This window comes from Sardina pilchardus, chromosome 4 (assembly GCF_963854185.1).
Source record: "Sardina pilchardus chromosome 4, fSarPil1.1, whole genome shotgun sequence".
In the NCBI taxonomy this organism is placed as follows: domain Eukaryota; kingdom Metazoa; phylum Chordata; class Actinopteri; order Clupeiformes; family Clupeidae; genus Sardina; species Sardina pilchardus.
Genome location: NC_084997.1, coordinates 15573472 through 15716517, shown reverse-complemented (window position 1 = coordinate 15716517; position 143046 = coordinate 15573472). Strand labels below are relative to the sequence as shown.

The 143046-nt window shown below is 42.7% G+C and overlaps 7 protein-coding genes across 21 annotated transcripts; 3 read left to right on the top strand and 4 right to left on the bottom strand.

Moving 5' to 3' along the window:
• Nucleotides 1-37197: 37197 nt before the first annotated feature.
• Nucleotides 37198-40144, bottom strand: LOC134077792 (uncharacterized protein C2orf80-like). Its single transcript, XM_062533431.1, has 9 exons — nucleotides 39987-40144; nucleotides 39304-39397; nucleotides 38930-39011; nucleotides 38542-38624; nucleotides 38199-38277; nucleotides 38022-38099; nucleotides 37834-37921; nucleotides 37620-37723; nucleotides 37198-37320 (listed from the first exon to the last, which is right to left on the bottom strand). The coding sequence occupies exons 2-9, from the start codon at nucleotides 39342-39344 to the stop codon at nucleotides 37252-37254; spliced, it is 624 nt and encodes a 207-aa protein (XP_062389415.1). The 5' UTR covers nucleotides 39345-39397; nucleotides 39987-40144; the 3' UTR covers nucleotides 37198-37251.
• A 1452-nt stretch (nucleotides 40145-41596) lies between these two features.
• On the top strand, nucleotides 41597-74759 carry pikfyve (phosphoinositide kinase, FYVE finger containing). Of its 9 annotated transcripts, none has more exons than XM_062534333.1 (42): nucleotides 41597-41739; nucleotides 43581-43783; nucleotides 45918-46079; nucleotides 52133-52242; nucleotides 54325-54496; nucleotides 55760-55967; nucleotides 57107-57133; nucleotides 57410-57499; nucleotides 57662-57800; nucleotides 58969-59034; nucleotides 59496-59653; nucleotides 59824-59935; nucleotides 60086-60233; nucleotides 60567-60728; nucleotides 60993-61052; nucleotides 61146-61275; nucleotides 61678-61858; nucleotides 61965-62039; nucleotides 62142-62249; nucleotides 63091-63231; nucleotides 63531-63678; nucleotides 64012-65357; nucleotides 65662-65762; nucleotides 65912-65983; nucleotides 66140-66311; nucleotides 66481-66659; nucleotides 67115-67228; nucleotides 67556-67664; nucleotides 68265-68419; nucleotides 69207-69297; nucleotides 69833-69893; nucleotides 69987-70124; nucleotides 70282-70402; nucleotides 70771-70866; nucleotides 70999-71082; nucleotides 71485-71579; nucleotides 71870-71929; nucleotides 72096-72272; nucleotides 72503-72606; nucleotides 73056-73443; nucleotides 73808-73882; nucleotides 74064-74759. In XM_062534333.1, the coding sequence occupies exons 2-42, from the start codon at nucleotides 43597-43599 to the stop codon at nucleotides 74177-74179; spliced, it is 6438 nt and encodes a 2145-aa protein (XP_062390317.1). In that variant the 5' UTR covers nucleotides 41597-41739; nucleotides 43581-43596; the 3' UTR covers nucleotides 74180-74759. The 9 variants fall into 9 exon arrangements, with proteins under 9 accessions (XP_062390317.1, XP_062390316.1, XP_062390318.1 ...); XM_062534332.1 differs by lacking the exon at nucleotides 41597-41739 and adding an exon at nucleotides 41889-42247 and having other exon boundaries at nucleotides 45921-46079; XM_062534334.1 differs by lacking the exon at nucleotides 41597-41739 and adding an exon at nucleotides 41889-42247 and having other exon boundaries at nucleotides 63531-63657.
• A 219-nt stretch (nucleotides 74760-74978) lies between these two features.
• Nucleotides 74979-102041, bottom strand: ankrd44 (ankyrin repeat domain 44). Of its 6 annotated transcripts, none has more exons than XM_062534325.1 (29): nucleotides 101565-102041; nucleotides 97192-97275; nucleotides 96438-96516; nucleotides 95895-95965; nucleotides 94028-94228; nucleotides 92250-92337; nucleotides 91730-91872; nucleotides 91083-91295; nucleotides 90335-90413; nucleotides 89945-90059; nucleotides 89535-89617; nucleotides 88611-88728; nucleotides 88145-88213; nucleotides 87224-87364; nucleotides 86854-86910; nucleotides 85947-86012; nucleotides 85188-85299; nucleotides 84493-84564; nucleotides 83761-83962; nucleotides 82546-82633; nucleotides 82122-82239; nucleotides 81423-81651; nucleotides 81014-81101; nucleotides 80584-80667; nucleotides 80048-80193; nucleotides 79801-79883; nucleotides 78930-79012; nucleotides 78526-78617; nucleotides 74979-77669 (listed from the first exon to the last, which is right to left on the bottom strand). In XM_062534325.1, the coding sequence occupies exons 1-29, from the start codon at nucleotides 101589-101591 to the stop codon at nucleotides 77419-77421; spliced, it is 3282 nt and encodes a 1093-aa protein (XP_062390309.1). In that variant the 5' UTR covers nucleotides 101592-102041; the 3' UTR covers nucleotides 74979-77418. The 6 variants fall into 6 exon arrangements, with proteins under 6 accessions (XP_062390309.1, XP_062390308.1, XP_062390313.1 ...); XM_062534324.1 differs by having other exon boundaries at nucleotides 91083-91332; nucleotides 91731-91872; XM_062534329.1 differs by having other exon boundaries at nucleotides 88611-88674; nucleotides 101565-102040.
• Nucleotides 102042-104448: 2407 nt separating this feature from the next.
• Nucleotides 104449-119069, bottom strand: sf3b1 (splicing factor 3b, subunit 1). 2 transcript variants are annotated; one of them, XM_062534322.1, is made up of 25 exons: nucleotides 118982-119069; nucleotides 117497-117669; nucleotides 117195-117296; nucleotides 116917-117031; nucleotides 113962-114041; nucleotides 113308-113529; nucleotides 112854-113091; nucleotides 112309-112521; nucleotides 112074-112195; nucleotides 111635-111832; nucleotides 111285-111386; nucleotides 110977-111156; nucleotides 110584-110670; nucleotides 110166-110436; nucleotides 109754-109899; nucleotides 109306-109452; nucleotides 108909-109034; nucleotides 108469-108690; nucleotides 107321-107503; nucleotides 107064-107175; nucleotides 106833-106953; nucleotides 106474-106605; nucleotides 105930-106202; nucleotides 105368-105584; nucleotides 104449-105104 (listed from the first exon to the last, which is right to left on the bottom strand). In XM_062534322.1, the coding sequence occupies exons 1-25, from the start codon at nucleotides 119007-119009 to the stop codon at nucleotides 104946-104948; spliced, it is 3969 nt and encodes a 1322-aa protein (XP_062390306.1). In that variant the 5' UTR covers nucleotides 119010-119069; the 3' UTR covers nucleotides 104449-104945. The 2 variants fall into 2 exon arrangements, with proteins under 2 accessions (XP_062390306.1, XP_062390307.1); XM_062534323.1 differs by lacking the exons at nucleotides 117195-117296; nucleotides 117497-117669; nucleotides 118982-119069 and adding an exon at nucleotides 114416-114470 and having other exon boundaries at nucleotides 116917-116992.
• Nucleotides 119070-121071: 2002 nt separating this feature from the next.
• On the top strand, nucleotides 121072-128546 carry coq10b (coenzyme Q10B). Its single transcript, XM_062534320.1, has 5 exons — nucleotides 121072-121208; nucleotides 124520-124672; nucleotides 125559-125751; nucleotides 125851-125952; nucleotides 126294-128546. The coding sequence occupies exons 1-5, from the start codon at nucleotides 121108-121110 to the stop codon at nucleotides 126459-126461; spliced, it is 717 nt and encodes a 238-aa protein (XP_062390304.1). The 5' UTR covers nucleotides 121072-121107; the 3' UTR covers nucleotides 126462-128546.
• On the bottom strand, nucleotides 128536-136087 carry hspd1 (heat shock 60 protein 1). The gene is made up of 11 exons (XM_062534319.1): nucleotides 135873-136087; nucleotides 134569-134744; nucleotides 133619-133954; nucleotides 132418-132513; nucleotides 132228-132321; nucleotides 131909-132077; nucleotides 131568-131667; nucleotides 131198-131443; nucleotides 130541-130715; nucleotides 130052-130230; nucleotides 128536-129727 (listed from the first exon to the last, which is right to left on the bottom strand). Exons 2-11 carry the CDS (start codon nucleotides 134740-134742, stop codon nucleotides 129569-129571), a joined length of 1728 nt encoding a protein of 575 aa, XP_062390303.1. The 5' UTR covers nucleotides 134743-134744; nucleotides 135873-136087; the 3' UTR covers nucleotides 128536-129568.
• Nucleotides 136088-136432: 345 nt separating this feature from the next.
• hspe1 (heat shock 10 protein 1) lies at nucleotides 136433-139982 on the top strand. The gene is made up of 4 exons (XM_062534321.1): nucleotides 136433-136591; nucleotides 139033-139188; nucleotides 139393-139482; nucleotides 139789-139982. The coding sequence occupies exons 1-4, from the start codon at nucleotides 136589-136591 to the stop codon at nucleotides 139837-139839; spliced, it is 300 nt and encodes a 99-aa protein (XP_062390305.1). The 5' UTR covers nucleotides 136433-136588; the 3' UTR covers nucleotides 139840-139982.
• The last annotated feature ends 3064 nt before the right edge of the window (nucleotides 139983-143046 follow it).

Sequence of the window (143046 nt, the reverse complement as noted above, 5' to 3'; positions counted from 1 at the left end):
TAAATGATACATTTTCTGAATCCTTAGGGTCATGCCAGTATTTCAGTGTTTGGATTTTGTTTCTCTGATGCTCCCAGGTGCCACAGGATTAAAAGACAAAAGATGGCAGGGAAATGGCAGGCAAATGTGTGTGATTAAAGGTTTGAAGAGCTCCAGGGTTGGCTGTACTTATCCAAAATGTTCACAAAAGGATTTAAATGAAAGCTCAGAGTCTCCCCTTTAAAATGATACCAAACATAACAAAATAAAATATTTCAGTGTTCTGCTTGATTTATACACATTATTTCTTCAACCTTAGTTTACATTATGCATCATAACTCAAAACAGCTACTCTTGTCAGATGGCCATCATACATCATTGAAAAGCTGAGATTCCAGGCTTTCAGAAAAGGTATGGTAGCCTTTGCCACCTTTTCGGTAACGACCAACCCCTCTGGCTCACGGACTAATAGGCTACCGTATATAAAAAGCTTCTCTTCTGAGGAGTAGATTGTCTATATCTCCCCCTCATCTGGGAATAGAGACCTGTTCAATCCCAATACATATGAGGGTGGATAGGTTATGCTTTAATGCATTGAAATGAACTACCACTGGATCAACGGATACAGACAGATCTGTTCTTGGAATGAATAGATAGATTAGATTGAAATAATAGATTACTGTTAGCACAAAGGGTAGAAACTTAAGTATTGTTGTGTTTTTGGTAATATTGTTTAAATATGTGTGGTTTATGGTTGTTAAATTCACTTGCATTCCACAGATACTATGTATGGAATAGAAGGACAGTCCATCACTCTACCTGGAACCAAACCAAATGGACACAAGGATTTTGTTCAGTGGACATTTAATAACACAGTCATTGTGGATTGGGATGGAGAGATGAAGCAACCTGGCTATAGTTATTCAAACATGGAGCTGGACATCAAAACATTTTCTCTGACCATCTCAGATCTTCAACCAAAGGCGTCTGGACGGTACATACTCAGAGTAGATCACTTTGATGTACACGCCTATCAGCTTGTTGTATTAGGTGAGTAGGATTTGTGAGCCTTCTTGTTTTTAAAGCATTACGGTCGAGTTTTCTACCCCTCAGTAAGTGAGTTGGTGGTGTCTGAGACAGGAGTGTATAATGGCTTAATAAAAAGTATGAGGGCGTCCATAGGGTACTAAGTCATTCATACTCTGGCATATAACAGGGAGATTGGTGTCTGTGTCTAGAACTCCTTGTGATGTAGTATTGTTGCACCTGTTTAGGAATTGTTACATGTCATGTGCATCAGTTCTGGTCAACACAGATAAGTATTATGGTGCTTAATGATATTCTTTCTTTTCCTTTGCAGAAACTGATGTCAAATCACGTGGTCTGGTTTCTGTACCTGGTAACAGATCACATGTTCTGGTTTCCACACCAGCATCTCTCTTCTTCTTCCTCCTACTACTAATTTTGTGAGGTGGAGCCAATTCAATTCAAATTCTAATTCATGAATTGAATGTCAATTCTAAACTTCAATTCTAAAATTCAGAATTCCGCTGACTGACAAGGATGTCCATTAATTGGTATGACTCCATGATGGTTCCCGCTGACCTGGTTCCCCCCATCACTTCTGCATATGGGTTATGCTTTACTTTGCTTTGCCAACTGTTAAAACTCTGCCGGTCTCTGCCTGGCTGTCTGTGTCTTTCTATGGGTTGCAGGGCAGAGTTAAGTCACAGGTGCGGTAACTGGTTGGCAAGTTTTGCTGCCGTGCCGTACTGATTTTTTTTTTACAGTGTACATTTATTTTAATAAATACATTTTTGGCAACGCTTTATCCATGTGTGGTCTCCCTTAAATACAATCACCACAAACGAGCCTAGGGGTTGTAACATACAACCAAACAGGGCTACACATCATTCCTGTGATGCCCCACCAGCCAATATGAGAAGCATAGCATATTGTCATGGTTATAGGCTATATTTAACCGAGTGATGAATTTTTGGCTAATTTGAGGGGGTAAATGACAGATTTTTGTTAAAGGGATAGTTTGGGTTTTAAGACACGAAGTTATATGGGTTCCCTGTCAGCAACGTTGTGCATCAGCACTGACTTACCCCGCAACAGCGTCCTGTGAGCCGAGATCCAGCCGGTTCTTGATGCTGAAGAAAGTAGTCCGGCAAGTTTCTGGGGTTACGAAAGTAAAGTGTTTTTCTTCTCAAAACCATATGCGTTCAAAAAAGTGATATATTTGCACCACAAAAACGTTGTCCAGGAAAAATTCAAACCTCGTTATCACTTACTTATTTTTCGCGATTCCTATCACTGCGCGCTACTGACAGCTGGACAACGTTTTTGTGGTGCAAATATATCACTCTGTTGAACGCATATGGTTTTGAGAAGAAAAACACTTTACTTTCGTGACCCCAGAAACTTGCCGGACTACTTTCTTCAGCATCAAAAACGATCAAAAACCGGCTGGATCTCGGCTCACAGGACGCTGTCGGGGGGTAAGTCAGTGCTGATGCACAACGTTGCTGACAGGGAACCCACATAACTTTGTGTCTTAAAACCCGAACTATCCCTTTAAGTATTTAAGTATTTGAAATACTCTAAATACAATCCCTCAAAGTATTTTGTTACAAATTACATTTGATTTTTTCCAATCATGCAAAATACAAATTACAAAATACACAAAAGTAATTAAATACGTATTTAAAATACATATAATTGAAATACTGCCCATGTCTGCCAGCTGGTAGGCCTTCCACTGAATGTATGAATTGTCCCGACACTGAAGGACAGTTTATTTGCCCTGGCTGAAACCGATACAAAAAAATAGTTTCCACAACTTTTTGTATGTTAAGTTATGTGTATTATTTGCTATAGATTATGTTGCAGAATAACATCACCCCTGGGCATAAGGGTACACACTTGTAGGCCTGTGTTTGCTTCATTTGCTATCTTATTTTCCCAAGTCTGCACATAAACACAATATGGGCAAGGAACACAAATGGAAACATGATAAGTGATATAACATAGGCTTGTTTATTAGACTTGTGCTGGTCAGTGGGTTATTCTGATGTTAGACCAGGCAGCAACATGGGTAGGGTGACCACCTCCAGTCAGACAAAATGTGGGACAAGTAGCATGGTAAAGAGGGACAATGTGGGACAGACGTAATAACTTTAAACTTAAGATATATTGCCAGATCTAATTTACTAAGCAACATTTTTTTTTATCTACCGACATAAGATTAAGATACCTAGGCTAAAAGACAAAACATTAATTTCGCAACATCTCATCTTTATTGGGACTATCAAAATTGTCAGCTGTCCAAGGGACCAGGCATTCAAATTCTTAAAACACGCAAAAAAAATATTAGACCCACCTAGCCTAAGTTCAACCAACTATAAGGCCTATAGTCTATAGTTGAGGCTTGCATAGAAAGTTGAACTATTTCAGTGCAAATAGGTAAACCAGAATCTTTTATGATTTGCATGTTTCTTTGATGTGTTTTTTATTATCTGCCAAGGAGGTTATTTTCATCGGGGCTTGTTTGTCTGTTTGTTTGTCTGTCTGTTGGTTCGCAAGATAACTCAAAAAGTTAAGGATGGGATTTTCAGGAAAGGTCTGAAATGACCCACGGAACAAACGATTAAATGGGAGTTATCCAGGAGGCGGTTGTGTTTTCGCTTGGCCTACGTCTGCGCTCTCGGAGTGTTTTTTTAGTTTTGTAGGACTCACTTGCACCATGTCGCTTCACATCGTATTCTTCACCATGCCCCAGAGAAAAACGCAAATGCAAAATGCCCTCTCTGCTTCGCCGTCTATAGATCTTTGCCAAGAGTAGGCTATATGTTGCGGTCCATTCGCTGAAAGTGCATCTTCTCTTTCTCGTGGCCACACTGGCCATGGCTGCTTAAAGGAGAATTCCGGTGTGATATTGACTTTAAATGTGTTGAAACATGATACCGAGTGTGAGCGATTGTCTCAGAGCTGTTTTCGACCTGTCAGCTGTTCTCCGAAACCCGGCGGGAGCTTAGAAATAGTCAACCAGGTTTTTAACGTTTGTGCCTCGGGCATCGAACTGCCGTGCAAATAAATCACTGTTTTACACCATTAATGAGGCTCAAAGTAGCTCCACACTTTATTGGTAGACTTCTGAGGGCCCTGACATTTAAAACGAGACATCGAGAACTTTGAAAAAGCACTGGTTGTTTACTTACATGACTGTTTATTCAGGCAGTCACTTTCGAAAGTTTAGCGGTAGCAGCCATCTTGAATCTAGTCACGTGACTGATTCGTGACTGGTTCACGTAATCGCTATGTCTATGCGTGCACTAGTCATGAATCAGTCACGTGACTAAATTCAAGATGGCTGCGACCGGTAAACTTTCGAAAGTGACTGCCTGAATAAACAGTCATGTAAGTAAACAACCAGTGCTTTTTCAAAGTTCTCGATGTCTCGTTTTAAATGTCAGGGCCCTCAGAAGTCTACCAATAAAGTGTGGAGCTACTTTGAGCCTCATTAATGGTGTAAAACAGTGATTTATTTGCACGGCAGATCGATGCCCGAGGCACAAACGTTAAAAACCTGGTTGACTATTTCTAAGCTCCCGCCGGGTTTCGGAGAACAGCTGACAGGTCGAAATCAGCTCTGAGACAATCGCTCACACTCGGTATCATGTTTCAACACATTTAAAGTCAATATCACACCGGAATTCTCCTTTAACCTGACCAAGGAGCGCGCTCTCCAATTTGAGATCTTTGACAACGTTGCGGAGGCGTTCGTGCACCACGCAACAGTTTGATTGACGTACGACTCAGCCTATCGACTACAGATTTTATTGCTCTCCTTTGAACTATTGGACATAAGTTAACACTACGCCTGTGGGCGTATCTGTGTATTTATTTTCAATTGGCCAGGGTCGAACGAAAAAGCGGGACAGATGCTCAATTTGCGTGAGGCGGGACAAAGGGTAAAATTGCTGTACAGTACAACGTAAAGCGGGACAGGTGGTCACCCTAATTTACATGGGCCTGTCACTACAGATGCACACAGGCTAGGCTACAATGTCAATATCAATTTTAAATGAAGCTAAACTTTTTTGATAATGCTATTTGCATTGTTACTCAGCACTTTACGCTCATTTATATTTTTTTACTATTATTTATCACATGCTTTTATTATTTATCACACAGGCGGCATGGAGGATGTTTGCAGTATTGCAATGGATGGTGGGAGAATGTATTGAAACGTGTGTATGCATGCATGTGTATGTGTGGAGGAGGGTGTACATTTGCAATGAATGTGTTGTAAATGGATTTTTATTAGGCTAAGTGTATGTGTTGACGCACTTTACTGGAGGGGCTCTATGAATCGCATTGTACTTAAATGCAATGACAGTAAAGACATTCAATTCAACAATCAAAACAATAAAAAGTAGCCTAGGCTAGGACTACAATGTAGGCTACAATAGCCAATATCCTACATGGTCAAGCATGTTACACAAGATCAGAATTGAAAATGTTGGCAGAGAAGTTAAAAGACCACGGTGATTTAACACGTCTTTGGATGTTGTCATGGGTTAAGAAGAAAACATGGTCATTTCGTGTCGTTCGTATTTCGTGGTCGAGTAAATTTAGATTATGCCATTATTACCCTCCATGTTCTGATCTTGTGTAACACAGCCACTCAAGCACTGTTATGTCAGACAAAATCAGTGGGTATCTGATGTTGCTTGACTATAGGATATTGGCTATTGTAGCCTAGGCCTACTTAATAGAACACTTGATATTGAATTAATGTGCTACAATGCAGGCCTGTTAACTGTTTGACAAGAGTGATTTATTTAAACTACATCATATCAATTTATTTAATCAGTCATCATGCTCATTTTAATGAGTAAGAATTGAAATTGAAAGAATTTAAAGCCTTTATTGTCATTATACACAGTACAATGAGATTTAAAGAGCATCTCCTTAAAAGTGCACACAGTTAGCCGAAAAAATAAGAGACTATACAATAAAAACATATAAATACACAGTAAGAGACACAAACAGACAGACAGAATGGTCAGTGCAATATTGTCAGTGCAGTTTTCATTTGTGCATGTTTGCACTGAGTATGGTGACAGCTTTAGGGAAGAAGCTATCCCTGAGTCTGTTTGTCCTGGCCCGTATGGACCTGAAGCACCTGCCAGAGGGCAACAGGGTAAAAAGGTGAAACCCGGGGTGGGTGGTGTCCTTTAAAATGTTTCTGGCCCTGGTGAGAGAGCGAGAGTTGTAGATGGTCAAGGAAGGCAGAGGGGAGCCAATGATCTTTTGTGCAGTGATTGCCACCCTCTGCAGTCTTTTCCTGTCTGTGCCTCTGTGCAGCTGGAGTGCCACACTGTTATAGCATCAGTAAGCTCTCAATGGTGGAGCGGTAGAAAGTCACTATAGCAGCTGAGTGTTTAGTTGCTCCTTCCTTGGCACCCTCAGGAAGTCTGCTGCTGGGCCTTCTTGACCAGCGCTATGGTGTTGACCGACCAGGAGAGGTCTGCAGAGAGGTGGACGCCGAGGTATTTGAAGGACTCCACTCGCTCTACACATTCGCCATTGATTGATTGATGTAGGCCTACAGGGGGGCAGGGTCAGCTCTGTTCGGGCCTGAAGTCCAGGATGAGTTCCTTGGTCTTGGTGATGTTTAGTGGCAAGTGGTTTGATGCACCCAAAGTCTCAGGACCTCATCTCTGGCCTCCTCATTTCCCCCTGTTTCCCCTTGTGAAAGTTATACTGTATTAACGCACACACAATTCCGCGATGTCTCCTCTCGGTAAAACTAGGCGTATTCGAGATGGGATGCGGCTGACTTCGGCTGGCTTCATAGCATATTTTTTTGAACGGCCTGGATGTGTAGAATATGAATCTGAATGTAAACATTGAAAATGTTGGGATGTACTACCTGTTTTCGCCCTGAGAATAGGGAAACCCTAAAAACTAATTATAAGCGATTCTAACACATCAAGATGGTCCTAGTCAATCAGAACAGCTTTAAGTGACCTATTACACACTCAAACTTCACATGTCATGAAGACTTAGGTCAACTATCTACCATGCTGCTTATTGGTAGGTGTGGAAAAAAGGTTCGCACACTTGAAATCCTTCTTTTTAGTTTAATTTTCTTTAGCACAGAATAATGACGTTTCGACCGTGTGGTCTTCTTCAGATTCACTCCAGGAACATACTGATTGACTTTTAATTTACACCTGGTCTGCAGGGGTGTGGCTTCTTTTAACCCTTACTTCTCCTGCAGATATTTCTTTTTCATGTAAACGTTTTAAATCTTTCTTTGTATATTCCCAGTCAATGCTTGTTTCTGGTGTAATGTACGGTCGAAATGTCATTCTGTGCTAAAGAAAATTAAACTAAAAAGAAGGATTTCAAGTGTGCGAACCTTTTTTTCATTTTTTATTATTTACCCTTGTTCTGCACCTTGACAAACTTTTTTATTATGACTGAATGTAGCCCTTTTTGGAGCACTCCCAAGAAATCCTCTTTTTGTTTGAAGCACATGTCCAGCACCATGGGGTAAGACCTTTGAATTTACCCCTGAAGATTACGAAAGGATATTTTTGAAAGACTCTTCGTTTGGTGCTGGATAAGAAACAAGCATTGACTGGGAATATACAAAGAAAGATTTAAAACGTTTACATGAGAAATAAATATCTGAAGCCACACCCCTGCAGACCAGGTGTAAATTAAAAGTCAATCAGTATGTTCCTGGAGTGAATCTGAAGACCACATGCACGGTCGAAACGTCATTATTCCATGCTAAAGAAAATTAAACTAAAAAGAAGGATTTCAAGTGTGCGAACCTTTTTCATTTTTAATGATTTACCCTTGTCCTGCACCTTGACCTGGGATGTGCACAAACTTTTTTATTATGAACACAGGTAAAGCCTTATATTGATGTAATGAGTCCATTTGTAGGCCACAAAGTACACCTCACCTACCATACACCCCCAACCCCCCTTTCTAACAAAACCATACTTTTTGAAAGGTTTGGATGTGAAAAATATGAAACTGAATGTTAACATTGAACATTTTGGGTTGCACTACCTGTTTTAGCCCTGTGAATAGGGAAACCCTAAAAAACGATTTTAAGCAATTTTAACACAGAGATTATCCTAGTCAATCAGAACAGCTTTTAGATGACCTATAACACACTCAAACTTCACATATGAAGGCTTAGGTCAAATATCTACCATGCTGCATATTGGTGGGTGTCTAAAATTAACATAGCGAGGGGCCTTGTAGCACCGCATTATGTAATAACACCGCATTATGTAATAATGTAATAAATGTGCACGCCATTATGTAATAATTTCCGCATTTTGTAATAATCTGCCGCATTATGTAATAAACTTCTTGAACGCAATATGTAATACATTTTGCTGCATTATAAGTTATTACATATTGCGGTTGTTACTACATAATGCGATTGTTGCGGGGTTTTTTTGTTGCCAAATGTAACAATTGGTGCATTATGTAGTAACCAACCAAAATCGACATTTTCATTGATTAAAAACAGCATGATAATGTGTATTTTACTCAAAAATGATAAGTAAGGGGACAGTACAGTATGTCAACTATTGCTCAGCTTACATTGTAACAATCCACCTTTTAACTTTGGTTGTGCTCATTTAAACGCACAAGGGGTTCTTTTCAATTAATATTGCAGTCATATTAGTCATGAGATCAAGTTTGGAGGTAAGTGCTTCTGATAGTTAACCAATTCATAAAATTGTCAAGTAAATCTCTGTCTTTGCTCAAGCAGCAGCAAAGATAAGACATACAGCACCAAATAATTAAACATGGGCTGTGCACAAGATGGGTGTGCCATGCATTCTGTTTTCTGTTAACAGATATTATTATATTATTGGCTAAGTTAGCTGGTGTTGATATAGCCAACCATAAGCTAAGCTAACACGTATTAACATAAAAGGTTTTCTTTTCAGTTCATTGAGGACACAGTATCTCAGTCTAAATCCTGATTAGTTTGTAGTACAACAAAGCAAAACAAAATGAATAATAATAAATATAGCTGCAATCTAACAAAGCAATACGTAATTGTTGGTGGGCATGTTCATGTTAATTAATGTATGTGTCAACCACAACAGACAACAGGCTAGGTGGCGCTATAGAGTCCCTAAGCCACACCCTAGGCCAAAGCTCTCTAGCTGCAGCAATAACACACAAGCCTACCTAATTGTCGTGAATGTATGTGTCAACCATAATAGACAATGTGCTATGTGGCGCTATAGAGTCGCTAAGCCACACCCTAGGCCAGAGCTCTGTTTCTGACTAGCGGCAGTAATAACACATAAGCTCACCAAATTTCATTCATTTTCGTGAATGTATACGTCAACCACAACAGGTAACACACTAGGTGGCGCTATAGAGTCCCTAAGCCACACCCTAGGCCAGAGCCAAGAAGCTCAGTCCAGCCTGCACGAAAACCATGGAGGAAAGTCATTCGCAAGATCAGTGAAAAAGCGTGTAGCCTACGGTAGCCTACTGTTTGATAGGGTAAAGCATTACCTAGAGGCAAGTAAACATAATAATAACATTAGAAACGAACGTTAATAATGGATTGACAGTTGTTCGGAAAATCCCATCTATCAGACGAGTTACAGCAATGTACAGGATGGCTAACTTCACAAAATGATTAGGAGTCTGCGCAGTACGATGGAAAGTAAACAGATTTTGGTTTCAGCCCCTTTCCATTGAGAACAACGGAGTCTGTTTGTCCATTTCTTTTAGGTCTATGGCCAGAGCTCTGTCTCTAACTAGCAATGCAATAACACACAAGCCCACCAAATTTGGTTAATTTTCGTGAATGTATGTGTCGACCACAACAGACAACACGCTAGGTGGCGCTATAGAGTCCCTAAGCCACACCCTAGGCTAGAGCTCTGTCTCTGACTAGCGATAGCAATAACACATGTGCCCACCAAATTTGGTTAATTTTCGTGAATGTATGTGTCAACCACAACAGACAACGCACTAGGTGGCGCTATAGAGTCCCTAAGCGACACCCTAGGCCAAAGCTCTGTCTCTGATTAGCGATAGCAATAACACACAAGTCCACCAAATTTGGTTCATTTTCGTGAATGTTTGTGTCAACCACAACAGATAACGTGCTGCTAGGTGGCGCTATACAGTCCCGAAGCCACACCTTAGGCCAGAGCTCTGTCTCTGACTAGCAGAAGCAATTCCACATGTAGCTGCCAAGTTACATCCAATTTAAAACCTTTTTTCTGCCTATAACACCAACTTCCTGTTTCTTAATAAAACGCCATCATTCAAACCGTCGCCAATTCGTATTATTTCGAAAATTAAAAAATCTGGTCGCAATTCCTCTTGAGCAACCTGTCAAGATCATTTTAGTGCTTTTATGACATGATTTCGATAAACCGTCTAGGAGATTTTTTTCACAATATGTGATGTGCAGAAATCATAATCATAATCTTAACTCAAATTCTTCTAAGATTCACTATAAAGTTTAAATGTAAAATTGTTTAGATTAATAAAACACACATGTCCACCAAATCTGGGCCATTTCCATGAATGTATGAGTCAACCACAACAGACAACGCATTAGGTAGCGCTATAGAGTCCCTGAGCCACACCCTAGGCCAGAGCTCTGTCACTTAGTAGTGTTACTAATTCCACACATAGCTGCCAAATTTCAAGAGTTTTAGGGCATGCCAAGTTGGTGAAAAAAGGCAAAACGTGGCCCGGAAGAAATTTAATCTGAGCAAAAACAATAGTGCCTTGCACCTTCGGTGCAGCCGCTTCAGCACCTCGGTGCTCGGGCCCTAATAACTTACGTTTAAACATTGCCTTTCCACTAGCAGTGGGGTGTCCTACGAAGCTCGATTAGTGGCTTAGCGAGGTATGTTGCGCTCAAAACCAGGCTATGCTGTCATACGAAAGTGGATTTGTTTTAGCGTCGCTGTATCACCATGGTATCTTATGCTCGCAACCAAACCTGGTCGGGAGCGGGTTATGTGCTTAGTTATAGCTCAAATCGTGAAATATCACCGCCCTCTGACCAATTCTAACCAATCCATTATCTTGAAAGACGAAGTTATCTCACGTGTGCTAATCTGTCAAACTTCTAACAGGTTCAGCCCCGCCTCTGCAAACATTTTGAATCTCGAAGGCGCTTTTAACTATGTTGTGCGTGCAAATATGTCACTACTATGGACATGCATGCCATACAATATCTGATGACCATCGACTTTTTGATGTTATAGGTTAGACACTAAAAAAGACCACCCTAGATTTCGCTACCGCTCATAAATGCGGAAGTAATCGTTTTTAAACCTAGGCTGTCTTGTGCGTCTCCACGTTTCCCGATTGGTCAAAATCACCCCAACCACGAGAACGCGCACAGATCTGAGCTGAGAGCCTAGTTTGACACATTTATCACATACCTGCTGTCGTAGGATCACTTAACTTAATACCCGAGTTGAGGCTTTGTGCAGCCTCGATATGTCTAGATAACCTAGATTTGTCTAACTTGCTTCGTAGGACACCCCACTGGCCTAGCCTAGCCAGTACTGAGTCCCAATCAGTACCTTGCAGTAGGAGCAATATCAAGTAGTGGCTTAGGCTAAGTGCCTGAACAGCATAAATCAAATGGAATTCTGATAGGCAGTTCCCTCCATATACTGATAGTTTGGCTATATGTGTGTGAAATGTGAGTCATGGCCTGTTTTACTGTAGGTAAAGAACATTGTTAAAATTCACTTTATTATTCTGCAGTTCCATTGTGTGATCAGTGTGTTAGGCTATATGTTGCAGCTGAATTGTTTTTCATTTAGTTGCTTAAATACTTAATTGCATCGTTAAATTAACACTTATTTGTAAGCATTAATTTTGAGTAAAATACACATTATCAAGCTGTTTTTAATCAATGAAAATGTCAATTTCATTGTCAATTATGTAGTAACAACCGCAATATATAATAACTTATTACATAATGCAGCAAAATGTATTAGCCTACATATTGCATTCAAGAAGTGTATTACATAATGCGGCAGATTATTACAGAATGCGGCAATTATTACATAATGGCGTGCACATTTATTACATTATTACATAATGCGGTGCTACAGGCCTTATATTGATATAGGGAGCTAATTTCATGTAGCATGGGTCACAACCTACAATTAACATACTGTACAGTTAAACTGAGTTTAAAAATCACGCACACGGATTTTGAGGTGTTTCCACAGCCACATTTAAGGGTCATTCTACAGAAACGCACACTTTTGGCATAGCACAATGTAAAAAAATCCTTATTTTACATTTAAACTTACTTAGACCACATTATTACTTATTAGGTATTTTGCTGCAAGAATACACATAAGGGACATCTCAATGTTTTTTTTCAATTTATATGTAGGCTACATTTATTTAAAGTTTATATGTAATTCCTAGGAGTCACTGGTATACGTCTTCGTCAATGGTAACTGGTCACTTGTGTTACCAAAAAGGAACACCAGTGATGGTAACACCAGTGGCAATTTTGTGAAAAGCTGTATTTTACAAAATGGCTGCTTTAGGGAATGAAAAAAATATGTTAGTCAGGCTAGACTCAATATGTAATTGAACCCATGTGTGTTCTATTTTCTATTCACTTTCCTAAGAGTAAAGGAGGTCATAGTAGATGTGACATTGACAAAAGCTTCAGTAAGAAATCATGATATAAATGCTAACATTTCTGATAAATGTAAGGAAGTTGTGGATTTAACATGTGCTTTTCTCCAGGTATTATAGTAACGGAAGTCCAGTGGGGTCATTAGTATGATTGATTGTATTTGAAAAGAGTTTTGTTGTGCAGTAACACCAGTGACATGAATCCTTGGGACAGATGCATTTTAATACAAAAAAAATCTTTGATATGATATTTTGCATTTAAATAAATATTTGTAATTAATGTGATCGTTATGTATGCATTATTGCAGTTGAACAAAAACATGATTTAAGCCCTATTCGCACGGGATTAGTATTACCTGTGGACCTTTGGTGATTTGTGATAATTGCGGAGAATGCCTGAGATCTTAGTCCCGTGCGAATGTGCCATGTCTGTAATTTGTAGGCTAAAGTAAAAATTTCGCCGCAAATTACCTAGTGTATTTCGCCAAACACAGACGTCCGGTGATAATACTAATCCCGTGCGAATCTGCATCTCAGTGATTGCTATTGGAATTGCATATCTTTTCTACTTTCTGCGTTGTTTTCGGAAGTTACAGTAGGATACGACATATCCGGGTGATAATGTCAGTGAAAATAGGGTAATTTACAGACTTTGCTTATTCCGTGCGAATGCGCTGCAGGTAACACAGAGGTGGGGCGATAATTTGAAAATGACCAGAGGTCCACAGGTAATTCTAATCCCGTGCGAATAGGGCTTTAGGCATCAGAATTTGGGCCTGAAAATTATGTATAGGAAGGTTGGGACGGGCACTTTTTTGGTGCCTGGAATCCTATAAAATCAATTTACAAATAAATACGGTCACTTTGATGGCTCAAAGACATGTGATTGTTCAATTGTCACAATTCTGTTAGTAGGCTACTAAAGCAGGAGACCAAAAGATGACAGTTCAACAGCAGGTTTTATTTTCACAACAAACACGCTTCACACAGTGGGATGTCCTACGAAGCAAGTTCGACAAATCTAGGTTATCTAGACATATCGAGGCTGCACAAAGCCTTAACTCGGGTATTAAGTTAAGTGATCCTACGACAGCAGGTATGTGATAAATTTGTCAAACTAGGCTTTCAGCTCAGATCTGTGCGCGTTCTCGTGGTTGGGGTGATTTTGACCAATCGGGAAACGTGAGACGCACAAGACAGCCTAGGTTTAAAAACGATTACTTCCGCATTTATGAGCGGTAGCGAAATCTAGGGTGGTCTTTTTTAGTGTCTAACCTATAACATCAAAAAGTTGATGGTCATCAGATATTGTATGGCATGCATGTCCACAGTAGTGACATATTTGCACGCACAACATACTTAAAAGCGCCTTCGAGATTCAAAATGTTTGCAGACTGAGGCGGGGCCGAACCTGTTCAAAGTATGACAGATTAGCACACGTGAGATAACTTCGTTGTTCAAGATTTTTTTATTTTTTATTTATCCTTTATTTTACCAGGTGATAACCCATTGAGATAATTGAATATCTTTTACAAGGGAGCCCTGGGGCAACAAGTACACAAGTTACACAGAAACATTGATGACAAAATAGACTAACATAAAAAGAGGACATGAAGACTAGACAGGACAACAACAAACAGCAACTAAAGCCAATGACACAACATGCAACATGCAACACAGATTTACAGTACATGTGAGACAATTTAAAAAAATTACATCAAGGGATCATTGAAAACATGTGCACTGTTCAGATTTGGATTTTTTAAGTAATTGTTTAAAATGTCCAAGTGGGATAAAAACAGAAAGCTTCAAACCTTTTTGGAGCAAATTCCAACACCAGGGGGCAGCATAACTAAAAGCAGTTTTACCAAATTCAGTTTTTCTACGTGGAATATGTAAAGCCAGAGTGTTAACTGAGCGGAGATTGTAAGATGAACTAGAAATGCAATTCCAAGGAATTACCAGTGCATGAAATGCAAAAATAGATAGATAATGTAGATATGGTTACTAAGGTGTAGCTAGGGTAAACATGGTGGTTGCATAGTTTACAGAGAGTTGATAGTGTGAAGGTAGACAGTTTAAAGCTGAAACATTCCAGTTCTAACTTAACTAATGATTTCTATTCATGTTAAAATGTTAACTATGGTAACAATGATAACCAGGTTGATTGGTTAACTTAGCTACTGATTTGATGCAGTAATGGTAAAAATGTTAACTATGTTAACTATGCTCACCAGGTTGATTCGCTAACTTAGCTAATGATTTCAAGCAGTTGTGCTAAAATTGCTAACTATGCTAGCAATGCTAACTATGGTAACAATGCTAACTTAAACTAACAATGCTGACCAGGTTGATTAGCTAACTTAACTGATGATTTCTAGCAATAATGTAAAAAATGCTAACTATGCTAACAATGCTAAAATTGCTAACAATGCTAACCAGGTTGATTAGCTAACTTAGTTGATGTTTTTTGCAGTTATGCTAAAAATGTTAACTATGCTAACAATGCTAACTAGCTAACTTGCTAGTGAGGACTTTTATTTTGAAACATTTGTTGCTAGGGTATCCATGGTGGCCACTATCAGGAAACAAGAAGTTACTGCAGTATAATCATGTTGGTTGCTATGGAAACGGTCATAAACGTTTAATTTTAATGGTTGGTATGTTGGTTGCTAGGTACATGGAGGTTTCGTGTAGTTGACTGGAGGCATAGTGGATGATAACTGACAGTTGGAATGGTTGAACAGTTCAATACTTGAGTAGTTTCAGTGGTTAAATGATTTAATAATGTATTATTGCAGTGAGGACCTTTATTTTGAAACAGTTGTGGACAGAGGAAGTAGTGAAACAGGATCTGTAGTCTTAATGAGATTGTATGTTTAAAGCCTGAGACAGAAGGTGCCTCTCATATAGCGTTTACGCGTCCTCTCTCGCTCCTCGATCCTCACTGATCTACATAAAGAATGATGGAGCGGCAACAATGGGATAGTCTAGCCCTTCTTCTATCTTTCTTTACGTAGATCATTGAGGATCGAGGAGCGAGGGAGGACATATAAACGCTGCTTGAGAGGGACCCACAGTAAATACTTTAAAAGTTGTATGTAGATAGTCTAATTAATGTTGATAGACAGAATGTTTAATGGATGTTGATAGGCAGATTGTTTAATAGATATTGATTGACAGTTTAATGGGTGGATGAGTGAATGGTCTGAAGAAGATGAATGGATAGAAGGTTGGATGGAATGTGCCTTATATTCTTGTTAAGAGAGACACTGATACAGCTCTCTGAGAGTAGTTGATACAGGTGTAATCAATTTAACTGGCTAGTCTGAGACAGAGTAAATAATTTAAAAGTTGAATGTAGATAGTCTAATTAATGTTGATAGACAGAGAGTTTAATGGATGTTGATAGACAGATTGTTTAATAGATGTTGATAGACAGTTTAATGGGTGGATGAGTGAATGGTCTGAAGAAGATGAATGGATAGAATGTTGGATGGAATGTGCCTTATATTCTTGTAGAATGGAGAGACACAGCTCTCTACTGAGAGTAGTGGATACAGATACAGGTGTAATCAATTTAACTGGCTAGTCTTAAGAGAGCCAGCCTGAGACAGAGTAGATTGTTTAAAAGTTGAATGTAGAGCGTCTTATTGATGTTGATAGGCAGACTGTTTAGAATGGGTGGATGAGTGAATGGTTTGAAGAAGATGAATGGATATAAAGTTGGATGGAATTGGGAGAACTTATTTTGATACTGTTGTGCGCAGAGGATACAGGGGAACAGAATATGTAGTCTTCAGAGAGATTGTATGGTTAAAGCCAGAGAAACTGACAGTTGGTGCCCAGGTGGCCGGCCACCTGGCCTAAGATTCTAATTGCTGCCGTGATGTCACAATGAGCAATGTTAAGTCTATGGGGAAATAGCTCAATGTTAAATCTATGGGGAAATCGTTTTTTAATTCATAGTTTAAAAAGTATAAAAGTTAAAAAGTTGAAAAATACAAAGCAGACATGGCATGAGCAAGACCTACGCAACAACGTTTGAATGAAGTTTCTACGTTAAACGGTTCAAGCTGAATTGCGTGCGTTAGAAGTAGTGGAATAATAACTAGAGATGTAATTCCAAGGAAATTACGAGTGCATGAAAATGCAAAAATGATGAGGACTTTTATTTTGAAACAGTTGTGGGCAGAGGAAACAGTTGAACAGGATATGTTGTCTTAAGAGAGCCAGAAAGCCTGAGACAGAGAGTTGCTGCCAGGTGGCTTTGAACACCTGGCTTAAGATTCTAATTGCTTAACGACTTCATTGTGATGTCATAATCCAATGTTAAGTCTATGGGAGAAAAAATGTTTTAAAAAATTCATATAAATTAAACGATAAAGTTTTCAAAGTTGAAAATTACATAGCTGAAGTCACCTAAGTAAGACCTACGCAGCGCAGTTTGAATGAAGTTTCTACGTCGAACGGTTGAAGCTGAATTGAACGCACAAAAAGTGTCTGAAGAAGAATAATAATATCGATAATAAGAACTAGAAATGCAATTCCAAGGAATTACCAGTGCATGAAAATGCAGAAATAGATAGACAATGTAGATATGGTTACTAAGGTGTAGCTAGGGTAAACATGGTGGTTGCATAGTTTACAGAGAGTTGATAGAGTGAAGGCAGACTGTTTAAAGATGAAACATTCCAGTTCTAACTTAACTAATGATTTCTATTCATGTTAAAATGTTGATTAGCTAACTTAGCTAATGATTTCTAGCAGTTACGCTAAAAATGCTAATTATGCTAGCAATGCTAACTTTACTAACAATGCTAACCAGGTTGATTAGCTAACTTAGTTGATGATTTTTTGCAGTTATGCTAAAAATGCTAACTATGCTAACAATGCTAACTAGCTAACTTGCTAGTGAGGACTTTTATTTTGAAACATTTGTTGCTAGGGTATCCATGGTGGCCACTATCAGGAAACAAGAAGTTACTGCAGTAAAATCATGTTGGTTGCTATGGAAACGGTCATAAACGCTTAATTTTAATGGTTGCTATGTTGGTTGCTAGGTACATGGAGGTTTCATGTAGTTGACTGGAGGCATAGTGGATGATAACTGACAGTTGGAATGGTTGAACAGTTCAATAGTTGAGTAGTTTCAATGGTTAAATGATTTAATAGTGTATTATTGCAGTGAGGACTTTTATTTTGAAACAGTTGTGGACAGAGGAAACAGTTAACAGGATATGTAGTCTTCTGAGAGACTGTATGCTTAAAGCCAGAGAAACTGACAGTTGGTGCCCAGGTGGCCGGCCACCTGGCCTAAGATTCTAATTGCTGCCGTGATGTCATAATGAGCAATGTTAAGTCTATGGGGGAAATTGTAATAGTTTTTAACTAATAGTTTAAAAAGTATAAAAGTTACAAAGTTGAAAAATACAAAGCAGGCATGGCATAAGCAAGACCTACGCAACAACGTTTGAATGAAGTTTCTACGTTAAACGGTTGAAGCTGAATTGGCTGCGTTAGAAGAAGAAGTTTAATAACTAGAAATGCAATTCCAAGGAATTACCAGTGCATGAAAATGCAAAAATAGATAGATAATGTAGATATGGTTACTAAGGTGTAGCTAGGGTAAACATGGTGGTTGCATAGTTTACAGAGAGTTGATAGTGTGAAGGTAGACAGTTTAAAGATGAAACATTCCAGTTCTAACTTAACTAATGATTTCTATTCATGTTAAAATGTTGATTAGCTAACTTAGCTAATGATTTCTAGCAGTTACGCTAAAAATGCTTATTATGCTAGCAATGCTAACTTTACTAACAATGCTAACCAGGTTGATTAGCTAACTTAACCGATGATTTCTAGCAGTTATGCTAAAAATGCTAACTATGTTAACAATGCTAACTATGCTAACTAGCTAACTTGCTAGTGAGGACTTTTATTTTGAAACATTTGTTGCTAGGGTATCCATGGTGGCCACTATCAGGAAACAAGAAGTTACTGCAGTATAATCATGTTGGTTGCTATGGAAACGGTCATAAACGCTTAATTTTAATGGTTGCTATGTTGGTTGCTAGGTACATGGAGGTTTCATGTAGTTGACTGGAGGCATAGTGGATGATAACTGACAGTTGGAATGGTTGAACAGTTCAATAGTTGAGTAGTTTCAATGGTTAAATGATTTAATAGTGTATTATTGCAGTGAGGACCTTTATTTTGAAACAGTTGTGGACAGAGGAAGTAGTGAAACAGGATCTGTAGTCTTAATGAGATTGTATGCTTAAAGCCTGAGACAGAAGGTGCCTCTCATAGCGTTTACGCGTCCTCTCTCGCTCCTCACTGATCTACATAAAGAATGATGGAGCGGCAACAATGGGATAGTCTAGCCCTTCTTCTATCTTTCTTTATGTAGATCATTGAGGATCGAGGAGCGAGGGAGGACATATAAACGCTGCTTGAGAGGGACCCACAGTAAATACTTTAAAAGTTGTATGTAGATAGTCTAATTAATGTTGATAGATAGAATGTTTAATGGATGTTGATAGGCAGATTGTTTTATATTGATTGACAGTTTAATGGGTGGATGAGTGAATGGTCTGAAGAAGATGAATGGATAGAAGGTTGGATGGAATGTGCCTTATATTCTTGTTAAGAGAGACACTGATACAGCTCTCTGAGAGTAGTTGACACAGGTGTAATCAATTTAACTGGCTAGTCTTAAGAGAGCCAGAGTACTCTTAAAGCCTGAGACAGAGTAAATAATTTAAAAGTTGAATGTAGATAGTCTAATTAATGTTGATAGACAGAGAGTTTAATGGATGTTGATAGACAGATTGTTTAATAGATGTTGATAGACAGTTTAATGGGTGGATGAGTGAATGGTCTGAAGAAGATGAATGGATAGAATGTTGGATGGAATGTGCCTTATATTCTTGTAGAATGGAGAGACACAGCTCTCTACTGAGAGTAGTGGATACAGATACAGGTGTAATCAATTTAACTGGCTAGTCTTAAGAGAGCCAGCCTGAGACAGAGTAGATTGTTTAAAAGTTCAATGTAGAGCGTCTAATTGATGTTGTTGATAGGCAGACTGTTTAGAATGGGTGGATGAGTGAATGGTTTGAAGAAGATGAATGGATATAAAGTTGGATGGAATTAGGAGGACTTATTTTGATACTGTTGTGCACAGAGGATACAGGGGAACAGAATATGTAGTCTTCAGAGAGGAGCCTGAGAGAAACTGACAGTTGGTGCCCAGGTGGCTGACCAGCTGGGGTAACATTCTAATTGCTGCCGTGATGTCATAATGAGCAATGTTAAGTCTATGGGGGAAATGGTGATAGTTTTTAACTAATAGTTTAAAAAGTATAAAAGTTACAAAGTTGAAAAATACAAAGCACATATGGCATAAGCAAGACCTACGCAACAAAGTTTGAATGAAGTTTCTACGTTAAACGGTTGAAGCTGAATTGCGAGCGTTAGAAGAAGAAGTTTAATAACTAGAAATGCAATTCCAAGGAATTACCAGTGCATGAAAATGCAAAAATATATAGATAGATAATGTAGATATGGTTACTAAGGTGTAGCTAGGGTAAACATGGTGGTTGCATAGTTTAAAGAGAGTTAATGTGTGAAGGTAGACAGTTTAAAGGTTAAACATTCCAGTTGTAACTTAACTAATGATTTCTAAAAGGTATGTTAAAATGTTAACAATGATAACCAGGTTGATTGGTTTACTAAGCTAATGATTTCTAACAGTTATGGTAAAAATGTTAACAATGCTAACTATGTTAACAATGCTAACCAGGTTGATCAGCTAACTTAACTAATGATTTCTAACAAAAATGTTAAAAATGTTAACTATGCTAACAATGCTAACTATGCTAGCAATGTTAACCAGGTTGGTTAGCTAACCTAGCTAATGATTTCTATCAGTTATGCTAAAAATGCTAACTATGCTAACTATGCTAACTATGCTAACCAGGTTGATTAGCTAACTTAGCTAATCATTTCTAGCAGTTATGTTAAAAATGCTAACTACGTTAACAATGTCAACTATGCTAACAATGCCAACCAGGTTGATTAGCTAACTTAGCTAATCATTTCTAGCAGTTATGCTAAAAATGCTAACTATGCTAACAATGCTAACTATGTTAGCAATGCTAACTAGGTTGATTAGCTAACTTAGCTAATCATTTCTAGCAGCTATGCTAAAAATGCTAATGATGCTAACTATGCTAACCATGCTAACTAGCTAACTTGCTACTGAGGACTTTTATTTTGAAACATTTGTTGCTAGGGTATCCATGGTGGCCACTATCAGGAAACAAGAAGTTACTGCAGTATAATCATGTTGGTTGCTATGGAAACGGCCATAAACACTTAATTTTAATGGTTGCTATGTTGGTTGCTAGGTACATGGAGGTTTCATGTAGTTGACTGGAGGCATAGTGGATGATAACTGACAGTTGGAATGGTTGAACAGTTCAATAGTTGAGTAGTTTCAGTGGTTAAATGATTTAATAATGTATTATTGCAGTGAGGACCTTTATTTTGAAACAGTTGTGGACAGAGGAAGTAGTGAAACAGGATCTGTAGTCTTAATGAGATTGTATGCTTAAAGCCTGAGACAGAAGGTGCCCCTCAGATAGCGTTTATGCGTCCTCTCTCGCTCCTCACTGATCTACATAAAGAATGATGGAGCGGCAACAATGGGATAGTCTAGCCCTTCTTCTATCTTTCTTTATGTAGATCATTGAGGATCGAGGAGCGAGGGAGGACATATAAACGCTGCTTGAGAGGGACCCACAGTAAATACTTTAAAAGTTGTATGTAGATAGTCTAATTAATGTTGATAGACAGAATGTTTAATGGATGTTGATAGGCAGATTGTTTAATAGATATTGATTGACAGTTTAATGGGTGGATGAGTGAATGGTCTGAAGAAGATGAATGGATAGAAGGTTGGATGGAATGTGCCTTATATTCTTGTTAAGAGAGACACTGATACAGCTCTCTGAGAGTAGTTGATACAGGTGTAATCAATTTAACTAGCTAGTCTTCAGAGAGACAGAGTGTACTCTTAAAGCCTGAGACAGAGTAAATAATTTAAAAGTTGAATGTAGATAGTCTAATTAATGTTGATAGACAGAGAGTTTAATGGATGTTGATAGACAGATTGTTTAATAGATGTTGATAGACAGTTTAATGGGTGGATGAGTGAATGGTCTGAAGAAGATGAATGGATAGAATGTTGGATGGAATGTGCCTTATATTCTTGTAGAATGGAGAGACACAGCTCTCTACTGAGAGTAGTGGATACAGATACAGGTGTAATCAATTTAACTGGCTAGTCTTAAGAGAGCCAGCCTGAGACAGAGTAGATTGTTTAAAAGTTGAATGAAGATCGTCTAATTGATGTTGATAGGCAGACTGTTTAGAATGGGTGGATGAGTGAATGGTTTGAAGAAGATGAATGGATAGAAAGTTGGATGGAATTAGGAAGACTTATGTTGATACAGTTCATACAGGGAACAGAAAATGTAGTCTCAAGAGAGCCAGTGTGCCTGAGAGAGAGAGAGAGAGCTGCTGCACCTGGACTGGCCACCTGGCGTAACATTCTAATTGCTGCCGTGATGTCATAATGAGCAATGTTAAGTCTATGGGGAAATTGTAAAAGTTTTTAACTAATAGTTTAAAAAGTATAAAAGTTACAAAGTTGAAAAATACAAAGCACACCTGGCATAAGCGAGACCTACGCAACAACGTTTGAATGAAGTTTCTACGTTAAATGGTTCAAGCTGAATTGCGTGCGTTAGAAGTAGTGGAATAATAATAACTAGAGAATGTAATTCCAGGGAAATTACGAGCGCATGAAAATGCAAAAATGTATAGATACAGTAGATAATGTAGATATAGTTACTAAGGTGTAGCTAGGGTAAACATGGTGGTTGCATAGTTTAAAGAAAGCTGATGGTGTGAAGGTAGACAGTTTAAAGCTTAAACATTACAGTTCTAACTGAACTAATGATTTCTAGCAGTTATGCTAAAAATGCTAACGATGCTAACAATGCTAACCAGGTTGATTAGCTAACTTAGCTAATCATTTCTAACAGTTATGCTAAAAATGCTAGCAATGCTAACTATGCTAACCAGGTTGATTAGCTAACTTAGCTAATCATTTCTAACAGTTATGCTAAAAATGCTAACTATGTTAACCATGCTAACAAGCTAACTTGCTAGTGAGGACTTTTATTTTGAAACATTTTTTGATAGGGTATCTATGGTGGCCACTATCAGGAATAAAGAAGTTACTGTAGTAAAATCATGTTGGTTGCTATGGAAACGGTCATAAACACTTAATTTTAATGGTTGCTATGTTGGTTGCTAGGTACATTGAGGTTTCATGTAGTTGACTGGAGGCATAGTTGATGATAACTGACAGTTGGAATGGTTGAACAGTTAAATAGTTGAGTAGTTTCAATGGTTAAATGATTTAATAGTGTTTTATTGCAATGAGGACTTTTATTTTGAAACAGTTGTGGACAGAGGAAGTAGTGAAACAGGCTGTAGTCTTAATGAGATTGTATGCTTAAAGCCTGAGAGAGAGAGAGCTGCTGCACCTGGACTGGCCACCTGGCATAAGATTCTAATTGCCCTATTGTGATGTCATAATCACAATGTTAAGTCTATGGGGAATTTTTAATAGTTTTTATTTAATAGTTCAAAAAGTATAAAAGTTACGAAGTTGAAAAAAACATAGCTGAAGTCACCTAAGTAAGACCTACGCAGCGCAGTTTGAATGAAGTTTCTACGTTATACGGTTGAAGCTGAATTGCACGCACAAAAAGCGTTAGAAGAATAATAATGACCTATAATAAGAACTAGAGAATGTAATTCCAGGGAAATTACGAGTGCATGAAAATGCAAAAATGTATAGATACAGTAGATAATGTAGATATAGTTACTAAGGTGTAGCTAGGGTAAACATGGTGGTTGCATAGTTTAAAGAAAGCTGAGAGTGTGAAGGTAGACAGTTTAAAGCTTAAACATTACAGTTCTAACTGAACTAATGATTTCTAGCAGTTATGCTAAAAATGCTAACAATGCTAACTATGCTAACAATGCTAACCAGGCTGATTAGCTAACTTAGCTAATCATTTCTAACAGTTATGCTAACAATGCTAACTATGCTAACAATGCTAACCAGGTTGATTAGCTAACTTAGCTAACCATTTCTAGCAGTTATGCTAACAATGCTAACCATGCTAACTAGCTAACTTGCTAGTTAGGACTTTTATTTTGAAACATTTGTTGATAGGGTATCTATGGTGGCCACTATCAGGAATAAAAAAGTTACTGTAGTAAAATCATGTTGGTTGCTATGGAAACGGTCATAAACGCTTAATTTTAATGGTTGCTATGTTGGTTGCTAGGTACATGGAGGTTTCATGTAGTTGACTGGAGGCATAGTTGATGATAACTGACAGTTGGAATGGTTGAACAGTTAAATAGTTGAGTAGTTTCAATGGTTAAATGATTTAATAGTGTATTATTGCAGTGAGGACTTTTATTTTGAAACATTTGTTGATAGGGTATCTATGGTGGCCACTATCAGGAATAAAAAAGTTACTGTAGTAAAATCATGTTGGTTGCTATGGAAACGGTCATAAACGCTTAATTTTAATGGTTGCTATGTTGGTTGCTAGGTACATGGAGGTTTCATGTAGTTGACTGGAGGCATAGTTGATGATAACTGACAGTTGGAATGGTTGAACAGTTAAATAGTTGAGTAGTTTCAATGGTTAAATGATTTAATAGTGTATTATTGCAGTGAGGACTTTTATTTTGAAACAGTTGTGGACAGAGGAAGTATGAAACAGGATCTGTAGTCTTAATGAGATTGTATGCTTAAAGCCTGAGAGAGAGAGAGCTGCTGCAGGTGGGGCTGGCCACCTGGCATAAGATTCTAATTGCCCTATTATGATGTCATAGTCCAATGTTAAGTCTATGGGAGAAAAAATGTTTTAAAAAATTAATATAAATTCAACGATAAAGTTTTCAAAGTTGAAAAATACAAAGCTGAAGTCACCTAAGTAAGACCTACTCAGCGCAGTTTGAACGAAGTTTCTACGTTAAACGGTTGAAGCTGAATTGGACGCACAAAAACGTTAGAAGAAAAATAAAAATAACTAGAGATGTAATTCCAAGGAAATTACGAGTGCATGAAAATGCAAAAATGATGAGGACTTTTATTTTGAAACAGTTGTGGGCAGAGGAAACAGTTGAACAGGATATGTTGTCTTAAGAGAGTCAGAAAGCCTGAGACAGAGAGTTGCTGCCAGGTGGCTTTGAACACCTGGCTTAAGATTCTAATTGCTCAACGACTTCATTGTGATGTCATAATCCAATGTTAAGTCTATGGGAGAAAAAATGTTTTAAAAAATTCATATAAATTAAACGATAAAGTTTTCAAAGTTGAAAATTACATAGCTGAAGTCACCTAAGTAAGACCTACGCAGCGCAGTTTGAATGAAGTTTCTACGTCGAACGGTTGAAGCTGAATTGAACGCACAAAAAGTGACTGAAGACTATAATATCGGTAATAAGAACTAGAGAATGTAATTCCAGGGAAATTACGAGTGCATGAAAATGCAAAAAAGTATAGAGTAGATAATGTAGATATAGTTACTAAGATGTAGCTAGGGTAAACATGGTGGTTGCATAGTTTAAAGAAAGCTGATAGTATGAAGGTAGACAGTTTAAAGCTTAAACATTACAGTTCTAACTGAACTAATGATTTCTAGCAGTTATGCTAAAAATGCTAACAATGCTAACTATACTAACAATGCTAACCAGGCTGATTAGCTAACTTAGCTAATCATTTCTAACAGTTATGCTAAAAATGCTAACTATGCTAACAATGCTAACCAGGTTGATTAGCTAACTTAGCTAATCATTTCTAGCAGTTATGCTAAAAATGCTAACAATGCTAACCATGCTAACTAGCTAGTGAGGACTTTTATTTTGAAACATTTGTTGATTGGGTATCTATGGTGGCCACTATCAGGAATAAAGAAGTTACTGTAGTAAAATCATGTTGGTTGCTATGGAAACGGTCATAAACGCTTAATTTTAATGGTTGCTATGTTGGTTGCTAGGTACATGGAGGTTTCATGTAGTTGACTGGAGGCATAGTTGATGATAACTGACAGTTGGAATGGTTGAACAGTTAAATAGTTGAGTAGTTTCAATGGTTAAATGATTTAATAGTGTATTATTGCAGTGAGGACTTTTATTTTGAAACAGTTGTGGCCAGAGGAAACAGTTTACAGGATATGTAGTCTTCACATAGAGATTGTATGCTTAAAGCCTGAGAGAGGCAGAGCTGCTGCAGGTGGGGCTGGCCACCTGGCATAACATTCTAATTGCCCTATTATGATGTCATAATCCAATGTTAAGTCTATGGGGAAATTTTAATAGTTTTTATTTAATAGTTCAAAAAGTATAAAAGTTACATAGTTGAAAATAACATAGCTGAAGTCACCTAAGTAAGATCTACGCAGCGCAGTTTGAATGAAGTTTCTACGTTAAACGGTTGAAGCTGAATTAGACGCACAAAAAGCGTTAGAAGAATAATAATAAGAAGAAATCGGATAACAGTAGAGTGCATTTTCATGCACTCTAACTAGAGAATGTAATTCCAGGGAAATTACGAGTGCATGAAAATGCAAAAATGTATAGATACAGTAGATAATGTAGATATAGTTACTAAGGTGTACCTAGGGTAAACATGGTGGTTGCATAGTTTAAAGAAAGCTGATAGTGTGAAGGTAGACAGTTTAAAGCTTAAACATTACAGTTCTAACTGAACTAATGATTTCTAGCAGTTATGTTAAAAATGCTAACAATGCTAACCAGGCTGATTAGCTAACTAAGCTAATCATTTCTAACAGTTATGCTAAAAATGCTAACTATGCTAACAATGCTAACAATGCTAACTAGGTTGATTAGCTAACTTAGCTAACCATTTCTAGCAGTTATGCTAAAAATGCTAACTATGCTAACAATGCTAACTAGCTAACTTGCTACTGAGGACTTTTATTTTGAAACATTTGTTGATGGGGTATCTATGGTGGCCACTATCAGGAATAAAGAAGTTACTGTAGTAAAATCATGTTGGTTGCTATGGAAACGGTCATAAACGCTTAATTTTAATGGTTGCTATGTTGGTTGCTAGGTACATGGAGGTTTCATGTAGTTGACTGGAGGCATAGTTGATGATAACTGACAGTTGGAATGGTTGAACAGTTAAATAGTTGAGTAGTTTCAATGGTTAAATGATTTAATAGTGTATTATTGCAGTGAGGACTTTTATTTTGAAACAGTTGTGGACAGAGGAAACAGTTTAACAGGATATGTGTAGTCTTCAGAGAGATTGTATGCTTAAAGCCTGAGAGAGAGAGAGCTGCTGCAGGTGGGGCTGGCCACCTGGCATAAGATTCTAATTGCCCTATTATGATGTCATAATCCAATGTTAAGTCTATGGGAGAAAAAATGGTTTAAAAAATTAATATAAATTCAACGATTAAGTTTTCAAAGTTGAAAAAAACATAGCTGAAGTCACCTAAGTAAGACCTACGCAGCGCAGTTTGAATGAAGTTTCTACGTTAAACGGTTGAAGCTGAATTGAACGCACAAAAAGCGTTAGAAGAATATCAATAATAAGAATAAATCGGATAACAGTAGAGTGCATTTTCATGCACTCTAATAATAAAAAGATATCGGATAACAGTAGAGTGCATTTTCATGCACTCTAACTAGAGAATGTAATTCCAGGGAAATTACGAGTGCATGAAAATGCAAAAATGTATAGATACAGTAGATAATGTAGATATAGTTACTAAGGTGTAGCTAGGGTAAACATGGTGGTTGCATAGTTTAAAGAAAGCTGATAGTGTGAAGGTAGACAGTTTAAAGCTTAAACATTACAGTTCTAACTGAACTAATGATTTCTAGCAGTTATGCTAAACATGCTAACAATGTTCACTATGCTAACAATGCTAACCAGGTTGATTAGCTAACTTAGCCAATCATTTCTAACAGTTATGCTAAAAATGCTAACTATGCTAACAATGTTAACTGTGCTAACAATGGTAACCAGGTTGATTAGCTAACTTAGCTAATCATTTCTAGCAGTTATGCTAAAAATGCTAACTATGCTAACAATGCTAACCATGCTAACTAGCTAACTTGCTAGTGAGGACTTTTATTTTGAAACATTTGTTGATAGGGTATCTATGGTGGCCACTATCAGGAATAAAGAAGTTACTGTAGTAAAATCATGTTGGTTGCTATGGAAACGGTCATAAACACTTAATTTTAATGGTTGCTATGTTGGTTGCTAGGTACATGGAGGTTTCATGTAGTTGACTGGAGGCATAGTTGATGATAACTGACAGTTGGAATGGTTGAACAGTTAAATAGTTGAGCAGTTTCAATGGTTAAATGATTTAATAGTGCATTATTGCAGTGAGGACTTTTATTTTGAAAAAGTTGTGGACAGAGGAAGTAGTGAAACAGGATCTGTAGTCTTAATGAGATTGTATGCTTAAAAGCCTGAGAGAGAGAGAGAGCTGCTGCACCTGGACTGGCCACCTGGCATAAGATTCTAATTGCCCTATTATGATGTCATAATGTAATGTTAAGTCTATGGGGAAATTTTGATAGTTTTTATTTAATAGTTCAAAAAGTATAAAAGTTACAAAGTTGAAAATTACATAGCTGAAGTCACCTAAGTAAGACCTACGCAGCGCAGTTTGAATGAAGTTTTTACGTTAAACGGTTGAAGCTGAATTGCACGCACAAAAAGCGTTAGAAGAATATCAATAATAAGAATAAATCGGATAACAGTAGAGTGCATTTTCATGCACTCTAATAAATCGGATAACAGTAGAGTGCATTTTCATGCACTCTAATAAGAATACTTTGGAAGAACAGTATAGTGCATTTTCATGCACTATAATAAGAAGCCTAGGAAGAACAGTACAGTGCATTTTCATGCACTGTAATAAGAAGACTTGGAATAACAGTACAGTGCATTTTCATGCACTGTAATAAACAGCATAACAGTAGAGTGCATTTTCATGCACTCTAATAAGAATACTTTGGAAGAACAGTATAGTGCATTTTCATGCACTATAATGATTCCAAGTCAACAGACTACCCTGCTGAAAAAAACAGCAAGAAACCAGCTTAGGCTGGTAGCTGGTTTTAGCTGGTCTTTGCTGGTCTTTGCCCAAAACACAGTTATTATTGCTGGTCTTTGCTGGTGTAGCTGGTTAGGCCACCAGCTAGACATGCTGGCGTGACCATCTGAGGAAGCTGGTCGTGCTGGTGTGACCAGCCTGTCGTTTGGGATACAACTGGTTTAAGATGGTCATGCTGGTGACCAGCCTGTCAAGCTTGACAAAGATGGTCAAGCTGGTTTTCTAGAATAACCAACATAAGCTGGCGTGGCCAGTAAAAACCAGCAATGTAGACCAGCAACACCAACTAAAATGACCAGCTTAAGGTGGTACGACAATCAAAACCAGCTGAATTACCATCATAAGCTGGGTAAACCAGCTGAAGGTGTGTTTTCGCGAGAGTTTTGCTGGTCTAGCTGGTTAACCATCAAAGGGTGGTCAAATAAGCTGGTTAACAAGCTGGTCAACCAGCAAACCACCTTTAGCTGGTCAGGCTGGTTTTTTCAGCAGGGTACTGAGATAGTTTGGTAAATGACCAATAATAGCCTTATAAATGAAAATGTGACAATGGAACCACCTACGCAGACCTAAAGAGGTAAAACCAGTCGCCTCATAAAGACTACAGTGATGTGTGCGTGACTTGGTATTAGTAATAAACCGCAGTGCACCATGGTAAACTGTGTCAAGTGTGTGCAGTGTAGTGGAGGCAGCATGCATATAAATCACATCCCCATAGTCCAACACTGGAAGGAAAGTGGCCCTGATCAGTTTCCTCCTAGCTTGGAGAGTAAAACAGGATTTATTTCTAAAATAAAAGCCAAGCTTTATTCTCAGCTTTTTCACCAATTTGTCAATATGAACTTTGAAAGTTAGCTTTTCATCAATCCACAGACCAAGATATTTATATGATGAAACATTTTCAACACACTTCCCATCCAGTGTGGAAATGGCTAGAGCGGTTGGTACAGGTACTGTGCGGGACTTTGTGAACTGCATCACCTTAGTTTTACCAGCGTTTAAAACCAGTCTCAGTTCAAGAAAGGTGGCCTGTAATAAATTAAAAGACTGCTGTAGCAACTGATAAGCTTGAGCTAGGGTGGGGGCGGAACAATAAAGAACTGTGTCATCTGCATAGAGGTGTATTTTGCAATTATCTGCAGCAGAGGCAATGGTGTTTATGTAGATGGTGAACAAGACCGGACCAAGGATAGACCCTTGAGGGACACCTCGCCGGACCCCCAGTGGGGCAGAACTATGCCCATCGACAACCACAGTTTGAGTTCTGTTGGCAAGATAGTTCCTGAACCACTCAACTGCCTTAGAGCCCAAGCCAATGTCCCGGAGTCTCTTGAGCAGGATACGGTGATCAACAGTGTCAAAGGCCTTTGACAAGTCGATGAACAGTGCAGCACAGCTCAACTTATTGTCCAGGTCACAGATGATGTCATCAAGTACCTTGGAAGCTGCCGTAACGGTGCTATGCTTGGCTCTAAAGCCTGACTGGGCCGGGCAGAGGATATTGTGATTTTGCAGGAAGCTCTTAAGTTGGGTATTAACTAAAGACTCTAGGACCTTTGCAAGCACAGACAATTTAGAGATTGGACGGTAATTGTCAAGAATGGAGGGGTCCCCCCCTTTTAACAGGGGCAGCACATGGGCTGACTTCCAAACGTCTGGTAGGTCATTTGAAGACAGAGACAAGTTAAAAATGTAAGTTATAGGTTCCACTATGATATGTGCTGACAGTTTCAGTAAAGCAGGATCTAGGCCATCAGGGCCAGCTGATTTCCTAGTGTCAATTTCCTTAAGAGCCTTAAGCACTGCAGATGAGGGAATGATTTCAAAGTCAAATCCCTCACTGACCAACGAAGAAGCAGGTGAATTATGTTGTATGGGTGATGACACAGGGCTATGGGAGACCTCTTCAGGATGTGATTGTTCAAATAAGTCCCCAGCCTTAATAAAATGGTTGTTAAAAGCATTTACAATATCATTTTTGTTTGTGATCTGGTGAGTGTCTTTAACTACATGCTTGGGGAGAGCAGAGTCACTGGGAGGTAGATCAAGGGATTTTATCATCTTCCAAAATTTAGATGGGTTATTTAGATTTGAGGACATTGATTTGAGGTAGAAGTCAGATTTGCACTTTCTTATAAGGTGAGTGCACTTATTCCTAAGACACCTAAAGTTGGTCCAATCAGATTGGAGGTTTGTGGTCCTTGCTAGGGCCCAGGATGTATTTCTCTCATGGATCAAAGAAGACAGTTCGTTGGAAAACCAGGGATTGTCACGCCCTTTAATTCTATAGCATGTTAGGGGTGCATGCTTATCAGTGATAGAGAGAAAAAGTGAGTGAAAGTAGTTCCAGGCCACATTAACATCAGGTATTAGGTTAATTCTAGAAAAATCACAGATGTTTAAATCATGTAGAAAGGCTTGTTCTATAAACTTTTTAAAATTTCTTTTAATAAGAATGCGAGGCTTGAATTTAGGGATTTTGGTGTCCCTAATACATGCTATAGTGCAATGGTCACTGATGTCATTAGAGAAAACCCCTGTTTCTTTAAATTTCTGTGGAGTGTTGGTAAGTATTAGATCTATTAGGGTTGACTTATCTGGAAATTTACTATTAGGACGAGTAGGGGAGGAAACAAGCTGAGTAAGATTTAGCTCATTACAGATATTTTTCAGGCAGTCGGAATTAGCAGAGAGCCAGTCCCAATTTAGGTCTCCCATAAGCACGAGTTCCCGATCCCGTAATTCGACTAATATATCAGCCAGAGAAGTTAGAGCCTCCTTAGCAGCAGAAGGAGGCTTGTAGCATCCAATGACAGTAATGAGTGATGTGGAAGAGAAAGATATATCAATAGACAGAAACTCAAATAGCTTAGGACGGGAGAAAGAGTTAGTTACTCTACAATTAAACTTGGTTTTAATGTAAATAGCTACACCTCCACCCTTACTTACGATCACTACGAAATAAATTATAACCAGTAATATGGATAGAGGAATCAGAAACAGATTTCTTCAACCAAGTCTCAGATAAAATCAACACATCAGGATCTGAAGTAGACACCCATACCCTGACTAAGTCCATTTTTGGCACAAGGCTTCTAACAGGCACATCCTAAAACGCTTAACGTGAAAAAGCTTAACGTAGTTTAATGTTTGAAAACAACGATCAATCAGCATCAAACTTCTCTTGGACATCTCTAGCCCTACCATCTCCCACTTCTGTGAAAATCAAAGCCGAAATCCCATTTTTGTAGGTACAGTAGACATTAAACTTTTTTCTCTACATAGGCGCCCATTATAGAGAAAAGACTTAACGTATATTACTGTCAGAAAACATATACCAATCGTCACCAAATTCAGCTCAGACATTAGCCTACTTTTCACCAACACAGACAGCTGTAAAAAAATTAAAACTGAAGTATTAGATTCGAAGATGTCCACATTAAGCTATTCATCCATTGAAGTCTATAGGCCAATATAGGAAAAGGCTTAACATAGCATAATGTCGACTGTGCTTTCAAAAATGGGATTTCGGCTTTGATTTTCACAGAGGTGGGACATGGTAGGGCTAGAGATGTCCAAAAGAAGTTTGATGCTGATTGCTCGCTGTTATCTGACATTAAGCTACGTTAAGCGTTTTCCTTCCCATTGACGCCTATGTAAACAAAAAAGCTTAACACAGTCTACGTCCATAATATTGGGGTTTCGGTTTTGATATGTTTTGAGGTCGTAGTGTGTATAACAATTAATGATTATGACAAGTTTGGTGATGATTGATCGTTGTTTTCGAACATTAAGCTACGTTAAGCTTTTTCACGTTAAGCGTTTTTCACGTTAAGCGTTTTAGGATGTGCCTTCTAACATTCATGTGGAGGAAGCCAAGGCCATTTCGTTCTTTGAAATCAGATGGAGTAGGTAAATTAATACATGGGGATATAGGCCCAGGATTTGGCTTAATGTTACCTGACATCAGAAGCAGCAGAAGTATTAAAAAACGATATTGGATTGGTTAGAATTGGTCAGAGGGCGGTGATATTTCACGATTTGAGCTATAACTAAGCACATAAACCGCTCCCGAGCAGGTTTGGTTGCGAGCATAAGATAGCCTACCATGGTGATACAGCGACGCTAAAACAAATCCACTTTCGTATGACAGCATACCCTGGTTTTGAGCGCAACATACCTCGCTAAGCCACTAATCGAGCTTCGTAGGACACCCCACTGGTCTTCGGTAAACACAGTGGCACTCACAAGTAACCAAAACAGTCTTCACACAGGTCTTCAACAAGACACAGGCGGACTTCAGTAATCTAACTCAAAAGTCCATACTCAACCAAAGAAGAGTCCTTGCAAACCAGGAGCGGATAACAACTAAAGAGGGCCACAAAGGCAGCGTCCATTCAGCAACAGTTCCCAGACGCAGAGGCAGTAAGCGCAGGAGAATATTGTCCACATGAAACGATCATGACCGAGCGCAGGAACACAGAAGCCAAAGGCATACGTGAGTGGCGACAGGTGATTCCCCTGATCACCTGCCACGGGGTCTCTCAGTGTGTTTGGCAAGGGCTCGACCTGCCCTGGCTGTCTGGGGTTCCTTAGGCTGATTCCCAGGGGCTTGGCAGGTCTGGCGGCATCTCCTGGCAGGACGGGGCATGACCGTTTTACTTAGAAATACAAAGAAATTGCAACAAATAGGTGTTTGTGTGCAAAGTGTCAGGACAGAAACGTGTGCGTTTCTGTAGAATGGCCCTTAAAACGTGTCTGATCAGCAATGAATGCATGTATCCCCTATACCCTGCATTTTCTAAAGTAAACATCAGTGAAAGTTAAATGTTGCTCCCTGCTGTGTGAGATGTCAGGTGGAATAGTGATGTGAGCCTGCAAGGAGAGATGCCGAGGGATGTCACAGGTGTGGTCTGTAAAAACGATCACAGCAAAAGGCCATTGCTTACACCTTTTCACCATCTGCCTCTTTTTTTTAAGCCTAGCCTACTGTCATTGGAGTGTCACTGCATCCAAGAACCTGCCAAAATAGGATTAATGTTTGTCACATGGTATGTTTAAGCTTTAACCTCTGAAGTTCGACTACAAAAAAGCTGTCATCTTTGAGATCCGGTATCTTGGGATTTTTCATATGGGAAAATAACATGGGGATTTTGAATTATTGCACGTATTAAACTCTAAAGGACGAAGAAGTCTGAAATGCAGGTGTGGTGATTATTAGTTTAGTGTCTACTATATGATCTGTTTAAAAGGGAAAATAAAATACATGTATGAATGACCTGTTCATGAGTTTAGTGTGTACTATATTACTGTTCAAAAGAGAAATTTAAATGCATGTATATGAAATTGCAATTTTCAATATTATGTAACAACATTGTTTGCACGGTTTATTTTTTTAATATCTTTACTATGATTGTGTTTGCAACCACTAGAGGGCGCTACCTGTTGGTGAGATATGCTGCTAAGTAAAGCCAGGTTTAGACTTGCTGCAGACAACGCGTTCGTGTTCGCATCATGGCTGCCTCGCGTATTTTGCGGTCGTTTGGTGTGTCGGTCGTGCACGTCGTCGCAAGCGAACATGACGCGTCCGCGAGATGCAATACTGATAAGAAAGTAGGGGGCGATCACTCCAAAAAAAAGTGACTGCAAGATTCATTATCGACATCTAAAGCCTACCTTACATTGCCAGACTTTGCAAAGATTTGGAAAAGATTTTTGAAAAACTACTGTCTCAGACCCTCTCACATCTAAAGACAATTCATTGAGGTTTTAGTCACAGTCTAGTCACAGGCCAGTCTCAGATTAGGATTTTGCAAAGACTGTGGGTCACTATTTACAAGACTGCTGCTAGATTCCTTCAAATTATTTCCATCGTGCAATAGGCTACACGTCATCATTCACAGGAAATCACATGATAGCCTACTCATATCAAAGTAATTTTTTCGCGTTTCTGCAGCATTGTTTGATGTGTGACATCACTAACAGATATAGAGCTGTTCTGTCACGTAGAACAACCGACTAATAAATTATAAGAAATGAAATAACAAATAATCATAAAGGCTACAGCTGTCGCCTATTTTGCCCCTTCCTGTTTCATGTTCGCGCAAGGTTACTATTGGTTTTTAATGTTCACGTCACTATTTGCATGAGCCACGACTGAAAAGACTTCCGATAATATCAAACATGTTTGATATTGTCGTAACGGCAAAACTAGAAAAAGACTGCCTCCGACGGACTTAAAACCGCTAAGATTGGCACCTTACACTAAACGATTTAGATGACGGGAGCGCGCTGCGATTTCAGTACAACTCCCAAGATTTCCGCCCGATTTTGGAAATTTAGTCGCCGACTGTTAAAACAGACCAAAATCGTGCAATGTAAGCCAGCCTTAAGCTGGGGGCAATCATGAGAGTAGGCCTAAACAATGGCACATGGCCACATCCACATCTGATATTACTATAGTCTCCCCCTAGTGAAGACCTCCAGTTGGGTGCATAATGCTGCAGCGAGTCTGTACACAGGACACAGCTCGGGCGCATACGCTTACGCTTGGTCTAACAGCAAGTATAATCCCAGCCTAAAGGGCCCATCACATCACACGCGGCATGCGCTATGAAACCCATTACTTTCAATGGGTTGAGAGTGCAAGAACTGGTCTGCCGCTGCGCTCAGTATAGCGACATTTTTGCCGCTTTGCCGCTCTTGCGCTACCACGGTCAAAGTTGAAATATGTTGAACTTTGACCGCAGCGCACTGTAAGTCAATGGTCCAGGGCTGGCAAGTTTCAGAAAATGTCAAGCTTGAGAGGTCGGCGGCAAAAAAGTTTTTCACTGTCACACTCAAAGCGTGACATTTGGCAGCTCCGATTAGAGTCGATTTTTCAAGTGTGAACTTATCAAGAAAGAGGCAAATAAATGTTACACAGCTCTGCAACAAGTGACAATTATAGATTTAGCAGCCTTAATGTTAACTTGGAAAATCAACGAGAAACAGCGAATCAACAGTGAACAAAATCTAGCAAGCAGTAGAATGTTTTAAATCTAATTGTCGGAATCGGCGCTGTTGTGTGTTTGAAAGATAAGTTAGAGGCGCCAAGACCCGCCTTAAGTTGCTTCTGATTTGTTTGCGTGGTGCCTTCCGTGGTTGGTGAGATTTAGGCACAAAGGACTGATGGATTGGTTATTGCTGTCAGTCATTCAGAGCTCGAATTACGGCAAGGCAATGACCAAAGTTTATCATCATGAAAAAATAAAATATATAGTGCATTGAATGGGGAAATATTTTGCGTGAGAAATGTCAAGCATGGCGTGTGGTGTGAGAATGGGTCAAATTGCGTGACTATCACGCTCAAAGCGTGAGACTTGGCAGCCCTGATGGTCTTTTGTGTGGAACCCAGCGGTAACCACAACAATCGTTAGAACGTTACCTCAACCAAGAGCATTCTAGCGGTGAGCGCAGCGCATGCCGCCTGTAATGTGATGGGGCCTTAAGAGGGAAGTAGCTGCTTGTTAATGTTAATACAGCAGCCGATCTGATTAACAGCAGGACGGTGTCCTGTGTATTATTTTAAACACCTTAAAACATCTATATTTCCCCACTCTTCAGGAGTGCAACACAGGCGCTTTGCTCAACACATTTTTGCCCTCTGCCTTCGAGTGGGTAGGCCTACCGTGATCTGCAAGTACATTAAGACGGCACACTTAGATTTATACGCAGCTGAAGCCTACCTTACTTTGACAAGATTTGGGAAAGATTCTCGAAAGATTGTAGTCTTTTAACTAATGCCCCTCATTCAAGCTTTACTCAATAGACTACAATCTTTCAAGAATCTTTCCCAAATCTTGTCAAAGTCTGTCAGTGTTAGGTAGGCTTAACTTGCAATGCAATTTGCCATAGGTAGTTAGCTTCAATTCACACCCGAACCTCCTTATAGGGGCAAAGATGGCAGTTTTGGCTCTCTTTTGGTAAACTTCAGGGGTCTACTAACCTGAATGGTTTATGTGTGCGTGTGCGTGTGTGATGTTTAATGCCTGCATTTACCGGCAAAAATATGGATTGCAATATAATGCCATTTTCTCAATTTGTTACTTAGAAAAAGCTGAGAAGAGGCACTACAGAGGTCATTACAGGAGTTTATTTAAAAGAGCAACACTTTCTAAATTATTAATTAATGTATGGACACCCCATGAAAGAGAGTCTAACTGAGCCAACAAAGACTGATGTTATGGAAAATGCTGGCAGCAGTGTTTCATTAAGATTTTGCGTCCTGTGTTGCTGTGAATTGCATGCTCCGACTTTAGTCTTGCAGAGATTCTTGTGATCCCTCATAATGCTCTGTCTTCTCAGTCAAGGAGTCTCCACTGTCCTGCAGTTGTAACAGACACACACACACACACTTTCACCAAATTGTAATCTCAGTACGTACTGAAGTAACTCTGTTTGGCCACAAGGTGTTGCCATTGCGACGTTAAAAGATGGCCACTGGCAACACAACAGTCTAGGACATACTGTATTCACAAACTCAAAGTCTCCTTATAAGATATAACACATTATCACATGATCTCCCTATACAGGACCTATAAACAATTTCTTACAACAGTGAGCTTTCACTTTTGCATTTCTTTATGACTCACACAATGTAATGAAGGGTGTTGCATCATTTACCGAGAAAGATGAAGCAGAGGACCTTGATGGTGAAGGGAGCACGGGTTGTCTTGCAGCGGTGGCAGCCTTACAGCGGATGGACTTCCAGCGTTTCAGCCTCTCATCTACATACATGAAATAGAACAAATTTAATAGAATCACAACACAAACATGTTAAACACATAGACTTTTTTTTTTAAACAGTTTTCTCCTTCTTGGAGCGACATCAACATACTGTGCTGGCGTGAACGATCCACTGCCTTATAGGAGCCAAGCATAGCAAACGGATGGTAAGACAAGGCAAAGGGGTGGACGATGGCACCCTGTGAATGATAACAGACAGTGGACCATTTGTCAGAGGCAAACATAAATTCTTTTGACTGGCATAGCACACACATGTAAAATGAATGCAACTCAGTTTACCTTAGTCTGATTGTGAGTGTAAGAAGCAGATGGCTTGCAGTTGTACAGAGAAAGAATGTCCTCCACTGGCAAGCTATTCTGCATGATGAACATGTACATATCTTTATATATCTTATATACAGTATAATGTCAATTTTGTGCATATGACTATTCTATGCATGCATTATATCCACTCACTAAGATCAACCCGGCAAAGGAGGACAGGATCATGGCCTCTCGCTCCGCTCGGTTAGGGTACTGTATGTGTCCAGGGCTTCTTTGTTCATTGTGGGAACACAATCCAATCATACACACAAAAATAAACATACATATACAAAACAAAATATGAAATGCAAAACAACAAAATAATTATTCATGTCCAGATTAAGAACAAAATAATGTAACAAAATACTTACACTAGCTTTAACGTTTATTCAAAGTTTAATAATTGAATACCCTAAATGAGTGCATTTGATTAAGATCTACATGACAAACAGACCCAGCTACGCTCCCTGGGGAAAAATAGGAAAGAAAGACTCACATGACAAAATTTTCCATGAGGTCTTTGCCATCCTCTTTATTCAACCACCACAGTGCCACGCTAATTGCCAAGTCATAATGGGCCTGAGAATACAGACAAATATGACAGACCAAAGAAATTATAATGTTTACTGAAAATTCTGAAATTATAGATATTGTGCTTGCATCTTGGTCTTCATAAATTACTTGTGAAAGAGTAGTATATCAGGCGCAAACATCAGAGACTGTCTGAAAATTAAATAGGCCACAGGGCATATCCACTGTTGTGCATGTATTCTCAGTGTGTGAAAATCCTATCCATATGCTTTCTTTCTTTAGTAGTAAAATAGACTACTCTGTTGTGATTATTTTGAAAGTTCCACATGGAAATAAAAAAAATGTATACTCACAAGATCGTCCAACATTGAAGAGGCTCCTTTCCCTTTGGGATCAAATCCATTTTCTCTGAGTCTCTGTCCAATATAATCACCACTTTTAAACAGAAAGAGAAATACTTCAGATTTTGTGATCCATTTATTATATTTTGATCAGCAAATAAAAAATGACTTTTTCAAGCAAAGAAATAGACTAAGATTTATATTTGATACCAATATACTGTATCCGTATGGGAGGGTACTGACACACGGTGTCAAATAGTTCCATGACACCATGTAAAGCTTGTGCTGTCTCTACAACAACACATTCAGCGACAATAGGCTGTTTACTTGTCAACATAGTAAACCTAGCAACAGGAGCACAGGTAGCTGAGTAAGAAGCAACTCACAGTAATGCTTCAATATCTCTTTTCAGTTGTCTGGACTCCATTTTTCACACTGTGCACAGCAAGCAGACACACACGTGTTAAGATTTACCACTCACTGAAATGAAACAAATGAAGAACTGGAATTATATGCATCTTGTTATTTGGCAGTAATATAATTTAGCCTGCTGAAAGACTGCCTTGCATGCTTCTGCAGAGTATGGCAAAGTTGCTGATGCTATGGATCAGAATAGAGATCAGTAACTCTTAGGCTTATTTGAATGACTTTGGTCACTCAAGAACTTTGCTGACAGATTATGTAACAGCTTTCAGATTAAATAATCAGGTTTGGGAAGACAGTAATCCATGCAGTTCTAGGTGTGCGCAACACTAATCTCTCTTTCACAGGATTTAGACTTAAACAAGGCAATGTATACAGTGTGAGTATAGATATATGTTGTGAAACTAAGTTCAAAGCTAGATTTGATAGAAACAATATAGGAAAACTAAAACAATATGTTTGACATTCATGTAAAGCCTCCAGTTTCAGATGTGCAAACTTCAAAGCTACGACTGGCAAACAACCTGGACTAAGTATACTTGATGAAAAAGATATGTAGGCTACAAATAAGTGACCCTGACATTAAAATCAATTTGGAATGAATAGAGAGGAGAATAAATAGACCAAAGTAGGTTATTTAACTCACCTGTGACTCCCTGTAAGAAACACAACAGTGTAAACAGAAGATGGCAGTACTCGTCGTGGAAGACAGGAAGTAAATAGACTGATAGTATAACGTTGGTCTCAGGTATTGGGCTCACAGCTGAATAATTTATTAAGGAACACCTGTCAATCACTTCAACAATGGAGAGGGCCACACGGGCTACAGTACAATGGATCCCAGCACAATGGATATAGCACTGCAGCAAAGCTACAGTATAACCACAATGTAACCTGAGTTTTTTTTTTTTATGAGAAATATAATGTTCCCAGTTTTTCAGAAGACCAGTCAACCTGGCCATTTTGTTAGTCTGGCTAGGGTAATATAATGGAACTAACATTTGACTGACTAATGTAACCAAAATATCTATGGATAAAACATTTTTCACAAGCTGTCACAAGTGAACCATTAACACAACACTAAATAGTTTTTGTACCTTAAAATAATGTTTCCAAAATCATTCAGCATTCATCCAGCAATTCATCAACTCGTAACAGGGTGACCGGCTTCGCGACCCTCATATTGGCTCTGTATCGTAGGCCTATAAGTCCGTTTGGGGGGGGGAGTAATTGCAACAGAAATGATTTTGGTATTCAGTTCATGAAACCTTCCCATGTAACATACCAAAAGTCCATGCTTTTCAAGTGGTGGAACATTGTTAAAATTGGAATTTGCACATAGACCAGTGGCCAAAAGGTACCTGAACCTTTTGAACCTCTGAACCGTTTTACTAAACTTTCATAGTGCAGAGCAGCCCCCCACCACCACCAATGGCAATTGCCAATGTTGTACCAATGTTGTTAGCTTACAGTACATCACTGCAGACTCACCAAACTCGTATGCTTGTTGTATGACTCACTACAGTGGATGTGAATGACAACCTGGCATTTGCTTCATTGCAATATATGCGGATGTTAAGCTCAATCTCTCAGATGTTCTTTAGAAAGCTTATTCTACAATATTCTAATTACAGTTGTGTCAGTATTACGTGAGCTTAGAATTATAAGGTTCTATCTCCATTTAGGGTAGTTCTGAGATATTGAGCATCAAAGTTTTACATAGCTAGCAAAACTGTACTGTAGTACCTTTTTATTTTGCTAATAATTAACTTTTTTTTTTTTTTTTTACAAAAATAACACCACACAGGCATTAATAAGCACCTAATGGATCAGATGATGTCAAAAACTCAATTTCGACCAAAATGGAGATAGAACCTTATAATTCTCAGCTCACTTTGCTGAAGGACAATGCAAACCCTACATTTGAACATATTTCCACCTACTGAATTTTCATGGACTTCAATGGGGTTCACCAATTGAAATATAAAATGTGAAAATAAATTCTGTTGCAATTAGTTTTGAGTCCGACCTGACTTTGCCTGAACTATATTGATCAGTTGATCTTCCTTCCATTCTTCAGTTGCTTTCTAGAGAGAGAGAGAGAGAGAGAGAGAGAGAGAGATGCACGAATCCCATTCACTGTGCGTGTAGGCTACATGCTCTCTTCATTTGATTGCAACGCCTAGTCTCGTGATCACAACATAGATCGACTATCGCCAGCTCTACACGTTATGCCTAACTTAGTTAGCACAAGGTACTTGAAGGATAGTTCTTCAGAGGAATGATCTCACTGGTAAATATGAAATGATGGACATTAACCCAAACTGTTGATTTCTCCGGAAATGATGGACTGATGATGTCAAGATGATACGAAGGTTATAAGCAAACTGACAACAAAGGTAAAGTGGTGGAGGGTTAACGTCAATGTTAGCTGACTTGAGTCACTTCAAACATTCTGGTGAAATACAGTGCTAACGTTAACCATTAGGCCTGTTATCAGGTCTTCGGGAAACACCGGCTAACAAATCTATGTTGGTCGGGGACACCATCCTCAATGCTACAGTAGTTAGACATTTTGTGTGCTAATATTTGTAGCTATGGGAATTGGGAGAATGTACCTTGAACAAATGGTTTTGCCTAGTATAGCTTAGCTGGCTGGCTAGCCAGATAGCGGATTCATTAGTTAGCTGGCAGACGACACAAATTTGACTTCATTCCCAATAAGTATAAGATAAGCCTTTAAGTTTTCTGTAGCGAGGATGCCATATATATCGTAATATCGGACAGTTATATTGAATATCTGAATGATTTTTCTACATATCATAGCCCAGTTCGTTAGTTGATCAAGGTTGTTAACGCGGTGTGGAGATTTTCACAAAAAGTGTCCCTACGCACCTGAAGAATGAGGTAAAATTCATGCAGTGTAACTAAATGTAACAAAATAACCATAACGTTGGAGCATGTTTATGATGTACTGAGTTAATCATATAACATTACAAGCGCTCTAGTATAACATTAACAAACTTAACGTTACTGTTGACTGGATTAAAGCAGAAATGCATCGCGCAATTTGGCAAGATATTATGTTTGTTCTGCATCCAGCTAGCAATAGCTTTTAGATTCATAAGTGTCACTCGCCCTTAGTAGTCACATGATTCTTTTTTTTTTTTTTTTTTAAGAACAGAAGGATTATGGTTCTAAATTTCTTATTTTATTTCTCTTCACGACGCTGTTATGGGTTTTGACGTTGTTTACAGTTGGTTAGGATTAGTTACATTTGTATATCAAGATGACGTGTTTCATTCATAAGCAGTCTGTTGGATTCACTAAACAGTAACTGAAAGAGTACGTGTATAACGTTTGCCTATCTATGAAGTAAAGTTATGTGTATGAGTCATTTGTAGAGATTAGGCAAGCATCTGAAAGTGTCAGCAATTATTCTGCAAAAATTCACTTCCTCTGTGCGAGGTTTGTAATCAACTCCTGTCAACCCTTATGAAGTGGATCCTGAGTCGAACTTTCTTTATCTTTCTGTCGCGTGTTGTCTTCACTTGCACTAGTTCCTCTTTGAGGTGGTGAAGACCCTTCCTCTTTGTATTTGAATTGCTGACACTAAATGGTATTGTTCAGGCTAATTGTTTTTCCTGTACTGTAATTATGAGAGTATTGGTTGAATAGATAGGCGACTTATTTGCTGCCTACTTGCTTCAGTGGTTGTTTTCTTTTTTGTAAGAGTGAGGGTGAATTGAATCATGTGCTTCCTTTTGCAAGCACATGCATGCCTTTGAGTCTTAAGCTACACAGATTTAAAACATTGAGGGGTTCCTTTTACTTCTCAGCCTCTTTACTTAGCTGATGGAATGGCTCACTACATGGCTCACTACAGCTGCACTCTTTGATCTTACACTGAAATGACTGACAATTTGAATAATTTTACCAGTATTCACAATGTTTAATAGTTCTGGACTTAAACGTAGGCCTAATCTTGAACCAATCCTCTTCTAAACCCCGAGGGGAAAACTTATCGGAAAGAATTTACTTCTAGATTTTGGTATATAGTATTTTTGATAACTTCTCCTGATACTCAGGATAACCTGTACATGCCAGAGCTTTGTCTGCCCCCCCCCCTCCCCCCGGGAGAGTTTTTCTGTCCAATTTGTGTTTTTTACACCCTCTCTCTCTTTCTTTCTCTTTCTTCCCCTTTCTCTCTCTCTCTCTCTCGTGCCTGTGTCTCTCTCAGCCGCAGGAGTAGTGACATGGCCGCTGATGACAAGTCCTCCTCCTCATCCTCCACCCTGGACTGGGTTCCGGAGCCGCCACCGTCCCCGGTGCCGACCAGCCCGTCCCACCTGACGCACTTCAAGCCGCTGAGCCCCGAGCAGGAGGAGCCTCCCCTGCGCTCGGCCTACAGCTCTTTCGTCAGCCTGTTCCGCTTCAGCAAGGGTGAGTGAGAGGGGCGACTCTGACTTATTCCCATGATTTCCTTTTCTGCTGTGAGGTTTTACTTTCACATCTTTTAACTGACCTCATTAGGCTGTGTCCTAAAACAAACAAAACAATTCCTGGATGCCTACAGGGATAAACATTAGAGTACAACCTGTATGATCTGAAAGGGTTTTCTTGCACCTATTTGGGTTTTTCTTTGGCTTAAGAACTCTAAAATAAATATTCACTACGTTTGTCACTGGCCCGTCTTACATATACGCACTTGAACATTTGGCTAGTTACAACACCACAAGTTAAAACAGACATGACAACATGTCTGTTCAGGTTCAGGAGGACACTGTTTTTTTTAACCATTGTCTTTAAATGGCATCATCTACAGTATGAATGAGCTTCTTATGCGTCCAGTAGGGAATTGATTAATTCATGTGTGGCACCTCTCAGGCTGAAATTTGATGTTTACAGTGATACAATTCAAGGTTTGGGGTTGATCTTCTCAAAATGAAGCAACACAATTAAAATGAGACAACTTAAAGGGATAATCCGGAGTGAAATGCACTTTAGATCAATTTTTCGGACTATTGGGAGTACATACGTTGAGTTGACACCAAAATCATGTCATTCGGATGTATTTTGAGAAAGTTCGAGCTCACCGTTTTTAGCCAAAACTCGTTAGCCTGGAGGTGACTCGGGCATGTCATTTCGCCGCTACAAAACGCTATATTTATACCTCTTCTACTGTTCCAAACAACACTACACTTACGTGGTAGTGAGTAGAGGGTCCCTAAAGCCAAACCGAAGTATCCCCACGTCTTTATGTGGTCGGATAGAGAGTCCAGAATGAATTTAATCGAGTCAGTACCTTTCCGGAAATGTCGCTGTTGCAGCTAGCAACGTTTTCACAACACTTTACTAACATTTCCGGAAAGGTACGGACTCGATTAAATTCATTCTGGACTCTCTATCCGACCACATAAAGACGTGCGGATACTTCGGTTTGGCTTTAGGGAACCTCTACTCACTACCACGTAAGTGTAGTGTTGTTTGGAACAGTAGAAGAGGTATAAAAATAGCGTTTTGTAGCGGCGAAAGGACACGCCCCGGTCACTTCCAGGCTAACGAGTTTTGGCTAAAAACGGTGAGCGCGAACTTTCTCAAAATACATCCGAATGACATGATTTTGGTGTCAACTCAACGTATGTACTCCCAATAGTCCGAAAAATTGATCTAAAGTGCATTTCACTCCGGATTATCCCTTTAAAGGTTTTTGTGGTCTGCTTATGCTCTTGAGTTTTACACTTAACTAACAATGGCACACTCTTGAGTTTGGCACCTAAATCACCACTGTCTTTTCCAAACTGAATACAAATGGTCAGGGAGGCTCCTTTTTGAGATGTTCTTTTTTTTTTTTCCCCGTAATGAGAGTGGTGTGTTTCCGGATGTGTGTGTTGGAGAGCGGCCAGTAGTCTTCAGGGATCATGTGACTGAGGAGACCTTGTGCACAATGTTTGTGATACTGTAGACAGTGTCAGGTCATCTGATTCTCAGGCATGAATCTCATTGGTCAGCTGCATGTCTGATGAAGCAGTTATTCTGGAACTGGTTGTCCTTTTCCCTTTTATCCCTGAGTCAGAGTGATAAATGTTGAGCGGCTGATCATGAGGGCTTCAGACTTATGCAGCATTCAGTTTAAGACCAAAGCTTGGAAGTTGCATGGTTGTGTTGTCGAGACACATGATCAATTAAAAAAAAATGCACATCAGATATTGTGTTGTTGTTTTTTTTTGTTTAGACATACAAAAGACAAAAATGTAGAAATGGGCATACACATAGATAACCTGCTCACCAGTGAAGTGTTTTTCATGTGTTTGCACTGGAGTGGATTTTTCTAAGATGCTTATGGTCTCCAAAATAAGTGTCATAACTAGGAGGCAAATAAGAATTCACATTAACCCTTCACCTGCCAAGCAGGCCACGCCCTACAGTTTAGACATCTGTGGCAGAAATATGGCCTGGAAAATCTTTATCTTAGAAAAAGAATATCATTCTTGAAGTGTAGATTTACCTTTTTTTGCTGGATAACCTCCTAATGGGAATATCTTTTGTTTGTTTGTTTGTTTGTGTTGGTGTTTAGAAGATGTTCGGCCCCCAGCTGTGGCAGAGAAGTCCGAATCGGCATCACCCTCTCCGCAGGGGGAGCGGCGGAAGTGGAGTAGTCCTACACACTCCATCCACAGCACCGGCTCCCTCCGGAAGCTCAACCCTGAGCTCATACGACGCACTTCCAGCACCTCAGGTACAGTACAACACACACACACACACACACACACACACACACACTCGCATGTATGCACAGGCATGCTTGCAGACACACACACACACACACGTATGCATACGCACACACTTGCGCACTTCTGCGCACATACACACATGCAACAAACACTCACAGTATTTATGCAGAATATGCAACATTGATTCGCTCACTCACAAGTGCAGACATACAGTACCCTCCAGAATTATTGGCACCCTTGGTAAAAGTTGACTAAAAATAGGTCTAAAAAATAATCTTTAGGTGATTTATTGTACTCCCACAATGAAAACAATGAGGAAAAATACACCCTGCAAGGGAAGCAAATTTATTCTGAGAAAAAGGAAAATCTCATAAAGAAATAAATGTTTTTAATAAAAACACGTCACTCACAATTATTAGCACCCCTACTTGTAATACCTTCTTAAACCTCCCTTTGTCAATAAAACAGCATGTAATATTCTTCTCTGACACCCCATAAAGATTGAGAATACAAAGTAAGGGATTTAAGACCATTCATCTTTACAAAACCTCCCCAGATCGTCCAGATTGCTAGGTCCACACTTGTGCATTCTTCTCGTTGACTCATCCCACTGTTTTTCTATGGAGTTTAGATCAGGGGACTGCTATGGCAATGTCTGAAGCTTGATTTTGTGTTCAGTAAACCATATTTGTTTTGATCTGTGCATTTGTTTAGGTTCATTGACCTGATGAATGATCCAATCATGACCAACTTTTAGGGCCTTGGCAGAGATTGTTTGATTTCCTTTGAAAATGTTCAGGTTTTTCTTGGTGTTCATGATGCCATGCACCTTAATTAGGTTCCCAAGGCCTTTGGGAATTAAAACAGCCCCACAATAGCACAGCCCCTCCACCATAATTCTGATTAGGCATGGGGTTCTTTTTAGTATAGTCATTCTTCTATGTATGCCAAAGACACCTTAAGTGTTTTTAGCAAAAGAGCATAATTTTATTTTCATCTGACAATAGACCACACTCCCAGACATGTCATGGTACCATTCAGTAACTCCTGCCATTTACATTGTTCATTAAATGACTCTACTGGCTTTAACCTGACATGCTGTATAAATAATCTATTAGCAGTGAGGTCACTTTTGAAGATTTTTGGGGGGGACTTGGTGACCCCAAGATGATAGCTTTGTCTGTAACTCTCAACAGTGGTTCTTATGGATTTTTTTGCCTATCATACCATCCTCCATACTGTGCGTGGGAGCAAAATAGCCATGGGTCTTTGTCCAAGCATGTTTGCCACATTTCCAGATGATTAGAACCTTTTATTCATCATTTTAACTGGAAATATAGGCATTTTCAACAAAATACCTAGTTTCCATAGACATTCTCTTACTTACAAATGTCAACACAATTTCTTTTTATTTCAATTTAGTGTATTCTCTTGTCTCTCCAATGTTGAAAAATGACTAGAGGATTTAGCCTCTGAGTGACTTAATTTTCATACCATAGTGAAAAAGAACGTCATGAACTACTTCTGAAAGTTCACAGACACTCTGATTTACTTTAAAACGTTGCATTTACATAGGAAAATGCTCCTGTTAAATGTTGTACGTGATATGTTTCAGGGGTGCCAATAATTGTGAGCAAGCTGTTTTTGTTAAAAATATTTATTTCTTTATGAGATTTTCCTTTTTCTCAGAATAAATTTGCTTGCCTTGCAGGGTATATTTTTCCACATTGTTTTCATTGTGGGAGTACAATAAATCACCTAAAGATTATTTTTATACCTATTTTTAGTCAACTTTTACCAAGGGTGCCAATAATTCTGGAGGGTACTGTATACTGTACGTGACGAGTAATACTTGACCTGGACAGTTTGATTTGAAGTTAAGGGAAACCGAGATGTCCCTCAGAGATGACAATGTCAATATTCAGTAGCTGGATTGAGTCTGTTTACAGTAGCTGCACATAGCTTCTCAAAATGGGGTTGCTGTTGTTTAGACATCTCCACTTTCGCTTTGTTCTCAATGTTGAGCTTGGATCTGTAGTTTGTCAGTGAGGTTACGTAGACAAAAAACATCTCACACTGATAAGATAAGCAAGGGAGGACAAGTGCTCCGTTCGTGTTGTGTCTGCTGCAGCAATTAGCTTCCACTTCCATACCAAGGTCCTTTTCAACAGAGCTTATAGACCTTAGGTGCTGTTGTATTAGATAGATTGATCACAGAGCTATATTAAACACACACTTAAATAGGATAAATATTTATGACAATGTTCCCTCAGTGCAGTGATGTGTCTCAGGCTCATTGATGTGTCTCAGGCTCATTAATATCACAGAATAATGTCGTATTTTCAAATGAATCAAATTTTCATCTAGCTTTGCAATGAAGCAGATCAACCTGACAGTAAGATGGGATAGGAAGTTTGTCTCTGCCTTTTAGCTGTAAGGTTTACAAAAAAGGCTCAGTGGCAAACTTTCAGTATTCAGTTTAGATTTCTCCTCTCAAATAAAACACCTGGATGCCACCCTGTTGGAAGTTCACTGCACTATCCTGACGTTGTCTTCACAACATCAATGAATTACCCACATACGGTCTTGCCATAAGGCCTGTGTTGGTCACATATGAGTCAATTGTTTTAAATTGTTCTTTGCCAGTCTATTACCAGAGCCATAGAAAGAGAGAGTTGCGACACTCATTGATGTCGCCGCAACACGATCAACCATTTAAACTAACTTAGCCAAAATATTAGCTTGATATACCTAATACATCCAGAGAAAAGCATTTTTGAACATGGTACCCCCCTTCTGATTTTTGGCACATTTGCGCCCTCATCTAAATCTGTAGCAAAGTTCAGATGTCATTATCTCAAAAACTGTTCAAGCTAAAGACTTCACATTTTCTGTGAATAATGATGATACATGTACATATGTAAGCCGTATGTGTTGACACTGACTGTGTAACAATCTTGTGAAATCAGAAGAAAATTGCAGATTCTTTTCAAATGCCCACATTGGGTTCCCCATTGCACAATTTCTAAACAAAATGTTTGGCAAATGACTATATCTATCTACATATGTGTTTAAGCTGTCTTTGAAAAAGTAATTAAGAGGTAATTAGGATGGAATTAATGTTAAACACAAAATTGAAAAATAATCAATTTGGATGATATTTCATCTCCCCATAACAGAGGTATGACAAGCTATACTAATCAAATGAACGCATCTCCAGAAAGAGTATGAAATGGGCTTTCAGACTGTGAAATTTCAAGATGGTATTATGGCTACAGTTATTGAAATTTTATTTTTGAAATAATGACATCTGAACTTTGCTGAAGATTTAGATGGGGGTGCAAATGTGTCAAAAATCAGATGTGGGCGCCATGTTAAAAAATGTTTTTCTCTGGATGTATTAAGTATATCAAGCTAATATTTTGCCTAAGTTAGTTTAAATGGTTACTCTTTCGTTGGTAAATGTTGAAGCAAATCTGAGATGGTCAAGCAGAAGGCATTTTGTTGAATTGAGGTGGAATGACCCAAGCATTACATTTGATCTTGAGCCGAAAGATTGTTTAGGTTATATTCAGAGTTACCAGCCTAACTGCCTTTTGCATATAGCTGCATTTTTTGACATTGAAAGTAGGCCCCCTTAAATAAATTCTCTTATAAATGTCCCCCTCTTTTATGAATTTAACCTGGTGCACAGTTGCCCTGCAAATGAGCTCTGAACCAACCTTCCTGGCCTTTTGATCGCGTGGCGGCGACATAAAAGAGTGTCGCAACTCTCTTTCTATGGCTATATGCAAGGTAGTTTAGTTGTTCATAAGCTGACAAAGGAAGTTACATTGTCCATTAGCGTAATGTAACTTTTCATAGTATCCTCCCTGTTTATAATCTCAGCTAAAGGGTAGGCTACTCGGAGAGTAGCAACAAAGTTTTGCAACAAGTGTTTTTCAAAATCCTGTTTAACGAAAAGTAATTATTTCAGCAAAACCCATAATTATGAGATGTGAAGGAAAACACGAGTGCAATGTGTCGCAGAAATTCCTGGAATGTAAGAGATAGCCATGTCTCTGCAAGACTTCCCCACCATACTGTACATTGTGTACAGTTTGCAGTGCTGATATGCTGTAGGCTGCTTAAACATCAACATCAATGTCCACTATACAAAAATAGTAGGCCTATGTGTTATGTTGTGTTTGTTTTCTAGAGTTTTTCCAAGACATTTTCAACAGAAGGCATTCTCCAAACACTCCAAACAATTTTGGCAGTTGTTTCATGTTACTGCCTATTCCACGGCAATGACAATGATTTCTGCGATTAGTATTATTTTTTGCCCTAAGAGTCTTTGAAAAGGTCTTAAAAGTAATTAAATTTGTACTTCAAAAATGTGCAGATACTCTGTCATGTCATTTCCATTTGTTTTTAAGGTTGAGTGCCAGACAGCAGCTCTTGAGATTGTTAAATGTAGCCCATCTCATAAATAACAAGTTAAAAGCTCAGTGTATTTGAATTTACTCTACACCATTTTCAGTTTCTCAAAATGCTTTGCTGTTCCCCCTGCTGATAAGGGTTTGATAAATGAAGAAGCTGACAAAAATAAATAAATACAAAGACTCAAGTGATTACTGAGTGGGCAGAAACCAACACAGTAAGCCTTTGATCATCCAAACTCTTGTCAGAGGCACTCGTCAGGTGAATGTTCCATGGTATTCACAAGGACCTTGTTCCACTGGTCAGCTTAGAACAGCTCCTCTCTGTTAAAGACGAGGTCCATTTAGGGGTTCTAGAAAGTTCTGTGTCGTACTTCAGAGAGCCGACCAGAGGAACATACAAAGAGTAGTACGCAGCTGATGCCAAGATGAGTAAGCCAATGAGACATGGAGAACTACATGGACCTGTGGACTAGCCCCATCCAGGGTGAGCCTTTGTGTCTGATTGTTGCTCAAGCACGATGTGGTTAGAGTTCCTGGAAATCAAATGGTTAAGGTACTGGATGTGTTTTCTGTTGTAAGTTGTAATGGGAACAATATGGTATAGGACTGTTGTCTGTCTTATTTCCCCATCATGGAGCACAAACAGTGAACATGTTTGGAGGTGGTGTTCATTATCTTTTTTTTTTTGTTCTTTCTTTGTTTATGGCAGTGGATTGGGAAGGTGAGCTTCAATCATCTTACTCATGGGACATTCTGTGTGTGATGGTTTGCAGTGGTGGCCTTTTTAAAGAAATGCTTTTAACAACTTACTGAGTGCCCCTGTGTGTGTGCATCTTAAGTGTCATAACCCAAGTGACGAGTGCTGTGTTATGTGTGTGTGTATGTGTGTGTGTGTGTGTGTGTGTACACAATCCTGTTCACATCTATGTGCACGTCTCACGTCCTTACCATTGCAAACAACATGGAATGCCACAAGACTGTTCACAGTTAGATTTTTTATGTCTTTATTGTTTATTGTTTTATTCTACATGTGATACTGTATATCACACATAGAGTCACTGCATTGAATTCACTGAGATGCAAACAGAGTATTAGGGCATGCTGTTATGACCCAAAAACCATAGAATCATCACATCCCAGGAAATGCTGTCAGTCTTTATGTTACTGTCATTCAGAATAACAATGCAATCTTCTGCTGCGTTGAGAAACTGGAGCCTGGTACTTGGACTGGTGACTGGCTCTGTAGTGCTTGTCAGGGTGGCTGGGTTCAGGCCATGTCACATGTGCTATCCACTGACCTGCATGGATCGCTGTGTCAGCCCTTTGAGAAAGGCATGTTAACTGGAACGTTTGGTGGTGTTTGTGACAGTCGTTAGGTGACACTTACGCTTGCTGTTTGTGTGTGTGTGTGTGTGTGTGTGTGTGTGTTTTGGTGTGTGCGCGTATGTCTCCATCTCTATCTTTCACTGTTTTTTTCTCTCTCTCTGTGTGTGTGTTCCTTTCTTTTATTCTCTCCCTCTCTCTTTCTCTCTATGTGTGCATTTCTTTCTTTCGGTTATTCTCTCTCTCCCTCTTTCCCTCCCTCTCTCTCTGTGTGTGTGTGTGTGTGTGTGTGTGTGTGTGTATGTGTGTAGATGGGAGGCGTAAGTCCGAGACCCCTCTAGGTACCCACGACCCGCGCACAGCTGTGCAGTTACGCACAGCCCTGAAGAGACTGAAAGAGATCATGGAGGGGAAGAGCCAGGTAAGCCCACTCTACAGTCCCCACTAATCCCATAATATGTCTCAACAACAATGGCGGCACCACTCCCTTCTTTGCTGTCCTAATCAGCAACATAGTCTCCTGCAATCCAACGGAATGTTATCCACTTAAACTTAACCACTCTTTGTTCGTACGAGGGGATCAATACTGTGCCAAGAACACTGGAGGATTTTGGCCATGGTGTCAGTGCAACAGATAGATTTGTTGTCTTAATCATTGATTGTTTTTTAAGAATTTTAGTAGAAGTTAGGGATCGATTGATCTGAAAGCTCTGATGGAAGGGCATCCATGCTTCCATACCCATGTTAATAGATGTGACATTCATTTATAACTGTTGTCAAATTGTAAGTTGTTGATATTGATACTGTAATAGGAAAGCATTAGTTTACTAAAATTGTTAACATGCCCCCTCCCCCATTTATTTTTTAAAAAAATCATCTTTCTTTCAGATATTCAAGATTCATTAGATATAAAGTGAAATATTTCACATGTTTTAATCTTGTTGATCTCAAAAGATAAGAATGAAGAGGTTATAATACAGAAATGTTGACCTTTTGAAAAGAAATGAACTACTCTAACGAATTTGACTAACCTAAAATAGTTTCTGTATACACTTAATACTTCGTCAGGCTGCTTTTGCACAAATTACTTCATTAATGTGGTGTAGAATGGAGGCTATCAGCCTGTGACACTTCTGAGGTGATAGAAGCCCATGTTGCTTTCATAGTGGCCGTAAGGTCATCTGTATCGTTGGGTCTGGTGTTTCTCATTTTCCTCTTGCCAGTAACTCATATTGTCTGTGGGCCAAATCAAACAAAGTAATACCATGGAAAGCAAACCAGTTACCAGCAGTTTTGTTACTGTGGGAAGGTCCTGAGTCCTGCTGGAAAAGGAAATCATCTCCATTAAAGGGATAGTTCGGGTTTTAAGACACGAAGTTATATGGGTTCCCCGTCAGCAACGTTGTGCATCAGCACTGACTTACCCCGCAACAGCGTCCTGTGAGCCGAGATCCAGCCGGTTTTTGATGCTGAAGAAAGTAGTCCGGCAAGTTTCTGGGGTCACGAAAGTAAAGTGTTTTTCTTCTCAAAACCATATGCGTTCAAAAGAGTGATATATTTGCACCACAAAAACGTTGTCCAGGAAAAATTCAAACCTCGTTATCACTTACCGGTACTTATTTTTCGCGATTCCTATCACTGCGCGCTACTGACAGCTGGAAAACGTTTTTGTGGTGCAAATATATCACTCTGTTGAACGCATATGGTTTTGAGAAGAAAAACACTTTACTTTCGTGACCCCAGAAACTTGCTGAAGAAAATAGTCCGGCATCAAAAACGATCAAAAACCGGCTGGATCTCGGCTCACAGGACGCTGTCGGGGGGTAAGTCAGTGCTGATGCACAACGTTGCTGACAGGGAACCCATATAACTTCGTGTCTTAAAACCCGAACTATCCCTTTAATCTTGTCAGCAGATGGAAGCATTAATTGCTCTAAAATCACCTGGTGGAAAGCTTCATTGACTATGGACTTGATAAAACACAATGGACCATCACTTTGATAGAGCACTCTGAACACCTTTCCCTTTTAGCAATGACATTCTGTGGCTTATCCTCCTAGTGGGTGTCAATGAGTGTCCTGTGGACAACTATCAATTCAGCAGGCTTTCCCATGATGATGAACCTCATGTGGTTGTGTTTGCTGAACCAGACTAAGACTAAGATTAAAGGCTCAGAAAACCAACATTTTTGTGTATTATAACATTTTTATTCGAACCTTTTGAGAAACTGATTTTTGTTTTTCCTGAGCTGTAAGTGGTACTCCTCGAGATTGAAACAAGAAAAGCTTGAAATATTTCCATTTCTATCTAATGAATCTAGAATATATTAAAACACTTTTTTAAAAAAAATAAAGACACACCTGTACGGTATGTTTAAGTCCATTTGTAGGCGTGTTGCTTGCATGATCCCAGTGTCACCAAAGCACATGTGATTCCTGTGAAGTAGTTTATCTGAGAAGACTGTGTGTGTGTGTGTATGTGTTTGTTTTTTTGCGCGCCACAGGACAGTGACCTGAAGCAGTACTGGATGCCGGACAGCCAGTGTAAGGAGTGCTACGACTGCAACGAGAAGTTCACCACCTTCCGCCGTCGCCACCACTGCCGCCTGTGCGGACAGATCTTCTGCAGCCGCTGCTGCAACCAGGAAATCCCCGGCAAGTTCATGGGATACACGGGTGAGTGATTGCATGCCGGTAGGGAGGGGCTGGGAGTGTGTGTGTGTGTGTGTGTGTGGGAGGGGGGGGTGCCATGTACCTACGTACGACCACCCCCACCCCCACCACCACTACCACCACCACCCCCACCTCATCTCCCACCAGTTTGACCCCTGGCCTTCATGACCTTCGACCCATTGTTATCTTGCTGATGCTGGAAGAAACTCCATCCCTCATTAAGGGGCACATGGCAGTATAAAGTGTATGATCTAAGACAAGCTCAGAGTGAAACAGTTGGCCGGTAGAGCTCAGGAAACGGCTGCTACCCACCCACGGGGTGCTGAAAGAGAGAAGTAAGAACACCCTCAGCATGGTGTGCGATGTGTTGTGTGACTCGTGCTTGGGAAATCCTGAGGTGATTAGTGTGTGTGTGTGTGTGTGTGTGGTGTTGACTGTTTTGACGTCAGTGTTGCTTAACAGATGTGGTGTTGCTTTGGATTGCTCTTTGGGTTAAAAACGTGTTTGATTGCATCAGTTGATGGCACAGGCATGGACATTGCTGCCTCCCTTTGACACAAAGGATCCTCTTGTGATAGTCCATCTCAGTTTAGCAAACTCCTTAAGTTACTCTGACAGAAATTCAGTTCGTCACTGTCTGATTGCTACTGTATATTACTGTTAAAAAGCTAAATCAAGTTTAAGAGCAGCTTCATTTGAAACTGTAACACTGTAGCCTACTTTAAAGTGCAGCCAAATATTTCTTTTGCGTGCCTCTTTCAGAAAAGAACAGCTTTACATTCAGTTCTCATTGCTCTCATTTCTCAGCCACATTGCATCTGACATACCATAGAATATTATATCTGCACACTATGTCCAGAATGTAGGAAAGGCAAGGCAATGTGAAACAGGACCTGTGTGTCTGGTGTTCTCTTCTTAAGAATACAGTAAAGTATCCCAAGCTACTCATTAACCGGTAAGGCGTAAGTGACCTCACAAGATAATCACTGTCTGTCTCTGTGTGGTTTGCTTTTGCCGACAGTGTGCTGTGTGCAGAGACTGTTGCTGTGACTGCTAGATAACAAACTGAAAGTATTTTTCTGCTGGTCTGACTTCCTCTTTCTCTGGTGCCTGTGTGCGTCTGTGTGTGTGTGTGTGTGTGTGTGTGTGTGTGTGTGCGCGCATGCGCTTGTGTTTGTGTGTGTGCGCGTGTGCGTGTGTTTGTGTGTGTGTGTGTGTGTGTGTGTTTGTGTGTGTGTGTGTGTTTATGTGCGTGTGTGTGTGTAGGTGATCTTCGCGCCTGTACATACTGCCGTAAGATCGCTCTGAGCTACGCACACTCGACCGACTCGGGCACCATTGGCGAGGACCTGAGCGCCCTGTCAGACTCGCCGGTGTCCGTGTGCGTGCTGGAGCCCAGCGAGCCGCGCACGCCTGTCGGGGGCCGCAAGGCCAGCCGCAACATCTTCCTGGAGGAGGATACCACCTGGCAGAGGTAACACTGAAGCGAAAGCTGAAGCGTGCTGGACGAATGAAGAAGTCTCACTCAGAAGTTGGTCACTCCAACGCCCTGCTCTCCTGCCCATTGGCAGATGACCCTCTTTTGGCCCACTTCCCACAAGGCCTCTCTCACCGGCTTCCTGCCTGGTGACACCAGAGTCAGCCATACCATAGATATTAGAAAGCTAGAAACGGCATTGGAACGTACGTAAATAGCGCCGCCATCTTGGTGAGGGCAACAATCACTGGAGGCCAATGGAGAAACATGTGACTGGAAATCAGTCAGGTGCCAAGCGATGCCCAAGGTGTTTGCCCAAGCAAAATGGCGGCTGCGTTTACGTATGCCACCTAAAAGAAGTCGACGGACAATGTGGTATCTAGCTTTCAAATATCTATGAGCCATACTTGCTACCTGTTTCCTCTTCACATCCCTATCTAAGATTTCTCACATCTGCTTCTAAAAACTCTCAGGCTGAGTGTTGCATTAGACTCAATTTAGACGTTACAGTTAGTGTTACAGTTAATATTGGGGTTTATGCATGCTTACTTAGTCATAGAAGTGTGCCTGACTACTAGGCGCTATTTAACTTTTAATATTTTGGTTCATTTCTCATTTCCCTGGAAATGTACCCTCAGGGACATCATTTTTATGTTCTGCGGATTTGTTTTCTTTGTTGTTAGTTTAGTTCAAGATGCTACATGCATCAATCTTCGTTTTGTGGATGAAAAGCTGGTCCCACTCTTTTTTCCCCTCCCCCTCTAGAGACGGATGATTTGTCTAGGATGATGAGCTTGTTTCACTTGGACCTTCATTTTTAATCTCATTTAAGTTATTGCGGCAAAAATAGGTTTACAGGAAAATCTCATTGCTTTCATGTGATGAATTACGTAAAAACAATAGCGTACTTTTATTTGGGATGATGCAGCCACTTCACTAGTGTGTTGGAGCTTAAAGACAGAACATCCTTAATTTAATTTAAAGTGCATGATTGTTTCAGATGTATCCGTCACAAAAGTAGGCATGTGACACATTACCTTCCACCATTGACTCTCAGCCTATCAATGCCTTCTCCTGCTCTGAACTTGACCTGTCTCAAAATCTCCCCCCCCCCCCTCTCTCTCTCTCTCGCATAGAAAAACTCCCATTGGGATGAGAAAGAAGTGAGTTTGTGTGTCTTTGATTCTGAAAACCTGTAGAAATGTAGAAAACCTGTGAGGTTGTTCTCATCATTGTGATCCTTTGCATGTGATCAATGTTGTTTCATTTGGTTAGATTAATGATATTTTACATAATTGCATGTGTGTGTGTTTGCACAATTTCTCTTGCATAATTGCGTAAGTAATCTGATGTGGATGTGCATGTACATGTATAGTTTTGCCCTTTTTTTACTTTTGTGTAATATTGTGTGTGTGTGTGTCTGTGTGTGTGTGTGTTAGTTTGATCCATCAGGAAACCCAGCCTAGTGGAATGAACTCCAGGTTGACCGGAGTCCAAGAAGACGTGGGAAAGTCTCCCGCAAGGAAGAGGTCCGTATACCTACGTATATATTGACGTGTGTGTGTGCGTGTGTGTGCGTGTGTGTGCAGGTGTGTGTGCACTTGTGCGTGCGTGCGTGCGTGTGCGTGTGTGCGTGCGTATACTGTATACCATGTGTTCTCTAATGTACTATGATTCTCTGCCGTGGCCAGGTCGGCCAGCGTGACCAACCTGTCTCTGGATCGCTCGGGCTCCTCCATGGTGCCCTCGTACGACAGCTCCGTCAGCCCCCAGACCAGCCGTGCCATGCCCAAGCCTGACCACAGCGAGGAGGAAAGGAAGATACTGCTGGTGCGGATGTCTCAGTCTTTTCCTGTATTTCTCCTCTTCTCTGTCTTTCCCTCTCCGTGTATTTCTCTCTGTCTTCCATTCTTTTTGTATCTATTTCATGTCACTCTCCATGTGTCCCTGTGTCTTCTTCTCTCTCTCTTTCTCTCTTTCTCTCTCTCTCTCCTCCTCTGCATCTCCCTTTTCTCTTAATTCTCTTCTTCAATCTTTTTTTGTGTATATTTCTCTGAATCTCTTCTTTCTTTTTCTCTGTCTCTCTTTCTGCTTATCCTTGTCCGCAATGCTAATGATAAGTGTAAAGACCAGTATAAAGCGTCCTCACTGACCAACGACCAGTGGATTTTGATTAGCTGTTAGCATCGCTCACAAAGTTGCTCTGAAAGAAATCCTTCCTAGGTGATGATAATGATCAGATTGTGTGGTGGGGGATGCTATTGTTTATATTAGCTAAAGCCATTCAAAGCTGCAGTTATATATGCTTATATAGTATCCTATATAATGATATGAGTATTCTTTTAGTCACTATGGTCATTGGGCATGGGGCTTATATTATGCCGCACCACCTTTAATCACTGTATCCGGTTGTTAAGTCGTGATGCAATAATGTGCCGACAATTCTTTTATCAGGTCCAACTGGGCCCAGAACGACTGGTTTCTTTTCAGATAGTTAAAGAAAAAAAATCCGCTTCTTTCCATAGACAGTTAAAGAAACGTTTTTTCCATTTCTTTTCCATTGACAGTTAAAGAAATATTTTTTCTCAAACGTTACCTGGACGTTACCTTTTGATTACATCATCTTACTACACAGCTACTTTGTTAGTAGTCAAGCAATACTTTTTATCCCTCACTAAAACGAAGGTGATAGTGACAAGGTTTATAGATTGTGAAAACAGGCTAGCTGAGTTAGTGAACTTTTTTGGATGCAGAAATGACATGTGACATCGGACTTAACAACCAAATTGGTCTCTGTGCACCTTTTATATTCCTCTGTATCACTGAGCCTTTATATGCAGTTTGTGTTTCTACAGTATGTGCATTTTCCAGAGATGTGCTCACTTGCACAAAGGCACATTACCATACCAAAATCACTGAAAGCTGTCTAGAGTCTCTCAATGACAGTAATGGATCACTGACAGTCATGGGCTCCATGAATTCTGTTTCATCATCACAGAGTAGGGCAGGCGTTAATAAAAAGTGGTTTGACCAGAAATTGGAGTGGAAGAAAAGAAAGCTGAGGGTAAGATGGCATGATGGTTGCAACGTCGACATCCATTCGATGCTACCCCTAACTGTGTGTGTGTTGGTTTGGGGAAACTTTCTGTAATCTGCAAGAAGTAATTTTTTGCACGTCTTTGCTTCTAAATAATCTCTCATAGCAATAAGACAAGTTATACCGATCTGTCTGTCTTCGCACATACCTACATTGTAGAACACGTTTTTCATCAACTTTATTCTCAAACAGATCTGAATCTGTGTGCAGTCTGCTTGTACCGCCTGCTGCATTTCCTTTGAGTGTCTCTGTCTCTCACTATACACACTAACACACATATGTATGCTCAGTTTAATACATATCTGGGGGAAACATCTTTCAATGACTTTCTGTCTCCTCTCTGACCTTGTAGTAGTTTCTTTAAGATAATATTTGTAGTGCCAGTCATTGGCATCGCTTGTAAAGGGAGCCTTTGTTTGATCACACAGGACTCGTCCCAGCTCAAAGACCTCTGGAAGAAGATCTGCCACAACAGTACGGGCATGGAGTTTCAGGACCACCGTTATTGGCTGCGGACCTACCCCAACTGCATTGTGGGAAAGGAACTGGTCAACTGGCTTCTGCGGAATGGAACCATTTCGACTAGGTGGGATGCACATTACTCAAGGACTTGATTTTGATTTTGTCAACTTCTGTTGTCCACATCTGTTTTCACAGCCAATAGCGAGGCAGTATAATGTCAAGATTTAAATAGTGACTGAAAGTAGAAGCTTTTGATGTAGAATGATATTCATTCATTTTCCACAACCTCTGTAGAGCCCAAGCCATTGCTATTGGACAGGCTTTAGTGGACGGGCGCTGGCTTGACTGTCTTACCCACCACGATCAGATCTTCCGTGACGAGTATGCTCTTTACCGCCCCCTGCAGGTGAGCCAAAGTAGTCCACAAATAATGGATTCTGATCATCTCTGCTCTGAAACCTGTGGCTCGATGTTAACTTCTGTTTCTCTATGTTCTCCGTCAGTCCAACAATTCATGATGGTGATTTATGTTGATGACATTGTGTTGTTTTTTCAGAACACAGAGTTCTCAGAAACACCGTCTCCAGACAGTGACAGTGTGAACTCTCTAGAAGGCCACTCGGAGCCCTCCTGGTTTAAGGACATTAAGTTTGACGACAGCGACACTGAGCAGCTGGTGGATGAGAACGACTATGCAATGCCCAGTAAGTGTCTGTTTTGTGTATTTTAGTTGGTGCAATTGAGCAAGGCAGTTAACCCCAATTTGGTCCGTGGACAATGTAACAACATGCCCTTGTAATATAATTGATATGTTAGTCACTTTGGAACAAACGTCTGCTAAATGAATAAATGTACATGTACCGTAAATACATCAGGTCCTCTGGTTGTGACCCTTAGCAGTGTTGTGGCGATGAAAGAAAAAGCCCCAAGCATCACATTTCCTTGTGTCCCCAACACTTTGGAATTTCCCTCCTCAAGAAAGAAGAGCGAGAACGTCACTTTTTGCATTCATGTTCCTCCGTTCCTCTTTCCTCAAGGTTCTTCTAGCCCCAGTAAGAGAACGTCAGTGAGCAGTTTTCAGTCTGCGGTGGACAGCGATTCGGCAGCCTCCATCAGCCTCAACATGGAGCAGGACAACGTCAACTTTCACATCAAGAAGCAGTCCAAGTACCCCCACGTGCCTCTGCCTGCCGAGAAAAGTGAGCCACAGCCTCTGTCTGTATTCTTCACATCTCTTGTCATCTCTGAGCTCAGTCTAAAGCAGATATTGTTTGTTCTGAAGCATTCTCTTAGCATTGCGACAGGCCATTGCATTGCTTTACAATTAAAATGCAATGTTGATCATTATGGGAGATGGATGGGTGTTTTTTCTTAAACATTTAATTACTATTATTTTCTTGGATGCGTTATAGAGTACATTTGCAAGCCTGATTTCTGATTCTGACATATCCATTATCTCATAGCTGAGGTCCTAATGTCCGAGGATGGTCAGAACATTTCCATCAGTGATGCCTTCATCAAAGGTAACTTTCATAAGTACAGTATTTGGCAACTTGAGTAACTTGTAGAATGGAGGCCAGTGCGGTGACTTACCATTGGCTCCTCTCCTGTTGTAGAATCCCTGTTTAATCGTCGCGTGGAGGAGAAGGCCAAGGAGATGCTCTTCACTCCGCTGGGGTGGCACCACAGCTCCCTGGACCAGCTCCGAGAGGAGAACGGGGAGAAGAAGGCCATGGAGAGGCTGCTGTAAGTTAGAAGGGATAATTTGCGGTTGGCTGTGGGCAAAGTGGTAAAAGTAGACAGATCTGTAGGCTGTTGTAGACATGGTTGTTGATTGATTCAGATCTTAAAATTAGTCGTTGGCGTGGATCATTTTGGTCATTGGCTATATAAGAAGGAAATAAACTGGAGATCTCTTTTTACATGTGTAAGAATAGGTCATATTATTTCGATGTAAATGTGTTTTAGGCCTCCAACGTCGTCTTCCAGGCAGCACTGCCACCGTCAACTTCAAGGCACCTAAACCCTAACCTTGACCCTAACCCATCCCTGACCCTAGCATCTTCCAGGCAGCTCTGCCTTGAAGGCAACGCTGAGGGCTTAAAACACCATGAAACTGAATGCGCTTCCTGATTTTTTTCTCTGCAGCTCTGCCAACCACAGCCACATGATGGCACTGCTCCAGCAGCTGTTGTACAGCGAGTCGCTGTCGCTGTCCTGGAGAGACATCATTGTGCCCGTGGTTCGGCAGGTGGTGCAGACGGTACGGCCAGACGTGCGCAGCTGCGACGACGACATGGACATCCGCCAGCTGGTCCACATTAAAAAGGTAAGACTCCTGAGATCCCGCAAAAAAAAAAATCTCTCTGGTATTTTAATACCTGGATTTAGACTGATTAGCACTGGTCTCATATTGCTTTTGTCTCTTCCCTCAGGTTTCAGGAGGGAAGAAGTTTGATTCAGGCGTGGTAAATGGTTTTGTGTGTACGAAGAATATTGCCCACAAAAAGGTATAGTGGAATTTCAAAATAATGTTAATACAGCTCCCCTACATTCAACAGTTGTCATTTTAATGGTGCTGATCTTGTATTTCTATGTATTTGTGTGTTCAGATGAACTCCTACATCAAAAACCCCAAGATCTTGCTGCTGAAATGTTCAATTGAATATCTGTACAGAGAAGAAACCAAATTTACTAGTATTGATCCAATAGTCTTACAGGCAAGTACAAAGAAATGGTTTTTTTTAATATATAATTTGGTAGATAATAGACATCAAGATGTAGACACAAGTGTTAAAGGAGAATTCCGGTGTGAAATTGAGCTTAACTGTACCGAAACATGTTAAGGTGTACTCACACGTGTTTTAGACGCACTTTCACTCACCCCCAGCATTCCGAACTCCTCCGTTTTCAGCCTAGCTTACAGTAGGCTTGAATCTATTAGATTGGGCATTACGTAGCCTATGCAGCTAAATCGCTATTTTTAAACCATTAAAAAGGTTCCAAGTAACTCCACACTGCATTGGTTGACTTCTGAGGGTCCTGACATTTAAAACGAGATACTTAGAACTTTGGAAGTGCACAGGAAGTTTATTAAAAAAGACTGTTTATTCAAGCAGTACCTTCATAGAATCTCTCCGCTGGGCGCCATCTTGTGGTGAAGTCGCGATAAGTCGACTGACGAGCACAAACGAACAGGAAAGACAGGGGGACATATTGCAAACATTTTGAGCTTTGTTACTCATCATGCTCATGTAGACAGTATAACTATATATTTCCTATGGAATTACTTTAGCAATATGTTTCACACCGGAATTCTCCTTTAATATTGTAATTTTATTTTATACGTTTATAAGTTTATTATTATTATAGTTTATTTCACTGTTATATCAATGTTTTATTCTTTGCATATAACTGAAATAGTATAATTTAAAACATAGGTAAACAAAGGCCTTGTTATCTATGGGACCCCTCAGACTTCCATCCATTTTTGATGCAAATTGGTCTGTGTCTCCAAATGCCCTCCAATCATAAACCGTGTCTTTCCTACGTCCTCACCAGGAGCGCGAGTTCCTAAAGAACTACGTCCAGCGTATTGTGGACGTGCGGCCGACCCTGGTGCTGGTGGAGAAGACCGTGTCTCGCATCGCTCAAGACATGCTGCTGGAGCACGGCATCACTCTGGTCATCAACATGAAACCTGTGAGTCCCCTCACCTCCCTGCAGGCATCCTGATTCCTGTATCAAAGAGTTATTTACGTTATTTTTTAACGATAATTAGACTGATGAATGTTTGTATTTGTATATCTAATTTTTTTTTTTTAATTTTCAAATTTGTATTTATTATTTATATTTACTTGCTCAAGGGTTAATTAATGTCTTCAGTAGATATACACATTTGTATTTGTATAGCTAAGAAAATTGTTGACAACAACAAATCTTTTTTCAAATGTGTATTTATTATATATTTATTTGTAAATATGAATTCCTCACTTCTACAGCAAGTGCTGGACCGAGTGAGCCGCATGACGCAAGGGGACCTGGTCATGTCCATGGACCAGCTGCTGACCAAGCCTCGGCTGGGCACCTGCCTCAAGTTCTACATGCACTCCTTCCAGCTGGCCAACAGTACGTCCGCTCCCCTCGCGGGTAACACAGGAATTGGGTTTACCTGATTCTTTCTGTGTACTTTGCATGTTTTCTTTTAAAATATATCTATAGATAATACTCTATAGTATATCTCTGCATTCCTGCCTTTTTTAAGGGAAATTTTGTACTTTTCTGTTGTGAAATAGATTAGATCATGTTCTCTGTAAAAAAAAACATTGGCTGTAATTTGATATCGCAAGTTACACTATATAGATTTTGTGCTTTGCCTGATGGATTGTGGTGGGTCATACAAATTCGAGGCCCATTCTAATTTAGTACAAAGTGAAGTTACTTAAATAGCATCCTTTTTCCCCTGTCCTGTCACTGTGACAGATGATCAGAAGACGCTGATGTTTTTCGAGGGCTGCCCCCCTCAACTGGGCTGCACTATTAAACTCCGCGGCGCGTCCGAGTACGAGCTGGCGCGCGTGAAGGACATCATCCGCCTGATGATCTGCGTGGCCTACCACTCGCAGCTGGAGATCTCCTTCCTCATGGACGAGTTCGCCATGCCGCCCAGCCTCACCAAGAGCACCTCCTTCCCCTGCCTGCTGGAGAGCACCACCGGAGAGGAGGAAGAGGAGGAAGAGGAGGAGGAAGAGGATGGTCAGAAAGGGCTGGTCCATGGAAACGGATCCGTGGCTGACCAGAGCGACATCTCCCAGGGCACGGACAGCGACGCGGGGATTCCCGAGTGCGGGAGCTCTCACTCCAGGGTGCAGTCCATGTCCGAGTCGTCGAGCAAGGACCAGGAGAGCCCCAGGGCGGACGCCAACGACACCATCGGCTCGGTCGCCGACAGCGGCGGCACCGACTCGGGCTGCAAGACGTCCACTCCGCTGTCCTTCACCTCCTCCACCCCCGCGTCCTTGCCGCCGCCCTACCTGATCTCCGACCTCGAGGAGCTGGCCGACGAGGAGGGGCTGTCCCGGGCGACCCAAGACGACGCCGGCGGGACGAAGGACGGCACCCTGGTGCACGGCGACGACAACAACGATAACGGCGCCGGCACCGCCACCGGCGCCTCGGGCTCGGACACGCCGCCGACGCGCCTTTTCCGCGACCCGCTCCAGGACGACACGGGGCTGTTTGTCACCGAGCACGTGGCCTCGTCCGACGACCGGCTCAAGACGATCTCGGCGTGCTTCCGGCAGGAGCTGAAGGACATCATCCTGTGCATCTCGCCGTTCGTCACCTTCCGCGAGCCCTTCCTGCTCACTGCGCCCGGCCTGCGCTGCCCGAGCCGCGACTACTTCCCCGAGCACGTGTACCTCTCGCCGCTCCTCAACAAGGACTTCAAGGAGCTGGACGGACGCCGCAAGAGGCAGCTGCTGAAGGAGTCCGTCGGCGGGGCGACGTCGGCGGGGTCCGGCACGCCCGGGGCGTCGCTGACCAACGGCGTCGGTGGCGGCGGCGGCGGGGGGCCGCGCCCTATCCAGGTGCTGCCCTCGCATCCGCTGACCAGCACGCGCATCGCCGAGCAGGTGAGCTGCAGCCAGGACCTGGCGCGCATGCTGGCCGACTACCGGGCGCAGGGCGGGCGCATCCGCCAGCGGGACGACCCCTTCTCCAACCCCCAGCAGCAGGTCAGGGAGAGCCACAGCTCCAGGGCGCCGGTCAAGGCCGACAGCGAGGAGGAGAAGTCGACAGGGCAGACGGACATCACCTGGGCCACCAAGGTGAGAGAAGTTTTCAACACGGGGGTCTTAAACTCACACAAACACAGTGTGTGTGTGTGTGTGTGTGTGTGTGTGTGTGTGTGTGTGTGTGTGTGTGTGTGTGTGTGTGTGTGTGTGTGTCGGGCGAGAGTCACATGTGAAAATGCACAGCTAATCTTATCCACTACTAATCTAATCAATACACATTTACCTTGCCAAGGGTAATTTTAGCTCAACCGTCATGAGCATGTTATGAACAAAAAAGACTGTTCTATTTCTCTGTTATATTTAATTTGCTCATGCTCTTATCCATATGTTTATGCAGCTGGACTGCCTGAACCCCATCAATCATCAGCGTTTGTGCGTGCTCTTCAGCAGCTCATCCGCGCAGTCCAGCAACGCACCCAACCCCTGCGTCAGCCCCTGGTAAACCCCACTTCTCACGAGCTTGTTTTTTTCTAGTTTTGCTCGTAAACTCCTATTTGGATCTGTATAGTACATTGGTATGGCTGAGTAATGTCATAGGATGCCAAACTTTGCCTTGTTGAGTTCACATCTCTAATTTATTCTTACAGGATTGTGACAATGGAATTCTATGGAAAGAATGACTTGACTCTTGGTATCTTTTTGGAGAGATACTGTTTTAGGTAAAAAATGATTGTCCACGTGTTTAACTAAAGTTTTTGTGACGCCTACATAAAGTAACAACATATTACTATTGTCCTTTCTGCTATCATCCTGATTTCCTCTGACTGAGTCTCTCTCTCTCTGTCTTTCTGTCTGTCTGTCTGTGTGGGACATAGGCCTTCTTACCAGTGCCCTAGTATGTTCTGTGAAACTCCCATGGTACACCATATTCGGCGTTTTGTGCATGGCAACGGCTGTGTCCAGATTGTCCTCAAAGAGCTGGATTCACCTGTGCCGGGCTACCAGCACACCATCCTCAATTACTCCTGGTGCCGCATCTGCAAACAGGTAACAACTACTCCATAAAGATAGACGTTTATTTTGAAGATTATTTTGAAGCATAGATACTAATCTTAGGAACTGTTATTTGCTCTCTCTCTCGCTCTCTCTCTCTCTCTCTTCTTTCTTTCTTTCTCTCTCTCTCTCAATCTCTCTATCTCTCTCTACCTCTTAAAAGGTGACCCCAGTGGTACCCCTGTCCAATGACTCCTGGTCCATGTCTTTTGCCAAATACCTGGAGCTGCGTTTCTACGGACACCAGTACACGCGCCGTGCCAACGCTGAGCCCTGTGGCCACTCCATCCACAAGGACTACCACCAGTACTTCTCCTACAATCAGATGGTGGCCTCCTTCAGGTAAGCCTCCTCCTTATTTATTATAAATAAATGTAATTTTGTTATGTCAAACACTCATAAGTAGTAATTATTTGAGGTTTAATCTGGTGTTCGATATGATTTATTCTTCTCTGATGGGTGCGACAAAGGTATTAAATTTCACTTGAAATGGCATTAAAAAGGTCTTAAAAAGTCTTAAATTTAGGTTTAACAAACCTGGGGGTACCCTGTTATACTCTCTTATGTCCTCTTGTTATGAGCTAGCACTACCTGCTGTTGGATACAACTGAAGCTTTTATACACATTTTCACTTGCTTGGTCTATCATGTGAAGTGGTGAAATTAAATTGGTTAGTTTTGTCTTTAGAGCTAATCAATCAAAATAACTTGATTTGACAAACCCATAGTAGACAGTGTTGTTCACGATGCCTATTTGTACTGAAGCCAAGGATATCTCCTGATCTGTCTTCCCTTTAGCTACATACCAGTGCGCCTTCTGGAGATTTGCCTGCCTCCTCAGAAGATCATCATCAGGAACCAGGGGCCCTCTAAAACCTGCATGCACCAGGACCTCAAGGACTTCCTCCTGAAGTGAGACTCTCCAGTAGCATCTCGCATGATATTTCAAATGTTCGGGTGGTTCTTCATTCGTGATGCTTCCTTTTTCTTTTGTTTGCCTTAGTTATTTTTAATACCATTGTGGGTTTTTTTTGCCTCTGTGAGTTTCATGAACTCTCCATCATGTGCTTTATTTCATCTGCCTGGAATGTTGTATTTTTGTAGTTTTAGTTGCTAACTACGCTTGAATCCGTTGATTCAATTTTTTTTCTTGTGTAGAATGTTGTAAAGCACGTACAACTTTTGTGTCAAAATGTGCTATAAACTGAAATGCTCAGACCTGATGTCCTCTCCACCCAGGGTATCTCAAGTTTATCTGGCCATAGATGACCGCCTCACCTCCCTGAAGACGGACACCTTCAGCAAGACCCGAGAGGAGAAGATGGAAGATCTGTTTGCACAGAAAGATGTAAGTATACACCTCTGCAAAGCAGCACATCGTCCAATCCATGCATGGTGAAAACATATATGGCTGACACAGTTCACTCTGCATTGTGATGAAATGAAGACTTTCTGAATGAATACTGGTCATAAAGTACTCGCAGGCTGGGTTGTTTCAGGTTGCCTTCGAATTACATACTGTACATCATTGTCATTGTTACGGGACAAATGATAGTGGTTAGTGAGTAGCGAAGTTCACCCGTCAGTTTAAAGTGCTCTGGGTGCCTTGAGTAGTGCTATGCAAATGCAAAGTGTTGTTGGTGGGTTGAAATTGACTTGTTGATTTTGGCACAGACATGTTGCTTTAAGCACAGTGCATAAGTCCTGCAAGCATCTGAATTGTGTGTGTGTGTGGTGTGTGTTGTGTGTTGTGTGTTGTGTGTTGTGTGTTGTGTGTTGTGTGTTGTGTGTGTTGTGTGTGTTGTGTGTGTTGTGTGTGTTGTGTGTGTTGTGTGTGTTGTGTGTGTTGTGTGTGTTGTGTGTGTTGTGTGTGTTGTGTGTGTTGTGTGTGGTGTGTGTGGTGTGTGTGTGTGTGTGTGTGTGTGTGTGTGTGTGTGTGTGTGTGTAGATGGAGGAGGCAGAGCTGCGCGGCTGGATCGAGAAGCTGCAGGGCCGTCTGCAGGCCACAGGGCTGGAGTCCCCACAGCAGCTGCAGGTGGTGCTGGAGTCCGTGGTGGTGAAGAAGCAGAGCCTCTGTGAGACCCTGCAGTCCTGGAACAGCCGGTGAGTCCCGTCGCCATCCCACAACTGCACACTGAGGAGGATTTGTGTTATAATACACTACTCACAAAAAGTCAGGGATATTCAGCTTTTGAGTGAAATTTCAGCATAAAAGCCACTGTAACCTTTACAGGTGAAGTTAATGTGACCTTCTCATTAAACATTAAATTTCACCCGAAAGCCAAATATCCCTAGCTTTTTGTGAGTGGTGTATATCATAAACACAACATATAAATTGTGTCATATTGTACGATAAACAAAACGTTAAGTCTAAATAAAGCTGAATAAACAAATAGGCCAAATCAGTTTTCTAATTTAACTCTGTAATCACAAACACTGATAAATCCTCTCCATGCTCCACATGATGGCTATAACGCATGCGTGAGAACTTTGCTTTCTGAAAGACTTCACACTTTACCCAGCATTTGAATTGGGGGCCCATACAGTAAGTTTGGCGGTGTATAAGGGCCTGTTGGTTCTGAATGTACGTGTGCTCTGTTGGGTGAGCCCGTAAGGGACATTCGAGTGATGAGTAATGTGTTGTGTCTAAAGTAGGGTTCAGACCAAAGCTTCCAGACGAGAAAAGAGTCCAGACGAGTCGCGATGTTCTCAAACCTTGCAACTGCGACTAAACATGTTGAATGCTCTGCGACAGCTTACGACGGCCTGCAACTACTTGCAACATTTAATTCACACCGCTGCAACTCGGTCTCGTCGCGTCGGGAGTCTTTGGTGTGAATTGGGCTTGAGGAACATGCCAGTGATGTGTAATGTGTTGTGTCTCTTTCAGACTGCAGGACCTGTTCCATCAGGAGAAGGGGAGGAAGCGTCTGTCAGTCCCACCCAGTCCAGGGAGACACCGGCAGACTGAGGACAGCAAGGTCAGGACAGGACAGTACAGGCCTCAGGGTCTACATATGAGCCACTCCGTTTGCGGAGCGTAAAAACAGTTTTTGACCTGTGGTCAGATTTTTTTTGGAATATATACGTGCCGCCATCACGTCGGGAGTAGCCAGATCCATTGATTATATATGATTTTAAAAACTTTTTTTACCAAAAATGTCTTTACCATGTTGTAAGTCGCTTTGGTTTAAAAGCATCAGCCAAATGCAATGCTATGTAACGTAATGTAAACAAAGGTAGCTGTTGCAGCAGACGTTCAACGCACAGAACGCTTCAGTTAATGTACCCGGTGTTGCCTCCCTGTTACTTTAGTGTTGTGTTTGGTGCTGTTGGCTCTCAGCCTGCTTTTAATTTAATAAACTGCAGACATCAGCAGATGTTTATCTTTTGAGTAATTTCTGATGAGGGGTGTTGGGAATGCTTTGTCTGCATGTGATCTGGACTTTCTGGTCATACTGTAGCGGATGACATTTTTTGGCCAGTGTTTACAGTTTACTGTTTCTTTGTCCTCAGACGAGCGCACTGGAGTCCTCACCCCGAAACCCCTCCCCTATGGTCCAGAATGGAGATAAGGGTGAGAGCATTGGCTGAACCATTGGAGACCTGTATTCTGATTGGCCATTGTCCTATGACTGACAGATGGTGTTTTCATTGTTGTCTGTTCCAGAGGATCGTCACCTGAGCACACTGCCCTCCACCTCCGGCTCCACATCCCTTGCACTGCCGTCTCCTGGAGACACTGGCTCCGAGATCGTCACCGCAGGACCCTCCTTTGCTGACCAGGACTCTGTCAGCATCCCAGAAGGTAAACACACACACACACACACACACAATGTCATGCACATAGTGCATACATGATTTATGATTTATGACAAGTTTATGCCCACCATATCAAGACTTGTATACACATGCCTATTTAATTCGCTGCTAATATGAAGAGACATTCTCTTCTTGGTTTTCAGATGTGTTTGACGGACACCAGTTGGGCAGCAGTGACAGCCAAGTGAAGGAGAAGTCCACCATGAAAACCATTCTGGCCAACCTGCTACCTGGCAACAGCTACAACCCCATCCCCTTTCCTTTGTGAGCATGAACACGTCTCTCACGCCAGTGCTACGTCGGGTCCGCAACTGAAGCGTTCCGTTGGCGATGCATTGAAATAGTTTTAGAAGACTGGTCTATTGTTATCGTATTAAATGCTAAATGCACCGCTATCACGTCTGAAGTAACCAGTTTGTTTGATGACAGTGGAAGGTAATTGTTGCAATAGACGCTGCGCCAACAGAACGCTTCAGTTACATTCCCTGTGCAGCCTCCTATTTAGTCATTCAGCCATTCTGCTTTCTTTTAAAATAATACAAATTTGACTGCACTTAGCTCACTTTGGGATTCAGCCCTTGAGAAATAACCTGTGAACCTGTAACGAGCTGATGTCTCCCATGTTTTGGCAGCGACCCAGACAAGCACTACCTGATGTACGAGCACGAGCGCGTCCCCATCGCTGTGTGTGAGCGCGAGCCCAGCTCCATCATCGCCTTCGCCCTCAGGTAAACCCTTCCACCCCCTCTCTCTCCACACACCCCCACACCCAGAGCTCCTTAATCACGACTGTCCAGAGCAGCGCTTACTTCCGTGTGGTCTCCGACTGACGACTGACCCTGTTCTCTGGACTCGTTTAGTTGTAAGGAGTACAAGACCGCGCTGGAGGAGCTCGCTAAAACCACAGCAAAGCCAGGCAGCGAGGAGCCCATGCAGACCAGCAGGTACACTTTTGTTATTTTTTATTTGTTTGTTTATTTAAAATGGACAATGAACATCAATTGGCATTTTTTGTTTACACTCAGAATGTAAATGTGCCTAATTTTCATCTGTAGTGCCTTGTTTTTAGGAACGTTAGTTTATATAGCTACCATTACATTATTAGATTATCATATTATCCTTATTTTGTCAGTGTGTAACCATATTGAAAGAGACCTCTTGACATTTACTTATGTAATGGGGTGAATGAGTTGGTAGCATACAAAATGTGCAGACATGTTGAAATACTGCAGGGTAAGCTCCTAGCTCACCACAGTGTCCGTCTCCATGAAAGTGTCCACTGAGGTCAACATGCTGCTTTATTAAAGACTTACCTACTCCTATGCTTGATCTTTCTTCGTCTGCAGTGCTGGAGAGAGTCGTGCAAAGAGTAGCCCTGCAAAGCCCAACGAGTCCATCTCCTCTACGATCGGACGCATCACTGTAGACGCAGACCCTCTGAGTGAGTGCGCTAACACTAACACTACTGCAGCCATACTTTTGGTGTCTGAATCTAGAGCTGGAAGGCAGTGGTGCAGCAGTGGGGCCTGTCCTCCATGTGCCCTCAGCTGGGGAACATCAGCTTGACTTTTTCTCCCTTGAGTTCTCCTCAAAATATCAGTGCTGTAAGATATTTCCTTAATATCTCTCTCATTCTCTCTCTATCTCTCTCTCTCTTTCTTTCTTTTTTTCTTTCTTTCTTTCTTCTTTCTCTCTCTCTCTCTCTCTCTCTCTCTCCCTCTCTGGTAACAGAAGAGTCAGATGGAGGAGACAAACAGAAGAAGCAAGCGGGCAACCCTCACATTGAGCTCCGTAAGCACATACTGTACACACACACACACCTCTCTCCTTCACACACATTAACGGTCCTGATCCATCCCTTTCTCTTAAAAGACACTTGTGGCTTGCTTTCACTGCTGCCCTTGTGAAAGTGCTGTGGTGTGTAAGCTGCGTATCTCTTTGTCCCATCGGCCCACAGAGTTCTCCGATGCCAACGCCAAGTTCTACTGCCGGATCTACTACGCGGAGGAGTTCCACAAGATGCGGGACGAGATCATGGAGAGCACGGAGGAGGACTTTGTGCGCTCGCTGTCCCACTGCGTCAACTGGCAGGCCCGTGGTGGCAAGTCTGGAGCCGTCTTCTACGCCACTGAAGGTGAGTGACCTCTGTCTGGCCATTGTCTGTCTGATTGACACCCATACTCTGTGTGTGTGTGTGTGTGTGTGTGTGTGTGTGTGTGTGTGTGTGTGTGTGTGTGTGTGTGTGTGTGTGTGTGTGTGTGTGTGTCCTGATGACTGAAATGTAGATAACAAATTTCCCCTTGTTGTGTGTGCCGATGTTGCAGCATAATTCTTTTGTCCACCTGCCCTCCTCTCTCTTTCTAGATGACCGCTTCATTCTGAAACAGATGCCCCGGCTGGAGGTGCAGTCCTTCCTGGACTTTGCTCCGCACTACTTCACCTACATCACGGGCGCAGTGCAGCAGAAGGTTGGGGCGCTTTGCAAGCATTTACAGCATCTCCGTAACCATGGAAATGACCTTAGCACTTTATTTATGAGAGTAACCCTATCATGGAAATGGAAATAAAATCAGCAATGTTACTAGTTGCTAGCAGGCATAGGTGTCATTATGCTAATATGCACATACACACACACACACACACACACACACACACACACACACACACACACACACACACACACACACACACACACACACACACACACACACACACACACACAGATCTGTTTTATAGTAAGTTCACATGAGAGAAATGTGAACTTACTAACAATTTACCTCCTCTATGAGGTTGAATGCACTTGGGCATATTACATTTCACAATGTTATTATTATTAATAATAATAACAAAAATAATAATAATAATATTTTTTATGTATAGCACTTAACTGTCACTCCTCTCCCCCTGTGCCCCGTAGCGTCCCACTGCCTTGGCCAAGATCCTGGGCGTGTACCGCATCGGCTACAAGAACTCCCAGAACAACACGGAGAAGAAGCTGGACCTGCTGGTCATGGAGAACCTGTTCTACGGCCGCAAGATGGCGCAGGTGTTCGACCTGAAGGGCTCGCTGCGGAACCGCAACGTGAAGACGGAACAGGGCAAGGAGAGCTGCGAGGTGCTGCTGGACGAGAACCTGCTCAAGCTGGTGCACGACAACCCGCTGTACATCCGCTCGCACTGCAAGGCCATCCTGCGCGCCGCCATCCACAGCGACGCCTACTTCCTGTCCAGCCACCTCATCATCGACTACTCGCTGCTGGTGGGTCGCGATGACACCACCGACCAGCTGGTGGTGGGCATTATCGGTAAGGCACAGTACCTCGCCAGTTAGGGCGGCTGTTAATTCAGTGAACATTTTTCGTCAGATTCAGTGAATTGTTCCTGCATGTGCTCAAAGAAACTGATTTTTCTACACATGCCTGCGTCTGTAATTGGGAAACTAGCATGCAAGCTCAGACTTAACTCCATACTTCATGCCATGCTTAGCTCCAGACCATCAACATGTTGCTCTAGGAGTATAGGCAGCCCAGTACAGCAGTGTTTCCTTATCTTTTATTGGAGTATTTTAAATATGTTTATTTAATCCACCTTTCTTGATAGGGAAGTAGATCTGTTGTCTTCTCACCGTTTTTATCCTAACATGTCGGCATCTTTTCACTCATTTCCCAGATTATATTCGCACTTTCACCTGGGACAAGAAACTGGAGATGGTGGTCAAGTCCACAGGCATCCTTGGTGGCCAAGGTACCCCCCCTCTTCCCTTTACTTCCTATTGTCCCACTATTCAACATTCAGACATTTCTAACTGCCTAGAAGTGACGTCCACCGTCTGTGATCAATAATCACCTCTGATTATCCTGATAATCACCGATGATTTCTATACTAGTCACGTCTGACCCATGCACATCACTTATCTGTGTTCCAGGTAAGATGCCCACGGTGGTGTCCCCCGAGCTGTACCGCGCCCGCTTCTGTGAGGCCATGGACAAGTACTTCCTCATGGTGCCAGATCACTGGACGGGGCTCGGGGTGAACTGCTGAGGCAGAGACCAGGACGGCGGGAGTGTGTGGGGGGGGTGGAACGGGGAATGGGGTGCAGAAGGTGTAACAGTTGCCAACAACTCTCTCCCCAACGCAACGACCCTGGAGACAGGAGTCCCCCCTCCCGTCCCGCCTAGCACACTGGACCTCACGTGACCGTGTTGGGACAGATTACAGTATGCCCAGCCCCCAGAGTTCAGCTCACAAACTGCCAGTGCCTCAGCCACAGACACTCGATGACAAACGGTGCCACAGATGTACGTGAGTCGGGACGGTTTCAGAGGGTGTACGGACACACACACACACACACACACACACACACACACACACACACACACACACTTACGGAGACACGGACATAAGTATTTATGGGATCCTTGTGAGTTCCTTGTCTAGTTGTGTTGTACATTTCAGTCACTTTGATTGTGCCAACACGGATGTTTGGCTTTCCCTCACGATTGCACTGAAGACAGCTGTTGACACGTTAGGCTGTATGTAGTATTGTGTTTTAAACTAATGATAAAGAACGCTGTACGTTTTGTCATACATGTAAAGAGATTATGTAATTAAATAATATTAACACAGACTTTCACAGTTTGCTCCTTTTCCCACCTACCTACGGATGTTTGGTATGAATTATTACATGAATGGCATGTAGTTGGAGTTCATAATGCTAGACAAGGTTTGTTTCCTAAATCTAAATCTACTAATATACAATAAATCACACAAGAAGTTGTAGGGAAGAGTTCAGACAAGGATAACGAATTGCTCGTGCCAATTAAATAACAGGAACATGTATATTTTCTACACAGTGATGGTTCGTAATCAAATTCACATGGTCACATTCAGTCATGCAAGACTGACTAATATAAAAAGTATATTAGTTATGACACCTGCTGAATGGAGTGATCTCAAATTTGCATTAAACTGGCGATAGCTTTGCAGCTTTATGCAAAATCTTCCAACTGTTGACAGAGCTGGAGCAGCTCTCCCTGACTAGCAAAAAGAGCGTGTCCTGACAAAGCTGGGAAGACATTCCAGGATGAAACACGTCAGCAGCAGCCAGACATTTGGTCAAAGACAGACATTTAGTTCAATCAAATTTTAATATCATTATATACTTATAAAACACAAACCTCAGCTGACAAACAGCCCTCAGCATTTTGGTACTGCATCAGGAACTGGCATGAACATCTGGTACACACAAGATTGTCACAAATGGCAAAAAGAAAAAAAGCTTTCTCTGGTATAATACTGCTAGTTCCACCCGCACTCAGTATCTGCATCACACCACTTCATAAACTCAACATGTCATATTCATCATATTTATCTTATCAAATTTGTAACAACTTCTGTGCTTTTTGCTATAAAAAAAGGATAAGTGGTATTTCAATCTGTGCAAGAGAAAGGGGTTTAAGAGTGAAAATACAACATTTTTACACACATATCGCATACACACACACACACACACACACACACACAAGCACACAGAAAATAACCTAGCTCTGTAAGGTGTATTGCACTCATACACACACACGTTGGCACACATCACTTGACATAGAAAACATGCCGATATAGTAAGGCGAGTTTCAGCTGATTGACTTGACAAACTGAGTGGGCCAATCTTAAATCATGCCAGCTCTTATTTCTCCTCTTCACATTGCATTAACAACACCTCAGTCAGGTAAAGGAAAGCTCAAATATTTCTCTCTCTCTCTCTCTCGCTCTCTTTCCAAGTACATGAACTAAAGTACAAAATCAATATAACAAGGCACTGGACAAGTTTTAAGACGTTCCCATTGACGACCAAGGAATGACCAGAATTAAGACAGACACGGGACGAGAGGGAGGAGAGCATGATGAGGGAGTAGCTGAGGTCTCGGTCACACACGCGTTCCCGTTTCAACCCTTCACCGCCCTCCTCCTCCTCGCGCTGAAGAGCCGGCAGTTGTTGTACCATTGTGTAACGTTAAGGAATCTGCATTCAAGTGGTCCCTTAAGAGTACCTTCACTTCACACCAGACTCACGACAGAGAGTCGACCTGCATAATGTGAGCTAGTTGTGTAACTAGTTATAACACTGTCAGTGGACAGAGGAGTGTTTTTAGCGACTAAGGGATTCACGGAGCCTCAAAAGTCACTCGCCAGACTGTAGGCCCAGACACGGGCCGGATCCGTGCCAGCTCCCCAAGAGCCAGGCTGGGGGGGGCATTTGACACTTGATTATACAAACATACTGTATCCTTTACAGTAGCAGGACCTGTGTCAGATTGGCTTGATAGTTACAAGTATTGCCAGTTTATACAAAAAAAAACATCTTACATTTCATACAAAATGAATTGTCAACATTTTTTTTTTAAGTGCTAAAATACTTGTTGATGTTGAAGTACTTGACGGAGGTCTGGCAGGACAGGACAGCAGAGCACATCATGAAATACAGGCCTGGTTCGGGCCCTCGTTAACACACAGTCCTAAGGAGGATAATAAACCTGTCTATGTTCCACTGCATCTCTCAACGGTCCCTGATGAAGACTAAAGGTGAGGATATCTTGAGGCGGACGCCGTTCGCTACCCATGATCTAGTCAGATCAAGCTTTGACACCCAGTTGATATTTGCACCATTTTTTTTTTCTTGATGTGCTAAACAGCTTTTTTTTTCTCCTTCATATCATTTTGATCATCACCTTGATGTTTCCTTTTTTAATCCGTGTGAAAATTATAAGCTTTCGTTACCCTGAGAAAAAAAAAAAAAAACAGGTACAAATTTTGCACAAACACATGGTTTTGTTAGCTCTGGTCCGATGAATAAAAATCTAGTTGATATTGTGCTTAGACAATCCACAAGCTAGAAGAAACATGGCAAATCAAACCATGCCCAGTATTCACTGCATGTGGTAATATGTTGGCAAATGTCAATATTTGGTTAAGTTCACTCATTTTTTCTACAACTTTCTTCACAATCTACATCTCTCTTTTTCACTCAAAAAAATAAAAACATTTAATGTCTTTGAAAAAAAAAAAACTAGATGTTATCAAACTGGATTGTACCGTGTTCTATCTTGCCTCAAACAGAAATGAAAACCAAACTACTCATCCTGCACACTTTTAAAATTAACGTAAGAGGCAAGTGACGTAAAAAAAAACCACACAGAGTGGGGAACAAGGGTCTGGATTGGTACTTCTTGTTGATATTGTTGTTAAGGGTTGGGGGAGGGGGGGGTGTTGAGGGTTTCCGGAGGTCAAAAGGTTTCCGAGTCGGAGTCGTTCTCCGTCGTGCCCTCGCTGGAGGGTCCAGCGGAGCGGTTGCGTGGGCTGCGTTGCGCCCCCTGGTGGCCAGCTTTGGTGGGCAGCGGCAGCATCCTCAGGAGTGCACCTGGGGAGGGGGCTCCGGAACTACAAGGGGAGCAGAAAGGCATCATGGTAGCCAGAATGAGTGCCAGGCAGTCGGCTACCTCTCTGCTTGGAGCGCAAGCCAGAGCAGGAGTGAGACCTAGGGGGGCAGAGAGAGATGGACAGAGAGGACGGGAGGGACAGAAAGAAAGGAAGGGAAAGAGAAAGAGAGAGAGAGAGAGAGAGGGAAGGGAGAGAGAAAGGAAAAAAGAGGAGATCGATAGAAAGACAAGAAGGGAAAGAGAGGAAGGGAAGAAAAGAAAGACAGGAAGAGAAAGAGGGAGAACGGAAGGAAAGAGAGGGACAGAATGGGGGGAAGAGAGAGAGAGAGAAGGGAAGAAAGAGAGGGAGAGATAGATAGAAAGACAGGAAGGGAGAGAGAGAGAGAGAGAGAGAGAGGGAGAGAGAGAGAAGAAAAAGCCCAAGGCAGGGAGCAAAAGGAAAGCCAGAAACCAAAAGGGGGGAGAGGGGGGAGGCACGGAGACAAAGGACAGTGCGGGGGTGGGGGGGTGGAGGGGAGGGGAGGAGAAGGCAGCATTCCATTAGTACACAGGCCGACGCGACGAGACAGCAGCAAACGAAAAACAAACAAAACAACAAACAGCTGTGGAGGATGCAACACACACACACACACACACAACACGCAGACCTGGCCTGCAGCGCAGGGCCAACACACTGACTGAAAAATGTTTGATTCTTTTTTTGTTGCATTTTTCAATTTCTTTCTCTTTCAAGTCAGGTTTTGAGAAATGAGAAATGGGAGAAAAAGGGGGTGGGGGGGGCGGTAGGAGGAGAGGGCAACAGCGATGCACTCGGACGTCTGGAAAACCTTCGAGGCAGCCAGACAAGCATGCAGTTAGAGGGGGTCGAGAGTTCACACTCTCAGCCGCCCACTGGCAGCCGGAGGCAGGGCAGAGGAGCGTGAGGCTGTCAGCCAGCCAGCCAGCAGGACGTACCGTTCTCGTCCAGAACCTCCACACTAGCCCCCCGGGACAGCAGCGCCTGGACCACCTGCTTCAGACCACTGCGCGCTGCCTGGTGGAGAGGCCTACGACAGGAGAGGAAGAGAGAGAGAGAGAGAGAGAGAGAGAGAGAGAGTGGTGCTTTAGGGATCACTTCATTTAAACGTGTATACTTCTTCTTTCTGCATTTTCCAAGAAACATTAAGAGAACTTTGATATCACTGGGTTATAAGAGACCGAGTGAGACAGAGAGAGAAAGAGAGAGAGAGAGATTCTTTCAAATAAACAGCAAAATCATTCAACCCGTAAATGCACGGTAGCTATGTCTCTTTAAAAGAGAGCTTGAGTGAGTCATTTCAAGCAGTGAAAGAGTGATTGACAGCTGAGACAGCACGTACGTCTGCAGGGCAGTATTAGTGGCACTGATGAGGGAGGGTTCCGTCAGCTTCTCCAGTATAAACAGTGCACAGTCCTCCCTTCCCTGAAACACAAGCACTTCATTAGAAACACCACATTCATCACATTCAAAACTTACACTCACATTTCCAAGTAATTTTATAGGGACTGGTTTTATCCATACTATACTGTAAACAGAGACTATTGGAAAAAGACAGACACACAGACAGACAGACAGATAGATAGATAGATAGATAGATAGATAGATAGATTTATTGGTCCCCAAGGAGAAATTCAAGAAATGCACATAGTGCTGGTACATAGTAGCCTAGAAATCTAGACGCCCCTAGCGGCAGCAATGCAATGTAGTTTGGCTGGCGGGGCAGTCTAGCAACGCTCCGTAGAGCAAGGAGCTGAGAAATGGAGAAATAAAAGCGGGCCAATCGCAGCATGTATAGAGTCAGTGGGTGGGCTTAACATAAGTGACTGACATGCGACCAGAAGTTGCGACGGTAACGCATCCTGTTATTTGAAAACAAGAAGATGATTCGTTTAGCGTTATCCTATTGCGTGGAGAGGGAAGGTTACGCATCCTGCTACTTGAAAACAGGAAGATGATTCGTTTAGCGTTATCCTATTGCGGGGAGGGAATTTGAAAGACAACTGTTTATCCCACCCCTCCGATTGAGCCCTGTCTACGGTGAGTGTCCAGACCCTACATCTTGATGTGGGTCTGGCTCGTCAGGCTAGGTACATAGTGCTTTTCAGGGAAGTTAAACCCATTGATTTGTGGAACAACACACAAATGACTAAAGTCTGTGGTCATCCAAGGCTGCCCACTGTCCAGTCATCACAGTGCAGGAGAACACGCACCTTGCTGCAGGCCAGGTGGAGTGCTGTGTTCCCACTCCGGTCCGTCAGGCTGAGGTTGGCCTTCACGCTCGTCAGCAGAGCCTCTGCAGGAGAAAACAACCAATCAACTTTTAGACTCAAAGTATGGGGATCAAGCAATGAAGGTATATATATATATATATATATATAGAGAGAGAGAGAGAGAGAGAGAGAGAGAGAGACAGAGAGAGAGAGAGAGAGAGAGTAACTGAGGGGAGTGATACAGTACCTACGGCACCAACCCTGCCCCTCTCCGCCGCCATCATCAGAGCGCTGAGTCCTGATTGGTCCACGGCGTCCACAGGAGCTTCATGGGCCAGGAGCAGCTGGACACAGTCGACATGCCCCGCAAACGCAGCCGCATGGAGAGGAGTCCTGAGGGAAACAGAGAGATGGAGGTCTGATGTCGTGCTCCGTCAGGTGACCACACTAACTGTACCCCTCTACAGACCATTTCAAGAGAGTTCCATTATCAGTGTCAGTGAGTACGTTTACATGGATAGTAATATTCCAGTAGCTCCCCTGTTATTTGCAATATTGAGGTACATTCTAGACATGTAAATGCCTTTGCAATAAGACAATTAAGTACAGCATTACGGCAAATAAATTGTTATGTTGCTTTTCGTTTTAACATTCCATATGTCATGTTAATGTAGCGGATATAGTTTGGGTACAAAATAGAACAAATAGAAAGATCAGCATTGTTTTTGTTTTTCTTGTTGAAAATGTCTATCCGGATAAAAGTCATAGTTACGCCACACGTACCGGCCCTTAGCGTCCAGACAGCTGACGATGTCGGAGCCCATAGCCTCCAGGAGCAGAGTAGCGCATGGCTCATGGTCATTTAGCCTGAGAGAGTGAGAGGACAGAACACACTTAAAACACTCAAGAGACAATGAGATGGTCTTTAAACAGAGAGATTCAGTAGATGGTAGGGGGCAGAGGGCAAAGAGACACAGAGAAATGACAGCAAATTCAAACACTTAGAAATAATGCAATGGTCTTTAAATAGAGCGATAGCTGGTAGGGGGTAGAAGGTAATGAGACAGAAGAGAAAACAATGGGATGTTCCACAGGTAGAAGAAGGTGTAGAAAGTTGATAGAGAGGGGGGGGGGGGCGGGAGTAAAACGGATTATTTGGAGAGGGATCCTGAGATAAGGTGAGGTGACACTGGGGGGAGGATGGCGTACTCACACAGCACAGTGGAGAGGAGTGAAGGGGTTCCCATCGAAACTACGGAAGCCTTTCTGCTCCAGCAGCACCTCCACACAGCTTTCATGGCCTGAGACACGACACACGTTCACCACATCAAAGGAGCCCAGAGAGAGAGGGAGACAGACAGGTAGAGAGTGAGAGAGAGAGAGGGGGGGCAGGGACAGAGATGATGTTAAGTTAGAAATGGTGTTCCGTAGATCTCCATCCACATACATTTGCCTGTTGTGCCAATGCACTGTACCAACATACTATATGCTTCTAAAAAATATTCAAAGAAAGATCTGCGGACTGGCAGTGCGATGCAATGCTTGCTGACGTTTAGTTGATTACACGTGATCCAACGCTAAGGCTCAGACTTGGTAAACACCACCACGTGTGATTCTCTGACCGTTGTAGCAGGCCCAGTGCAGGGGCGTGTATCCGTGGTGATCGCGGAAGGCGGAGGGCTGGGGGAGGGGCGGCTCGGCGCAGGCGATGCTCAGCAGCTCGCTCAGCCAGGAGGCGTGGCCTCGCGCCGCCGCCAGGTGCAGCGCCGTGCGGCCCCGGGAGTCGCCCAGCAGCACCGACGCCTCCTGCTCCAGCAGACACTGGACACACTCCTCCTGACCGCTCAGCAACTGGACCGGAGGGAGGGGGGGGGGGGAGGAGGAGGAGGAGTGGAAGAAGAAGAGAACAAATGAGTCATGTGGGAGGGAGGAGGGGGAGAGAAAGACGGAGAGAGAGAGAGAGAGAGAGAGAGAGAGAGAGAGAGAAAATCAAAAGGATATAATTGAGGGCAGAAAGAGAGAAAGTAGAGAGAAAGGAGAGAAAAAAGAAGAGAGAAAGGTTGAAATGAGAGAGGGAGAGAGAGAGCAAGCGGAGTTCAATTACTTGCCATTTCCTCCCTCTGGCAAGCACTCCATCAAGCACTCAGACATAAATGATGTTTGGGGGAAAAAGAGAGGGAGAGAGAGAGAGAGAGAGAGAGAGAGGGAAGGAGAGAGAGAGATGAAGAGGAAGAGGAAGAGGAAGAGAGAGAGAGAGAGAGGAAGAGAGAGAGAGAGAGAGAGAGAGAGAGAGAGAGAGAGAGATGAAGGAGTGGACTCACCCCCAGGTGGAGAGCAGTGAGGCCCTGGTTGTCGGCTAGGTCCACTCCTGCCTCCCGCTCCAGCAGCAGAGACACGGCGTCAACATGTCCCCCTGCCACGGCCAGCATCAGAGGGGTCCTGCACACACACACACACACACACACACACAATATTATTCATATATCTGAACCATTAATAGAAAAAACGACAATGCTGAACCACTGCAGGAGAAATAATTTTAAAGCATAACATGACCACTGTAAAAGTAGCATTGAATGAGCATTTACATAATTATGGCCTACCTAGATATTTCAGAATTTCAGACCAACTACATATTATCTTATTGTATTGAAAACTTTTTAAGGCCTAAAATCCATGTGATCAAATTCAAGACTTAAAAAAACAGTGGAAACCCTGTTTAATAATGGGTGGAGTTGCACTTACTGTCCCTGAGAGTCGGTCGCATCCACCAGGTCTGCGTTATCAGAGTCCTCCAGCAGGAGGCGCACACAGGATGTGTGTCCATTCATCACTGCCACACCACACAGGAAACATCAGCCAAAAAAATTAACACATTTGCAAAAAACTTCAAGAATTATTTCCTGCCAAAACGGCATTCTAATATTATTCCTTTATTTCACTCAGAAACAAACTGATCCATTCTTGTATCGCACGTCATATCTCCCTTTCAGGAAGGACGTGTTTACAGAAGCTAACGAGTCAGTAATGGCCTGCTGCTGGTCAGCTGATGGCCTTGTTAAGTTGTCTGCCACCAGTTACAAGCTCAGCGTGGCTCTCCATTTAGTTCCATGACTCACTTTGCCAGCATGATGCTGAAAAATGAAGCAGTTGTACTGCCATGGGACACTCAGTGGGCAGGAGGAGCTCATACAAACAAAAACACCAGCATGTATAGGTCAGACGGAGACACCTCCTGGCACCTCCTTTGACATATGAGGACATTATCCATGTTGCCTACCAGAAAGTGGACCTTCAACCTATTACACATGAGGACATTTTTACAGTCTTGTCTTAATCCATGTGGCCTACCGGAAAGCGGACCTTCATTCTTTTACATATTAGGATAATTTTGCAGGTTACATTCATTTCAATTTTTAATCTTTGTCCTGCAGTACATGCTGCAGTGCTGCACCTTTGTTGTACAGCTGTACATCTCTGGGTAGCCAGACCCATGACTAGGCAAGTAGGCGCTGTGGTCACCTGCTAGGTCTATGGGCATGTAGCACTAGTATGTGGTCACCTGCTATGAGTATGGGGCATGTAGCGCTAGTGTGTGGTCACCTGCTAAGTGTATAGGTGTGTAGCGCTAGTGTGTGGTCACCTGCTAGGTGTATGGGCATGTAGCGCTAGTGTGTGGTCACCTGCTAGGTGTATGGGGCATGTAGCGCTAGTGTGTGGTCACCTGCTAGGTGTATGGGCATGTAGCGCTAGTGTGTGGTCACCTGCTAGGTGTATGAGTATACTACGCTAGTGTGTGGTCACCTGCTAGGTGTATGGGCATGTAGCGCTAGTGTGTGGTCACCTGCTAGGTGTATGAGTATACTACGCTAGTGTGTGGTCACCTGCTAGGTGTATGAGTACAATACTAGTGTGTGGTCACCTGCTAGGTGTATGAGTACAATACTAGTGTGTGGTCACCTGCTAGGTGTATGGGCATGCGGCCGCGGGGCGTGTCGGTGCTCCTGGGCGAGGCGCCGTGGCTGAGCAGAGTGAGGGCGCAGTCGGTGTGACCCCGCAGGGCTGCCAGGGCCAGCGGCGTCCGGCCCAGATCGTTCCTCTGGTCCACCTCGCACGGACGCTCCAACAGCACCTCCAGAGCCTGCGCGTGCCCGTGATATGCCTACACACACACACACACACACACACACACACACACACACACACACACACACACACACACACACACACACACACACACACACACACACACACACTTCAATTATTTGTTTTGATTGATAGATAGGGTGCATATCATCAATAAACAGTATGAGAAGTGATTTCGTACTCATAATAACCTCTTTTTCTGAGTTTTGAATGGAAGTTATGATGCCCACACAGACACACACGTAGCAAAACACAAGCACACATGAGTGCATGCAAATACAGCACACAGGCAAAACGCATGCAAATACAGACAGAGGTTCATTAAACCGGAAGCTTAAAACCACAACTAGTAGGCTGTAAGAACTCTGACATCAAAAATAAATATGAATGCAGACAAAATAATTGCTGGTAGAATTGCAGATGATGCTTCTTAATGTGCATAATCCATTCATTATACCACTGATATGGCCCCTTTGTGCTTGTCTAGACTAGAGCACACTAGGCAGAGACATGGATCTAGGTTTTTCTGCAGGTGTGAGCACTCACGGCCAGGTGTAGGGGACTCCGTGATGCCGAGGCGTCCGTGTCTTCCTCGTGGTTCTCATCACGGTCCAGAAGCTACAAACGCACAGAGAACAGTTACGGAACCGTCATACTTTATTACAACACATAAGTACACCACAGGCTGTTTTTACATATGAAAGAGTTGAAACACATGATGTTTTGGGAGGAAAAATCTCATATTTTTAACTAGTCTTAAAATAGACTGTAAACATCCCTTTGGGCGACAGACTTTTATCGCTTTTCACTTTTATAAATGAGAGCAACATCAGAGGATGCAGTGCAATAATAGCAAGCCTTCTTGACACTGACAAAGTTCTTTTTATAACAAAAATCAAACTAACTTTGGTGAGCCATGCAGCTATTTTGATTAATTTTCTTACAAGGATAAAGAATGATGCCAGTGTTGACCAGCAGATGGAGCACCATTACAAAACAGGTACAGACTACACATTTTGCAACTGTAGCAGTTTTGTTATATGTGTAATTAGTGTTTATGGCTACACTTATACATGGTAAAAGTTATCCATTTCCACTTTTTAGCGCAGATGGTAAAGATTGAATAAATGTCATTATTGCAGTGGCAATAAAATACATATATCCCACATTCCCACATATTCCCCCACTTGTATGTGTATATGCATGTGTGTGTGTGTGTGTGTGTGTGCACAGTTTCTCACCAACTTCAGACAGTTTCTGTGGCCGTAAGCCGCAGCATAGTGGACTGGACTGTAGCCCTGTTTGTCCTTCAGGGACGCCGTAGCACCACTCTGCAACAGGAACTCTAGGCACCTAGGCAACCACACACACAGCTAATCATAGTTTCCATCTCAAATAGGCGCCTCAGTGTGTATACACACCATTGTGGGTGTATGTGCGTGTGTGTGTGTGTGTGTGTGTGTGTGTGTGTGTGTGTGTGTGTGTGTGTGTGTGTGTGTGTGTGTGTGTGTATGTGCGTGTGTGTGCGCATGTGTGTGCATATGCATGCGTGTGTGTGTGTGTGTGTGTGTGTGTGTATGTGTGTGTGTGTGTGTGTGTACTGTATATGTGTGTGTGTGTGTGTGTGTGTGTGTGTGTGTGTGTGTGTGTGTGTGTGTGTGTGTGTGTGTGTGTGTGTGTGTGTGTGTGTGTGCATAAACACTAAACATAAGCACCCAAGGCAGATGCAAATCTATCTATTGGTGGACAGCACTGAGTTGGTTTAATTGCATTCAAACTACTTGTTATGTAACTTGCAGATAACAGCAACCATTTATCTGAGTCTGAGGGACCAAATACACAGAAAGAGAGAAGGACAAGGAGAAATACGTCTACTTTATAGAGATAAGAGAAGAGAAGTTTAGAGAAGAGAAGAGAAAAAGGAAAGAAGTAAAGGCAAGAAGCCAAGAAAGAGCAGAAGTGAAGAGAAGAGAAGAGACGACAAGAGAAGTTGAACTTACAGTGCAGCCTCTTTCTCCTTCTCAGCTTGGACCCCGTCACTCTCTGGTTCTAACACGACACGGCGCCTGCAAGCATACAGAGTCAGGAACACGTTTACACACATAAAAGACATAAAAGCTTCATTAGCCAACCCATTAAAGCTGATGTACTGTATGTATGCACCTATGTGTCCATAGTTACAGTCTTTCCACAAATAGATATGTGCAGGCCTTATAGGGACATGCATTACAGTCCTCCTACAGACATATTAAAGAGTAGCTCAATATCTATATGTGTAAATGGAAACACAAGCACCAATGTGCATTTTACAATGTAGCAAGAGAGACACGATAGCTAAGTATACAATATATTTCCGAAGTGGCAGACACATAATTATGCATTTTTGAACTTGTATTTGTAGCATTTCATAAAGCAGGTTTTATGATATTTGTTTTAAATGCTAAAAAGTGCAGCGCTGCTTCTGCTACATCTTCAGATGGGTTTAATGCAAAGTGGTGTGCACTGGTAATTAATGATTTACTACCAAGTACTACTACAACAGGGAGAGATTCAACTCTCCTTAAAATGTCTCTTCTGAATTAGCTGTCACAAGTCTGAATTTAATTGGATAGCCAATCAATTCTGACACTAAAAACTAATAAATTGAGTTTCACATAGCCCTGATTAATTAGGGCCTTCAGCCCTTTGTTCTGCTGGTCATGTGGCCCAACAGCTGTTTCTGTTTAAAAATAAAAGCACTGCTGTATCCCTCCACACAGAGTTTTAAAAATAGCTTTAAGTTGCCGTGGCAACAGCAGGTTAGACAAGCCCTCTACTGGTTTAGAGAGTCTCTTGATATGGAGAGAGAGAGAGAGCGAGTGTGTGTGTGTGTGTGTGTGCGTGCGTGTTTGTGGGAACCACATATACCTGCTGCTGTTGTGGGTTCTTGTAGGTCGGACCAAAACACTGTGACGAGCCATACATCTAGATGTTTACATGTAAATAAAAAAGGCCAACCCATTAAAGCTAACCCATTCACTTCTGCGTTGGTACTTATAGCTGACCCTGTCACCTGTGTGTTGGTAGTTATAGCTGACCTGTTTATGTGGTAGTTACAGTCATAAGGAGTAACAGATTGAGAGAAGCGCTGGCCTTACAGGGACACACACATTACAGTCCTCATAAACCACGGTGTGCTCGAGAGAGAGAGACGTGGCATTTCAGAGTGGGCCGTACGGTTAAAACATAAGAACAGCCCTTTGGACACAAAGGTCAAAGGTCATCTGTCTGAATTTACCTCCTGTCAAGGTCAGAGGCAGCCGCGTAATGCAGGGGAGAGCGCCCCCACTGGTCAGTGGCGTTGATGCAGGTGCCACACGACACCAGAGTCTCCAGGCACTGGAAGTGACGATTGGCAGCTGCATAGTGGAGAGGGGTCCTGAAGAAACAAAAACACACACACATATGGTCAACACGAACACACACACACACACACACACACACACACACACACACACACACACACACAAACACACACACACATGTGGACAACAAATGCACACCCTCTAGCATAAACTTGTCCACACACATGAACATCAAAGCTACACTGAGACGTTTCAAGTGTAGTTTCGAGTTTTTTTTTTTAAATGGATTAAAATGTTGAATCTGTGAATTCGTCTTTGCTCTGATCACTCGCACTCACACTCACTCATCGTGACAAAGCAAAGCAGGGCGTACGGAAATAGCACAGCACAGCCAAATGAGGGCCGGAGTTTCTGTGTTTTGTGGGCTTTGATGTTCCCTGTGCACAGAACTCAATTCCCCTTGTGCTCTTAGTCACAGCATGCTCGGCACCTGCCTACATATTACCATTCATTCCCACCTGTATATACACACACAGGAACTACACTCACTAACACACATAAAAAACACACACACACACACACACACACACACACACACACACACACCACACACACACACACCACACACACACACACCACACACACACACACACACACACACACACACACACACACACACACACACACACACACACACACACACACACACACACACACACACACACACATACACACACACACACACACCTGTCACAGTTATCTACACACAGAGAAAATACACACAGAGAAGATACTGATACACAGTAATACGCACATGCACACACACACACACAAACACACACATGTCCACTAACCTGCCGCAGTTATCTCGCCGGTTGTGATCAGCACCGCTACTGAGGAGCAACTTCACACACTCTACATTACTGAGAGAGAGAGAGGGAGAGAGAGAGAGAGAGGGGGGGGGGGGTGAAGGGGAGCAGAGAGGATGAGGATTGGAAATAAAATATGTACTCTAAACATGATTGATGGCAGCCCATCAAAATAGTACAGACACACTGACACACTGACACATACACCCTCGAACTCTCCATCTATCTCTTGCACACACACACACACACACACACACACATACACAGACACACATGCATGCTCACACACACACACACACACACGCTCACACATATGCACACACTCTCTGACAGACAGACAGACACACACACACAGACTCTCTCTCTCTCTCTGACAGGCGCACACACACACACACACACACACACACACACACACACACACACACACACACACACACACAGTAGGCCTCACCCCCCAGCTGCCGCTGCGTGCAGACAGGTCCTCCCCAGGCTGTCGGGGGTGTCTATCTGGAAGCCTGCAGACAGGACCGAGTCATTACTGAGGGGGCACATTATGCTATACCTCCGCCCTGAGGGACAGAGGGAGGGATGGAGGGAGGGCATGGAGGAGAGGAGAGGAGGAGGAGAAGAGGAGGAGAGCCCCACAAACAGACAGCCACAGTGCACAGCCAGACCAGGAGGAAGAGGAGGACACAGGACATGTGACGAAGAGAGAGAGAGAGAGAGAGAGAGAGAGGGGGAGAGAGAGAGGGAGGGAGAGAGGGAGAGAAAGAGGGAGGGAGAGAGTTGGAAAGAGAGAGACGGGTGTTAGTGCAGAAGGGGAAAAAGTTCAACGGAGAACAGGAACAGACACAGGCATGTACGAGGTGCTGCAGGCAAGACGACGTGCTAAAAACTCATCACGACAGACGCACAAGGACAAGTGCTCTCTCCCTACAGACACAATCACAGTCTAAACTGCTGGTGATACAGGGGGTATACACAGACAAAGCAGTCAAAGGAGATTTGTTGCACATAGATGAAGACAAAGATCAAATGGTTGCCCCGGACCCACACAAATATATGCAAAGACGTTTCTGTCACAGAGGAGTCAGAGTCGGATTCCATCACTAACATTATATTTGTTCAGTTTTACACAGTATTGGTAGTCTCAGTAATGCTGCCATTTCAACACAAGAAATACATATTAGAACTGTTATCGACGTTATTAAGAAATGCTTTAGATTAGCCTACAACACAAACCCGGTGGCTTATTTGAGCTCTACATGAAAAAAATCAGCCCCTCCTCCTCGATGTGCTGATAGCCAACGGAAAGTTAAGAAAACAAAATCCTTGGCAGTTTTCACCGCAGGTTGACCCCACTGACCCCTGGTACCTGAGGAGAGAAGCTTCCGGCAGCAGTCAGCGTGGGCGTTGAGCGCCGCCAGGTGTAAGGGGAACATCCCGTGCACCCCTCGCCTAAAAACGGGAACAAGAACAGAAACAGATTCTGTTAAAAAAAAAAAAAACTCATCCACTGGGAGTTCCTTAAAACCCTGAGGGTGACAGTACTGCTGCGGCACTGATACAGCGCTGATCACAATTAAAATATCTCTCCTATAATTACAGGTCAGATCTATTAAATAAAGCACAGGTTAGTGGGGGAAACTTGCATACTCATGAATGGCATGTCAACAGATCTATAAACACATTAATGGCAAGATAATACAACTATACATTGATCTCTCTCTCTCACACACACACACTCTCTCTCTCTCTCTCTCTCTCACACACACACACACACACCTGGTGATGTCAGCTCCACTGGTGATGAGTGTGTTGATCAGGAGTTCATGGCCGAAGCGGGCAGCAATGTGCAGAGGAGTATTTCCATCCTTGTCCATGCAGTCTATCTCCCCGCCTGACATCACACATCATATAATATACTCATTCATTCACTTCATATTAACTATGTGCACGATTGGAGCACACATCACCATATATGTATACCATATATAACATACTATTCTATAATTATGACTATTTTTATTTATTCATTATTATTCTTTTTAGCATTATTAATCATGGCCTTGTTGTGACAAGAAAAATGCATTTCCTTTCCTACATCAACTATCATGGACCAGGGCCTATGACCAGGGCAAGTGCACTGTGCAAACGAACGCGAGCGTATCTCACCGTTCTGGATGAGAGTCTGGGAGCGCGTGAAGCGCCCGTGAACAGCAGTCATGTGGAGAGGACTCTTCCCATCACGACTCTGCGAGAAGACACAATTACAACGAGGCCATCCAAGAGAAATATGAGAGAACACAACAACAGCTAAAAACCTCACAGCATGAGATGAGGGCCAAGGAGGAGGGAGAAGAAGAATGAGACTCAGCAAGAGGAGAATTTGGCAAACAGAAGTTGACTGCAAGGTCACCAAATAAGGACATTACCCAATACCCAGACAAACATGCACCACAGGAGTGCACGCCAACCACCGTGTCCCAAGCATCTACTCATCCACTACATAGTGCACCACACAGTGAATAACTTTAGGGGAGTTATTCACCGTATTGTGCATCATCCACTACATAGTGCACTACACAGTGAATAACTTTAGGGGGGTTATTCACCGTATAGTGCATCATCCACTACATAGTGCACTACACAGTGAATAACTTTACTTTATAACTCCATAGGTGCAAATCCTGAATGAGGAGACGCGCACATCCAAACATTTTAATCATAAAGATTAAAAACAGTTAACTTGGAGCTCAGTGTGTGGATTCAACTTTGTTTTTTTCACGCCTCCATAGATGCCTTGAGTCAGCTCACACACTCACAGGCATCCCACCCAGGGATCAACATGAACTTATTAACAGCACGACACACTCGCAGGTACCCCACCCAGGGGGTCAAAATTGACCCATATGCCACTCACCTGTACGTTGACGTCGGCTCCGTTGTTGACCAGGAACTCCAGGCAGAGGGCTCCGTGCGTGGATGCGGCGGCGAAGTGCAGCGGCGTGAAGCCCTTGTTGTTGGGCTGGCTCACGTTGGCGCCGTAGTCGATGAGCTCGCTCACCACCGCGTCCTGCCCGTTGAAGCAGGCCACGTGCAGCGCCGTGTTGCCGAACGCGTTGGCCTCGTCGATCTGCGTGTCGTCCAGGGTCGCGGGGAGAGGCGCGTTCAGCAGGGGCAAAGGAGGAGTTATAAGGTAAAGACTTAGCAGTCACGGCTTTGTATGTGCTGTATGTACACACAAATAGCATACTGTGACTGTATACATATGCATGTTTGTGTGTGTGTGTGAGTGCGTGTGTGTGAGTGTGGGTGTGTGGGTGTACGCGCGCAAAAGCCTGCATTCACATATATACCGTGTGTGAATGCATCTATATGTTGTATGCAGATGTCTATTTTAGGATGTCAGACTACATCTATTTGGCTAGTGTTTGAGGGGATTACATGTACATAACTCCTTTACAAATATACACTTGTCTTGTGTGCACATACCCACGTGCATATCTATTGTGGGTGTAACCCTCGTGTTGTATGAGTGTAATATGTTCACACAGCTCCTTCAGCTACCTCCACGGCCAGGTTGAGCAGGTGCTTGACCACGGCGATCTGACCGTTGGAGGCGGCAGCGTGGAGGGGGGAGTAGCCTCGCTTGTCCTTGCAGCTTATCTCCGCGCCTTGGCTCACCAGCAGACACACCACGTCCAGGTGACCTGTTTCAGCCAAGCACCATCAGTCACCATCATCATGACCATCATCAGTGACCATCATCACCAGGGATGTCAATACTCAAGACCTCTGTTCTCTCAGACTGCAGAGTAACTTACTGTGTTTTTGAGGCTACTGTATCTGTTTGCACTTAGGCAAAAATAACATAAAGGATATTTTTGTACTTTATGCTATAAAAAAAACTATGATACTTAATATAGATGTTATTGTTGACATCTATATCTAACAATATAATGGTAAGTAAAACAATAATGCAGTAGGAACTAAATTTGGTACAGGTATTGGCCATTTAATTACTTTGAATTTGATCCTTAGAGTGCTAACTAAAACAAATATCTCCTCCTTTCTCCCAGCCACTTACCCATGTATGCAGCCCAGTGAAGTGCACGGCCATCTTTCTTATCAAAGGCATTTATGTTGGCGCCTTTAGCTAGCAGCAGGCTCACCATCTAAGACAGAAATATGGGAAAATGAGAGTGGCAAAAAGAAATGGTGACAGAGAGAAGAGAGAGAGAGAGAGAGAGAGAGAGGGAGGAGAGAAAAAAGAGAGAGAAAAAGAGAAAGAGGGAGAAAGCTAAAAGAAGCTCAGAGTGTGAGGGGCTGATGGACCAGGCACAGCAGGCGAACAGTTGTGAGTCAGAATGCGTCATGGTCTGCCTGTTTCTTAAGTGTGTGTGTGTGTGTGTGTGTGTGTGTGTGTGTGTGTGTGTGGGTGTGTGTGTGTGTGTGTGTGTGTGTGTGTGACAGAGATTATCTATTTGAGGATACATGAGTGAGTCTGTGTGGGCTCAAGTGAATGTGCATAGGTGTATTTACTTGTGTGTGTATGTTTACGCATACGTGGTCGTGGGTGGGTCCCAGTTTCTATTACAACACTGCTCTGAATCCACCGAGAGATGACAAAGCATCAGCCCACATGAATCCGAGAGATCTAGTCCACTGAAAAGAAACGCATCACCCAAAGGAGTGTCTTTCCATATAAAGAGGTTAAATGTACATTCCACATACTACCAACGCTCATATGAGTTAAAATGAGCCTCCAGACCAGGATTAAAAAAAAGTGACTCGGCTGAATCTGTGCTGACTTTCATCAAATACACAGATAGAGAACTAAATCCGATAACAAAACCTGGTCCTCTGACGCAAATCAGAGCAAACTAATCCATCAACAGCAGATAAATTAATGTCAAACCACGGAGCTGCTTGCTGAAATCCATGCAACCAAAGATGTAATTCATTGAAATTCAACCTTTTTCTTCTTAAAGTCCCAGTACACCATATACGTGGTCTGAGTTTGTCACATCACAGAAAAAAGGTGTCCTTAACTACCAAGGCAAATCTGAATAAATGAAACCATAGCATACTATACCATAGTATACTAAATTAGGTTTAAAAATCATGGGAAAATGGGCCGTATATTCTTATCTCCAATGCTGCGGGCAGGTCGACTGACAGTGCTGAGAACGTACCCAATCTGTTGCCCCTTAGTACTGTCCTACCACACGTTAGTCTCCAACTGTTCTCTAAGCCAGCTGATTCTAATTAGCACAACTCTTCAGCCAAATAGATGAGCTAATTAGTGGCCACACCTGTGTTGAGACCAACTCCCACTGGTGGCGTCTGACACGCATCAAGTGACGCCGAAGTTTAGAACAAAGTTTCAGAACATTATTTTTACCGGAGCCAAGCCAAACAAGGTGTTTCCAAACAAACCCACAATTTTGGTTTACATGATCTTTTAAACTCTGGCATCCAGGGAAGATAGATTTAGAATTTGAAGTTACACTGCAGACAGGCAAACACCCTGAACACGAACCTTCTCTGTCTGTCCACAGAGGTCGAAAACTCCTGCTACATTATTTTGTTCCAACCATTCACCAAACCAGCTGATCCTAATTAGTGCAACCATTCAGCCAGCAAGTCAGCTAATCAGTGACATCACCAGCGTACATCTAGACAGAGGACTACATGACAGGACCCAAGAAGCCACCAAAACGTTACAACCACATGTGAACGAAAAGGCTACAGGGATGCCTGTCTGTTGTTCCCCACAGACTACAGTCCAGTGGAAGTGTCCTGAACTGAACAAACACGAGTGGCCACTGCAGTGCATGACTACTGTTACTGCCGGAGCGGTACCTCGGTGTGGCCGTTGAGAGCGGCGTGGTGCAGGGCAGTGCGACCCCCGCGGTCCGACACGTTGACGCTGCTCAGCAGCGGGATGATGACCTCAGCGCAGCGGAGCGCTTTGTTGGCGGCAGCGACGTGCAGCGGTGTCTGCCAGTTCTTGTCGCGGGCATTCACGTCAGCAGAGTGGCGGATCAGGACCCGCACGGCCTCCTGGGACACACACACACACACACACACACACACACACACACACACACACACACACACACACAGCCCTCTACTTGAACTTTTCAGTATAATACATTATACCATAGTGTATAATACATACAAAACATGTATAAAGATATCAAAACACAGTGAAAGAAATGATCTTTGTAGAAATCTGTTTAAGGGATTTGTTTTGTAAATTCTTGTCAAACACACCAAATTATACTGACCATGTTTCCATTTGTAAATAAGATAAGCAATAAGAGGGAGAAATATCCAGCGGGGTGAATACTTTTGTATAGGCACTGTGCTTCAAGACACCAAAATGTTCCACTACTCTACCAACACCAAAATGTACATGGTGCCTCAAATATTACTCATGCAATGTATCCCTCGCATCATGTGAGCATGTAGCCTTCTACTTGAATCATAACGATATGTATATAAAGATATCAAAACACAGAGAAAGAAATGATCTTTGTAGAAATCTGTTTAAGGGATTTGTTTTGTAAATTCTTGTCAAACACACCAAATTATACTGACCATGTTTCCATTTGTAAATAAGATAAGCAATAAGAGGGAGAAATATCCAGCGGGGTGAATACTTTTGTATAGGCACTGTGCTTCAAGACACCAAAATGTTCCACTACTCTACCAACACCAAAATGTACATGGTGCCTCAAATATTACTCATGCAATGTATCCCTCGCATCATGTGAGCATGTAGCCTTCTACTTGAATCATAACGATATGTATATAAAGATATCAAAACACAGAGAAGGACGTCTGGCTCAAAGTCGCATTTCAAACATTCTTATCATCAGCTGTGTCTACAGCTGAGATAACCTGATTAAAATCTTCCGGTAGGCAGAGATAGCACCTTGAGACCTGCCTACCACCCATGTACTGAACAGTGGGGGCCATGATAGGGAGAATACTGTCGTCGCATTCACTCATAAAATAAAACTGTTATATGAAAGACAAAATAGTTTACTTGTCTAAAGTAACATAGCTCTACAGGAGTGTCTTTGAATTGAAGAAAGTAATTATGGATGTAGCTTCAGTGGAGCTGTACCTGAGTTACTGCAATGCAAAACTTTTTTCTGCAAAGCGGGCCTACATATTGACATTTTACATGTTACACCTACTTTCCAAATGACAAATACGCTCAATTTCAATGAGGACGTTTTAATCGGTTCACTGTCTCGTTTTTAGTCTCCTGTGCTTCCCCAGTTGGTGTGAATGAAAAGGGATCTTTGTGTCGGTGTGGTTCTCAGCAGAGCTCCTCGTAGTGCTGAGCAGCTAAGTTCCTCTCCAGCTTTGGTTTCAGAGTGAGTAACACACTTCCTGAGTTCCACTTGTGCAAAAAGTAGAAAAAGAGTGTACTTGTGAGCGTCTTCCTCTCTCTGTGAGTGAGTGTGTGTGTGTGTGTGTGTGTGTGTGAGAGAGCATGTGTGTGTATGTGTGTGTGTGTGTGTGCTTGTGTGTGAGAGAGTGTGTGTGTGTGTGTGTGTGTGTGTGTGTGTGTGTATGTGTGTGTCCCTCAGTGTGCATGTGTGTGTGTGTGTGTGTGTGTGTGTGTGTGTATGTGTGTGTCCCTCAGTGTGCATGTGTGTGTGTGTGTGTGTGTGTGTGTGTGTGTGTGTGTGTATGAGATTTTGAAACCAACCTCACTACGGGATGCCACAGCCCTGTGGAGAGGAGTGAGCCACATGTTGTCTTTGGCATTGACCCGTGCTCCTGGGATGGAGAGAAAGACAGAAAGAGAGAGAGAGAGAGAGAGAGAGAAACAGACAGACAGTCAGACAGACAGACAGAGAGGAGAGAGGAGAGAGGAGAATAGAGAGAGAGAGAAACAGACAGACACACAGACAGACAGAGAGGAGAAAAGAGAAGAGAGAGAGAGACCACTTTGAATAAGCAGAGTGAGGGTAGATAGCAGTGCCTCTGCGGATATTTCAATAAGCCCCTACCAGCACGCACATGCGCTGCTTACAACAGACACACTCATTTCCAGCTGACCACAAACTCGTGTTCACGACTTAATCCTGAACTTTGGACAATACTAGTGGCTATAAGCTACAGAGAGTATACAGGGAGAGCCTCTTATAGTAGCTAGCTCCTGTTGCCACAGCTGTACAGACGCCGCAGCACTTTATCACATTGCAGCAGCGACCAGGAGGCTTTTCAAACGGGCGAAACAGGTTCTCACCAGACAGGATGAGCAGTTCTGTGATCTCTGCATCGCCGACAAAAGCCGCAGCGTGGAGCGGCGTTCGCTTCTCTGCGTCCTGCGAGAGAGGAAGCATGAGGTGACAGAAAAGGGACAGAGAGAGAGAGATAGAGACAGAGAGTGATAGATAGATAGATATATATAGCTGAATACAGACAAGGACATTGACAGCAATGGCAGTTTGCACTGAGATCAGACAATAGGGCCTAAAGGTTTGTTACCACGTAATAATTTATCACTCTAGTCAGAACACAATGTGCTGACCATTCCTCTCACAGAGAGAAAGAGAACGTCAGTCAGACGTCAGATAAACAAAACAAAAAACTACAAAGAGATACACAACTGGGCCTCTGGCATAGATGGCTTTAGCTGATAGCGAGCGTGTCCCAGTTGTGACCGTGAACCCTGAAATCCCAAACCTGACCGACCACCAGTATTCCCAACAACACTGAGGGCTCCTATCTCAAATCAACCCAGGGGATGGACAATGAGACAATTCTCCCCAAAGACAGGCAAACCCCGCTAGACAAAATATTCCATTCAGAAATAACACAAACAAAACCACAACACAAACTAGCCTTGCATTCCTCCATTTTTTTCATATAGAACTAAGCTTCTTGTTAACCCATTGACTTCACTTTGTTTTTCCTGCCATCGGGGTCCCTTCAGCGACAAGACAGGAACTGATGTGTCAGGATAAGATAAGGTGAAGGCTATAAAAAGCAGGGCTCACCAGAGCATTGATGTCCTCAGACTTGTAGATGAGCATGCGAATCTCCTCAGGGTCGCCATTGAAAATGGCCTGGACTAGAGGAGGCTGGATGGACAGAGAGACACAGACAGGAACGTCAGGTTTTTTTATTGCCATTCTTATTTGCATTTCATATGTTATTGTAAAGATAAGGTCAGGGGATAAAAAGCAGAGGTTACAAGAGATTTTTGTGTGCAGTAACTGTAACAAGAGGATGCTTTTAACATTACATAGAAATACACCATAATATTTTTACTCTACACTTTATGTACAATATCATTTAAAACGTCTGGCGTGTGAATATGACCCCATAATTCTCACATAATGTTTAATTCCTCCATTTCAGAAATAATGCAGCTTTCAACCCAACACACACTGTTTTTTCTTTGACAACCAAAACATGGAGAAAGGCATGGTGTGTTGTTTTCAAGCAAGTTGCTTATCTTTCCCATCAAAACACAGCTTTCCTGTCTCATAAACTTCTCCTCAAAACCAGAGACATACCACCATGGGGGTGGAGATTATCAATATTTTTCATCTAACACGTCATCATCATCTTCTAGGCTTTCGGAGAAACAAGGACAGTAAAGCCTTGTTGTAGGCAGTGCCAAACAGGAAGTCATGAAGCGCATACTGCAAACACCACAACAGAGTCAGATAGACTGTCAGTGTACAGTTATACATCCAATGTGTACATTTTTTAGTGTAACTTCATGACTTGGAGAAAGATGACAGAAACTCTGTCAAAAGCACAGTTTAAACAGGAACTACCGAGAACCACATGCTAGCGCAAGTGTGTGCCCACTGGTGCTTTTGCACAGGGTTTGTGTAATGATATTTGTCTCCCTGAAAGCTATTCAATATCCAGCTTCCATTGAAGTTCAAGAGGACAAAAGGGAGACCATCACACCTACTTCAGGGGCCTGCAGCTCCCATAGCAACCCCCTCCACACAAAAACACAACCTCAGAAGGGGACAAACACACACACACACACACACAAATACACACTCACACATACACACATACTGCCAAACGCACACACACACACTTCCTGTTACTTTCTTTTGCATTTTCGGAGATGACAAAGAGGAAGCTTGGGCGCATTTTCACTTCCGCTTAACACATGAGATGCACACATTCAGGCCAAAAGCCAGCCGCCTCATGAGACCAGAGGCGATGACAAATGAACATGGGGCAGAGGCCTGTTAACGACGGGCCATCTACTGGTTTCCACTGAGGGGGGAGAAGTGGGGAGAAAATGGGGAAGAGAAGTGGCACCTCTAGACACACACATGTAAGGATGAGGTTCATCTCATCAGGCCCATCTACTGGCCTCCACTAAAGGGGAGAAGGGGGGGGGGGTGAACATGGGGAGAAAAGTGGCTAATGGTAGACACGCATGTAAAGGTGAGGCTTGTGTCATTGTACCATCATTAGCGGCACAAACGTATTCATTTCTGCCATGAAACATGAGGACTGATTTTGGTGTGATGACGCCGATCTGGCACTCAGGAGGATATATGGGGTCCTTTTTAAAGTTGATTAGCGGTGAGAGTATCCCAAAGGTAAAAACTACACAGTGATTCCCATGCGTCAAACTACACAGCGATTCCCATGTGGGAAACTACACAGTGGTCTACTGGGAGAAGTTGTGGAGACTTCAGCTGAGGCACAGCATGCCAAACTCCCATCAGCTCCCAGACTCTCTCACTGCTTCGCCACTCACGCCTTCACTAGCTCCCTTTTGTCTCCTTTTCAACACACACACACACACACACACACACACACACACACACACACACACACACACACACACACACACACACTCACACACTCACACACACACACACACACACACACACACACACACACACCATTACAAGGGATCAGAACAGCTGGCTGTGGCCAACCGTGACAACACTGGTGTCTGTATAATAGAGCTGGAGACATGGGGGGCAGTGCCATGCAGAGGAGGTGGGGGGGGGGTGTTCGAGGGAGCTGGAGCTTGAAGGCTCTGTGCAGCCCATCACAAATGAGGACATTCCCCAGCGCTGCAGAAGACCTCCTTGGCAAAATCCAAAATCTCAAACACTGAGCTCATTGTTGCCTCAAAGAAAGAAAAAAAAAAACAGCCCTCTCTCTCTGCCACCCCTGGGGGGCCAATGGACGTGCAGCAGAACTTCCCTCTCGGCCAATGAGCAGGGGGAGGCTTTTCTCCTCTTTACTGTAAACAATTAGGGCACTACAGACCCAGCCCCCCCTGTGTCATCTCCTCACAGTTGGGTACTCAGGAACCAATTGAGGGCCCTCTCTCTCTCTCTCTCTCTCTCTCTCTCTCACATGGAAGCACTCGCTTGCTCGCTCGCTCAGGCCTAGCGGCACATAAATGAGAAGCTGCTGATGGTGGCCGCTATAAATGAATTGCAGATTAAAATCTGACTGCGCGTGACTGTGTTTACCCTCAACTTCTCCTGCACCCTGGACAGAGTCAGGGAGGAAGAGTGAGAGATAGACTGTTTCTGTGGTTTTGTGTGGATGTATGTGTGTGTGTGTGTGTGTGTGTGTGTGTGTGTGTGTGTGTGCATATAAGAATGTGTGTGTGTGTGTGTGTGTGTGTGTGTGTGTGTGTGTGTGTGTGTGTGTGTGTGTGTGGGTGTGTGTGTGTGTGTGTGTGTGTGTGTGTGAGAATGTATGTCTGTGTGTGGATTGTTGTGTTAAAAATAGAGGCGCCGATATCAGTACAAAAATATCAAGCAAAAAAACTACAAAAAAACAGGAAGTAGGCATACATTATGCCTATACTTACACAGAGCACTCTCTTTCGACCTCTTGCTGTCCCTCTCTCTCTCACTCTCTCTCTTTTTCTCTCTCACTCTCTCCCTCAACTTTGTGAACTCAAGAGGTCCAGTGGGATCAGAGGAAGATGGGGGATGTCAGATTGAACAACTTCCTGTCTTTTTTTCTCTCTCTCTGGGAACCAGCAGACTGCCACAGACTGGAGACATAATGATCACAAACAGCACGACCATCCAGACACACTAGCTGCATTCCTCTGTGCATATACAAGCATAAACAATTATGCAAAAATAACTCTGAGAATGGAGACAAAGCTACTTCACATACATGCAGGTTTGTTAGCTGGAAAATTACTACAGGCATCATGCTGACTCAAATATGATGACACTCCCATTTGAGTAACCACTGTGACAGATAATTATCAAGTTAGGTCAATGAGACAGAGCAATGCAGCTAGGCGACATCATTTGCAGTTTCTGGGTAGGTTGCTATGTGAGCTGTGAATTGTTCTGTCCGTATAGGGTGCTCTGCCTTTAGGGTGGAGATTAGAATCTTATCGAGTCAAATCTTTCAGCTGTCTTTTTAACTTGTGTTCTATTTCTACTGTTCCGTGACTGGCTGAGACAAATGACAGCTAACCAAGCTAAATTCCATATCCTCCTCGTAGTCAGACTCCAAAACAGGTTGTGTGGATATTCTGATGACACAGCACAGCAACAGAGTTGACATATTTTCCTTATAATATTTGCCTATATTATCTGTAAACTTCTGTTCAGAATATTTTTAGCCAAGTCAACTGTGAAATGGTTTATTTGGTAGGCCTAAACATTAGGCTATCCTTGAGGCGGCAATGACTAACCTTATTGGCTTGGAAAGTTAAATGGAAAAAAGGAAGACCACATTTACATACGCTATAGCCTGCATAAAGAGTAGACATAGTCTAAGTAGGCCATCTGTTCGTGATTCAAGCATCCCGTGGGCTATGGAGAAGCCTGTAAGTCTGCATCTTTACCAAACCCAGTCGAACAGGCTATAACTACATTTTGCATAACCTAAAACCTTAACATAGTGCATACAAATAAAGAAACACTAAGTTTATGACACAACGTTAACGTTAGCCACGGGCTAGGTTCATGGAAGAAGCGGAGGAAATCCCAGCGAATATGTCGTCATCATTTAAAAAACTGCTGTGCAGTTCGAGAGATTAAACAACACATGCACTACATAATTCGTTTAGTTTTGTATGGCGTTGTGCATGAAGTCGTGTCGTTGAAGGCTTTTGTTGTGCAGAGTCCCCTGAAATGATTTCAGATGCCCTGCATACCTCGAGTGGTGATGCGCAGCTATACCCACGGCACCAGGAAATTTGCTCTTAGGTCTGGGGAGCTATTTATTGTGCAATAAATTATTTAGCAAACGTTACTTTGGGGGGAAGCAAGCCATTCGCATAGGGTATTGTGATTTCTAGACATAGCCTACATTACACTGCAACGGACGCACAGCAAACAGCTTTTCAGACAGAATGGGGTGATACTAGAGAAATAAAACGAAAGATTACCTGATCAACGAGTTTAAGAACAGCCATATCTTGGTCAGCTGAAACGAAACATCCAAACTCCCGCTAGAATGACCAGATTGTATAGGTTGGTGTGGCCTAAACGCTACACGAGCTAGGTTTCCGGAATTGCAACAAAATATCGACTACCCCTCTGCCAGCTGCGAGAGGTTCCTCTGCGATGCGATCTCGGTATCAACAATGAATTTCCCAGTTGCAAAGCAAGTCCTCTGGGCCCCGGCTATACCATGGCCATGGCCGGCTCCACAGACGCTATCTGCGGCCAGTGAGGCTCGTAGCAGCTGCTGCCCCGCCGAGTGGGGAGAAAACGGGCGACGGTGCTAGCAGCGAAAGCATTCATAAACAAAACGCATTTACAGCAGCTGGCGGCCAGCTCCGTTACATCAACGCACGGAGCTTCGTGCCTCGCTACACCGTCCCTTCCCTATGTGTGTGTGTTCGTTCGGCAACCACAGGAAGTAAGTGCTTTTTCCCTCCCTCTGCGCAGCCTGATACAGGGCTGAGCTGTCAACAGCCCCGATGAGGCCAGCTACCAGCAAGCTCTCGCATCATTGCAACACTGATGCCCTCACGTGTTTTAAATACTGTAGGGTTATAATCCGCTCTAATTGCATAAGGCTGTATGTATTACTTTCAGTCATACATCCATGGATACTGCGAAGTGTAACCTGGTCAAAAAAAGTCAAATAGCCTATGCTTTGCGCATAGTATTAGTTTTGTGTGCCCTTGCCCTGGTGTTTTGGTAGGACATCACCTTGTTTTGAACATTTAGACATCTTGCAATGTTTGTAATACCAATACAGAGGTGTTATGTTTCACCTACCCCTTCCTCAGGCTCTCTCCCCCCCCCCCATCTCTCTCTCTCTCTCTCTCTCTCTCTCTCTCTCTCTCTCTCACACACACACACACACACTTATATTGTCACACATTATGCAAGTCCACACACATACACACACACACACACACACACACACACACACACACACACACACACACACTGCAGGTGTATGACTCAGTCACAAGATCAGGAAAGCTTAAGAAAATGCATTCCAGAGGTAGGTATGCATATCTCATACAGAAAACAAGGAGTGGTGCTCATTCCCAAATGTTTGGCTATGCAGGGTTGCCTCCTTGTATCAAAACTATAAGTAAATCATGTGATATATTTTGTAACGGGGCAAACGTGCATGTAATTAATGTGTAATACACATGTGCGACTCTAAACAGCCAGGTTTAACTTCTCTTTCAGACATAATATAAAACACTAAATATATATAGCGTATAGTATTTCAGGCCAGTCTCAGTAGTGATAAACCAAAATGATCATTACTGATGCTGATGTACTACAACAGATGATGACGATGTCATTACTGATACACAACAATCCCTTGCAACAGCATCCCATTCCCATCAATACAATTTTGTCAGCCAAAGGCCTCAAACAGTGTCAAGCTCAAGGCCCAGCTGATAATAATTCCATACCAAAAACTACAGACGTCCTTTAAACATGGGTGCCATGCAGCCTCATTTTCACTCTGGTCTACTTTTCCAAGAGCTTGGACTCACCAATACACAGACACAATACATCCCCTTACACAAAAATAACTGCAGTTATGTGACAGTTGTGTGCAGTTTTTCAAAGCAGTTTCACCAGGTAGTAGTTAGGCTACCATGCAATATGCAAGAAAATTGTCTAAAACCGCCGTTTTGACACTCTTCTGACAGTCTTTGCAGCTATCATCTCCACAAATCCTCAGTATGCATGTGTGGTTGACAGCTGTGCTGCTGGTTTTAAAGTGATTTTTTTTCTGATGAATTGGCATAATACCATCACTATAGCTTCGCATAGCCTACCAAGTCAGTTCATTTCTTTTTCTATGGGTCTGAGGTTGGGTTCGCCAGGCACGTGAAAAGCTTCAGAAAAGCTCACCTGACCAGTGACCACACATCTTACACTTAATGGACAGAGCCGTGTTTAATGTAGTGTGCCAGCTTCCTTCCACACTGCGCTAATCTAGCGGGCCTCTGAGCTAACACTGCCCCTGGCTCCAGTCAAAACACATTCCATCCCTGTAACCGTGGAGAGAGGCACATGCTCCCTGTGGCAAACCCCCCACCCCCAACCATCCTAATACAAATACACACATTTCTTCTCTCTGTTGCCCCCCTTTCCTTTTTGTCAGTGCGTGTCATTTCTGATGTTTATAGGATGGCTTGTGAATCAGCCACTGGTTGGGAAATGACCTAACTATAGCAGGAGAGATTTAACACCTCTCCTGTGTATTATCTGAAAAATGTGGGAAAACCTCAGCTGTGAATATTGTTCCTTAACAGTTGACTTAAAATACATGTGGGTACCAATTTATGGTTTGTAAAGAAATAACAGGGATTCTGTTCACCTTGCATTGATGGTATATGCATTTAGCCCAATGATCTACACTTCATTACCTTGGAGTAAATCTATTTAAAAGAAAAAAATATATCCAAAGATATCCATGTGAGGCATATCTGAAACTGAAGACCCTTCACATTCAATACAATTGTCTGTACTTAATAGGCAGCTGCACATGAGACATTGAATCTCTAGCCAATTTAAATGGAACTGCCTTACTGGTGGAAAGCCAAACCTCAAGTCAAATTCATGCCCAACTAGTACAACTGGATATAGCAATTCAAACACTGACAACGTAGAAATAATGCTTGGAATAATAACCCCGAAACTACCTCAAAATAAACATCTTCTGGGTGTACACAGATTGTTACAATATGTTACACACTGGATAAGAACAGCTCAGATTTTTTCACCTTCTACAAGCAAACCTGTTTTGCTGCCATCAATTACAATCAGACAGACACCCCACCGGAGTTTGAATTTTATACACAAATGTTTATTCGCTCAAATTAAACAGCATTTCAATAAGAACAGATGGGTGATTGATGGAGATTGGTGAGGGGCATTTCCTAAGGGGTCATAATACACAGAAACCATGACATAAGTAATAGAACGCTTACCAGGCCTTGCTGCCAGCTTTTTTTTTGTTTGTTTTACTTCTTGCAATGCTGCTACTTGCCTTCTACTGCAATTCCTCATTGAAAACATTTTTCCAAACACAAAACATCTACAAGCTTGAAGCGTCATATGTTCATCCCTCGTTTCTCATCATTAAAAATCAATCTACTGCTACAGTGTCCGTAGCTTGTTGGTAGCCCACAAACAGAGAACTATAATTATAATAGCAATAATAATAATAAAAAAAATGGAGCAGGTCCTTGAAACCAGTAAGGATGGACAAAAAGGACAGAGGAAAGAGAGAGAGAGAGAGGGAGAAAGAGAGAAAGAGTGCACATTCAGGTTTGGTATGATCACAGGAAGTACTCCAACTCAAATCGAACAAAAGGGTTCTTCTCGTCGTTGTAGACCAGTGGGTAGTGGGCGATGAGGGCATCTTGGGAACCGATGTAGATGGAGTTGTAGATCTTCCAGTACACATCTCGCACCTTTCGGGCTGGGTGGAACAGACCCTGTTGAGAGACAAACGTGAAGTTAGCATTGAAATAAACCCCGATAACCATCCCAACCCAAGCACATCACATCAGATCAGGGTTATTGCTCTTAAGACTCACTGGGTGTTTAACTAAATCAAGTATGATGGATAGCTTAAGACTATCATTCCAAGTGAGCCAACCGAAAGATGTACATATAATGCAGCAGATGGCATAAGGAGTATTGACTGGTGTCAATTGAGGTGTGTGTGTGTGTGTGTGTGTGTGTGTGTGTGTGTTACCTGTAGGCAGTACTGCAGCATGCGGCAGGGTCCGATGGCTACCCGCAGGCCCTCCAGTGCGCCCATCACGGCCTGGATGACGTGAGGCGACGTCTCGAACACGTTGGGCCACACGTAGTTGAGCAGGTGGTTGAGCGAGTCCTCGCAGCCGAAGCCGTACACGCCCAGGGACATGTGCTGCACCACAGCGCTCGCCGTTTGCCTGTGGACCAGGTCTCTGCACAGGAGGACACAAGAGAGCGCGGTCAGTGGGTAAACGAGAAGATTGGCCACCATGCAAGCACAAGATTTAACACGTGCGGTCATCATTTACGGTGTACATTTTACACATCATCCATGCACAAAGTCACTTAATTCACCGATTTATTTTTCTGTACTGTATTTTTGAGTACACCACCACCACAAGATTAGTGACGTTTCTGACAAGTGCTAACAAGTTGCCGTCTTCAAAAATGAACGTTCATACACAAATGTTTTCACACTGCTACATTTTCAGATTGTTATATACCCTCCCTGATCGTAACGTATGGGTTTACAGAATAACCGCGGATGCGGGTCTCACCTGTCCATCAGCGCGTCCTCGAGGAGAGGCGTGACGGCGTAGATGTAGTCCTTGCCCATCTCGCCGATGTACTCGAAGAGGAAGGAGAGCGACTTGAGCACGCCGTTCTGCACGTTGAGCTCGGGCACCCGGTACTCGTTCATCAGCGCCGGGAGCACGGTGAAGGGAGAACACGTCTCGGCCACGATGGCGATGGCCACCGTCGTGCACACGCGGTTCTGACGCTCCTGCACCTTCAGGTTGTTGAGCAGTGTGGCCAACACGTCATGAGGACTAAGGAAGGGAAAGAAAGCATGCAAAACGTGTTTTTATTAGTCGATCATGAGACTGTGTTAAGCAACCAATGAAGCTCCACTCTTGCCCCTTTCAACTCTGATGGATTTAATAGTGTCCATCTTATTGCTATTACATAAAGACGGACATATTGACAACTGAAGATATGATCTTTATCCATCTACTAAGTGCTGGTTTCTATCGAGTCCATCTAATACCCTTGTATGTCAAGGTGTAGGGTTATATTTGGCAAAACGAAAGCCGAACTTACCCGATAGCTTTGGCGATGTAGCCGAAAGTGTTGACGGCAGCTCTGCGGATGGCCTTCTTGTGGGCCTTCAGGAGCTCCAGCAGCTCGAAGCAGATGCGCATCCACTCGCGGGCAGAGACGTATTCAGCACCCCTGTAACATGAGACCAGCACTTAAGCCTTGGAATTCACTATGGAAAATCTGCCATATTTCACTGGATAAACACAGTGGGGTAGACACTTCACAGCACGCTGGAAGGCACAGATAGCTGCGGATACATTAGGCATTTCCTATGAGTAATTACATTGTTTTTCAACCATCATTTCCAGTAGACTTTGATAAAGAGAGAGAGCGTGGAGATAGGGATGGACGGCACTGACCTGTCAGCAATTCTGCCCACCAGGTCAATACAGTTCTCCTGCACCTTCTCGTGCCTGTTCTTCAGAATGGGAGTCAAACGCGGAAGCAAGTCTTTGATGGGTGGCGTCATCTTATGCATACCTGCAGAGTTGAAGCAGAGTCAAATTAATATGTGGCTCGACTGCGGTCACCTCATTACCATACACGTATAAGCCAGAGAAGTTGTTGGGATATTAGGGGAAATGACTGACCGATGACGTTAACAATGGCCTTTAGAGCTCCAAGGATACTGCCCAGGACTTCTGGGTACTCCTCTCCCAGGTACTCGTACAGCACCACACCCAAATGACCCATCAGCTTCTCCTACGATGGGGAACAAGGTTACAAATGTTAGAGCAAAGGACAGGAAAGGCTGCACAGGTGTGCCATTAATGCACGTGTCTATGGGTGTGTATCTTAATGTCCTTTTCCCAGTGTGAGTGTGTGCGCTTCTGTCCTTCCATCTCACCTCCTGACATGTCTTCATCACCACGGCCGTACGCGAGATGAGGTCGGCGGCCTGCTGACGGACTTTGGCAGACTTGTTGTTGAGACGCCAGAGGACGGTACCGCAGATCTGAGGCAGGTAGGGCTTCACGCGCTTGCCCAGAGCGTTGACCACAGTGCCAAAACCATTCAGCATCACAGAGTCCTGGAGAACACACACACACACACACACACACACACACACCACATGAGCAACTGATGTGGGAACACAATGGCACCAGCTTCAAATTCCTCCATTCCCCTTCAATCTACCTCAACATTTTGAATCGGTTTCATACTAAAAGAACTATATCTAAAAGCCAAAACTTCTAGGTCAACATGTAAACCTTTAATCAGAGGCGGACATTGCTGGTTCCAGAAAGTAAAAGTCCTGCCATATATTGGCCCAATCCCAATGTCAGCCCTAAAGACTAAGAACTAAAGACTCACAGACTTAATTGATCTCAGGTGCTAAGTGAGTGAGTGTGTGAGGCCACATAGGCTCAGATAGGTATTTGGGATTGGGACAGCACTTCACGAGATCACATGTACCTTGGCGATGTTTACTAACAAAGACGTTGCTAACATTTGCACCATGCACGTGTGTCGTGCGTGCTGTTGTTTACCTTCATTTCCGGATTTTTCTATGATCTCCGCGGTAAACGTCACAACACTTTGAACTGTGGGTAATTCCCTTAGGTTAAGTCTGCACCGATGCAGACTCACGGAAAGGGCTCGGTAAGTCTGTACTCAAACCCTCCCGCCCGTTGTAATTCTACATTGGGACAGCCCTAAACCCTTACGAATTTCGCGAGAACGCGCACCAAAGTCCGTGAGTTCTTGAGTCCGGACATTGGGATTGGGCCACTCTTTCTACCTATGCACTTAGCCAGGTAGATCAGAAAATTAGTGAGATCACCTGTGTTGCTAATTAGGATGAGCTGGTTTACTAAATGGTTGGATCAAATACTTGGCAGGACTTTTTTACTTTCTGAACCCGGGATGTCCGCCTTTGCCTTAAATACAACTACAGAATTTCAAACTGTTTGCATGTTGGACGACGTCACACAAGCCAGATCCTTCTGCGCACTATTTAAAACCCATAAGGCCATGTGTGAGTTCTCTCCTCACCTCCGTGGTCTGCTCCTGGAAGGCGTACAGGATGCCGTCGATCAGCTGCTCCTCCAGCTTGTGGTCGATGTCGGCGGCGCCCAGGTTGCCCATGATCTTCTCGATGGTCTCCATCACCATCTTCCTGTACTGCTCGGCCTCGTCCTTCAGGTCGTCCACGATGCGAGAGATGATTTCCGCCGCCCCCACCTTATTGGCCAGCTCCACCGTGGTGTCTACCAGCTGTGGGATGAGACAGGTTATGTTGCGTTACCAACAACTTTCACTTTAAACAGGGTTGCAGTATTACTCTAAATAGTATCCAAACTGTCCACATCCCATTTCTCCATATATTGTCAGATATCCCATATAATATTAAGCTTTAACTATAATGAACTAATTAAATTAATTAATTAAATTATAGTTAAAGCTTTGAAATTAAAGTAGTTCGTAGGCTGTACCTGTCTGTAGTTGCGTCTGTCCAAGGCCATTCTGTGCTGCCAGAAGTGCTTGAAGAACGGGGGGAGGATCTCGGTCTTAATGTAGTTGGCCTCAACACCATCTGTGCCACAGCACTGCTTCACCACCTATGACACACACACGGCAACAGAAACTTGTTAAGGTCATGTATTGTACACTTCCAACTGTACTTTAAAAGTTTAGATGACAACGTGTGGGGCACAACACACATAGCACATCAACTATTCCATCATCCGAGCCTGTGCACAGAACTGAACATGTCTGTGCTGTACACTGCAGTGACTGTGCTGTGCTGTGCTGTGCTGTGCAAGTGGAGTGTGCCGACACTGGCTCACATATGACCCACATGTGGCCTTCATGTGGCCCAGCGAGGCTCACCTTGAGCACAATCTTCTTCATCTCCTCGTCGGGAGACTGGAACTCTCGGATGAGGATAAGCATCACTTCCCTGGTGTAGTAGTTGGCGTACTCGGCGTCCATGAGCGGGATCAGATAACCGATGGCTTTCAGGAAGGCGGCCAGACCCTGGGAGAAAAGACCAATCAGAGCTTTAGCCCTCCTGACTCAAATGAAAGACAATGCTGCTTTAAACACCAAGGGTGGCTCTCAAACACTCTCCTCGATCCTCGAATGCTCGGTCCTCAAGGGGCGTTCCCACTGATCTATAACTAACACGGGATAGACTATCCCATTGTTGTCACCCCATCATTCTTTGTCTAGATCAGTGAGGACGAGGATCGAGGAAGGAAGGGAGGGTGTATAAAACACCAAATGAGAGGCAACCATAATGAAAAGAAAAAAAATGCTGAATGGGATCCCGACTCACCTTTCCTCTGTGTTGCCTGATACCCTTCCAGAGGGGCTTCAGCACGGAGTCGAAGGACTCGATACCGTATGGGGTAGCAGCTTCAGCCAGGGCAGCGATAGCCAGGGCACTGATGGTACGCACCTTCTGCTGCTCGTCCACCAGACCTAAACACACAACGACAAGGAAGGCCGCTTAGATGCACATCTCTGATGTCCTAGATAGCATTCATTTTGTTTGTTTTTTTTAATAGTAAGTCACAATCAAGAATAGTACAAATATTGCTTGCATTTATGGCTCTTCTAGCAGATATACAACAGGCAACAGCCGATTTCAGTCCATCAGCAGTTACAGTAATGCAGCATTGAAGGTCGAACACAATTATCAAAGCCAACAATGGGATGAACGACATAAAAGCTGGAAGTGGACTGACCATGTTCAATGATCTCCACCAAGCTGCGCAAGTGGGGCAGGATGGCACAGCCCATGAGGATGGCGATCTGCTGGACGATCTTGATGCCAGTGTGGCGAGCCTGCCAGGACTTCTTGCTCTTGCACACGGCCTTGAGGAAGGGCAGCAGGGAGGGGATGCCCAGGGCGGACGCCACCACGGCAAAGGCACGGGCCGTGGTGTTTCTCACGTACTCGTCCATGTTGTCAATGTCGGGCCTCATGGTGGAGATCATGGTGGCCAAACCAGCGGCCTGTGGGAAAACAACCAAACATGCATCTTTAAACAGGCAGAGAAAAGAGCTCTTAAAACGCGTGTTTCCATCACAGGGCATCACTTCAGATGCAGGTAAATTACTCTACCATGAAATGTGTCGCTATAGGAACAAGCAGGGTCTTACCTTGGCCAAATTAGAGATGATCTCTCTGCCTTCCACTCTGGCGTAGTAATCTTCATCAATCAGCAGGGGCTCGATAACCACCAGGATCTGTTCAACAGAGGGGACCACATTTAATCAGCAAATAATGAAGTATCTCTCGTCCTCAACAACTCCTCAGTGAGCAGCAAGGACAGAAAATGGGAACATTAAAATGATACCGTAATTTCAGCTATGAGGTTAATACACAGGTGCAGTTAATATGGTTTTGTTTCTTTTAACTTGAAACAAAGCCTGTCCTGCATCTTATACACGATGCAGCCAATACACCGGAGATTACTGTAATACATCACTAACTATCCCAAACCTTGAGGTCTAGTGAAGGGGAAAACGTTTTTTATCAAGTGTTAAACTCACCTTGTGTACATATGGTCTGACCAAGTCATCCAGCTTGTACAGGATGCGATCAATGACTTTCACCAGCAGATGGCGCTCCTGGTCCTCCAGTGTGGGAGACATGAGCAGGGGCAGGATTTGGTTGAAGAGGGGTCCAGCGCCAAACTCTCGCGCCTTGTCTGTGATCTGTCTCAGAGCAGCCTAGGAGGACACAGAAGAATGAAATCAATTTAAGTACAACTAACTATGTATTACACGGCACAGAGAAGAGGAATGAAGGGCAGATAAAATGGCAGCGTGTGTGTTTTTTGTGTGTAGGTAAGCCTCACCTTTCTCATGGGTGGGGTGCCGTTTTTGATCTTCAGCAGCAGCTTCATGATCTTGCGCTCCTTCTGTTCCTCGGGGCTCAGAGTGGACTCATCCACCTCCACCTGAAATCATACAACAGGCTTCAGGTTAGACACAACATCACCGCAACGTCGTTAGCCCATCACAGAGGGCTAATGACATTAAGAGACTTGTAGTGACTATAGGCAAAATAACTGTGGGTAATGCGTGACAAAGGTTTAATTTTAAGATTTGAGGCAAATATTTGAATGAGGAATACATCCTCATTCAGACATGACTAGAGATCGAATGGAGAGGATAATTAAAAAAAAAAATAAATAAATTAACGCACCAAGAGCTTGTCGAAGTACTGGATGTCGTCTGGCTTGAGGAAGGGCAGGTTGCCGGAGGGCTGGTCGTTGACCTGCTTCATGGAGCGGTCCTCCTGCTGCATGTGGAACCCAGTCATGCCCCCGATGGGAGTGGGCGTGGCGGAGAGCTTGCGGGCCGGGGTGCGGATGGGAACATAGCCCGCTGGCGGTGGCAGAACCTGGAGAGATTTAAGACATGGAGTAAGACACTCAAAAAACAGACAACTTGTCCATAAGACTAGCTTCTAGAAACAAACCAAATGGAGACCATTTCAAGCTGATGTCGCTATGGAACCTTAAATAGGATGCTGCACATATGGATGCTTATTCATTTACTACGGGAACGTGCTTGGCATGACGGACGGTCATGGTCATTTTCTCATGGCCGTTAGCAATTGGCCTGACGTGAACGTTAAGTACCTTGTATCCCTCTGGGAACATGGCGTCCAGCTCCTCGTCGGTGAGCGGGCGGTTCCTCTCGTCGATCTCCCTCTCCCAGCGCCAGGCCTGCAGCTGCTCTGGGGTCATGCTCATCAGGTGACCTGGAAACACAACCAAGCGCTGCTGTTGAACAAGCCATGCCACAACTCGCCACAACTCAGAGGAATATAGTGTCACTTGTACATTCTGGTTCACGGTCAACGTCAACACTTACCTGGGGTTGGGGTGGCCATGTTCATGGCTGGCGTGCCGATGGGAGTTTTCCCGGGTGTGAGCAGAGGGGTGGAGGAGCCGATCTGGCTGGCGGGCGTTTCGTCCCAGCGGGACTTCCTCTTGCTGGCGCCCGGGGTGGGCGTCTCACCCACGGACTCTTCGCCTCGGTCTGTGCGCGGTGTCTCGGCCCAACCGCTGCCATGGCCAGGGGTCTCTGGGGGAGGAGGGAAGTCGGAGAGAGGCGACGTCAGTCTCAAAACACAGCTTTGTTTGGACCCAAAATCCCCCTGTGTGCTTTTACATTTCATTACATTACATTACATTAAGCAGACACTTTTTTTGCCCAAAGTGAGTGAGTTAATTACAAGGGACACGGTCACCGGAGCCTTGCTCAAGGGCACAACGGTGGAAACCGGGAATTGAACCGACAACTTTCAGGCTACTGCACGCTAGCCCAGCTCCTTAACCACTACACTAGCACCGCCGCCGCCGGGTACTTCACCAAGAGCATCTACGGCGTGACACGACGCGCGGCGCGTCTCTTACCTCTCTCGGTCTTTGGCGTCTCGTCCCAGCGGTTCTTGCGCACGCTGGGCGTGCTGCTGCCGTGGCCGGGGGTGGCGTCTCGGCCGGGCGTGGCGGCGCCGGCGGGGGTGTGGCTAGGGGTGGGTTCCCACATGCGGGAGCTGGGGGTGGCGCCGGGCGTCTCGCTGCCCTTGGGGCGACCTGGGGTCTCGTCCCAGCGGCTGTTGGAGGGAGTGTGTCCAGGTGTGTGTCCCGGAGTCTGGGAAAACCATAAAAAAAAGAGACACATAAGCAACAGTAATAACAAAAGAATAACTCTTACGGATGCTGAAGTTGACTAATATTTAGTAGACACTTTTATCCTGTTATCCTGTTGATGTTACCGCTAGTCAACCACACCCACATTTCATACCAAGAACCATAACTAGTCAAAACAGCAGGTCCTCTGAATTGGATTCGCAGGCCTGGAGGTTACCTCAGAGCCAGCGTCAGCCTGGTCCCAGCTGGACAGTTTCTTGGGGGTGGAGTTGCTGGGCGTGCCCGGGTCAGCGGTCTGATCCCAGCGGCGCTTGCGCTTGGCGGCGGCGGCGGCGGCGGCAGCGGCAGTGGGGGCTTGTGAGGCACCAGAGCCGTTCTGGCTCACGACTTTCAGGTCTCCGGACTTGGACTTCTCCAACAGCTGCTGCCTGATCTCTTTCTGTAAAGAGGGACCAGCACAGGGCAGCACATTAGTGGAAAACATCAATGCAACACTGACGTCGTAAATCAACAACAATTTAACAGTAACCAACAGTAATTCTGTAAGTTAATAAAAATAATTGGTGAGAAAACATTAATGCACCATCAACGGTAATCTTATTTATTCACTTGGCTGACGCCTTTATCCAAAGCGGGCCAGTTGCCCCAAGGGAACTCAGGTTTAAGTGTTCTTGCTCAAGGACACAGCGGTGGCAGCCGGGAATTGAACCCTCAACTTTTTCTGGCTACTGGCTGCCAGCACAGTTCCTTAGCCACTGTGCTACCACCATCCCAATCAACAAGCTAGCAGTAATTGACAGCGATTTAAATGAAGCTAACTGTACTGCATTCAACAGAATGGGTGAGAATAATAGTGGAGACTGTGTCGCACCTCTTCCTTGCTCAGGTGCTGCTCCCTCATGACGTCCATGTAGGTCCTAGCCTGCTGCTTTGGGTCTGGCGTTTTCCCCCCTATTCGAAAGAGCACCAACATACATACCAGACGGTTAAACAAACGTGAGCCGCAACGGCTGCGCCCACACACACACACACACACATATATACACATAAGCAAAACAAGACACAAGACAGGCACCTAACCCTTCACTTTACAGTCAAGTCTGACTTTACTTAACTCTCCTCTGGTGTTCATTACAGCTCGGCTTCACAAGGGAAACAAACAGCCCTACATACAACTACACACAGTCATGGCTCTGATACATTAACAGGCAGGTACATTGATTTGATTTTTCGTTTTTGCTTTGTTTGTCTTTTAAGGAGATAAGGAGAGGATATAGCCATCATTGATGCAGGGGGTCCTGGGCTGTGCTCTCCAGAATACGTACACTTTCTGTGCCAAGGGTCCATCTGCAGTCAGACTTCAACCGGCAGAAAAGAAGCCTAGAAAATTTCTCTTTACCATTAGTAACACTTTGGAAAAGGGTTGGAACTCACACACAAAAGCATACCACCTGTGATGTGAACGTCACTCAGAAAAAAAAAAAAAACTCCTTTCACTAACACCTCAATGAGAGAGAGAGAAAAAACTGAATTGGATTTTTTCCCCCCCCAAGGAATTACTAAATGAAGACAAAGTAAATTACAGAGCAATTTGACTTTTCAATTCTATTTGACTGAATTTGGGATGGGTGACTTCCTCTTCTTTCGGACACTTATGGATTTTATTTTCTGTGCTGGAATAATAGGGCAATTCTTCATCTTGCAGCTCTGATAACGATGCAATTGTATTTCTATTCATCTTTCAAACACAGAGCATTACTCTGGCAGTGGCCTCATCGTTACAGGCCAAAGACTGGCCTCCTTGGGCCCTGATATAACTACCAAAACAAAAACCTCTCTTCTGTGATTTGTTCACCATAACCTACACAGGATGAGTTGCTGCACCCTTAAGAGAGTGCAGACAGGACTGGCAAAGCAGTACTGCTGTAGGAGAGAAATTAAGGACAGTTAGTATGGGCCGGTTGAATTGTAGTACACAGATTTTAAATATATATTTCTATTTTACAGTAGATGTAAAATGGAAATATATTTACATCAACAATTTTGCATTACAGCAGATGGTGTGTCTATCTCCAGCTAGCTACATGCAGGCTGATAGTCCCCCTACGTTAAGTTTTGCAGAGGCGCTAAGGTTAGCCTATCGTTGGCTGTTACTGATGGGTGCATGTGAATGACCCATTTTGAACTAGTTAGGCTTTGTGACAGGCAGTGGGGAACTCTGGGAAAAACGCAAACCTCTTGAGTGCAAACTGTTAGGAAAGTAAGGCCAGAACATAGTCAGTAGAAACCCAAAGGCTACTGCTAGCTAGCCATATTTTCCCATTTCTGGAGTTTCTGGCCAAGTCTGGGAAAGAAAAACAACTCGCTTCCAGGGGCAGAAGGCCAGATGGAAGTATCCTACGTGTACCAGCAAATGTAGGCAAACAAGATTTTTTCCAAGGGTCATCACAGCCATTCAGTTGCTCTTGGCTGGGAGAAGTTATGCCGTATTCTCAAGAGTGCTGTTCCCATGTGCCCCACATATTGCCAACTGGACCATCAACGGTGGCCCACAGTGGACATTTGACGACACCGATATGCAGTGCTATTGTAAAACAGCAAGACAGATCGATATGATGATTTGACATCCCGTAGCCACTGCACCACAGGTGGTCATGACATGACCTGCCACTGAAAAGTCAACCCACTAGTGTCTGAACTGTAACTATACCAGAAGCCACACGAGGGCTGAAGTCTTAATCTAATTATGTTGAACACTGAGTGAGGAAAAGACTGATACGGTGGATCACTATACAGTGCCATATTCTGTAAATGTTGCTCAAGTTAGAAGTGAACTCTGATATGAAGATAATGCAACATTATTTCTTTAGTGTAAGTCAAATGGCATTGCAAAAGGACTCTAGGCTGTAGGCTAACTATTGCTATGCTAAACCACTGTTAAACACCACAGATTGTAAGAGTCTGTAGCAAATCTGAAAATTTGAGAGCAGTCCAGTTGGATTAACAGCAGGATTATACATATAAGCCTATGTGAAGACTTTACAGAGGTCTTCTAAAAATAAACTATGAGGACATCTTTGTTCCACCAGCTCAGAAACCAGACCTAGACTTACACACGTTGCTGACTTCAGCAGGTGACGGAGGGGGTGATTTCTTTTGACGTCCAAGGCAGAGTGCCAAAGGGACTAAGTGGTCAAGCACTTCAACATGTCTTCATGTTTCTTTATTGCACAGCCTTGTAGTAGATCAGAGTTTAAATGCCCTGCTTTAGCTTCTGAACCACACATCATGAACAAAAAACTCCACATTTCCACCCAGATCCATTAACCCTTCGAGACACACATGTACACACCTACCTGCAACCCATGTCTTGTTGGGCTCACTTTAAAAAGTCGACACCCAACTTCCACTCCCCAAAAAACACACTGCACCTCTCCCTGTCTTAACAATTCAAAGGCAGCCTTTACATTTCAGTTTTGCCCATCAAAGAAACCAGCTTGAAAAGTGTTGAGCATCTTGTTTGAAAAATCAAGCTTTAGACTTTTTTTGGGAGAGATTTTGAACTCAAAGAGCTCTAGAGGGAGAGTACACCCATCTGATCCTTGGCAAAATGAAAGAGAGATACGAAGGGAAAGCCTGTCTGGGGAGCAAGCTAATAGGTGGTGCTCGAAGGGTTAAGCACCAGAAGAAAAGGCTGGTTTGGACCACAGGTGGTTCTGGTAACTGACTGGGAGGGTGGGGTGGGGAAGCATAGGAACAAGTAGTGCATATCAGGATGGAAAGAGGACAAACAATATGGCGGGAGGAGAAGTGGCACGACATTTACCATCTGCAAACGGGTCGAGTCGCTCTGGAGAGATGATCATCTGCCGCCTGCGGGCTTTGTACTCGTCCTCGCGGTCCACGATCTTCTGTGGGCGGTGCTCCGCAAACGGATCGTACTGAAAGAACCAAGAGGAGAAGAGGCTGATTTAGTCAAGTTCACAATAAACAAACAAATAAAGCAAGCAAGCAATGGCACAACAGTTAATTCTTGGATCAACTGTCATTCTGTGCAGTAAAGGACTACTTTGCACTGAGTGGGGAAAAAAGCATTTTGCTCACCTGCTCATCGGACTGTGGTATTGAATTAAGTATAGCCACCGGAGCATGGTACCCTGGTTTCTTTTGACCCAGTAAACTGGTCGAAGAGTCCTCCTCGTCGTCCTACAAAAAATGAAAGGGAAACTGTCTGGTCAAGCCTGGCAGTGCCTGGCTATCCCAGCATGTACACACATCCACAACCAAACACACATGGACAACAGAGCCATCAGGTCCCCCTCAACACCAGAGCGGTGGAAGGGGACCAGTCCAGCAGGTTTTTGTATAAACAAAATAAATACCGGTACATAAAATGTAGGACTTACATCCTCCTGTTCATTGGCAGCAATGGAGGTGACATATCCGGCAAAGCGGCTGTCGCTGCCTCCATAGATCTCCTGGTCATAGTATCCAGTGGAATCCAGCCCAACACCCTCTTCTCCTTGCTCCACCAGGGCGGCTTTCATCCCCTGGATCTCCAGGATCTGCGCCTCGATGTCTGCAAAGGGCAGAGAGCAAAACTCATGATGTGACCACAGCAGGCTTAACAGACAGCAGACACTGAACATTTAGAGAGGATTTCCCCAAATATTACATCATTCCTCCATCAACGAACAACAAGATAAACTCATACTCAACATAGTTTACATGACCATTTGAATCACATGTTCAACCAGATTCTGGTTGAAGTCTGGTTAAACTATTTATCATTGGGTCTTGCACCAAAAAAATAATTTTAGAAACGTGTATTTCTGAAATTATTATTCAAATTATTTTAAGATTATGTAAGTATTAGGCTAATGCTGACTTGAGATGTTGCTAACGCGGCCCCATTACACATTACGTCAACGTTACGTAGAGACTGTACAGAGTTTCGTGAAATTACATTTTTGAAAACCTGTAACGTTAGTGCAACAACATACAATTTCACTGAAATCAGTGATCGTAACGCAACGCTTCCATGACCTGTGGCAGTGAACCGTGCCAGCACGGCCATTCTTCCTTAACGTTAGCCTTGCATCAATATGGCTGGCTGGACTAAACCACTCTCGTAACGTTACATTGACCCATTAGATCATTGTAGTTAACTAACCAACCAATGTAGAGAAATACATACTAAAATCAAGGTTTAATTTGATTTAACGTTGACGTTCATAAAGGGCAGCTAGTTACGTAGACCACTCGCTGCCAGTTTAACTAAAGGTAACGTTTGCCAGGGGTAGCACTCGGCCTGCCCTACACATTTCGTTTCGGTTCCAGACTTTGCTAGCGCTAACGTTGAATTTTTGTTTGGAATAGCACACCACACCACACCAGATGTGTAAGTAACTTCATTCACGACATTGCATGCAATTTAGGTTGACCATTTGTCAACATTTGAGATTGCACACCAACTTCCATGCGCCATTTTGGAGTTACAGGCCATACACAAACAGTAGAGAGTTCATTTAGCAAACACCAGGTTGGCACAATGAACATTATATTTATTGTTAAGATGCTCATTTCAAACTAGAGAATAACTGATGAACATAACCTACATGGCTAGCTAATCAAGTAAATGCAATTTTGAGTGCGCAATATCTAGGCTAACTATCTACCTCGCTAGCTGAAGACCACGCTAGCTATCGCTACGTTGTCTTGACGCCATTATCTATTCACCGTATTCTGCCCACTGTAAATGGAATACTAAAAACGATAGGCAGCATCACACATTCATTATATTGTGTCAACCTGCAACGAACGATCTAACATGCACAATGTATAAATCCCATGACCATTTATCAACTTAATACTTTAAATTGTATTATTACCTTCGTGTGTTTTGGCGATCTTCGCCATTTTCGTGGTGCGTATCTACAAATCCCGGAAGGCCTGACAAAAATATATCCGCCTTTTGTGAAGGACTCTGGGAAGTCCATGTCATAATAAAAGTCTGAAAATAAAGGTTACATGACAGAAAAGGTTGCGATCAATGAAGTTTGTAGCCTATGCTGGGTCCACTATTTCGCTGTTGTAGAAATGACTCGAAGTATGTAGCCTATTCATGTGAACTTTTTTTTAATTTGCAGCTGATTCAGTAGATAAAAATATACTAAGTGCAGAACTAAATGTCAGTGGTTGGATGTCTGATAACAGGGAATCACTCAATTTAGGGAAAACAGAATCCTGCTCAAGATAAAAATGTAACTATTCCTCTGGTTTTAAGGTATAGTTGGAAACACAGTAGATTACTAGGACTCAGTTAATTACCTTAGTTGTGTGTTGAACAGACATAGATTTTTATCAGGGACAGGCTCAGTCTCAGATGAACTTGCTGCCAAGATGAATCAAAGTCAAGATCACATTTTTGACCAGGTAGTAGGCCTAAGGGTTATAGCCTACTGAATATCCCCATTATTATCTCATCTGGACTCATTCTCCTCTGTCATACAGTATATGACATTACTAATAATATACATCCATAATCTATGCCTATACGCCTAAGTGAACATTATGACTTTTGCCTATAGGCCTACAGTAGCCTACTTGCATTCTTTGATTTCAGTCAAACCAAAAGCATAGGCTTAAACTTAATTATGTGCGGTTGTTTTGGAAATCATGTTAGCTGCCATTTACTGCCTGCAGGTTATTAATATGACATGGGCAAAGAGAAGGAAATTGTATGTAGAGTCATAAGATTAGACTAGATCAAGTCTCAATTTGTTTTCTGCATGCTCACACGGTTGCTATCTTAACATACATTAGAAGTGATTCGAAACATATAGGATCCATTGCTGTCAATTGGGCGTTGGAGACAGGTCCATTCTGTTCCCAAATTGAAACACCCTCAAACTTTGTTTCTGGGAAAAGTTCCTTGAACCCAATATTTGAGGCGTGATGTCATTTCACTCCTTCTGGTAAGCATTAGTAAAAATGAATACATTTTATCACAGGTTGTGTCATGGTTGGCAATTCAAGTTTGGTGTCATGCAGACAACATATTTCAGTATGGGTGTAGTTACAGCAGATGACTTAGGCCTACTGCTGCAGGGACAACACAGGTCCACAGTTGTTTGTGTCATTTGTGTGCATATAGGCCTACACAGGTAATAGAAGAGAAGTCATGAATAAAAGGTACATGGACCCATGCAATTGTTCTCCAGCCTTTATTTAGAGCTCAGTGTTGCAACTGAAAAGGAAAGCTAGTGGAAAGGTGAAGGCTTAGGCTGCAACTCTAAACCTATCACAGACGTAATGCTTGTTAAAGGCTCAGGAGTGTTGAAAATGCAGTTATCTGGAAAAGAGGGGGAAAGATTTCGGAAGATTTGTTTATTAGGCCTATTTTGGTGTGTGCTTCAGCTGACCTTCATAAAAAAAACATTCAAGGTAGGCCACTACTAGCCTAGGATACCTCTGGCACAGGTAACATTAGGTTCAGTAGCCTACAAGGTTAAAATGTTCAACATAAAGAAAATAGTATTAAGGCTAGAACATAGCAGCCTATTCATGGCCTAATGGCACACCCCAAATAATAATAGCCTAAAAAGTTGACTTTGCCTATGTGATTTCAAGTTTGACTGTTTTGCTGTTGCATTTTAACATTGTATTATTCAAAGTCACAATATAAGAATATATAGTTAAAATGGCCAGTTTTAACATTTCGTCCTCAACAAATTTAGCATAACCTTTTAGAAGTGCTCTTTGAGTTGCCAGTGGTGTCACCGACCGCAACTCAATCCTACATCTTGTGACATGAATGCGCACGCAACTCCACTACAATGTGGTCACACGTCACCGATTTCACAGACTGACGAACGTAGACATAACCAACCAAAATTGAGTGTGTAAACCCAATGGCCAATCACGACATTACTGATGCGGCGAAATCTGGAGGTGGGTGGGGGTTACGTTTGAGGGGTTATCAGCATCGTAGAACAAGCAGTCGACGATACTGAAGATGGCGAGAGGTTCCCGGTGTTTGCGGAGAGCGGTAGCCGAATGTATCAAACAATTGCCATCTTCAAGTAGCCGAGAAGTACCGGGGAGGAGTGGAGTGAGGTAAATGAAGGTCTTCTGGTGGGATCGTGCCGTTTTAAAGCTCTCCCCTTTCTCCCTTGTCCCAGTGGCTATCTGCTTGTTTAGCAACGTTAACGTAACCTTAACCTAACATTAACATCAACGTTAGCTAACGATATTCTGTTCAACAAGCTGTTTTGGGAGCAAACTGTTGCTTAAACCCTACCATGTTGTTAAGAGGAAACAGGAAAAGGAAACAGTGGGTTTGCAGTGGATATAAGTACACCATACGAGATTAGTTAGACATCATCGTTTTACTCTGAACTTGGTTAACGTTAGCTATCTGCTCGGTAGCCATCCAGTAGCAGCTAGTCGACGTTAACGTTAGCAGCTAGCTGTCACTGGAGCCATTTTGTTACACTTTCGCCGGGAAATTGTAAAAAATGTGTAAATTGAACGAAATAACGTTAACTTATTTAACGTTACATTCCATAAGTTGTTCAGCTAGCCATCATATTTGAGTATGCACACGTTTTGAAGCTCACATACGTAGTTAAGATTGACAAACTTTAACGATAGATTTAACATTTTGTTTCGGTGATTGATATGGGAGGTGTCATAGTTTACATTTAGGAGTTACATTTATTTCATTATATTGATTCTGGTTGACAGTCGATTCCTAGGTACCTACTTGAACTTTTTTGAGTCATCATTCGAAACATGAACAATGATTTACGTTTTGCAACACAACCTCATTGTATTTCTGAAACAGTAGCATTTGAAGGGAGAATATAGTGAAAGCAAATAGTGCTGCTTCATGGTTACACATTACATGATCAGTTGCAAAGTTGTTATTAGTCTTTGCATTTCCCTGAATGCTGATAGGACGAAATGAGGAACTGATCGTTTGACCAAGTTTTGGTGAGGTTATCAAAGTCCTTATAATCCCTCTGAGGTTATCCTCTGACCTAACTGAGATGGCTTTCTCTTACACGGCTTAGCATAGCTGGCAAAGCCAGTGGCAATATTTGACCCCTTCACACTGACACCCCATACCTCAAACTTACACCCACCTCCTGGAATTACATTAAAGAAACTCAAGTCCACTTACTCAGTCCCTTTAGTGCCACATTGTGTGACATCATGATCAGCTATGACGTACTAGGCTTGCCTGTTATCAGAGAAAGTTGTGATGTTGCCAGGAGTTGTGAAGTTGCCCTTCAAATTGCTCGCCAGGAACATAGTGTACTCATTGCAAACATTGACCTGCCAGGTACAGTTGTCTTTAATGGCATGCGACTGTCTCGCCTTGACCGGTTCATTGTTGTTCACTCAGCCTGTGTCCAGATGCATATCCAATGGACGTTGGTAGAATCTTTTATCCAAAATGAGGAGTAACATTTAACAATGAAACTCCTTTGCAAAAGAGACCACAGGAAACCAAAGTACTGCTACCAGAGGATGACAGTGTTGAAATAGGCCTACTAGTAACAGTGTGGTCAAAGGAGATAGTGGTAGAAGGAAGAAGATGAAATGCAGTCAAGACTTTCATTTTCAATTCTGTAGGTCAACCCTGTCCTTTTGTTGTTAAGTATAATTCCTTTTGAAATAATGTGCTTATTTAAACGACTATTCTTACTACCCATGGCACATTTTTGTGTAGTGTTCCTGTGCTTTATACATCTTCTTGAATGAGTCAAGAAGTGGAGTACAGGGCTTGTCTGACAGGACTCCACTGTCCAATGTTCGTGTTGGCACTTGAGTTGGTGTGCCAGGAAGCTGCTGAGACTGCGTCTTCAAAGCAGTGTTACATTCGCATGACCCAGATTCTGACTGACAGAGAGTGAGCGTCTGTGCTGTGAATATGGTCAAGTGGCATAGATGCCTTCTCCTACAAATATAGAAGTGTCTCTCATATGTCAGAATTTTCATTGTGTATACGTCAGAGGTGATTGTGCAATGCTGGGTTAGTTACACTGGTATGAGTTCTTTGAATTGCCAATGTCAACCCTATGCCTAGGCTTGTACTGTTTAATTGATGGCAGGTTTTCTAGGAAAGACTGTGGAAAATTGACCACAGATTGATTTCTTGTTTCCAGACTGTGTACTTGGGTCTTTTGTTGTTGATTATTTGTGGTGAAATTTCTGTTGATGATGGAGGTTTCTCACACACACACATGTTGTGCACACTATGTGGGCCAAATGTCAGAACTAGGACAGAGTTTTGGTCTGATGGGCTTTTGGTCCGTATGGTTGGATTTCTGCAGTGGTTATGTGCAAACGTACGAGAATAGTTAAGACTGCTGTAGGCTAGGTACATGAGCAAGCAAAACATACTTACTCAACATTTAGGAGTTGGAGGCCGCACAAGTTAGGGTTGCACTTGCTGCAATAATTAAATATTATTTGCGTTAGATTTTATGATTGGATATTTGTATTTTAGCAACACTGCAAAAAAGTTGCTTTCTATTTTTCATGAGCAACTACTTTTGTTGTCATCTTAATATTAAGTTTGATAGCAAATTATCATGTCAGTGCAGAATAAGCCCACCGGTTATTCTCACTAGCTGCCCAGGATGTTCACAATCTAGTTTTGATTATGATATTTTGCACTTTTGTCCAAAGCGACTTCCATGAACATTACTTAAGTTAATAATAACACGTTTCTTTAAGTTGAAAAAGCCTACATTAAGCATAATAGTAATCAACCAACCATGATGATCAACAACCTGTGAAAAAGAAAAGCCATCACAACAGAGCCGATCCAATATTAGTGGGGAAAAGCTTGATGACAAGCTTTTCTCAGTTTAAAGCAAGTTGCCGGTGTTTTTTTTTTTTTGCATGCTTTTTAGTTAGGTAGGCTAAGTCACTGGTTTAAGTCAAAACTCCATAAACCTACTTGTGATATGATTGTGAGGTGGTCAGACCCTGTGTCCTTGAAATCTGAAATGTGTTCTCAGCATACCCTTCCGTCACTAGAATTCATTAAGAGTTGTTATTGTAATGACATTACAAGATTATGTAAACACATTTTGGATGACTTTCAAGAAACACATCTCAAATAAAGAGTAATTGCAAGCCCATGTGCATTAAAGTGTGTGTTTGGAGTGCGTTAAATTGTGTGTGTGTGTGAGTGTGTTTAATCCAAACTTGTACTGCAAGAAGTAAATGAAATCCGTCTGCATCCCTTTATGTCTGTCTAACGTAGCTATTATTAGAAATACTGTTGAGAACCAGCTTTAGAAATGTAAGCAGACCTCTTAACAGTTTACCAGCATTCATTTTTGCTCATCTTGGTCACGAGTGGACCATTTCTCAATTGATCTCCCCTTCATGTGTTGTTTTGGAAACAGGTATCTGTCATCATGCGGGATTCTGATGACGCGAGTGCCGCCCCTGCTGGGCGCCATGTCCGGCCGCGCGGTGGTGGCTCCCGCACGCAGCTTCTTCAACCTGGCCGACACGCTCAACAAGAGGAAGGAATACTCTGAGAGACGCATCATTGGGTGAGTGAGTGGTCCTGTCCTGCCCAGCCCTGCCCAGACACACCCTCGCTGCTTCAGGCCTGGCACTGGGTGACCTAAGAAAGGTTTCCATCTCTTTATCTCCTGGGATATATTTAGCATGTTCCCATCGGCTGGTTATGCAACGGCATGGCAAGGGTACAGTGTCTCTACCTGACCCATTTGTGTGCACTGGTAGTGTAGTTAACGAAAGCTCATGATCCTGTCCAGGTTTAAGGATGAGGGAAAGTCAGTCCCAACATGGGAGAGGTCCAACATCGTGTTAATCGCTCACCACGAAGAATTTCATTGACTAAAGGAGGGAGCGGCTTTCAGCGCAGCTTTGTCTGATTCAAGATTAGAGCTCGGGGTCCCTGGCATGACCATCAGATCTGAATATTACGTCACAAGAACAACAGCCAGCTGGCTTGTTGTGCTCTCTGTTCCCGCAATATCCTGTTCTTGGACTAATAATACTCGCTGACTGACTAAGAAGCACAGGCCTGAGCCAGGGTTGTGTTGTGCTTTGATATCTTTAAATGGGTGAAAGTTGAGAATCAGTTTTTGGTGAACACTTCAGGCACACTATACACGTGTTTGGTGAACCACTGAACTGTTCCGCATAAATCTTCTTTTTTTTTTTTTTTTGGAAGGGGGGGCCGGGGAAGGCGGGGGCCTGCTTGGTTGCTATTTGTACATTTCTGTGTCAGAGGCCACACAGAAGGCTTTGCTCACAAGGATTTCTGACCTTGAGATGCAAAACATTCCACTCTGTCCCTTTTATACCCTTCATGGCAGATTAATGCGCGCTTGCGTGTCAGTCGTGGCCTTGTCACAGTCATATGCCTGCCTGCAGAATGCAGTTTGACCCTGGTCTGTTTTGCCCCAGGTACTCCATGCAGGAGATGTACACCGTGGTCGCTGGTGTAGAGGACTACCTGCACTTTGTGCCCTGGTGCAAGCGCTCGGACGTAGTCTTCCGCCGCACGGGCTTCTGCAAGGCCAAGCTCACTGTTGGCTTCCCTCCAGTAGTGGAAAATTACACTTCCCTGGTCACCACAGTGCGTCCGCACATGGTCAAGGTATGCAAGCACTGTGCACAGTCTGTATCTTTTTTATCTGTGATGCAGCAGGTTTTGCGATTTATGCCTTACTTGTATGTTTGTGTGCCCAAATTTCAGGCTGCCTGCTCTGATGGAAAACTCTTCAACCACCTGGAGACAGTGTGGCGTTTCAGCCCTGGTCTTCCTGGCTACCCACGCACGTGCACTCTTGACTTTTCTGTGAGTGCTACAATTAGAATCTGATTCACATACTGAATTCAGGCCCACCCATTGAAATCTGTGGTACCTTTTTTATGTTTTTACCTTTTTATGTTGGCTGCTGTAAGCCTGCTGTAAGCCTGCCTTGGTATGCCTTGGTATCCCCCGCCATTCACTTTTATTGGCTTGCTTTTTGGAGATGCTTGATTCTTCCCTGCATTCCTACAGTGTATTTGGCATCCTAATAAGAACAAAGCTATTCATAATGTTAAGCAATTTCCCATGTCTGTTGTTTTGACTGATGAGTAAAGCTCTGAGCATGGTCTCACCGATGGCTCGTTCTCGCTCTCTCTCTCCTCTAGATTTCCTTTGAGTTCCGCTCCCTGCTGCACTCTCAGTTGGCCACGGTCTTCTTCGACGAGGTGGTGAAGCAGAATGTGTCGGCCTTCGAGCGTCGTGCAAAGAAGATCTATGGTCAAGAGACGGCCATTCCCCGTGAGCTCATGTTCCATGAGATCCATCACACGTAACGCACGCCTTGAGGCACATGGAGGAGAGGCGGAGCTAAAAGGTTGCCCGGGGGGGTGGGGCTTGAGGTTGAAGCAAGCGGATACGGGGGCCAGGATTTTAAGTGGGGGTATAAAGGTGCCTAAAGACCATCCTTGCCTTTGTCAACAAGACAATTTTTTTCTTTCTCTCTCTCTTTCTCTCTCTTTCGTTATTCTGTCACCCCCCAGCCTGTGGAGGGATTTAAGCTAGGCTGAAGTCTGCCCTGTGGGCAGGTCCTTTTTTTCTTTCTTTCTTTCCTTCTTTCTTTCTCTCTCTCTGTCCCCAAATCCCCTCCTGAATGTCACCAAGCCCATTATTGGCGCCATCTGTTCTGGCTGCTGATTCTTGAGGCTGTGTGTGAGGGGGGATGATAGTTCCACATCCAGCCAAAATGGACAAAGACGAACTGCAGACTCATATGTTGTCTCACAAGGGCTAATTTGATCAAATGAACACATTTCAGGAAAAAAAAAAAAAAAAAAACAGCAGGGAGACTAAGAGAGTAGTGTAAGATTTAAGATTCAGATGAATTCCCTTTATGGCATTCGCATAATGCTTCGAATGCCAATGCTGCCAAAAAAAACAAGTGGTTTTGTTTGAAAGCAGGCATGAATTATGGACTTCAGATAAGTGATCAGTATTTCAATCAGAAAGGGACTAGAGCGATGTCAGCCACGGGCTCCAGACGGTTAAACGTGCTCCGTGAAGGAGGAGGCAGAATAGATGTACCGCAATGTTGAGCACAATGATGGAACACACAACAAGCACACAATGGCCGTGTTTCCCAGATTTGTTAAGAAGCTCTTAAGTGCTAAGAACTTCTTAGGAGTGCTCTAAGAACGCTCCTAAGAAGTGTTTAGCACTTAAGACCTTCTTAACAAATCTGGGAAACACGGCCAATAAGAGTTCTACCTGTTCACAGACTCCTCTGAAAGGTGCTACATTCTTCTATGCCAACAAGTCCCAAAGGGATGTGAGGTTGGTAGATACTTCCAAAGCCTTGTCTGTGAAGGGGGGGGGGATAAGGTGTGCCTTATCAGGGTTTGTGAACAGAGCGGTGGCTAGAGTGTTAAAAGGTCGTAGATTTATAATGCTTCTCTTGCGGCGGCAGCGCCAACGACAACGCCTCAGAGTGACCGTAGCTTATTTCTTTGTTGTTTCTAAGACGTGTTACCGTGTGCAATAGCGTTTCTGAAGTTTTGGATTTGAGTGCTGGTAGCGCTTGCAAACTGTGGATGCCCACTGCTTTGAAAAAGGGCCCAAACTGCTGTCGGCGTGCAGCAGACGACCGCCTCTGGTATGGTGTCGGCGGCGACTCGTCTGTTGCAAGCCCCAGCAGATTGCAGCAGTAGTGAGGTATCAGTATCGGCCACCCTAAACCCCCAGTCTTTGGACTATTCCAAATCACCAGTGCAGTTCTGTTGCATTTGTGTTAAGTTACAGCATTTATTTATCATTATCTTTTAAAAAAAAAATATGTATACATTTGTCATTATCTATTTATTTAGGTTATGGGAAGACCACACTGTACAGAACATACTGACTTAAGACCACAGATCAGTGCTCATTGTAGAGAATTCAATGTCTTTGTTGTGGTTTCTTTTTTTTAGTGTAAATTAAGAATATTTTAATTTGAGTGTTTGGGTGAAATGTATACAGACTGCATGGTTCATAAAGTATTTTTATATTTAAGAAAACGTGTCTGGGGCTTTGATTTCTGTCATGTCTTTCCATCAGGTTCTGGCTAGTTTAACTTGCAGTCGCGACGCTGCAAATAGATGGGTCATGTGAATGATAATAATAGTCTCACAAACTATGTGCACTGGTCGTGACCTCTAGAGGATTGTATTCGTGTTTTAGGCCTGAAACTCCGTATGGGTTTCAATCTTGAAATTACACAATCACCTCACATTTGTTTTGTGGACATTTTTAGCAACATTCTATTTATTGAATCTGATGTGCTACAACACTGTGATGAATTCACAATGCCTTATGCCACTGAAAGCACAACAAACTTGTTTTGTAAATTAATTTTTATTTAAATTAAAAAAAAAAAAAAAAAAAAATCACAATCAATGACTTAATACAAAAACACTGAGCGATCACTGCTAAATGTATGCGTTTGAGAGAGAGAAAAACAACATCCCAACTCTAGAGCTACTTGACGGTGACTGTCCAACCACACAGCAGTTTGGCCCACTGACGAACATAAACAGTGAAGTGGATGTTAAGAAAAACATATGCGATCACACAAGATGATTGGCTGGAGATATGGAACATTTGATTGGTTCAAACTGCTGTGCTACAGCCATGGCAATGCAGGCCACACATTCCACAAAGACAGACCCTCCCACCCCTCTTCTTCACCGACAACTGGGTGCACGACATGGTGGCAATCACAAGGGTAAACGAGGCACTCATGTCCAGTTTGAATGGGTCAAAAGGCCCTAACTTTAGTGTAAACCTTTCAGGTGGCAGGCTTAGGCATTATGAGCTGCTTAATTGACCCTTTTGAGCAATTTTACATTAATTCTACATCTTCCTACTGTCTGACAAGCTCATAGTATCTGGTTGTAAAAGCCCTGCGTTAGTGTCACTGTGTGGGGTGTGCAATACACTATACACCCCAATCCACATACGCCAAACACCAAGGCAACAGCATCAAAAACAAACAAAAATAACAAACCATGACAATCTTATGTCACCAGAGAGGACCATGTGCATTTCTTCCGATGCTTTAGCAAACTCTGCATATGTGCGTTTCAAAAGGGGACAAGGCAGCCAGTGGGCCACAGTCATTTCTAGGTGCCTGTCTTCCAGCCATAGAGTAGGGTTAGGGTAGGGACTTCAGCTGAGAGTGAGTAAGAGTGGAACAGTGGCTAAACTCTGGAGGAGGGATAAGAGGAAGGGGTTGTATGTCCTAAAAGAAGACGTAAAGGGCGGCTGAAAAGGGTCATCCGTTGGGCAGCTCCTTCTGACACTTGCAGCAGGTGAGCAGGGGAGTGGAGTCGGCCAAGGGCAAATCGTGCCCCTCTGCCTCTCTCTCCCTGCTTAAGAAGTCTATCTGGGGCTCAGGGCAACGAGGCGCTTAGAACATGCCACCTCCCATCCCGCCCATGCCACCCATGCCGCCCATGCCACCCATGGCTGGAGCCTTTTCTTCCTTGGGCATCTCCGTGACTACGGCTTCGGCCGTCGACAGCAAGGACGCCACACCGGCTGCGTCCAACAGGGCCGTCCTCACAACCTGCATGGAAAAAAAAAAAAAAGGTGGTCATGTCAACAGATTAGAACGGTGTACTTGATGAAAAATCAAACATGACATTACAAGATTATCAGGTGCATCCTTCAAATGTGAGGGGGGGGGGGGGGGGGAAGTCACGCAATTTTGTTTTTATTTTAAATACAGATAAAACATATTGGCTATCGCTATCCTGTTGTTAACTCTTGCTCCATTGAAGGCTAGAGTTATGTGGAAGTAATATTGGAGTACCCTGCATAGCAGACAATGATGTCAAAAGGCAAAATGGTTGCCTTGCTGCGTGTGAGAAGTAGTAACTATGTGTCTTACCTTCGTGGGGTCAATGATGCCCTTCTCCACCATGTTGACATATTCCCCGACTAGGGCATCATAGCCAATGCCGACATCACTCTGAAGAATCTTCTCCACCACCAGAGCGCCCTCCACCCCAGCATTCTTAGCAATAGTCATGGCTGGAACGCGCAGAGCTCGACGAATAATATCAATACCTACAAATCGTAGAGAATATCCAAAAGATGAGACCATCATAAAAAAAAATCAAAAATGTGTGACATATCAGTGTTGGTTTTTCTTTTTAAATATCACTCATGATAACTGACAGCCAGGTCACCTGGTAGTTCAGACTTCCTGTCTATGGCTTATATATTAAAAAATCATGTCTTTAGTTATGAGTCATCAATCACAGGTACTGACAAATGGTTAGTCATCTCTTATTTATGAAATAAGTACTGGACAAGATATGTGTGGGTTGCTTGTTTCACTGCTTAACAACACCAAGTAATGTAGGTCGGGACGTACCAATCTTCTGGTCAGCATTAACAGGCTTGATGGTATCCAGAGCAGGGATACACTGCAGTAGGGCACAGCCACCACCTGGCACAATGCCTTCCTCTACAGCTGCCCGGGTGGCATTCAGGGCATCTGTTACTCGATCCTTCTTTTCATTTACCTCAACATCGCTTGTACCGCCAATCTGAAAACAAACAAACACACAAAAAATAAAACACAACTGTGCTGAACCCTTGTAATCGATAAGAAAAAACCCCAAGAATTTCCCACCTATTATTATTATTATTATTATTATTATAATACTGTTACTATAGATAAAGTAAATGCATCAAATCTCAGATCTCTCAGCTAGCCAGTAAATATGCTAAAGCCTACCAGGAGTCATTCCACTGATGACTATTTTTAAAGTAAAAGCTATTCAGCATCTAACATATATCTTAAAAGAGCAAGGCAAGCCACCATTGGCACTCTGAGTGCATGACAGCCTGCATTTCATTTGCTTTTTTGTTTTGTTCTTAATGAAAACATTATCCACAAGTGAATTTTACTGCCCCCGTCTTGTCACATCCTTACATGTTCATAAATCACATGGCATACTATGGAACTCAAATTGTTCATAAGGCTGCGCATTGTTTCCTCGCTGTTCTCTTTCCCCCTCCCTCTCACCTTGAGGACAGCCACTCCGTCGGACAGCTTGGCCAGTCGCTCGTTCAGCTTCTCCTTCTCATAGTCGCTGGTGGTGTCCTCAATCTGCTCAGCGATCTCGTTGGCACGCTTCTCGATTAACGCCGGGTCCCCTTTGCCTTTAAGCATCATCGTGTCATCTTTGGTGACCACTACTTCGCCCACCTTTCCAAAGTGGTGTGGCTGAATATCCTCAAGGGCCAGGCCTGTAGCCTCGTCACCAAAAACCTGCATACAGAGAAAGTTAACACCTGACTTTGGAAGACAAATCAACGCAGTAAAGAAGAGAGAGGAAACGCTAAAAAGAAGAACAACTAAAAAAGAGTGAGTGAGTGAGTTTGAGTGTGCTTACAGTGCCCCCGGTGGCAATGGCAATATCCAGCAGCTGGTTCTTCCGATTGTCCCCAAAGCCAGGAGCCTTCACAGCAACTATTTGCAGTCCCACTTTTAGCCTGTAGGTAGCATAGGAGACCAACAAACCATAAATAATACAGACACTGACTTATAAACCTTCCAATTTCTAGCCACCGCAGGGGAAAATAGCAACCACCTATTTCCTGACTAAGATTGTACAATGACTTTAAATGCAGCCTGCTAACTGCATAACTATAACTTGCACTAAGGCATATGTAGCGCTGTAATGGATAGGTCACCCCTGTGTCTAGACAGAGTGGGCAGCGTGTTGGGTCAGACCTGTTGAGGACCAGTGTGGTCAGTGCCTCCCCATCCACATCCTCAGCCATGATGACAAGAGGCTTGCGTTGCTGGTTGGCCATCTCCAAAGCAGGGACTACGGCCTGAATGCTGGAGATCTTCTTCTCACTCAGGAGAACCAAAGCATCCTGGAACTCGCACTTCTGACCTGCGGACAGGAGGAAGAGAAAACACACATGAAATGTACAGAAACTGTTGTGAAACTTTGTGTAAAAATACTACTACTACGACAATTATAATAACAATAATAAAAAAAACTATTAAAAAAAGTCCTATGTCCTAACAATGACTAACTCACCCTTCGCGGTGTTGATGAAATAGGGAGAGATGTAGCCACGATCAAACTTAAGGCCTTCAATGATCTCCAACTCGTCATGCAGGGTTTTGCCATCCTGTACGTAAAATGAAAGATCCAAATGAAGCAACTGCTATTTCCATTGATGGGTTCCATATTATTATACTGTTTGGCATAGTTCATTCAGTCTTACCTTTACAGTGAGAACACCATTTCGGCCCACTCTCTTCATTGCATCTGAGATGAGAGTACCAATCTCGCTGTCTCCATTGGCAGAAATAGTTGCCACCTGCCACAAGAGGGAGATGTTACATGTGAGTAACCACAGCGAATGGTCAGTCATGACATTAAAGGCTGTTCCTCAAAGTTAAGGTGGAATCCTTCAAGGCTGCTATTTGAAGGATGTTACTTCAAGTCCCACCAAAGAACTGTTCCAATGTCAAGCATACATCAAAGTCTACCAAATTCTACCAAGGCCAAAGTCCTTTGTTTCGCTACATTTTCGAGGGTGCACATGTGTATCATCTGCATGCTTGGAACACCCACAATCCTGCACATTTATAGAGGATTTAAAATCTGTACTAAACAAGGCAGTTCTCCACATATTTAAATGTAAACATCATCTTATTGTCACTATGTAAAGTAGTCTAAATGAACTATGGGCTCAGCTCACTTGGAGAACTTTGAACTCTCACACAGTGATTGTGTAAGGAAGGTATTTAGGAAAGGTATTTAAACCTTTTCCAATGAGAGCAATGGCAAGCTATGTAGCACATTACATGGTGTACTACATAGTGAGCTTTTCTTTTTACAATTTTGCTTAATGGTTGCTGCTCTGTGGTTTATGTTGGCATTGGCAATTTTATCAAATATGTATCATTTAATTGATTGACTTGGGAGAATGACAGTGGTGCATTGTTTTTCAAAAATAAGTGGACAGGAGGCATGACTTTCAATAACGCATACGGTACATGTAGCTTCCTACGTACTCACTAGTCTGTTCCATTGTGTGTTTTTTTTTTTTTTTTTTTTTTTAAAGGTTATTTTTTGGGCTTTTTATGCCTTTAATTGGACAGGACAGTAGAGAGAATGACAGGAAGCGAGTGGGAGAGAGAGCTGGGGTGGGATCCGGAAAGGACCACGGGGCGGGAATCGAACCCGGGTCACCGGCGTGCGGTGCAGGTGCCCCAGCCAGTTGCGCCACGGCTGGGGCCCATTGTGTGTTTTCTGAAGGCTAATAAGAAGCCTTGCCTTGTCTTGTCTTGTCTTGTCTTTGAAGGATTTGAATCGGCAGGGCTCACTTCTACCAAGCCTGAATCCTTAAGGATCCTCGACTTTGAGAAACAGCCATTAACTTACATCAACTAACTTCACTCCAGCACAACAGCCCTTACCTGCGCAATCTCCTCTGGTGTAGTGACTGGCTTGGACAGCTTCTTCAGCTCGTCGATGACCGTCTCTACAGCCTGCATTACACCGCGTCGGATCTCTACCGGGTTGGCGCCTTTGCTGATGGTGTCAAAGCCCTCCTTGGCGATGGCGCGAGCCAAGACGGTGGCTGTGGTGGTTCCATCTCCAGCCTCCTCGTTTGTGTTGTTGGCTACGTCCTGCACGAGCTTGGCTCCGATGTTCATGAATTTGTCCGTCAGATCGATGCTCTTGGCCACCGTGACGCCATCCTTGGTAACCTTGGGGCTTCCCCAACTCTGCTCGATGATTACTGTGCGGCCCTGCGGGACAGCCAAGGATTTAGTTTAGTTTATTTGGTTTATTTAAAGCAGGGACCATGTACAAGGTTCATTAGTTACATGAAGTGAAGTGATGACTTGTAGCAGATTATAGCTAACAGTTAATTTCCACCCGCCAGTCCCTGACTCTCTCTCACACATCAATACATTTTTGTAGAAATACTACTAGTGATTAATGCTGGCAAGACTGATTACTCAAAATCCATTTTTTCACTTCACATGAGAAAGTATAAAATTCTGTGAAGCTTTTCAGATTACTAGGAAGAGCGTTCCATGCTTTAACAGCTCTAAAAGAAGAGAAAAAAACGTCCCTGTTAAAACACTGATACAGCACTTCCATGAGCAGTCATATCTACTTAGGCTACATTGACATATTTCTGGGTATGAAGGAAAAGACCTGGCTGAAAATTATCGAAAAGTTCAGGAAAATCCATGTCATGGCGCTATTGGGATGGCAGCTACTAAATCATACTATGAAAGAAGTTGGCTTTCATGAGGTTTGTGAGACTCTTCCTACAGCTCTCAAAAACATCACAGAAATGACCCTTGGTGTCGTAACTACTCCTGTTTTTCAACCTCTGGGAATTCGGATTTACCTTGGGTCCCATGGTGACGGCCACGGCATCAGCCAGTAGGTCCACGCCTTGCAGCATGAGGGCACGGGCATCGGCGCCGAACTTCACGTCCTTGGCATAAGCTCGGGTGAGGTGTGGGGCCAGGGCTCTGCACACAGGCCGCACCTGTCTCATCACAGTGGGAAGGCGGAACATGTCTGTGGACAAAGAGCCAGACAAAACACCACTGATCTATTAGCTCTAGGTCAAAGATATTTGCTTAAATATTCAGTTCAAAGCACATCAATGGTTAAACCCAGTCACATTTGTCAGCTAGTCCAAACTTTAGGGTTTCATCATAAAAATAGCACTTCACTAGATTCTATTTAATTTGCCCAGGGTACATCAGGCAGGGAAAATAGTAGTCATACAGAAGTCTTTTCGGCTTTCAGTGTGCGGATAAATCAAAAGACAAGGAATGCTAAATAAGCCAAGCATTTAAGTGCCAAATTATTATATCAATATTTTATATGGGTTTAGATTAAATTGATAAGAAATTATATGACGAAAGACTGTTGCTTCCTTTCATCACCGGACGCACTACTGCGAAGAACCCACGTGTACTGGGGTCATGCGTCACAAGGTCAGAATCTCCCAGACCTCCTGCGTTCAAATGAAGTGCGCAAAAGATTACATTTGACATGCGTTTAAGTCAGTCATTCATTTCGCACAGCATCGTAATTATCACTCTTATTAATGAAGGAAAATAGAGTCAACACCTGGTAACGTTACCCAGGGAATTCTGAATTGTTACTACGAGGTGGGGGTGATGTTACATTCATTCATTTGCCACACACACAAAAAAGAATTCCGATGCCTATGTCTGGCTAGTTAGCTTGGCAAATGATTTATAAACAACGTCGGTATTACGAACACATGGTCTCATTTCATCCAAAGGACTCTCTGCAATATGTCAAAAACCCACTTTGTGTTTTGACGTTAGCTGCTATCTAAAGTTGCCTTACGTTGTACGAGAATTCGCGCAATAACTTAAATTCATGCAGACGTTATAGCGCTGTGCGCTATACATTTCCCATAAAGCGCACCTCCTTTAAGCCAAACCAAATTGTACATAACGTTAAGTCCAATATGGCAAGAATTAAGACTAAACTGCCAAGTCGCTTTGAATTGCCTTGTATCGTAAAGGAAGCAAGCTCGTCCGTGATCTAGCGCCAGGTGTAATGTTGCATTATGTCATCATAAAAAATAATGTTATAATCTAGGTTTAACATGTATTCTGTTGTGCACGTGTATGCGTCAAGGCAATACAAGTAGTTAATACTTACTTGTCGTTCGAGTAAGTTAGATGTGACGGTGTGGAGAGTCTACTTGATGGTCCAGATGAGGACACGGAATGATATAAGCAGGGGGTACCGAGTTTCAGTACTACAACCTTCAAACCATGCACATGCTTTACTTCATCCGGGTAACATACCGGCATTCCCCGGAACATGAATTATGCATAAAGGTGTACTTTCATACGTACTTTAAGTCTTCTCTCATTTATTTCTACATACGCGTCCTTGCAATTTGCACATGAAACATAGGGTAAAATAACAGGAGAAAATCAGACAAAGACTTTCATGTGATTTAATCTGTGATTGTTTCTGTAATCCACGTTCCGGGGCACCTAGTTCTAGAATTTTCTCAGTTTACGATTGGAGAAAAAATCGTGAGGTCAGAGGTTAAAATTGCGTAAATCTGCTGCAACAATTAAGTCACATAATTGTTATTTTGACTTAACTTGAACTGTAGCACATTAATTTCTTTACAGGTGTGTTTTTACTTAATTGGAACCAACTGGCAAAGTGTTTACTTGGCAATTTTTCCAAAGAATATTCCAGATCGAATTCGGCATTTCCTTTGACGCATGCGCACTGACCTTCTGGATATTTCTTCCTTCACGTGGGTAGTCATTCAGTGCTCGGCGTGTCCATTTCTTCTTACGTTAAGATATCTGGGTGCTTGAACACGACTCACTGACTGCCAACAACCGATTGAAATGGTAAGACTTCATAACACCTCATCAACTGTGTTGAATCATACATAACTGTCAAATACTTTCTGTGTTCTTGGTTATGACTGGATAGCTGACTTATGCATTATATACAAGAGAAGAGACCTGTCATGTAAGCTAGGATAGCTAGTTAGCTAACTACTTGGTCCTGTTACTCTCAGCAAGGTCAGACACTAACTGACTGAATGCAATTAATGCACACACAAGCTGGTGATGGTAGCAGGTCTTTTAACATTTGTAGACATCTTGCACACAATCTTCCATCACGTTTATGTCAGAGATTTAGTTCAGAGCTTGCACGCTGTTCGCCTTTCTGGACCATGTCGCGGGCAACGAAAGGGTTATAAGCTAAGGAAATTTTACCTAACGTAAGCAAGCAACATAGCGAATATGAGGCGAGCTTATGAGATGAGAACAACTTTGTAGTCGATCTACTCACTTATTGTCATCTAGAGTACGAGATGATGTAATCTCCACAATGCCCTACTGTGTGGAATCTAAATCTGAGGTGAGGTGCCATCCATAGAAGAACTGTCGAATGGCTAGTCAACGAGTCCTCATGGTTTTCTCACAAGAATACTTATGCTGAAAATTTAATTTCGTACGTTTTGGAGAATCATGCTGTGACATTCAAGAACAGGTCCCTTCGTTATATTTAAATGCTTGGGAATTCGTGTCGTCCTCGTGTGTTTCCGGGTCATCCCCATTCTAGCTCTTCTTAGGCGCTTTTCCCCTGTCACTTTAGGGTGGTTTGCTAAGACTTCTCATAAAACATTTATAAAACAGTTACAGTGTAACCGACTGTGATGTATTATTTTTGTCTATCTCTCAAGTAATGTCTAACCCCCTCCCCCAGCCAGCCACACACACACACACACACACTCTCACACTCTCCTTCCCCTTGATGTCCCGTGTGATCTATGTACATAAGCTGAAATCCTTTTGAGATTGTAGGTGAGAATTGCGGAGTCATTTCTAATAGGATACATTGGACCACCATAGGAATGTCACTTTACAGAGCCATATCTGTTACAGTCATAGACATCATAGTACCTATCTATCACAAGGAACTGGTACCCCTTAGACAAAAGGCAGAGTAGGAATTGTACATTCATGCGCTGCATGTGTTCTCTTTGTCACAGTTTGACAACTGAGATGAAAGTATTGAAAGAAAGAGTATTGATTCAACTCTGGACATAAGGTTGAGGTTATTGATTCTCTGGAAAGACAGACAGATTGTAGATAAAGTAGGTTCCAACTCTTTAACCTTTACTCATGACCATTAGCAGTACATCCTAGGTGTCATGATTATAACAATATAATGCGAGCAGAAAAAAATGTGAAATGTTAACGTGTTGATGTTTTTAAAATTCCACCCCAGTTCGTAACAGGAAATATCCTCATATGTTCATTCATTTGCAATATATAGTGTATAAGTTATCAAATTATTGTTAGGCAGTCTCATGTGTCTTAACTCTGTTTGAGTTCCCTATAGACCAGGCACCAGAGTTGATCTCTGTTCAGTCTGTGTCCTTAGTTCTAAGCTGCCATGATAAATATTAACAAAGCTCTCCCTCTGTCTACACCATAACCCACCCCCGCTGGGGTAAAACTGGACTGAACCTGCATGTCCTCTCCATCCCCCCACTGTTTCATGACCTTCATTCAAGGTCAATAGGCTGCTATTGCAACAAATTCTTATCTTCATCTGTCTAGCTTTCTCATGTCCACAGAACTTAGTAAAACATGTCAAGGTTGTATAGGCCTACTAGATGGTAAAATTTGTTTTTTTTTTGCTTTTGCGAATTTACATTTTAAGACTTCTCCATCCAAATTCTTTGACCAAATTTACACAGACAAAGCACACGTTTGTAACTGAGAGGAGGATGTTCATCCTTGCTACAATGCTTAGCTTGTGCGTTTCTTATTACAGCAATAATCATTTAGTTTATTAATCAACATTATTGTAATTGATGGGGATTTTGTACTGGTATGATTAGCTTGTATTGTATTTGGTATCCCCTCACATAATTACTGTAGAGTAGTATAGTAATTATATAGTATCTATGGTCAATTCTGCGTTGATGCATTTACATTTTTTTACATTTGGAATAAGATGTGTGCTTGCAAACTCAGAGCCTCGTGTTTGTACTTATTGATAATTGCTGTGTAATTATGTGCCACACGGTATCATTATAGTGTAACTAGTGTGCTGCAGTATAAACTAACAACTATTTAGAAACAATACAGACCTCAGAATTTGGTTAAGAGGCGATAACCCTGAGACTTGATCTATGCAGCCAAATGTTAAGTAAGTCTGTTGCGAAACCAATGCCAAATGCCAATAACCATTGCCCTCTAGTGGCCAGTCGAGCATATTGCACAATGAATTCACAGCCCCTTGTGCACTCTGCTCTCTCCTTCCACAGGCTTTCCGGAAATTTCTGCCTATGTTTGACCGCGTGCTGGTGGAGAGGCTAGCGGCAGAAACTGTGACAAAGGGTGGCATCATGTTGCCAGAGAAGTCACAAGCCAAAGTGTTGCAGGCCACAGTGGTGGCGGTGGGCCCCGGCTCTGTCAACCAGGTGATTAGAAGAACCCTGCACACAGACATGTCGAGGCTTAGTTAAGCCCAATTAATCACTGTTGTCATGGAGTCGATTGCACTGGAAACTTTTGTTATTTACATTTGAATCTTTTGGTAAATGAATTCTTTGTTGATGGAGATTTGTTTGTATCAGCTGTGAAACACTGATTTCTTTTTACTTCAATTCTTCTGTTTGTTTTAGAAAGGGGACATGCAGCCTGTCTGTGTAACAGTTGGTGAGAAAGTGCTATTACCGGAATATGGAGGAACCAAGGTTATTCTTGATAACCAGGTAATGGTTTAAACCAATAAATGTATTTTCTGTCAGCATCATGGATTAATGTTGCATTATGCAAGAGATCTATCAATGTCGAAGGCAATATTTAAATTGTAGAGATTTATTTAAATGCATTTATCGCATTATGCTACACAAGTGTTGTCTTTTAGATTCTTTTTTCCACTGCTTGATAGTGGAAATACTTTTCTCTAATAATTTTCAAAATATTTGGATTCAAATGTTCAAATGCTACACATTCTTACCATTTTGTCTGTTCGCTTTGTGTTTGCTCTAACACACTGTTATTCATCTGTCCCCTAGGATTACTTCCTGTTCCGGGATGCTGATATCCTGGGCAAATATGTGGACTGAAGTCTGTTGTTCCTCCTCATCTCCATCCTCACCCTAGAAAAGAAGAAAAATGGTTGTTCTTTCATATATTTGTTCTTTTTCTATGTTCAATTGTAAATAATTATGATCATGTTTTGTTTAATAATAAAGTGACCTAGGCCCATCCTGATGCTGTGCCTTTCCTCACTTGATAACCCATACATACACCTCATGCTGTTCATTATTTGTATCTATATTGAGACATGACACTATCCTGATGCATGTCTTGAAAATGTGAGGCTTTTATTGAATGCTACATTTTTATGTTCAGTTCAACCATATTTTGTAACACCATTAAATGTAGTGAAAACAATGAGCACATTTTATTATACTCCAGACACATATAATCAGTTTGAATGCAGATTTCCTCAAATATTTTTGAAGGCTAGCTAGAATGGTAGGCATAATAAATGAATAAAATCCTAGCTTTTGCCACTAATTTGTACAAAGAGAGGTGTGATGTGCAAAAAGGCACCAGCAATGTGAACCTGATGACTTGACTAAATATTTTTCTTGCTAATTTTTGCTGTGACATCTACATGCATAGAAGACTTTCCTTGCTAATGAACAGACAACTGTCCCATTTGTCACTGCTTTGCTCGGGCCTCTTTTTAAAGAATACCTTACAGATGGGTGGTGTTAAATGCGTCTGAACCTGTGTAGCATCTTTCAATACAACATTACCATCGTAAAGTGGGTAGTTGGAATGTCTGTCGCTGTAATTGTGCAGAAGACACAAAATTTGCAGGACCACTGAAAAAGGTTTCTTTCTGAATATAATGTATTTATTTCATCCAATTAGAAGTCATTATGGCTTAAACTGTAAATGGACTTGAACTTGGAAGTTCTCTGAACTTGCCATGTACTGGGCTCTTCTGTGGTACTTTTGATAGGTTTACTTCAAAATCTTACATCAAATCTTTAAAGGTTACTTCAAATCCAGAGTTACTTTACATGAGGGCAAACACTATTATAAAGTGTTTCCCTTTGCAATCAAAATGACAACATTTAATGTTTGAGTGGTGTCTTTGACTTCTGGCCAGATGATGGCAGTGGTGAGAAACATTGAGTGTTCCTCATGAATATTGCATTTTTGCATGATGAAGGACCATTGAACATGTGGTTGTTTTTGCATTATCAAATAAACAGTAAGGATTATGAAAGCTTGTTAGCATATAATTAGAAATACGAGCAGAGGAAAAGTCAATAAGGCATGTTTGCTTAGATGATGTCTGACAAGGCACATAAAAGAATTTACAGGAGGTCATAAACATTCAGGTGAATGGACATATTTATAGGGAAATCCAACCGAATATATAGCACACAGACTATTGTTTCTCATGAATTAGGCTGAGGTTAATGAATTAGGTTAGCTACACTTCCATTAACTTATTTTTCTGGTAAATTTGTGTAATTAGTGCGGCTCTTGTGAAGACGATTATGCCTGGATTATGTTACACATGACACTGGTGAACGCTATATTATTGAGGTCTCATGATTAGTTGTACTCGTAGTTGTAGATGTTCAGAATTAAGGCTCCATTTTCTCTTAATAGCAGTTTTCACAACAGAATGATGGACGTTGACATTTCTAGCTTTATATTTTGGAGAGTTGGACTTGGTTTTGGTAACATCAGATAGGTTCAAATCCCAAATGGATTGACTGGTCTAATGAAAATATTGGAGTAAGGACGCATCCTTCCCACCAAATGCTCTTGGAGAAGTCTATACACATTCCGGGGGAATGATCACTGATCCCTCTCATGTCTTATTCTGAATACAAACATCAGGCAGATGTACTTTAATGTGTGCTTGTGTGTACTTGTTAGTACTCCTACTACTGTGCACTTTATGATTGTTCTGTACTTGTTTGTATTTTCATGTGTCAGTTCTATGTCCAAAAAATCATACTAAATCCAAAAAAGTCCTCTTGAATCTTGAGAACATGCTACATCACTATGCCTTCTTTGGCACACTCTATTATTGTAACAGCTCTTTTTATGGATTATAGTGGACAGGATGTCTGTTGCAGTTTTAATTATTGTACCTTCAGTCAAATCAAGTCAAGGTTTATGTATGTAGTGCATTTCATACACAGAGGTCATTCAATGTGCTTTACATAAACAAAACAAAACAGCAATAGCAGATAAAAGTATGGGCAAAAATTCAAAGTAAAATATTTTACAATAAAGAATAATTAACAAGAAAGCATAAAAGACTAGGGTGGGATAATTAAAAGACAGATACAGGTCTGTTCTTAACAGATAGACTTTGCCATAGTCTAATTTAGCAAACCAGCGATAGTAATCCTTCTCAAACACCCTGTTGCCACTCTTTGGAGATTCATTGACGTGATGTGTGTCTTCTTGTTTTTGTATGTGTTGTATAGGATGCTAAAACAATATTGATCTATCTATCTATCAATCTATCTATCTAGATAGCAACAGTTTTCATTTCATGAGGGAAACATGTTTAGCTAGTGCTGCCTACTTCTAATGCTCTGTGGGCATGGAGCTCCTTTTCCCTGGAGTTCATTTCCGTGTCAGCGTCTGTAGCTGTGTTCATTACTGCAATGCGGTGGCTTTAATCCCATGATGGAAATCCCCTCCCTGTCATATCAGCTTCCCTCATCCAGCCCTGCTCTCTCCGGAACATTCTATGTCTGTCACTCTTGTTTGCATGCGTGCGTGCGTGTGAGCTTGTGTGCATGTGTGTGTGTGTGTGTGTGTGTCTGTGGGAGTTCTCGAGTGCCTGGCCCGCTCTACATGATTGAGTGTGTTTGTGTGTGTGTTTGACGTGTGTGGAGTCAGTCTGACAACGGCCCATCTCTGGCAAGGCGCCCGGCCTGACCCCTTCCTCCTCGTGACCCATGTGGTTCCACTTAGCCTCTGATGGTGTGGTCGCCGCTCGAGCGTCTCGGAAGGTAACTCCGACCGGTCTGGAGATCACATGATGATACGATATATACGCCCTGTGCTGTGCTGAGGGTGGTCCTGTGCAGACCGTCTGCTCAGCAGGGCTGGTTTGGCAGAGAACACAGAAAGGTTTCAGTGTTTGTGTGGTTATTTTATGGGGTGGTTATTTGTGTGTGTGTGTGTGTGTGTGTGTATGTGTGTGTGTGTGTGGGGGGGGGGGGGGCAGATTAGTGCATCTGTCCTTGTGTGTTTGTGTGTGTTGGTGTGTGTATGCA

Coding starts and splice junctions, on each gene's coding strand:
- LOC134077792 (XM_062533431.1), bottom strand. CDS start 39,344: ATGGAGTCCAGACAACTGAAAAGAGATATTGAAGCATTACT. Junction 39,012..39,303: donor AGAGATATTGAAGCATTACT/GTGAGTTGCTTC, acceptor TCTGTTTAAAAG/TGGTGATTATATTGGACAGA. Junction 37,321..37,619: donor CCTCTGCTTCATCTTTCTCG/GTAAATGATGCA, acceptor TTACAACTGCAG/GACAGTGGAGACTCCTTGAC.
- pikfyve (XM_062534331.1), top strand. Junction 65,984..66,139: donor TTGGAGAGATACTGTTTTAG/GTAAAAAATGAT, acceptor TGTGGGACATAG/GCCTTCTTACCAGTGCCCTA. Junction 68,420..69,206: donor CTGCAGTCCTGGAACAGCCG/GTGAGTCCCGTC, acceptor TGTCTCTTTCAG/ACTGCAGGACCTGTTCCATC.
- ankrd44 (XM_062534324.1), bottom strand. CDS start 101,591: ATGGCTGTTCTTAAACTCGTTGATCAG. Junction 80,194..80,583: donor TGTCTGGACGCTAAGGGCCG/GTACGTGTGGCG, acceptor TGTTTCCCTCAG/GACTCCTCTCCATGCGGCTG. Junction 79,013..79,800: donor TCCACCTGGCCTGCAGCAAG/GTGCGTGTTCTC, acceptor CTTGTGTTTCAG/GGAAGGGAGGACTGTGCACT.
- sf3b1 (XM_062534322.1), bottom strand. CDS start 119,009: ATGGCGAAGATCGCCAAAACACACGAAG. Junction 106,203..106,473: donor TACATCGCCAAAGCTATCGG/GTAAGTTCGGCT, acceptor TCCCTTCCTTAG/TCCTCATGACGTGTTGGCCA. Junction 105,105..105,367: donor TGCTGCAGTACTGCCTACAG/GTAACACACACA, acceptor GTCTCTCAACAG/GGTCTGTTCCACCCAGCCCG.
- coq10b (XM_062534320.1), top strand. CDS start 121,108: ATGGCGAGAGGTTCCCGGTGTTTGCGGAGAGCGGTAGCCGAATGTATC. Junction 124,673..125,558: donor TCTGAGAGACGCATCATTGG/GTGAGTGAGTGG, acceptor GTTTTGCCCCAG/GTACTCCATGCAGGAGATGT. Junction 125,752..125,850: donor TGCGTCCGCACATGGTCAAG/GTATGCAAGCAC, acceptor CCCAAATTTCAG/GCTGCCTGCTCTGATGGAAA.
- hspd1 (XM_062534319.1), bottom strand. CDS start 134,742: ATGTTCCGCCTTCCCACTGTGATGAGACAGGTGCGGCCTGTGTGCAGA. Junction 131,444..131,567: donor CCATTGCCACCGGGGGCACT/GTAAGCACACTC, acceptor CTCTGTATGCAG/GTTTTTGGTGACGAGGCTAC. Junction 129,728..130,051: donor GCATCATTGACCCCACGAAG/GTAAGACACATA, acceptor TTTTCCATGCAG/GTTGTGAGGACGGCCCTGTT.
- hspe1 (XM_062534321.1), top strand. Junction 139,189..139,392: donor GCCCCGGCTCTGTCAACCAG/GTGATTAGAAGA, acceptor TGTTTGTTTTAG/AAAGGGGACATGCAGCCTGT. Junction 139,483..139,788: donor AGGTTATTCTTGATAACCAG/GTAATGGTTTAA, acceptor TCTGTCCCCTAG/GATTACTTCCTGTTCCGGGA.